Source organism: Opisthocomus hoazin, chromosome 1, assembly GCF_030867145.1.
Source record: "Opisthocomus hoazin isolate bOpiHoa1 chromosome 1, bOpiHoa1.hap1, whole genome shotgun sequence".
Lineage (NCBI taxonomy): Eukaryota > Metazoa > Chordata > Aves > Opisthocomiformes > Opisthocomidae > Opisthocomus > Opisthocomus hoazin.
In genome coordinates this window covers 32808879-32951393 of record NC_134414.1, presented here as the reverse complement: position 1 = coordinate 32951393, position 142515 = coordinate 32808879, and the positions used below count along the sequence as shown (strand labels likewise).

The 142515-nt window shown below is 45.0% G+C and overlaps 2 protein-coding genes across 2 annotated transcripts; both read left to right on the top strand.

The window, feature by feature from the left end:
- The first annotated feature begins 1749 nt into the window (after positions 1 to 1749).
- On the top strand, positions 1750 to 22438 carry MRPS31 (mitochondrial ribosomal protein S31). The gene is made up of 7 exons (XM_075420915.1): positions 1750 to 1907; positions 4294 to 4584; positions 5224 to 5382; positions 10232 to 10378; positions 14035 to 14108; positions 16808 to 16951; positions 22085 to 22438. Exons 1-7 carry the CDS (start codon positions 1792 to 1794, stop codon positions 22294 to 22296), a joined length of 1143 nt encoding a protein of 380 aa, XP_075277030.1. The 5' UTR covers positions 1750 to 1791; the 3' UTR covers positions 22297 to 22438.
- A 29032-nt stretch (positions 22439 to 51470) lies between these two features.
- FOXO1 (forkhead box O1) lies at positions 51471 to 116257 on the top strand. The gene is made up of 3 exons (XM_075420901.1): positions 51471 to 52143; positions 110915 to 112271; positions 112670 to 116257. Exons 1-2 carry the CDS (start codon positions 51541 to 51543, stop codon positions 112256 to 112258), a joined length of 1947 nt encoding a protein of 648 aa, XP_075277016.1. The 5' UTR covers positions 51471 to 51540; the 3' UTR covers positions 112259 to 112271; positions 112670 to 116257.
- The last annotated feature ends 26258 nt before the right edge of the window (positions 116258 to 142515 follow it).

Genomic DNA, 142515 nt, shown 5'->3' with positions numbered 1-142515 from the left:
AGAGGGATCTGGACAGGCTGGATCGATGGGCCGAGGTCAGTCATATGAGTTTCAACAAGGCCAAGTGGCGGGTCCTGCACTTGAGTCACAACAACCCCATGCAACGCTGCAGGCTTGGGGACGAGTGGCTGGAAAGCTGCCTGGCGGAAAAGGACCTGGGGATGCTGGTCGACAGCTGTCTGAACATGAGCCAGCAGTGTGCCCAGGTGGCCAAGAAGGCCAACAGCATCCTGGCTTGTATCAGGAATAGTGTGGCCAGCAGGAGTAGGGAGGTGATCGTGCCCCTGTACTTGGCACTGGTGAGGCCGCACCTGGAGTACTGTGTTCAGTTTTGGGTCCCTCGGCACAAGCAGGACATGGAGGTGCTGGAGCATGTCCAGAGAAGGGCAACAAGGCTGGTGAGGGGTCTAGAGCACAAGTCTTACGAGGAACGGCTGAGGGAACTGGGGCTGTTTAGTCTGGAGAAGAGGAGGCTGAGGGGAGACCTTATCGCTCTTTACAGCTACCTGAAAGGAGGTTGTAGTGAGGCAGGTGTTGGTCTCTTCTCCCAGGTAACTAGCGATAGGACAAGAGGTAATGGCCTCAAGTTGCGCAAGGGGAGGTTTAGATTGGATATTAGGAAAAATTTCTTTACTGAAAGAGTGGTCAGGCAGTGGAACAGGCTGCCCAGGGAAGTGGTGGAGTCACCATCCCTGGGGGATTTCAAGAAACATGTAGATATGGCACTTCAGGACATGGTTTAGAAGGCATGGTGGTGTTGGCTTGATGGTTGGACCTGATGATCTTAGAGGTCTTTTCCAACCTTAATGATTCTATGATTCTATGGTTCTGTGATTCTGTGATGCTAATGCTGTCCCTCTGCTACGTTTTTCTTCAGAAACCACAATAGTAGAACAAGTTCTTCCCTTGGAAAGAAGGAGTATGGTTTGTGTTTCATAATGTCCCTTTGATCAAGTAGTGCATGACCAGAATCATGCTGACATTCAGCCTGAGCTTAGAGACAGAATATCTTGGCCATCTACACCATCTGTTCAATGACAGATAAATTCTTCTTCTGGAAGGAACAAAAGAAAGCTGGCAACAGAAAGTAGCCTGAAGTTGTCCTTAGGTGACGTGTGACTATATACGGATAACAGGAGTTCTGGTCCTTCATCCAGGAGGACCACCGGGGACCATCAGAGACCCCCGAGAAGGAGGAAGACATGCGCAGAGGGGTCTGTAAAGGAGCCAAGAAGAATGATGCCACGCAGCTGCACAGCACACGTAGATTAGGATGAATATGTGTTAGATAGACAGAGTATGCGTGAATTTAATGTATAAAATCGGATGTGCTTGATTTGTGGAAAGTCCCCTGAGCACCCAGGCCTGAATAAAACCATATCTCTCCTAAGTGCGTGAGAATCTGTGATTCTATGACTAGACACGTGAACTTAATAAACACAGATATTTTTCTTTCCTTCACGCGAAAAAAGAAGAGTTAAGCGCTCTGTGGCCCGGAGTGAAACCCTTGTGGGTATTTGGCCTTCCCCAACCACTGAATGCTAAACAAGGGCCGTCCCAGGACTTGGTTTACATGCCTGCAACTCCCGGCACCGAGTGAGAACCCGTCAGGGACACGGCTTGGCCGTGACCGGCGCGGTTTCGGCGCAGGACCAGGCGGCGCCCAGCCGGGGCCGGGCGGGCGGAACGCTGCTGCGCGGAACGCTCGGCGCAGCTCCTGTTCCCCGGCGGCAGCGCCGGGGGGACGGCGCGGGCGGACGGACCGCCGCCGGTCGCCGCGCCGCGGGAACGATGTGGGGCCGCGTCCGTGGCTGGGGCGGCTTGGCCGGGGGCCTCTGTCGGCTCGGCGCGCCGGGGAGCGGCCGGGAGGCGGCGGGGGTAGCGCGGCTGGAGGGCAGGGCCTGCAGGTACCGTAAATCCTCAGCCTGGGGGGGAGGGAGCCCGGCATCGGGGGCGGGGGCGGGGGGGGGGTTGCCAGGCGGTGACCGCGGGCCTCTGAGGGAACGGGGCCTGCTCCACTTCCCGCTTCTCCCGTTCGCCGTTGGCCTGTGCGTTGAGTGGGGGCTTCGCGTTTTAGTGGCTTACTCCCGTGACCGTGGCGCCCGGAGCGGGCGGGGGGAGGCGGCCGGGGCTCTGCGGGGCCCACCCGGTGCCCTGCCGCCGGCTGCCTCGGGGTTTGAGCCCGCTCGGGCAGCGAGCAGGCCGAGCCCGGGGCCGTCAGTCCCGCTGGGGCTGCGTGACAGCGGCGCCGGTGGGCGGGAGCCGTGGGGAGGGTGAAGGTCGAGTGGAGGGGAACGGTTCGGGCTGCGTTTCATTTCGCTTTCCTCGCCGCCCTTCGCAGCTTGGAGAGGTGCGGGCGGTGTGTGTGTGTGAGCCCAGGGTGGTTGTACAGCCTGCCTGCCCAGAGCACTGGCTGAGGGTGGTACTTGGAAGTTCGTTTTTATTAAAAGATTGTAACTTCTTTTAATGGAAAGTCCAGTGAGCGTTTATTTATTTATTTATTTCAAAGCTCCTTAGAATCCTAGAATAGTTTGAGTTGGAAAAGACCTTTAAAGGTCATCTGCTCCAACCCCCCCTGCAATGAGCAGGGACATCTCCAACTAAACCAGGTTGCTCAAAGCCCCGTCCAACCTGACCCTGGAGGTTTCCAGGGATGGGGCATCTACCACCTCTGTGGGCAACCCGTGCCAGTGTTTCACCACCCTCATTGTTAAAAATGAAACATGTTAAAAATGTTAAAAATCCTTATACCTGGTCTAGATTTGCCATCTTTTAGTTTAAAACCATTACCCCATGTCCTATTGCAACAGGCCCTGCCCTCTTTGATCTTTTTGAACAAGCTCTGATACTGTGGTAGCCTCGTGTAAAGCAGGTTGGTTTCCTTTGTAGCTGGGTTTGCTTCCTAAGGCCAGCTGGGTTTTGTCTGAGCAGAAGACAAACCTGAATTTAGGTGGAATACAGTAGCGCAAACTGCAGTGTTCTACTGACTTTAAAAGTTTAAGCCAGTCTTGGTGTGTTTTTCCGATGCTGTGAGCAGAGAGCTGTGAATGGATAAGTAGTTTTCAGGAGCATGCAGCCTGAATTAATGAAAAACATGTGTTTGAAAAAGATTTGTGGAGAACAGCTCAGTGTAAAACAGCAGGACTCCTACCATCTTCAGTGATGTGGTTCTGAAGCTTTCCTTAAATTTTCCTGTTGCTTCTCAACATTGAAATTTAGGGTTTAATGCTGACAGTTTATTAAGTGCAAAGTGACTGAAGTAACAGTGTGGTGCCTGCTGATACTAGCAGATTTCTTTTTTAGCAGAAGAGGCGTATGTGAGGGGCAGGGAAGGTAGGGTGAAATTCCCTCAGATTTGGTGAAGTGTTTTAAGATCTGTTGAAGTGTTTTATTTTGATCAAAATAAATATTTAATTGTATGTTTTTTTCTTTATTTTAGTGATTTGAAGGTGATTTTTAAACAGAAAGGTAGTTTTGAATTTAAAGATTTAAACATTTCATTTTAGAATGCTAAGGAGAACAATTCTTTGAATTTTATGATAGTTATTCCAGAGAATGCAGTTGTGTTGCAGCAATGTCCTGAGCAGCTCCCTGCTGTCCTTGGCTTCACATCCTCGCCTGCACTATGCCAGTTTTAGCTTCTTTGCAGTGATGTGGTAAACTAGGTAGAGGAGCTGTTCCAGAGGGAAAAATAATCAAAATGACGTTTTTGTTTGTTACTAGGTTGTCTCGCAGCAGGATCCATTTCCCCATCTGGCTGCACAAACGCTTGGCTGCCATATCGCAGGGTGTAGGGTAGTGGAATGTGATCCATAGTAGTGCCACAAGCGTGAAATGATGTGAAGCTAAATGTGTGTGCAACCTTTTTTCAGGCTGCTAGGAGTGATCTTTTGCCTCAATTTAAGAGTTTCAGTGAGTTTTCTGCAGTACTAATGAATTTAAGTATCAGGTGCCAGTAGATTCAAACTTTCAGTCTGTTACCTAATGCAGGGGTACTTTAAAAGCTTTAAGTTCAATGATTAAGCACAGTTTATTTGTGGAGGAAGTAAAGTTGTTTAAGTGATTTTCGTGATGGAGAAACCATAAATAACCAAGAGTTTTAAATAGTGCCCTAGCCCTTCTCAAAAACTGAAAGGTAACATTTCACATGTACTTAATGTACTCAATTTGCACATAATTAGGCCTAGACAGTTGTAGCTAACATTTTTTTTGTAGGCTTACAAAATTCAGCCTCGGACCCAATTTGTAACTTCTGATTTATTTTATTTTTTTTAAACTTTGCGTGTCATCTAGCAAAATACAGAAACTCTTCAGCACAAGCAGCGTGCTTTCTACTGAGGAAGATAAATCTGCTGCTTCCAAAGACAGCACCACTGAGGTGGCATCAAAGAGTCAGGAGAGTACAGCAGAAACACCCAAGCAGAAGTTGTTAGACATTATTGGTAATATGAAAGTAGAAGTGAGCTATAGGAAGAAACTCCAACAGTTAAAAACACGGGAGATCAAAAAGCAAGCCACAAACAAGCTGGAAGGCCTGGACAGTGAAGGTACTATGCTTCAGAGGACCACAGAAGACATCCAGCGGTAAAGTACAACAAACTTCTCTTAGCCTGTTTTCTCCTTTTTTCAAATTATTTTTTTCCATTATCTAGGACAAAACAAAGAATCAGATGCCATCTGTAGGTTACAGTGAATCACAGGGCAGAATCTGGACAGAAGATGTATTTTCCTTCTACAATATGCTACCTTTTTCTGCACTGAGACTCTTGAAATGTAGCACTAGCATCTGCCTGTGGAAAGTTATTTTAATGTGAAGGGAAAATACTGTTCAGATAGAATACAATCAAAACTGAGGGAAAAGGAAAAAAAAATTAAGAATGGTGTCATGATTGTGAAGTCTCATGGGTGGCTGCCCTCCACAATGTGTTGTACCACGTTTATAACCCCACAGGTCTAAGCAGCCTGTGGTCTTCAGGCTTCACGTCCGAGGGGCGATGCAGTGGCATAGGGCTGCCGTTTTGCCAGGTTTGAGAACAGAACTTGTCAGTGTCCTTTGGCAGTTGATCGTTGGTGCGTCATAGGGCAAACCTGGCCATCCCCCTAGCCACCCCCATTTGGGATAATGTGTAACTGCTGACTTACTAGGACGTGAAATGACAGTAAATTTAAATACATTAAGGCTTTTAATTTTTTGTATGTCTGTATCTGTTGCGTCTTTTACAGAGGCAAACCTTTAAATCCAGAACTGGTGGAGGCTGCTTCTGCAGTCGCGTCTTCCCTACCACTCAACAAGAAACAGACAGAATCCGAACTACTTGCACAACTACGAAGACATGAAGAAACCACAGATAAACAGAAAAAGGAGGGCATTAGTAACATACGGTCTGTATATTGAATGTTATTCTCAATAATGTTTGAAATTCTGATTTTGCAACGTCATCTTGAAGGTGACTGTTTTCTGTGTTGGAAAGATGGCCCTGAAAGATACATTTGGACAGGTTATCCTTGGAATTAACGAATGAGAACATCATTGGTCTGGTTATACCAAACTCCCTAAATTTTGCCATCCTCATTCTAAAATGGTTTTGCAGAAATGGAGTTGTTTTCCTGCCCAGGATCATTACTTTCTTGGACAGGCTAGCAAAATAACAGATTTTTTTTTTTTTAAGCTTCTGAAATTCTCACACAGTGGATGGATTTGTAGACATTTCAGACGTTCTGTCTGGACTGGTGAATTTTCATGACAGCTCTGCAGAAGTGAACTAGAGCAGCTCTATTTATAGCCCCACCCTTCCTTTCAAAACTTTCCAGTCAACCCAAGAAACTCATCTCTTGGCTTAACTCCGTTTCCAGTGTGGTTTTCAAACAGATGAGAAACATTTGTTTGGAAACTGAAACAGTTGTGCATACTGCTCTTTTGAATGATGGCTAAAGACAGATTTTTTTTGTTCTCTTTTTTTTTCAGCTAGTATTCAGATAACTACTCAGAAAAAAAGACATTAAAAACAGGTGAAATGCTGAACGATACAGAAAATTTGATCTTCTGTGAAACAGGAATGTAAAACCTTTATTTATGGCCATTTGTGGTGTGAACTGCAAGCTGCTTATCATCTGAATTTATTCTGTGAACATGAATTTGTCCCAAACCAGGATTTAAGTTTGGCCCATTATTGTGTTAGTATTTGTAGGTTGCTGTGGGGGTCAGTAAAGGATTTGCTTTGTGTGTTCATCAATGAACTGCAGAGTAGTCAACAAATTAATGAGGTTTGTGGCTGATGTCTGCCCTCTACGTGAGTGAAAACTAAGGAAGAATGTGACAGAAGCTTGCAAATAGATCGAGTTAGATGGTTGCAAATAGTTTGGCAAGTGCAGTACTGGGAGAATAACTTTGTTAAACAACATGCATGTTCTTCAGAGATTGTGCAGGGAAAAGGGAGAAACGGCAGGTTTCCCTTTTAGCCTGTATTCATGATTCCCTCTACCATGAGCGCTGACGGTGGTTGTGGAGAGCAGAATGAAGTTCTGTCCAAATGCGTGAAGTCTGTGCTATTTGAGGAGGAAGTATGGCTTTAAGTAGTACACGCAAACATCTCCGAAGGCTGTATGTGTGCTATGCTTTCCTGATGTCCTCTCAGCCTGAATATAGGAGATCTCAAGAACTTGACCGTTTGTCTCTCCACAGGCATTTGGAGCCGAAATGAGTAGCTTTAAAGGTTAGACTTCTGTCTGGTTTATGTAAAATTGATGTGTTTCCGCATTTTTTTGTTTTTGTGTGTAGTATTACTAAAAACCTAAGAGGCATTTCTTAATATAAGGAGAATAAATAAGGAATATTATATGTAAAGAAGATATTTGTTAAACTTTTAATTGCCAGTGGTGTTGTTCCATCTCTGTCACTGGGGTTTTTAGAAGAGCAGAGTACGTAAACATCTTAATAATGGCATCATCTGTGGGTGGCCACCTTAAATATAGCTAGAACCTGCTACAATTCCTGACAAGATGTTGGAGGACTGTGCTGATACTGACTGAGCTAATATGTGCAGTGGCTAACCTTGTGTGCCCCTGCACCTGTTCCTTCAGGTGTACAGAGTCTTCTCTAAATGTGGTTGGTCTGTCTACTGGCAACCAGGGCTCGCTGTCCTTGCCGCCCGTTTTACTTTTGCTGAAGGATTTACCCAGTTATGGCTGCTGTGGAAGAAAGAAGGTGTCTAAGGAAGTTGTAGTCGAAGCAAAAAGGCTTTTTTCTGTTGAGAGTTTAAATTCTTCAGAAATTTAAAAGCTGAAGTCCCTACAACTATGTAGTGTCTCTGTACAGTTGATGGATGGGTTAAGATGTGCTATGACAATATTTTATAACATGCTTGTGGATGAATCACTATGGTTAGAAACATGGTTCGAAAAATGCATTTTCCTCGACCAAAACCAGCCTTTTTTGGTTGGCTGTGAATGTCATGGCTGGCTTGCTCTGCTTTGAGTTGATGAGTTCTACCTCTCGAGGCAGTTTTGGGAACTAGCTTGCTTCTACCTGGGAATCTATGTTATTTTTTTTTATGTGCTGATAAGTTCCGTTTTCTTCCTTAATAATTAAGTAACAGTTTTAAACTCTGTCAGTGGGTGAGTTTACTAGAAAGACCAGCAACTCCTGCTGATTTTCATGGCTGAAAACTTGATTAATAGGAACCTTTCATAGTTAAATTCTGAGATTAATTTGGTACTTTTGGCTTTCTGATCAGTGTTAAAACTGTTGATTTTTTAAAAGTCCAGCAGAAGGCACTAAAATGCTTTTACTATATTAGGAATCAATTACTTGTATTCATACATGATTATTTTGTGTTGATTTTTATTTGACAACAAGAGAATACGGGCAATTTAACTTTTCATTTTTTTTCCATAAAGGTTTTGCGTTCAATATGCTGACACATTTTAAAAGCCAATATAAATTCCTCTGTTATTTAAAACTATTTAAAAGTGACACACCTTCATGAGTGGTAGAGCCTTATAATGCTCATCTGCAACAAATGAGGATACTGCTATTGAGATTTATGAGGGTATGAAATAAACTGTACGTTGTCTGTTTGTTTTGGATTATACAAATTTTTTTTTTCCAGGATTGTGGCACAGCCTCCAGAGGTCACTGTTGTATGCAGTTGTCTCATCACCTTGTTTTGTAGACAGCGTGAGGACAGCGTGTTCGCTAGGAGGGGAAAATATTAACGATACAAGAATTTATTTTTCTCAGTGTGGAATGAAGTTTCACTCAATGGAAATTACAACAGCACTGTACTAAAATAAAATCAGCGGTGCTACAGTTTGAAATTTCAGCTCCTGTTTTGGGTGAAGAAGTAAAGTAATTCAGAGCTTAGGCTAAAGTCTATCCAAAGCTCCTGGGTTCTCCATTTTTAGTGTCACAATTATTGATTGGTGATCAGGAAGGAGAGAGAATCTGTGCTTGTTACAAAAGCTCTACCTCTTCCCATCTGTGGAAGGTGGAGGTGTCCAGGAGCTTATTTTAACTTCGTGTTGTGACATGAGGTAATATCATGTAATATCTAACGACAGTAGGTACACTGGGGTTGGAGTGTGGCTTTGTAATCTGGTGTTTTTCGTTACAAAGGCATTAAAAACATCTTTGTAGTTTTATTTTTAGTTAATACAGGGCCCCTTTTAATGGTGGGGTGATGCATGTTGCTGCCAGAAATGTTCATATACCAATGCTGAGGTGACATTAGGACTTTGCAGTGAGAATATGATGCCATTGACTGCATGTTCTGGTAGCTTGGTGGCATAGTCTGTCCAGACCCACTGTGCAAAACCACAAATAAATCAACATCGGCTGTGACAAGAGCTTCTCTGAGGAAGCCTGATCCCCCTGTAGCATGGGAACGCTCCAGCCTTGTAGGTTGCAGCCAAGCCAAGCAGTTGGGCCGGGCCGTGTCGTGTGTGACTGACCTTAGGAATTATGTCCCCTTGACCGTCAGAAGTGTGTCAAGCCTCTGGCCCAACACCAGCTCACTGATGCCAGTAGGCCCTTCGTGGAGTAATTTCTAGTGTGAGATACGCAACTAATCTGAGGTTGTTTCGTCTTTAAGATTAAAATGAAATGATTTAGAACTTGTTTTCAGATGCCTTTCTTTCAGAGTAGGTGCTTGAAGCACTATGCTGTTCTTGTTCTGCCATTTGAAACCACATCTAAGACTGAAGAGAAATCCTGCTGTGTTGCTGTGGCAATTAGCTTTTACAATTTTCCAGAAGTATTTCTTTCTTGTTAATAAAACCTCTTTTGACTTAAACTACTGAAAATGTAGTTTGAACTTCATTCAGATTTTTATAAAATGGATATGCAGTATTTTTGACTTGACCTATTTTTGGGTTTTGAGACCATGCTTACGTCTTAAAACGTGAGCATTGCAATTTTGGATGACTCTGTTACTGGAAGCGGTTGAGCGGAGAGGATAGCTGTGAGGAAGAGTTACCAGCTTGGTCTTTACCAACCAACAGTCTTACTAGTTAAGGGGACTAGTTGGCGGAGGCAGAAAGGTGCTGTGTTTTGCCCTTTGCGTTCAGAATGACCTGGCTGCAAACTGTGCTGGAAGAGATCAGAGCATTTATTCTTCATGTATGATTTTTGACTACGGAATTATGAAGGAAGATGTGGTCTGTTAATTCTGCAATATGGTTACGCAATGCAACAGATTGCAGTGGATCAGGAAAGGTGACCTACTTATTAGGGTGGCATGATTGACCCATGTCAGCTGATGTGTGAAGGCAAGCTTCCTTTCGGTCTGCAGCAGCACAACTCTGTCCCTGGGCAGTGTTGGTTCCTTTCAAAAAAAAAGATTTTTACCTCCCTATTTCAGCATATTCCTTGTATACAGAGAAATTACTCATTTACTTAAGCAAAACATACCTAGCACACTCTGTGAATGTTGGTTTGCAGATGTATGAATTTTTTCTTTTAGTTGGAAACTAAATAATTTCAAATAAAGCGTTCATTGTAGTAGTTTAAAATAGCACTTTTCATTTAATCTATATAGAATGTAACAACTGAGATGGTTTAGAAAGTAAGACTTGAATGTTTGATGACTTAAAAATGGGTGCATTTTGTGAGGAATGTGTAATTCTGTCTTATGGAGGCTTATGAAAACAATTGAGAGCTTCTGGTTGATACATATGATGAGCTTCCTTGCTTTGTTGATTTGTTGAGTTTTTACCTTCATGTTTTTAATTTCAGAAACGTCATTTCAGAAATGGCAGTTAAAAGGCAGTCCTCAGCTCAGAGAGGTGTGAGGATATCCAATCGCATTTCCGTGGACTTGGATGAGGATGGTCAAATAATCAAACCTGGAAGATCATCACGTCAGTCTTTTGAGTCCAGAAGGTATTCTTGTTGTGTTCCCTTCCAACAGAAGGAGTATGCAAAAAATTACTAATGGATATTTTAGATTCAGTTGTACATATTCATGTTACCCTGATACTTCAGAGCTTAAAGAAATTTCTTTAGCATTTTTCAAAAAAGTGCTTTTAGCTTTGAAATAAACTTCTGTGAGAACACAGTTAATGTTAACCAGCTAATCAAATAATGCACACTTTTTAATTATCTAAAATTTAATACTAAAAATACTTGCTGCTGAAATGTAATTGTGTTTGTTTAAACTACTTTAAATTATTATCACTTATACATAATACAATTTTTTATCACTTTCTGAACTTTTTGGGAAATGGAAGCTTTGAAGGCTTACTTTTGTCTAATGGAAAACTTTGATAAATGTTCTACGTTTATAAAAGTTTCAGTTATTCTGTTGGGGTTTTAAAGGGATTTTAGAGGGGATTTCTTTTTAATTTTTTTACCACCTTGTCACAACTGCTAAGTCATTAAGTGATAAAGTGATGAAGACATGGACCTGTTAGAGCGGGTCCAGAGGAGACCACAAAAATTATCAGAGGGCTGGAGCACCTCTGCTACGAGGAAAGGCTGAGAGAGTTGGAGCTCTTCAGCCTGGAGAAGAGAAGGCTCTGGGGAGATCTTATTGTGGCCTTTCAGTACTGAAAGGAGGCCTACAAGAAAGCTGGAGAGGGATGTTTTACAAGGGTGTGTAGTGATAGGACAAGGGGGAATGGCTTTAACTGAAAGAAGGTAGGTTTTAGATTAGAAATAAGAAAGAAATTCTTCACTGTGATGGTGATGAGGCAGTGGCACATGCTGCCCGGAGAAGCTGTGGCTGCCCCCTCCCTGGGAGTGTTCAAGGCCAGGCTGGATGGGGCTTTGAGCAACCTGGTCTGGTGGAAGGTGTCCCTGCCCATGGCAGGAGGGTTGGAACGAGAGGATCTGTAAGGTCCCTTCCAACCCAAACCAATCTATGATTCATTTTATGATTCTATGATTCTTTAAGTGATTTCTGTATTGTCTGTGACATTATAATTGTCTATGAAATGAACTTTATAATTTGCATGATGATTTCAAGGTACTCCATCAGTTTATCTTGCTGCTGGTATGGGTCCAGTCTGTTTCTCAATGAACTAAGAAGTGGTATTAATTTTTTTTTTTTCCAATCCTTTAAGCTGTGCTTTCTTGACGGAGGTCTTTTGATTTTCCCATGGCAGCTCATCATCGCATTCCTTCTCAGTACAGTTTTTCTCTAGCAGTTCTGTTTTTAGGAAGATTAACTTCTCTAATCATTAACTTAATTTGCAAATTAATCCCCTTTTCTTGGGGCTGGAGACTGGAAGTTGAGGGAGTCATTTGTGTTTGGATAGATAATGCTGAAGACAGAATTTGGATGACTAAAAAAAAAAAAGCATGAATTTTTGGGCGAGTTGATGTACAATATTCTGCCCTCTTTGGCAGAGACATCTATTTCAGTGTATCATAAATGGAGAGTTGTGACTTCCCATAAGGAACAAATTGTGACGTGTGCATTGAGTCATGTAGGTCGTGCAAATAGAGTAGCTATAGCCAGCCATGAGAAGAACTCAGCCTGCTTCCTGAAAGATTTCTGAGTAACTTCCGTGTTCTTGAACTGCCAAAGTGGTAAGGTGTGTTAGGCAAGTATCTCTTGGGCCTCTTCAAAGTTACAAGGCCAGCAAGCAGTGTTCTCTTTTCCTCATGCAAAGCTTGTAGCAAGTGCAAGAGGGGCTTCTGGTAATGGAAGTTAAAGGGGAGCGGTGGAACAAGGTTCTAGACCAAGCCCTCCCGACTTGGATTATTTCTGTCCTGGGATTTTCATTCAGCAATAAGGTGCTGGTTTGAGGAGCAAGGGAGCTGACCTCGTTATCAGTTGCTGAATAGCTCTATAGATACTTTTAATCTGGGTATAATTATCAGACAGAGTTGGTAGTCACATGAAAGTAATTTTGTTATTAGGCCATGATTCTTGACTGACTATGAGAAATACTTTATTTAAAGTGTTGGATTGAAAGTTTTTAAAAGTTTGAAAGAGTAGAAGTAATATGATCTAGAAGTATAAACTGAAAATCTGAGCTATTACGTGCTTGTATGGTGTGTATTATTTTATGTCTTTGCTAAACTTTTCATTTATTAACAATACTACAGAGTAAAGCGAATTTCACTTATATTTGAGAACATTTGTTAAATTTATGATATCTGAAAAGCTGTCTTGCCCTCTGTCCAACAGGAGTTGGACTTGATCTTAGAGGTCTTTTTCCAGCCTTAATGATTCTATGATTCTATGATTGTGTGATGAAACTGTATGTGGTGTATAATTTCAGGAGCGGTACCTTAAAATAGTTTTAAAAATAGCTGTAATGAGCAAACTGTCTCCAGTTTCAGGCCTGTTTCCTCCTGCATCCCTGAAAATCTAACGGGTATACTTACCTATTGGTAATACAAAAAGAGTGGGTTAGGAAGAATATCTAAGTTTAAATTGAGCTAGTAGATTTCAATGAAATGAGTGACGTTGCTTTATACTAATTTGAACTAGTCATTTTAAAATAAATGTTCTTCCAAGTCATGCTTCTGTCTTCGGCCAATGTTTTTGGGAGTTACACATAGATAGGAAAATGTAACCCTAAATCAACATTCTTTTAGGGCTCTGTAATTAGATTACTCTGTACTGAAGTAGTTACATCAGTAAAATGTAATACGACAAGAGCAGGTTTCCAGAAGTAGTTGTGGCCATCAGAAATCTGCAGTAAATCCAGAGAGGTGAAATTTTAAGGTAGGAATGGCAAGTATTGCTAGGGTAGCAGGCAATATGTAATAGTGTAAAGTAGGAACTAGTAGAATTTCAGTGGAAACCTGGAAGATTGTATGATTAAAAGAATAGTTTGTTGTAAAGTTCGGCGTGTTCTGTAGTAAAGGCACTGGTTTTTCTTAGTTTCCATTTGTAAGAAAATTTGTTCTGGTTACTTGTTGAACTCTTGGATTTTTAAATTTTTTTTTTAGCATGGGCTTGTGAGAAAGAGAAATTATTAAAAATAGATGGTCAGAGTGAAATATTTTTATATTCGGGAGAGAGAGCATCATAGTGATGCTATTTAAAATGTATTGTACAGATATATTTTGAGTATTTGCCATATGGCAGAGAAGGTGGCTGTGTAATCTTCCAAAAAGGTTATTTATGTCATAAAGCAGGAATTGTTTGACTTAGCTGTTGCCTTTTCTCTTCCTGAATTGTGCAATATTTTTTACAGGGGAAAAGCTCGAATCACCAGGTTCACTTTTTACTTGCAACTTTGTAAAATTGCTTGAGTACTGTGGTTTGATACTGTTTAGCTTTGTTCAGGTTCCTAAATATTTCAGTAAAAAATGACTGCAAATATAATGTTTGATTTATGCTCATTCTTTCACATGGAAATGTTTTGGGAAGCTCTGTTACAGATGAATAATAAAGTCATAAACACTTTCTCTAGTTAAAGCCTGAGGACTTCGTGAGAGTCACTATCACATTTTTTTTTTCTCCAGAGATCTGTTAGTTGCTGAGAATATTTTGGCTTTTGAATCTTTAAAATTTGTTATCTGGCAGTGTTGTGAGTTGTTGTGAAATACTAAATATCATTTTTCTTTTTTGTTTATAGAAGTCTCAAAGTAGGAAGGAGGCTTAATATATTCACTAAAGCTTCTACAGAAACAGAAAAAGCACTGAAAACAGGTTAGTGGAAATTCAAGAGTGAAAAACCCAATGAAGCAGAGTTCTGACTTTTTAGAGTATTAAGAGATTCACTGTTGTGAAGGAGACTTATGACCTGTTCGGTTCCTGCTTTCACACCCGTAAAAAAATGAATACTTTAATGTAGCTCTGATTTTTTAGTAAGCAATATGGGCAAGTCATTTAAAGAACTCCCTCCCTCACTTGTCTTTCTGAACAATGAAAGTGTGCATTGTTAGCACTGACCTTTAATACGCTGATTTCCCTAAGCTATTCTGACGCCCTTTGGAAAAAAGGCTTTATTCCAGTGTAGTGACTGAGAACTATGTATCTAACTAGCACCTGCAGAAGAAATAGTATTCCTCTCTGATAGCTTAGAAAATGATACATAGTTGTTTCTGTTTCAAGAGACCTGTTAGTTTTTGCCAGTTTCTAGCCAAGTAGTTTTCTCCTTTTTTTTTTTTTTTTTTTTTTACACATGAAATTGCAGGGAGAAATTTATTTGTTTACTTAATTTCTTTGGTAAACTGTCAGACAGTGCTATTTGCTTATTTTCAAGGAGCTGTGAGCTTTCTGAATGCAGCTACGTCTGTGGTGGGCTATGAAAGTTGCTTTTTGAATGGAATTTAGTTTGCTGTTTTTTAAGGTTGCCAATTTCCTTAAAATCGGTCCATTTTACATATATAAAACATGCTGAATAATGCAGCGCTTGTTTTTTAGCTATCTTGACAAATATGATGTTCAGGTAACTGGCGTTTGAGTTGAATCACATTTGCTTAGGTAAAATTGTGAGAATTTAACCTTTCTTTTTTGCATGAGCACAATGCAGACGCAATGGTACATAGTAGTCACCCTAGATAAAAAGTTGAGATACACTTTTTTTTTAACATAAAAACTGGAATGTGCACAAACTGTGTAAGAGAGCAAGTGGACTTTATTGGATCTGTAATTAGGCAGTAAGAAATAAAATTCTTTCAGCTTTTTATGTGGTGTTTCCTTGTTTGATTCCAGGTAGCCTTGAGGAAATCTACAGTGTATTCTAAACCAGGAAGCTTATTACTTGGCTTACTGACTAAGCCTGATGACAAAACATTTTTTTGCGTTAATCTCAGGAGATACCAGCATGATACTTGATACCCTGATTCATTGCTTTCACTTTCTTGGCTCATATTAGTGGAACTAAGAAGTTAAAATTTTGTTTGTACGTGACAAAAGCAAGTTTTGTGTTATGTACTGAATATTTATTTTGAAAACCTAAATGTTAACTGGAAAGTAAATTGGCATCCTGAAAAAATTATTCTTAACTGTTAACAGAAAATATTAGTAACTGTTAACAGAAAATATCAATAGTATTTTCTGTTTCACAGAGGTGAAAATATAACGTTTATCGCCTTTACTGCAAGCTTTAGAAAAAGAATTCTGCTCTCTTCTATTAGAAGATTTGTTAGTAGTGCATTATTAGAAGGTGTTCTTTAAGATGTGGACAATAATTTCATTCTGGTATAGTTTCTCGTGTTGTCTTTTATCTGTGTTTTATTCCTGCTTCAGCCCTCAAATCCAAATAGGCAGCTAGGGAATATGGTTCTGGAAATTTCCCTGCTAAGTAAGAAATAATTTGAAAAAGTGTGTTCTGATTTAACACAAAAAATGAAAATACTTTCCAGTACATAGAAATACTGTTTTGCCCTTTCATTTTGTTTTTTCATAAAGAAAAGGGGAGATTTTTTTTTTAAATCCAGTTGAATTGTAAGCCACTGAGCCAAAGATGAAATTGTATCTTAGTTTCAAATACTTACGAGTGGTAAAATAATAGCTGACTGCCACTTCAAATGCACTGTAACATTTGAATTCGCATCAAGATCTCTGTCCCCAAGAAGCTTAGGGTGAGTTGGTAACTGGGGGAGACAAGAAAGCACAGGGGAGCACGACTTGCACTAGCTCATGAGACGGCAGCCCCAGGCACTCCCAGCGGTTCCTCCCTGTCCTGTGGTAACAGCTTGTTCCCTTCACTTCAGCAGTGCGATTCAGTCTGGGCTCATGACCAGTTCCCTGGGATGGAGGGGCAGGAACTGCTTAAAAGTAACTCTGCCGTAGGAGTACACTTTGATTAAAAAAAAAAAAAAAAAATTAAAAAATTGTATGCACCAGGAAAGATACATTCCTAAAGGGCCTGTTTGACTTTGGGAGAAGAATAGGAAATCAGAATTTCTCAAGCTCTTTGAGAGGCAGAAACCGGGACACTTAAGAGTGTTGGGGAAGGAATTGCCATCATTTGTAGTTTGAGTTGTCTCCCTGAAGGAGAGTATGGTTGTGAAGTACCTGAAAACTCCTGTAGTAAGCAAGATTCCTTTAGCAGAGTGCACCAGTCAACTTCAGAGTTTGTCATATGTACAGTTTGTGAAAGACAAAAAGGAAAAAAAAGAGTTTATGGCAAAATTAAATTCCTGCTCTGTGTGAAAGGCTTAAAAATAAATTGTCGCCCAGGAGTTCAAAGTACCTTTTCACCAGACATTTGAGAATTTAATGAACTTTCGTTTCAACAGAGAATTCTTATTTGAGAAGGGTGATGCTAGCATCTAAGGTAGAAAAACTTGCACAGCCGAAAGCATTAGTCTCCGTAATGGTTAGTGTTAAAGGAGTTTGTTTCAGCTAGTGAGAAGTCTTTGGCATGCTGACAGATCTTCACAAAACTTCTCTTTTAGTATCTTCACCAACAATTTGGGATCTGGAATTTGCGAAGGAGATTGCAGCAATAACTGCACAGCCTCCCCGGAATGGTTTTGAGGAGATGATCCAGTGGACAAAAGAAGGAATACTGTGGGAATTCCCCATTGACAATGAAGCTGGTACGTGCACTGTGGACTTTAATTATCTGTCTATATTGACCTTTTTTTGAGAATTAAAGTATGTTACGACCTTTGACTGTTTTAACGTAGTGTTTCAGCTATGAGTCATGCCTTTGATAGTAAACCAATAGGACTTGCCAGCTGTCCCAAATCAGAGATGCTTCAGATGAACTTATTCTGGCGCTTTTCAGGTGAAGTCCTGCAGGTGCTTTGGCTGACCTGAGGACTGGCTGCTGCCAAAAAGGGGAGAACTCCCTCCCTCTCTCAACACCAGAAGGCCATTCAAGGCTATTACATGGTACCTTTTACTATGCAACTTCTTTAAAGAAGCTTCTAGCAGAGGGTGGGGAATCTTAAAACTGCCATGTGTATTTTATAGTACTGATTTCTATTGTTTGGTGCGGCTCGCAGACCAAGTGGCTGGCTGGATCCTAATCCGCTATCTGCCAGTTCCGTATCTGCACTGGCCGAGTGTTAACCAGTTGTTTGTTCCCTTTTTTCTGTCTGTCTCATAAGAAAAAACAGTCACAATATTCACTCACTCTGGGCATCTATCTTAGCTAGACATCTTTGTGCACTCTATTTACTTTTATTACCATAAAAAAAAAAAGCTGTGTGTGAAGTTAAGCCAGCAGAGAGAAAGAGAGTGTATGTTAAAGAAGGGAAGAACTACAGAAAGCAAGTGTACACTTTAGGGGTAGGGACTTCATAACTTCAGGGAGAGCTTGGCTGTGGGTTGTTTTTATTTTAAAGACATCAAACAGAACTACTTTAGAATGATTCAGTCACTGAAAGCAAAACAGGTTAGTATCTGAACCTGGGAGTCTCTGAAAAACTGTCCTATACCGAGTTGCAAATTGCATAATGTGGTTCATTATGATTATTAATTACGATATTCTCATTCTATTTTGGCAGTTTCTTCACAGAATTTAATCACTGCTCCCAGAATTGATTTGTTCCATCATGTAGAAATCTGAGTATATTCTAGTCATGTTTTTGCAAGTTTAAAACCACTGCGACCAATGGTTTTTCTGTTGTTGTAATGTGGCTGGAACCCTGCTGTCTGGGGCCGTAAGTGGACCAGGCGTCCTTGGCGGCCAGTGGTTTTTCTGTTGTAGCAATGCCGGAACTGTGCTGTCTGGGATGGGGTGGTGAATGGACAAAGACTCTTTACATACACTTCAACAGGAATCCTTATTGATCTGTCCACAAAGACTAGTCATGTGGAAAATTTCAGTGGAGCGTTCCAGAATCTATCACCTCTCAGGTTGAAATGTCAAGTCAGTAAATGCCATCCTATCAAAGTGCCAGCCACAGGCTATTCATCAGGTCAGGTATGTCAAAGCGCAGTTAAAAGCTTGAGAACCTCGCTCCAATTATTTCAACATACTGTACTTGCAGTGGTTCTGCAAAAGGAAGGTGCCCCTTCCCACCATTAATTCTGCAGTTTTGTAAGAGTCACCTCCCTCAGTAGGAGGACTTTACTTCAGCTTGTTCTGTATCAAGAAATGTGTGATTTTTCTTCTATGCCACAAGCACGTGGCTTTAAAAAGATATGTGTAATTACGTTTTCTATTTAGGAAGCACGTATACTCAACTTTCTAGCATTATGAGAGCCTTTAAAGTTTTAAATAGAAAAAAAGAAAGAAGGCAGCTTGTAACTGTTTTTCTTGGCTCCAGAGCATCTCCGGTGTTCTCCTTTACCAAGGCACTATGCTGTGCGTTGAGGCATCGGGGCAAGGCAGTGATTTTTAAAACTTCTCTGGCCCTGATGTGAACATCTGAACATGTGGCGAGATGTAAGGGCTTGCTGCAGTGGCCGGTAGCAGTCTTCCCATGCACCCCGCCGCCCTGTTGCCTACTCCTGCCTGCATGTCCGTTCCCTTCTCTGATGCAGTTGCAGTCACTGTTAGGCAGAAAACTACCTTTTTTTCTCTCCATATCTCTGACCTCTTGATTGATTTTTACCAGATTAGCAAGCCATTAGCATAGCTTACGTAACATCCTTCTCACTCCTCCACCTGTCTGCTTGCTGCCTCTGCTTCTAGTAGCTTTAGTTCTGCTCCGTGACTTGCCGTGGAAAAAAGGTGGGAAAAATGTTGATTTCTGCCCCTTTTTGAAATTATTTCTATGCATTTTTTACTTGTTAACTCAAATCCCGAGGAGTGCAGTAGTTAAAAAGGACAGTGCAAATTATTGGTGCTACTTTGTTTTAGCACCTCATTCTGAGGAGAAAATGCTTCTGATGGGCCAGAGATTGTTGTGGCAGAAGATAATGAAAATCTCGGAAAATTAATGCCTCAGTTGCCCCAGATGGCTTCTGTAGGCAAAAGTTTGCGAAGTCTGGTTGTGGCTGTTTTGCTGAGATGCTGTTCCCAGCAGAGAAGCATTGGATCAGTTTGCTAAGAGAGGTGGCAAATGCTACACAGTCATTTTAGGTTTGGTGTGTTTTACTAATTCTGGGTTATTCTAGGGACCTACTATAAGGGCATGATTTTTCTTATTCTAAGAATCCTAAAATCGTAGAATGATCTTGGTTGGAAGGGACCTTTAATGATCATCTAGTCCAGCCCCTCTGTCATGGACAGGGATATCTTTCACTAGATCAGGTTGCTTGGCCCTCTTCCACTAGGTCAGGATACTTGTTCCTCTTTATTTACAGTGAGCATGTCGGCAAGACTCCCTGTAAGGATGGACATCTGCCTTTGAGATGCCATCTGTAAAACAAGGTTGGTCATCTCTTGGAAGGGCTACTGTTTTAGCTAGAGAAATTCCTCAGACTTTCTGTTTTGTAGCGCGGGAGATTGGAAATAGGATATTGAGAGTGGGTGGCTTCTTGCTTTGAGGTTGATAAAGAAAATCCTCTACTTTAGTCTCCCACTGTGCATGTTCTTTCAAATTAGGTTTCTGAAGACAGTGCAAGAGAGAGTGAGGGACGTGCTTGTTCTTCTCATGCAGCAGGAGTTATGGCTTGCTGTGGGGGAGTGATGCAAGCATATCTCATCTAATCAGTTCCCACCAGAGGTCTCAGGCTCTGATGCTTTGGGCAATTGTGGTCTCTTTTTGTGCTGCACACTTAGGATGAAATATGTGGTATAACTGAAATGTTTTGACTTAGCACTTCATCCCCAAACCATGTATCATGTCTTTGACAAATGGGAGTTCTGAATACATGATGTCACAATAGTTCCTTCTGCTCTGAAGTTTTGTGTGAGGCTATAAAGGGTTTAATTTCTTTCAGGTTGGAGACAAAAATTGGAGAAATTATTAATTAGACATATCTCTCCTGATACCCTCTATCCCCAAAAGAAAGACATCCAAAAGATCAAATTTTACTGGCAGTATTATTCAGATTCTTTCAGTAGTGGGTTCATTGGTTTATTTGTCTTGGATTTTTGTGACCAACAGAAGTGTGGAAATCTGGGAAGGATGTTAGCTTGTGAAAGCAACCAGCAGTGTTTAGGTACAATGAGATTCCACCTTCCCTTGGTGGGGGTGGCATGGTAAAAGGATCATCTTTGTGCTTCTGTAAGTGGACATAGGTTTCCAAGCACAGCAGAAATGTACCTTCTGAAGCTGACATGACCCTTTTTTTGTTTCACTGTAACATAAAGGAAAAAGAAGAGACCCTCTGAAGAAGGAAACGTGCTTTCTTTTTCAAGGACAAGGGAGATAAAAGTGGCATGTAGCTGGTATTGATAGACCCTCAAATATTTCTGGGAAAAATCTGTGGATAAAATAGAGATCTCTCACAGCTTCTTCATAAATTGCAGTACCTTAAGTTTAAAACAGGAAAGAAATAATGTGAACTTAACGAATACAAGCTGAGAGACTTCTCCATCCCAGAAATACGCATCATTTCTTCTGAAACTGTAGAAGCTCTAACACAGGAGGCAGCCTAGGACTGACATGGCTTAATTACCTAAATTTTAATACTCCTGATTTAAAGTTGTCAAATGACATATCATATCCTAGCTAGTATTGAAAAACATGTACATTTATGCCTGTGATGTAGACTTCCCATTTTTGTCGTCTGGAAATGTTCATATGTGATATTTTTCTCTAATAACAGATTTTTCCTTAATGTCATTTACAAATCTGTAGCAAATTGGGATCAAATAAAAAATTTCATGTATCCTGAACTGAAGAAAAATCTTTCAATTGGGAAATCCCAGTTTTCCTTGTTTTTTTATCTCAGAATTGGGAACTGTGAAAGCAGCCTTTTTTCTGTATGTAGGTATTTGTGTTCTGAGTCTTTCTGTTCTGTACACTACCATCATAGTATGAACAACAGTGATGGAAATCCATAGGACAGAGAGCAAAAATTTACCATAGGATCCAAGCTGTGCTTTATTAGAGATTTACAATAATGCCTTGTCCCGTGTTCCTGTGGATGCTTTTGAATGCATCATCTTTTGCCCTGGTTACAACTTAAAAGTAGGAGAACATTTTTACATCAACACACACTCACAGATTCACAAAGTGTTAGAAAAACAATTTCCTGTGCCCATTAGATAGCAAAGAGATGTTAAAACCACGACCTGCAATGAACATGCGAGTGTGTGTTAGCTGTTCGGTATTAGGTGCTTAAGGAGGTTGCTTCATTTGTTCAAGACTAGGTTGTATTCTTTAATCCTCTGAAGAATTGAGGCAATCAGTGTTTTCTTGAAGAATTTATTAACAAAGTATGCACAATCTAAAAGGTGGTACCCATGATGAATCAAAATTTTCACATATTGAACAAACAGGTTTTTAGCAAGAAGATTGATTTATTTTTTAAATTATCCCCCCGGCTCCTGCCCCAGCATCAGCTTTCAGTGAGATTACCAGCCAGAAAGTTGATTTAAGTATTAGATATTCTTAGAAATTAGAGCACAAAATGGAGGTAGTATTGTAGACAGGAGTATGATATATGCTGACGTTTTTTGTGTGGAGGGAGAAATTAATGTCTTAAAATTCTGCAGTTTCTTGCACTTCTATGTGGTTGGCTTAACTGTGCAGAAGAAAGAAAAGGCACAGAACTGTTCATTTTACTAATTTAAGATTACTTGCAAACTATATCCTTTTTTGCTTTGTTAAATTTGCCGCTATGTTATGATAATCACTTTGTCATTATTTTGTCCCTTCTGTTAGGAATGGAGGATGATGCTGAATTTCATGAACATATCTTTCTGGAGAAACACCTCGAAGGCTTTCCCAAGCAAGGACCTATTCGCCACTTCATGGAATTAGTCATCTGTGGGCTTTCGAAAAACCCGTACCTCAGTGTTAAACAGAAGATTGAACATATTGAGTGGTTTCAGAAATATTTTGAGGAAAAGAAGGAATTTCTTCAGGAGATTTGAGACTTGTAAAGTGCTTAATCTTGAAATGAGGAATCATTACATTGACATTGATGATTTCTTGTAGTGGAAACACTGTCGGTGCATTGTAATCATGTGACCTGAATTTTTTTTTTAAATAATAAAGTAAAAGGTCATCCTTTCACGTGTGTATGTCCATGTGTATGTAGATATTTTTTGACAACAAAAGAAGGAACTGAAAAGCACAGCTTTTGTAGAATGTGCGTTTAAAGTTTAGTTTATCAGAATTGTTGTCTTTTAAATTTGAAACTAATCTTTTGACCATACAAAATACTAAATCTAATTCCGCTTCCTGCACCCTTCACACTTGGTGTGTATCTTGACAGGTTTGATAATCTTTCCCGTTCTGGAAAACTTGCAGTGCCTTCATTTTTAAAAACTCCTGATACAGCTCTAATTTTGAAAAGCTGTTACTGAGATTTAACAGTTCATTTTGCTAATTCATTAAATACACTGCTATTTTGATGGTATTAATCCTTTCTATCCTCATTTCACTAATTATTGGTTCATTTTAAAATTTTCGGTAACGATTAAGTCGTTTGAATTGATTGCTTGTTAGTTCATCTGCTCAATGAAAGGTCATTGTATTCCTGAGATGTGCGCACTGCGTAATACCGGTGAGTTACATAAAATAATACAAGAAGTCTCTCCTACCATCCATTCATCCATTCTGGAGCTTTTGACCAACCTCCCATCGGTATTTGTTGTTAAAGAATGGGTCTGGTTGCCAAGTAATCCGTAAAGTTTGGTTTCATTGGAGCAAGCAGTTTTATGTTTGCTGCAGTGTTTGGAGCCGAGGCCTTGTCTCCTGCATCTGCAGGGCTAGGAGGAGGACCCGACGTGGCTGGCAAGGAGAGCTGTCACCTGCAGATCGCTGTCACGTGATGCCACTGCCGTTTTCTGTCTAGTCCTCTGATGCTGGTGAGGTAACTTCATGTCTTCTAGGTGATCCTTATTCTAATTAAATGTGTGTGGTTCTTTGTATCTATTAAGCAATTGCAATGTATTTTACTTCAGTTAACTTTTGTTAAGTTTTGATCTGGAATTATTTACTCAGTCATTCACAATTGTGGATTATGTCTTGCTGCTTAACTTTCCAGAGCAGTTCCAGCCTTGCATATTGTGTTCTGCCTTGTCCTCTCGCATGCGCTCCACTTCAGCAGCTACCGGCCCTAGAAATATGCTCCTATGTTTGTCTCACATTTCCTCGTAACCGATATTTAATCAGACTTACAAGAAAGCAAATGATAAATAGAGTTGGCCTTTTTCTGTGGGTTAGAATACTGTTGAACCTGCTTGGGCAGGGGGGTTGGACTAGATGATCCACAGAGGTCCGTTCCAACCCCTGCCATTCTGTGATTCTTGCTGTGTTCTGCTCATCTGCAGGATGTGAGTTTGCTTGTCTGGCGAAGGGCGAGACTCGGGCTGTGGAAGGGAAAAGCAGCTCTTTGACTTTCTAGCTGCAAGAACAGCAGGGTTCTCAAATTCTCCGGAAATTTTCAGAGGCTTCCTGGCCTTGGAATGGAGAGAGTGAGAATTGTATCAAAGTATCTCCGTTTAAAACTGTCCTAGTACTGATTTTTGCTTCAATGCCCAGATGCATTTTACTTCACAAATACCATTCTTCCCAAATTCCTGCCAAGCGGTGATGCGCAGCCTGCACACTGCTGTGTTTCAAGCCTTCTCTAAAACAAGGCGCAGTGACTTCAGATTCACCGCCGGCTTTTAGAAACAGCTCTGTGTATTTGCGCGTAACCTGTGTTTCGGTCTGAAAGACGGGACGCTTACAAGCTCGGCTCTTAATGGAAGAGGTTTGGGAGCTTTGCCTGTGTATGAAAATACTGAATTTCACAGGACTGGGGGCGAGGCGGATGTTATAATTCAAACAGATTCATTAGGAGGTTGGGACTTCAACAAGCTCTTAACAAGAGCTCTTGGTGCTTAGGATCTTTGGAAAGCCATAGTAATTCCTACTTAGGTGCTTAAATATAGATTTGAGAGTTAATACTAGGCAACAGGATTTGAATGATCAGACCCAGCTGCGCGTACGTACGGGTGCTTACTGGGACTGCTCGAGGCACATCAAGAGAGCCCAAGTGGCAGGGCTTTTAGGCGTGTGGGTTTTTTGGGGTGTACACTGCTTGCTAGTCCCAAAGGAGTAGGCTTGCAGGAATTTAAAGCATTGCTTAGAGATGAGTCACTTAGAAGCATGAAAGTTACCCCTCTTCTTTTCCAGGCCAAAGGATAAAAGCCGTCTGCCGTTGTTGGGAGTGGAGCCAGTGCTGCAGCTACTGATTCCCACGCTGGAGTCATTTGGGTTTTTCTTACAATGGCTGGTTTTCCCCCTCTGGTAACTGGTTAGGTGGTATTACGTGTAACTTAATGGACTTGGCTTTAGGCAAATATAAAATAACATATTTAAATATAAATATAGATTTCTCCAAGGCAAAATAGCATTCGTTATGTTCTGCGGTCTTAGATTTCCTTCTTTATGCATGAAGCGGAGGTCTTGTTAACGTGCTGCTAACGCTGTACCTCCATGACACCTGCACTGGGAAGCTGGCTCTGGGGGCTGGGGCAGTTGGTGCAGCTCTGAGAGGAGCAGGAAGATGGAGCAGACTGACCTGGAGCCATAAGTGTGGGGAACGTTGTCTCTGTGTGCTTTTTTTAGGTGATGGGTTTTCCTCTGGGGTGGCTGCAATGGGTGTGTAGCAGAAGGAGAACATCTTGTTGAATGGAGATCACTGAGCCACTGCGAAGTGACATGGAGAAGCATTGACACCTGCTGTTGGCGGTGGTGGTAGCTGTTGGGAGCACTGTGAGTGGTGGGCATGGCTTCCCCACGCTGGCAGCTGCACTGTGAAGAAGTCCAGCTCCTTCTCCTCCTGTCTGTCATGCCCGGGTAGTCTCCGTTTCCCAGCTGTCTGGTGCTACCGCAGCGGTTCCGGGGGGTCTCTGGCCATCTCGGAGGAGACGGAGGGACTGGCATGGGTAGAAGGCCTAGCAGTGGGCAGCAACGCCGCACTGGCTGAGGGAAGGAGAAGGGCCCATATGGTTTGTAAAGGTGTAGTGGAGAAGTTGAAGGCATAACATTTATTACCTGCTGTTCTCTGTCCCTGTGAATTCTTTATTTCTGCCTCCTAAGGGCCGATCTTGTCCTGCCCGGCCAAGGGTCAAACCAATGATCGAAGTGAAGTTAAATCCAAAACGCTTGCAACCCGGGTTGAACTCAGCTCCGTGTTTCCTCCCCCCCTAACTGCACAGTTCAGAAATTGGGATGGAAAAAACCCAAACTTTTCAGGGATTGTCCCTTGCCTCAAGTGAAGGATAGGAGTGAGTAGGGTGAAAACCACATGAAGGGCTGAACGATCTATGACGTTAACACAGGGGATCTCAGTGAGGTGTCAATGCCAGCCTTGGGCGTTCGTTGTACACCAGTCCAAACCTTGTCTCTGATGGCACCCTCGGTCTTCTCAAACCTGTTTGATGTGAATGGTTTGCTAGAAATCTGACTTGGTTTAGCACTTCTTGCCCCCTCTGTGGAGCAGGTGCAAGCGTTTGCTCCCCAGTGTGGTAGTAAGAAGAAGCTGGAGGAATGATTGTATGGTTTGGTTGCAAGATTATCTGTACTGGGACTTCAGCTCTTGGTGTTAACCCCTACTGAACAATTACACCATGGCCTGTGCTTGATGAGGGCTTTGTACTCCTCGAACACTTCCCAAGCACTGGAAGAAAGGTGGCAGCGAGTGAATTTAACCGTTCTGACCTGGCAGGGGAGCTAAAATGGGTAGGGTGAATAGGAGGAAAATCTTGCATGTGTTCCCAAACTGCAGGCAGTTCTGCTTAAACCGTGTATTTTTAGGTGAAGACAAGCATTAAAGGAGTCCTGGTGTGCTACTCAGGTCTATTTTGTTCCAGCACTTACAAAGATAGTAAAATTCCAGTGTGAAGGTAGCTCCTCAGCAGCAGCTTGTGCTTTGGCCAGCAGCCTGAAGCATCGCGGCGTTTGTGCAAGAGGGGCCGCAGTGTTGCTCTCGGTGAGGATTTAAATAGTCTCGTTTCAGTTGGGTTTGTGAGGGTCGCTTAGCAAAACGACGTGCGTGGGCAGAGAGCGATGACTGCTGAGATTGCAGGGCCTGGTTTTCTCCGCGGACACAGCCACGGGTGCCTCGGGAGGTCCGGCGGCTGCTGCTGGGATGGTGCCTGGCAGGACACAGCAAGGGTGCAAATCCTACCCGGCCAGGCGGCTGCAGCATTCTGCTCGCGTGATCTCCACAAGATGTCAGTGCAGATTTATTGGATTAGATATAAAATCCCCGTGCTGTTTCCCCCAGCAGCTTAAAGCAAAAACTGTTGTAGAGCTGCACAATAGGTTTGATTGTGCTCTGGAATGTGTTGCCCGTGGAGGAATCACAGAATCACAGAAAGGCAGGGGTTGGAAGGGACCTCTGTGGGTCATCTGGTCCAACCCCCCTGCCGAAGCAGGGTCGCCTACAGCAGGCTGCACAGGACCTTGTCCAGGTGGGTCTTGAATATCTCCAGAGAAGGAGACTCCACAACCTCCCTGGGCAGCCTGTTCCAGTGCTCTGTCAAAAGGAGCGACGTGGTGAGCACTGGCATCCAGGGAGGAGTGCGAGTGGCACCCCGAAATGGGAACGGAGCTCCTGGCAAAAAAGGGCAACGTTTTGCTCATATCAAGGTGCCCTTACCCCCCTGGGAACGAGTTGCATATGCGTAATACACAATATTGCACTTGTGCAATAAAGTGCTCTGTATTTCACTCAAAGAAAAGCAGGAAGCCTGAAGGAAAACTAGAAGAGCCAGCCTGGGTGGCAGGAAAGATCTGAGGACAGTTGGATCAAGTCACGTATCGGAGAAGCTTAACTGTCCATCCAAAGCCTGCTTCTTTTTTTGAAATATGAAAAGTGGTCTTGTGATGTTGAGCGATGGACTGGGGCCCTGGCAAGAAACCAGGACATAGTGTCCAGCGCAAAGGAGTTCCGCTTCACCTTTTGCATCGCAGTCATTGCCTGTCAGGCAAACTTTGTGATGCCTGGTGAGGTGAGTTCGGACCCATGGAAGCAGATGAAGCGCTGGTGGTGGGTGGTGGCGGCGGAGATGCTGACCCGAGCCCAGGTCTGGCCCCGTGCGTGATGCAGCTTCCCCAGCCAGGCTGGGCTGCTCCATGCCCCTGTGCCACCCAGTCTCTCCTGGGAATGCCCAGCCCTGGGCATCGCTGGGCCGGCCGGGGTTCCCCTGGGCCCCCAGCTCCCGGCTACTGCGGCCATGGCGGGGAGAGGCCATGTGGACAGCAGCTACAGGGATCTTTCAGAGCCAGCTTGCCTCCCTTCTCCCTTTCATCCCCTGGTATTTATTCCGATTTTCCCAATAAAATCCAAATGCAACCCAGACCCCACCTCCCCTCCGCCTCTCCTTGCAGCTGGGGCCGCGCTGGCCGGGCGTGGGTGGCCCCGGTCCTACCGCCGTGCCCGAAAGCTGCGGGAGCCGCCGAGCGATGATTCATTTACGGTCCCCGACGCTGCACCCTGTCACCCGCGAGGGAGGGGAGGGAGCGAAAGGTGACGGTATTTGTCAGCGGTGGCAGAAATAGCCACGTTTCAGATTTCGCTGGGGAAGTGGGGAGGCAGGGAGGGAGATCAGTACCGATGCGGTGCTGAGCCCCGTTCCCAGGCCTGCCTCGCAGCTGGGAGGAAGAAGCTGCGCCCCGTTTCCTTTTGGTTTTCTTTTGCCCACCTGAATTTGCCCGAGAGGATCCTAGCCGCTCCCCAGAGCTTGCGTTGTGCGGATCGGTAGAGACAGGGATGCCAACTCCCGGTCCCCTCGGGGCGTTAGGCACCGGCTCGCCCTGGCGACAGCCCAGGCAGCTGCTGGGGTCGAGGGGTTCCCGAGGAGACTCTCGCGTTTTCCTGCCCTGCTTCACTTCACCGACGGCCGTGCTAGAGGGTTCTTTTTATTTTTCTGCTGGCAAAGTAGTTTTGCCTGTTCAAGGGCTGGACTCTGCCCGCACGCTTGCCATTCATGCCGGGATGCTCTCCTAGGCTGTCCGGGACAGGGGATGCTCTGTAACGCTGGTGGTTTTCAAAGAGAAGGGATAATCTTCTCTTTAGAGCAGATTTTTAAATAGAATGAAGCCTGATGCTCAGCACGCTGCAGCCACACTGGAGAAGGGAAAAGGTGCAAACAAAACAACCGCCCGGATTTAAGGGCAGAGCTGTGGTCTTGTTCCTCAGGTTAGCGATTACCTCCTGAAATCAATGGGGTTGCTCAAGCAAATTGCCATTTTGGGTGGAAGATGACTTTACTGTGAACTTGCCCTAAGCCTCTCTGGTGATGGGGTGCTTGCTTAGCACTTTCCGAAGGGAAAAATGGAACTGGAGGCACATACTGACAGCTGCTCCTAAAAACCTCCCAGTGCTTTAGACCAGGGTTTATTCCATTATATATATATATTAGATATGATATCCATAAGATAGCAGCAAATGCAGAAATATTTTTGTAAATCCAGTTTTATAAAGCTGGACTTATAAACCCACCTATAAGACAAAAAGGGGGAAAATAAAATAAAAAGAGTACTTCAAGTTTAGCCCAATTTTAAGCTGTAAATGACCATTACAGCAACGTTGGTCTCAATATAATCAGCGGCTGTGTTTTGCTCAAAAAGGCCCTGCGACCATTGAGTTTAGAACCCTGGGAAACATTACTCTAATGAAATTATTGGGAGTTACATATTTTTTTTCCCCTCCTTCCTGAAAGCAACTTGATACTGCAATTTTTTTAAAGGGTTGTTTTAGGACAGTCACAAGACATACAGGTCTGAGTGTGACGGTGCTGTGTCAGGTTGGCAGCGATGCCAAGTGGCAACATCCAGACCCGGATTGTGCCGGTATTGTGAGGGTGTAAATTCGCGTTTCTGATTGCTCCAACATCAGAAGCAGCTGCCAGGCATGTGAAAGGTTGGCTGCCTGAATTCAGGGCTGCGGTCAAATCGGTTCCTCTGTCCTTGCAAGCCATGTGGTTTACTAACCAGAGCGGTGGAGAGGGACGAAGGCTGCCTAAAGCCACTCAAGGCACCCCCACAGCTGGTGGGGCTGGCACGGGCGGGCTGCCCTGCCCTGCTGGGGGTCCGCCGGGACGCAGCGGCGAGGAGAGGGGCTTCCTGGTGCTCTGCAGATGCCAGCTGTCCCACCCGCTGTTGATTTTCCACTTGCCCCTCTCCCAGACCTGAAACATCTGCTCCGTGGTAAGTGCGTTCTGCAGATGTTTTAAAAGTGACTGGCAAGCTTCCCTGCTGCGGGGGCTGCTCAGCTTCTGTCCCCCCCTCCATAGAGAAAAGGCCCTAATCTGAGGGGCATTTGCGAGTCTGAGAAATGAAGCTAAGGCTCCTTTCCCTATCTAATAGTTTTTAAAGACCTGGCGAAGCAAGCTTGGTGGTCTTTCCAGGTGCCTGCTGTGCCTCCCCTGCTTGCCCAAAGCCCAGCGCTGCTGGCTGTCACACAGAAGCCGAGGAGGTCTCACCCTGTACGTTGACTTCCATGGGTCTTCGCTGTGAACGTTATTGCTCCCAGCATCAATCCCCGTGCGAGACAAGACCAGTACACTCGTCCTGGGTGTCAGGCTGGAGCCCCCCCGGCATCGGGTTCCTGCCGGAGGAGACTTTGTGGCTGTGCGTCCGCCGGGGAGAGGAGTTGGAGGGGATGCGCCGTCTTCCAGGCTGCATCGGCCCTGCGAGTACGTGTGTACCACGTAAGACGTAGGTTTGGTTTGAGCACAACCGCCACCCGAGGCAGTTTTTCTGCAGCGTGATGATAAAAGGACTGACTGAAACTGTAACCAGAATACCCGGCCCTGACGGTTTGACATTGTGAACCAATGGGCTGGGGACGGCTGCCCTGCTGAAGCCTTCCCCTGCCCGGGGTTGTGTGGAGCTTCATCTTCTGCGTGGAAAAATGGTGGTGAATAGGGGAGGGGAGCGGGCCTTGCGCTTCTGAAGGGATGTGTTTCGGCTCGGCGCTGTGCGGCAAGCGGGGTGGGTTCAGGTGGGCTGATGCCCGGCCTGCAGCCCCCCAGTCCCCGAGCCATGGTGTACCCAGCAGCACGCCCACCGGCTCAGGGCTGTAGCTCCTGTGGCTCCCTCAGCCCCAGATTTCAGAAAACTGTAAAAGAAACCTGGGTTTCTGTCTCAGCAGTGGTGTTATGTGGTAGTTGGAAGGCACCATGCAAGGGTCATTCCCAGTTCTCCACGGCTGTTGGCAATAACTTGTTCTTTGTCTCTTCTTCTGCAGCACCTCCCCAAAACGGGCGTTTAGTCAGATGCCAGTGTGGGAAGCAGACAGCTTTCACCCAGCTTATCACCACCGCTGGAGTATTTCAACCTTACTGTGGTGTGTGTGGGGTTCTGCATTGCTCCCCGAGCCATCCCCGGGTCTCCTTCGGTTGCCAGAGAACCTTGTTGGTAACAGGAGCAGGCTTGGGCATGGCCAAGGAGGCCAAAGCTGGAGCTAGTTCCTGGTTGGGGGGCTATGGGGGATGTCCTTGCTCCTCCCCATGATCTCCAGCACCTTAAGACCCAGCAGCATCACCTCTGGCCATCAACCGGAGCGGAGGGCTGAGCACTGCAGTCTTTCCTCTCGCCCAGCTCTGGGAAAAGGGCTGAGACCTGCTAATCAGATCTTCTCCCTCCTCCCGCCATGTGGAAATGGGGAAGGAAAAGCCTGCTCCCTTCCTCTCCTGGCCTGCGTGGGAAGGAGAATCGTGGAATGGTAGCAGTTGGAAAGGACCTTAAAGATCACCTAGTTCCAACCACCCTGCCATGAGCGGAGACATCTTCCACCAGACCAGGTTGCTCAGAGCTCCATCCAGCCTGGCCTTGAACACTGCCAGGGAGGGAGCATCCACAGCTTCTCTGGGCAGCATGTGCCGGTGTTTCACCACCTTCATGGTGAAGAATTTCTTCCTAATATCTAATCTAAACCTGCCCTCTTTTAGTTTAGAGCCATTCCCCCTTGTCCTATCACTACACACCCTTGTGAAAAGTCCCTCTCCATCCTTCCTGTAGGCCCCTTCAGGTACTGGAAGGCTGCTATAAGGTCACCCCGGAGCCTTCTCTTCTCCAGGCTGAACAGCCCCAACTCTCTCAGCCTTTCCTCACAGGAGAGGTGCTCCAGCCCTCTTTGTGGCCCAGAAGCTGTATTTACTTTCCACTGCCTCGTAGCTGGAAGGAGGAGGAGAAAAGAGGGTGTGGAAAGGGAGAATGGAAAGGCTCAGGGCATGGGGATCCCCATTGACGACCGCACTGGGGCCCACTATAACCTGAAGTGGGCAGACAAGGTGAGCAGTCTGCAGGGTGGCACCCCTGCTTCTAGAGAAAATGTTTGCCGAGTCCTACAGCAACAGTAAGGGGCAAACTGGGAGGGTGACCCGGAGAAAAATCTGTCCTGTCCATGGTTGTGTCAGGGCTGTTGCTGGACGTTATTTGTAACATTTAATTATTATTAGTTTTACTTGTCCCAGTTCTTCTCAGCCAGAGAAGGTCACTCAAGCCATTGGTCAGCAAAGAAAATGGCATTAAACTGCTAAAAAATAGTGAAACTCCTTTGTTGTGTTTTTTGTTGTTTTCGTGATTTTGCCATTCTTTCTCGCTTGGTTGGCGCTGAGATTTCCTGCGCACCTCACCTGAACGAGACCTGAGCGTGGCAATTAAAAAGTCGAGAAAGGGCGGAGCGGTACAGAGATATGGAGGTGAGGCTGGGTTCATGGTTGCCAAATGGAAAAAAAACATAAACAAACACCAAAATAATTTCTTGGTGACAAGGACCAGGGGTAAGTGCCAGGGTGGTGGGCGCTGGGGCTGTGGGAGGGGGCCGGCAGCCGGGCGGGGGCAAAGCTGGCAGAGGGAGCACAGCCCCTGCCTGCTCCTGCCTGTTTCTGTGGGGTGCCTGGAGCCGGGGGGGGGAGAGCCTCTCGGAGGAGGAAAAGCAGCCCTTCCACCCGGATGGGGTGGGTCTGGGCACCAGGAGGGACACGCTGGTGCTGGAGGAGGTCACTTGTGGCAGCAGGTCCGGAGGCAGCTCTAGGGTTACGGATGTGGCTTGCTGCGGTGTGTGGGAATGGTCACCGGCAGAGAAACATGGGAAGAAATTAGAATACCGTGGGAAGTTTCCCCTACTTTTTTTTTGCTCTCCCTATACTTAAAAAAGAGAAGCTGAAGGGTTTGGGGCCTTGCACAAGCATTTACCTTGGGCTGTCAGCTCCAAACCTACCCTGTTTTGGGCATGAACTCCCTACTTAGCTGTGGTCTGGTGTAACGGTGTCGTGCGGGACAAGCACTGCCTCCTCTGCCCGGGAGTAAATGACTGCAGCGGCTGTCACGTAGCTACAATAAAAGTTAAATGTTGCTGTTAACACGTCTCTCCTCACTCTGCTTCTCATAATTAGGCCAGATAAAGCAGCTACTAATTTGAATAGTTTCTGTGGCTCCCCTCAGACAGCCTTTGCAGCAGCAGTCCCTGATTCTAATAGGGCTATGGAAAGGCATTACCCTTTTCTGAGCCATTTGCTAGACCTGCTCACCCCCACAAATGGTGATGCATGATTTTACTGCACAGAAGCCAAACATAACAAATCAACAAATAGCTTGTGGTATCTGATAATCCAGATGACATAGGTGAATAATTGCCTAGGAACTTGCAGGAAGACACCCTAATGCTGGGGTTTTTTTGATGGCGACAAATGAACTGCGAGTATCAGGTTGCATGCTTTGGCTTTTTGCTGGAGTGGAGATAAAGATTTGACTCCAGGACATCTGGGGCTAAGTCAGTTGAAAGGTCCCTGACAAGGGTTTGTCTCTGGGAGGAAAGCCCTTGCCTCCCCGTTGAAACAGTCCTACACAGAGACGGCTACACTGCGCCAGGGAGCTCTTGCTGGGGGGTAAGGCTGTCCACGCCGTCCCATGCCACCCTAGAGCTCCTGAATCCCCACGTGAACAACAGCCACCGTTTATGGATCATGAAGTCCGAGTGAGGCAACATAACCCTCTAATCTGACACCATGTGCAGCACAAGCCGGGTGGCTTATTAATTTCAACCAGAGCATCTTTTTTTTTTTTTTCAGAAAAAACAAGCAAACAAGCCAAACATTTGGGACTTCATAATTTCCAGCAATGGAGAGTCCACAGCGTTGCTGGGTAAGTTGTTCCAGCAGTTAATTATGCTGATGAAGTCAATGGAGTTACTGTAAACTCCAGTTATACCAGTGTGGCTGAATATAAAATTTGGCCTAGTTACCCGAAAGGAGCAGCGCTTTGAAGTGTCTGTATGTCTTTAAATAAAATTGTTCTCCAGCGGAAGAAGCGGAAATGCAAGGCTTTTCCTCTGAAGTGTACTACAGCAGTCAATCGGTCTGCAGTGTACTGCAGGAATATTAACACCAAATCCAAACTGCACCCATGTTGAAGACAGTCAATTTGACTTCTTTCATACAGAAGTCTGTCTGTCATCGTTAGGGCTGTATTGCTGCTGGCTGTGATAACATTTTTATCTGTTAACTTCCAAGCTGCTACGACTAACACCAGCTACTCATGAAATGAGTCAGCCAACTTTCCTTTTAACCGTTTCTTCTGCTCCCTGAAGGTGTTATGAATGTTGTGGTATGACAAGCTGGTCGACACTCATTCCTTTAAAGCTTATGTAGCAATTTTATTGTCACAATAGGCTTTCTAAAAAATGGGGTCAGAGTTTTGCAGCAGCTGGGCAAGAAACAGTTCCCGCTTCAGTGCGAAGACCTGAGTAAAAACAGTTGTTCTGATTTATTTAAAAAGAATTTTGTGATGGAAATTGGTGTTACAAGATCCAGGTTTTTGTTCCCACAGGAGCAATTCTTACAGGCTATCTGAATTATCCAGAAACTACCAAGGCAGATTTATACTTAAACTGCGTTATAAGGAAATACACTGCAAACCACTGCAAGAAATCATTACTAACCAGATCAAGGGGAATGATGAAAGCTCTGAAATCTCTCCTGAAGTCGCATTAATGAGTGAGACGTTGCATGCAAATGGCACTGCAGGTCTCGGTCTCAGCCAGATGTTGTGCCTCTCGTCCCCCCTCTCATTCAGCGTGTTGGAAGGTTTTCCCTTCAGCCAATGTCCTGATAAATGGCTTTTCCATCTGAGGTAAAATCTCCATGGGAGGACTGGGAACATTTATCCCAGAGGAAGAAGGGACGCAGTAGCTTGTTACACCCTAAAAAGATGTTAACCCCTATAGAGTAGTCACACCCTTACTCAGGTAAAACATTTTCAGGCTAGCTAACATCTCTTCACATGCAAAATGTCTGTGGTATTCTTCTTAACTTCCTGTGCCTAACTGCTGGTGCTATGGTTGCACGGCCAAGAAGCTACACTTTCCCACCCCAGATGTGAGCAGAGAGCTCCAGCATATATTTATATTCTTTTTGCATGCTTCACAGAAATGTTTGGAAGCTGAAGAAATCTCTCAGATTGTGTTTGTTCAGTGTTTCAATAACCTCCTGTGAAAATGCTTGCAAAGGATTATTCTTCTTTCTGGTCTGCGATGATTTACTTGTTCCTCCAACTCAATGTTTGCTTCATGCTGATTAGAAGGGCCATAAAACCATGGCACTGAAATGCATCATTTCCAGAGGCTGCTTGTTCTCCTTGCTGGGAGAAAATGAGGAATCACACCCCAGAGGATGCTTCCCGGATGGAGGACGGAGCCTGCTCTCTTGGGGCTGCAGAGTGGGGCAACAAGATGTGGCTGTGCCAGAAGCCTGCTGTCACCAGTGCTGGCCAGGAGCGGAGGGTGATCGATGTCCTTGGGTATGTTCCTGGCTGACAGCATCTGAGGAAGGCCCCGTAAAGTGTAATCCTTTATCCGTCTCCGCGGAAGCCAAGAAAAGCTGATGTAGTTGGTGGGAGGTGGGTGAGTTTGAGCCCTCTGAAGACAGAAGAGGATGAAAGTTCGTCGTGCCAGCTGCACTGGTGTGAACGTTGCATACAAGACAGAAACCTTTTATAATTTCCCTGTGTTTTATCCTCACCCAAACCATCCAAAATAAAAAAAAGAAGTCCCAGATTACGTCAAGCCCACCAACCTGTGCCACATGGGAGACAGACATGAACATCCAGGCTGCCCTGGGAAGTGCAACAGGCTGCCCAGGGAGCTGGTGGAGTCCCCATCCCTGAAGGTGTTCAAAAAACATGTAGATATGGCACTTCAGCACATGGTTTCGCAGGCATGGTGTTGCTGGTTTGATAGTTGGACTTCATGATCTTAGAGGTCTTTTCCAACCTGGATGGTTCTATGATTGTATGATCCGCCGCTCGCCCCAGCCGTGAGGCAGAGGATGTGCCCACGGACATCGGCGCATGCACCTGGGAGAGCTGTGGCATAATTGCTGAGTGGTGAATACCAGTTTATCGAGTTCTAGGATCCTTCCCCACGTACACCCACTGTATATGCCTCTTTCCTGTTTAGAGGGGAGATTATCTCAGCCTGTAAACACCCCCGTAGCGAGATAGCTTTGTGCAGCTCTCCCTCACGCGGCAGAGGTAACGGTGGGGGTGCCCAACATCAGGAAACCTGTACACCACAGGACCTGTCCTTCGGGCTGCTCTGCTGCTCAGTGCCCTTTTGAGGCCACGTCCTCCTGCCGCTGTGCCGCAACAAACCGTGCCCACACCACGTCCGCAGTGCTGAGAGCACCATCAGCGCAGCGGGGTTTCGCAGCTGCTGGAAGAGGCACTGCTGGGTAGAGAGGTCAACATCTGCCTTAGGATGCTCCCACATCCCAGCGCGGCAAGGATATCCCTCAGAGGCTGGGAGAGGTGACCCAGATCCAGGGCATCATATCTCCCCAAAGGGCGTTGCTGCAAAGCATCGCTTCTTGACGCAATTTCTTCTTGGCGACAGCAGTGAGGTAGGTGTGTTTCAGCAGAGCGGCTTTAGCTTCGCTGCGAGTCCCTGTGTGGGCGGGTTGCTCTGCTCTGGGTCAGCGCCTTGGGTGGGTTGACCCCACTCTTCTGCACGGCCACTGGCCCCAGGCGCTGCGGGATCACCCCTCTGGCTCTGGCCAAAAGTCACCTGAAATCTCTCCTTGCTGGTGGTGCTGGTGTTGGTCAAGGAGGCGATGATCTGGGTTGATAATTGTGTCTTCTGTAGAGCGTTAGATAAGCAAACATTGGAGGAGGAAGAAACTAGTGAGGGGAGAAAAGGAACCTGTATTTCTCATGTTATCAGGAAACTAGTCCTTGGCTAACAGGCCGATGCGAGCTGGGGCTGTTTCAAGCCGGAATGTTTAAACAGGTCAAAAGCACCAGCTGGTCCTGGAGGCTGATCGTCTTCCTTTTGTAGAAGTCACAGGGCTGTCTCCCCAGCAGGTCTGCTTTGATTGAACACTCACCTGAAAGGAATCAGGAGGGCCTCCGCAAGCACCTAGTGCTTCTGTGAGTCTGCAATTCATCCCTACAGAGGAGTACCTGGCTCTGCATGTGCTACTGTGTCCGCTCATGGGGTATCACAGAGCATTTTCTGCTCTATTTTTTGATAGTCTTTGTAAGAATTGACTGGTTTTACCCTCAGCTGTTACCTCCTGAGTTAAAGGGATGCACTTACAGGGGATATTCATCCCTGGCATTCCATCCCAGGTTATCTGCCCAAGAGTCTTCATGTTTGTTCTTACCTCCACGAGCCCTTGTCCCGTGGTACAGCTTCTCTCAGAGAAACCCAGCATCTGACCCTGGCATTGCTCCTGCATTGCCTGAACAGCTTCACGGTTTGCGTGTTCGAGACTGTGTTCTCCTTTTCTGTCTGTCTAACCTAGTTCACAAAGAGTCATTGCTGAAATGGTCCTCCAACTCTGAGCTGACCACGAGATGCTGTGCTCAGCAAAAGCAGGTTTGCTTTTCAACACCTTTCCTGCTGCCTCTTGGTGCAGCATCGCTTTGTGAATCTGTGCCTCATTTCTGACAGTGAAGAGTCCCACTCAAGATGATGTTTCTGGCACCGAATGTACCTGTCTTCTAAAAAGTCTCTCCAGCCCCGCTTTAATTTTCCCCTTTTTAACTGCGCGGGTTCTGCATGATCCGCTTCTCAGTAGGTACTAGAAGCCCTTGTCTGAAGACTCTTGCAAAAAGGCTTTGCTTCTTTGAAGCGAAACAGATCTTTGGAGAGCCAGACTCTGCTAGTGTGTGTTTCTGTCCAGGCTTCAGAGGGTCTTCCACGCTGTTTTCTGTAAGTTCATTCTCAGTGCTTCTTGCCAGTGTGTCCCTGGTCGCTCAGTTTGTATCCCTTTTCTGCACACATTGCTTCAAAGCAGTTCTTCCTACCTCAATGAAAAGACAAGAAAATCCTCTCGCCATGGTCAGTGCATTCCGGGGATGCTTCAGCGCCCTGGAATCCCTGGTTGCTGCCGCGAGGTTCCCGCTCCGCTGGTCGCCCTGCCTCCCCACCGCTCTTTGCTCTGCCTCCACTTCGGAGATGAAATCAGCGTTCTCTGCTGGTAGATAAGGTGAGCCCTGCGGCAGAGCGGCTAACGAAGACGAGTCTCTGTTCTAATAACAGGTTAACAGGCAAATGGAGCAATCTGAGAGGAGGAAATCTACCTTGCCCTGTAGTACCAGTACCAGCTGACTCCATCTGCAGCAGGCAAGAATATTCCGGTCTCCTGAAGGCCATTGGTAATTCTGACTGTAATCCATGCTGACTTTAAATCATTTTTCTCTCCCTTTCCACTGACATCAGCCCATATTCAGATCAACGTATTCATTTTTAAGTTGTTCTTAAGTCTATAACACCAGCATGGCGTTTTGAAGTAAATTCTCTAGCAGGGGTTGAACAACGCTCACAGATTACTGATTTGTGTAGCTTTTATCAAAGCAAAATGCAAAGATGCTTTTAAATAACAGTCTTTTATTAATACCATCAATACTGTTATTGCATGGTACTAGCAAACACAATTTTATGTTTAACTGTGAATTTATTTTACAGAAAAGATGATGATTAGCAGTTCCACCTGAAAATCTCTTCGATTAAGAAATGGTGTTGAATACAGCATGGCTGCTGCCTTCAGTTTCTTGTCTGGAATGATGCGATTCTCCTTTGTATAAAGAAAATATGCACCGTCTCAGTCTTCACTGCCATTAGGCACCTGTAAGTCATCTCAAAACTGAGCAATATATTAAGGTTTTCCATCCAGAACTGAAGCAACGGCTCTAGCCAACACATCGTCTTCAAACACAGAAATTGCCTCGAAAGTATCAGTTGATCTTTGACGTAGATTGGATCCAGCATTTGACAGGCCTTAAAAATAAAAGGCGGTTGATTGACAACTGTGAAGGCAGATTACTTTTTTTTTAATGCTGCTTTAAGGGAGAGCTTTCTTTTTCGATGTCCTGTCAGTGGTGTGACTGCAAGGTTTGAGCCAGAGCCAAAGCTTGCCAACTCTTTTGCTCACTGACACGCGTTTAAGTTCTGATTTTGCAAGGCTTGGGATTACCCTTGGCGAAGGAGCCCGTGCTGTTGAAGCAGCTGCACATATCTCTAGCAGCCTGCGGGAAGCATGGGCTTTGCACCCAGCCGTAGAGGTGCGAAGATAACTCGTGTCCAGGTCAGCGCTAGCTCCTTTACGTTGTTGCCATCAGTTCAAACAAGAGGACCACCCAGCTCTCCCGGCTCTCAGGCCAGGCTTTGGAGAAGTGAATTTTTCTCTGCCTGTTTTAATTCCTCATCTACAAATGGAGCTGAAGGTGGTTGGCAAGGACCTAAACATGAAGTTTTAGATGCCTGAGTCACGGCGGGTGAATCTTACTCACACATTCAACTGCTAAACGAAGCCGCACGCAGGCTCCTCAGCGCCCGCCTCCCCAGAAACCCGGGCCAGCACCAAACCGACTTGAAAGCCACTCTTCCACCTCACGACTGGGAAGATTGCAGGTACTTTCCCCTTTGCCTGGAGATATTGTTAGAAGGCAGCAGAGGCCCGTTTTACCGCCGTGACAAGTTAATTAACTCCATTTTCCCCCAACGAAGCTGAGCAAAGGTTCTGTGCAAGCCTCACGCACAATATTGAGAAACAGGGCTTTTCTCCCACGTTCTTGCTGCGCCCGCAGCGATACGGCTAACGAGAGCTGTCATCTTCTCGAAAGGAAAACCGTGCTTCTGAATGGTTTCCAACGGCCTGCGTTGCTCTTCTGGTTTCTAACCAAACTCGCTGCGTTAGAAGAAATCCCCGTCGCGAATCGCCTGCTTCCCTCACCGACCCCGGTGAATCGCCCACGAGGGAACGGCGCGGCGCCCGCTTCCGTGCTGAGCGCGGCAGCTGCCAGGCTGCTCGCCTCGTCTGCTGCAAGGCGATGCCCAGCACGAGCAGTCAACAGCTTTCCTCAGTCGCTCACACGACTTTCAAAATTTTAAGGCCTTTTTTTTTCCCCCTGGCTGATTCCAACAAGATAAGCCACCAAGGTTTTGCGAAAGAGGTTTCCAGATGCTGTTGCATAGCAGGGTTGCCTGTGACAAGAAGTGCAAAAAGCCTCTGCGAATCAGGAAACTTCTTCTGTGGTGCAATCTGTGTAGGGAAAAAAGTTCCCTCGCCATTTTTTATGCTTGGCTCTGCCAGTGCAGATTCAACATCTCGCAGCTTTGATTCCCGCGAAGCACTCTTGAAATATTTGTCACAGGCTGCTTTTGCTTGAAGCCTACGGGAGCGGAGCAAGCTGTGCAATGCAGCATGCCAGCAAGCTTGTGAAAAATCCCTGCTGGGTGCCTGTCACTGCTCTGCTTGGCATTTACCTTTGCACTGGCTATAGCCGTTTTCTTGACCTTGCGTTTAGCTCCACGTCCCTCACCTGCTTTCTTGCAGAGCTGTGGAGCTCAGACATCGCTGCACGCGCGGCGATCTGCCAGCTCGGCAGTAACCCCACTGAGGAAGAGATGTGCTGATTTCATCTGACATTGGCACATGGATTTGATTACCATTTCAGAGAAAGAATCCATTGACGCAGGTGTTGTTGAAGACCCGTTTGCACGACTTCACAGACGTTATTCAAATAGATGGCTTTTCTGATCACCATAAGAAAGCCTTGGGTTTGGTGATGGCGGAGGTGTCGCTACCCGTGCTGAAACAGCGGTGCTTGGGATGAAGCCTTGTGTAATCCACGTGCCAGTGCTCCACAGCTGATGTTTTGCAAACCACCCATCTGGCCGCTGAGCTACCCTGGCTGTGGATTTCACAGCACCGGCAAGCACCGAGTCTCCTTCTCACCTGCGGCTGGGTCAAGCTGAAAACTAAGGACTGGACAAAGGTGATCTGGGCGACTGCTTCTTCAGGGACTTTCCTCTGGGCTGTGTTAGGCCACAGAGTACTATCTTGTCCCTGGGGAAACACAAATCGAGGGGAAAGATTATAATGCAAACCCACAACGCTGCAAAACTGCAGTAGGGTAAAGGCATATTCCAGAAGATCTGTCAGAAAAGTAAGTAACACCAAGAGCTGCTCTGGTGAGTCAGAAATCTTTGGCCATTGCTGTCTGCAAGCTGTGACCTTTGATAACCAGCCAGCTACAGAGAAATTTGATGTACTCGTCAGTGAGTTTTACGACCATCTCCCCTCTCACCTACTAGAAACTGATAGCATTTTAGGAATATGATGACATCCTTTTGGGCTGCTTTGCCCTTGTCCTTTCTCTTTGTTGTCTTCTTTTCTGATCTCAGCAGTTAGGCCCATTCTTGAGCTACCTTCCCACCCATCACAGAGACTTCCGTAAGATGACTGAACATTGTCTTCTTCACTCTTTGTCCCTCTCTTCAAGCTGCCAGAGGTTCAGCACTGTTAAAGCTGGTGCTGTGGAAGGGCCTGAATGATGTAGATGCCAACACTGTAAGATAAGAAGTATAAAATGCAGCTATTGTCTATTGGTCAGTCTCCAGGGTGACAAAGCTGGAGCCTGTTGGTGACAAACCAAGTCACCTCCACAGCCTTGGGGCTCTGGAGAGGGTAAATCCTTTCCTCACCTCTGTGCTTTTCGACAGACTGAGGCGTGGAGCCTGCCTGGTTTGGGGAACCAACTTGGAATGGATTGCACGCTGCTGTGCTGGATTTCGGGTGTTGCTCTGGAAGAGGCTGTACATCTGCTTCACACCAGAAGTGCCCTTCTGCTAACAGAGCGTTGAGAAGGAAGGGTCTAGACAGGGTCAGACTGGTGCCTGTACTTGCACTCCTGATTTAGTTCCAATATCAAAAAAAACCCAACTCATTAGATTCACATGACGGAGCATCAGAGAAAGTGCCTATTTATGGAGGCTGAGGAGAATCCATGGGGATGTGGGTTGCTGTTATTTGTCTGAGCGGCGCCTGCTGACATCACGAGTGGCTGCAAGGGCTTGTTCAGGAGCAATGCAGAAGGCAGCTCTGCCTGGCGGTGTTAAAGCCTTAGCACAACGCTTTCAGCGTCCAGAATTGTGTTTCTTGTTTTTCATAATAGAAGTCTTATTTTGCAGGAAGTTCGATGTGCAGAGAGGGTAATGCTCTTTGAGTCTTGTGAGAAAAGTGTGGTCCTTGCTTGTTTGCAAAGTGACTTTTCAACCACACCACGGAGATGTTACAAAGAGTAAGATGAGGTGTGTGAGTAGAAGAGAGAAAAAAGCTGTAAGAAAAGGTTTCGCTAAAAAAGGGTTTAAGGAAGATAGTGACTGAAATAAAGACATATCTGGCAGGCCTGGAAAAGAAGCAAGCAGTCCTGCTTTTCTGCATTGAATTTCCTGCAATGTGAAAACGCAATTTTGCAACAAAACTATATAAGGCTCAAGTTTTTAACAAACTCTTATATGTTAAGAAAGTCTTTAAAGTTCATTTTTGTCCCTTGTCCATTTTATTTTGACTCCTGAGTCCTTCTTCAAGTGCGTATCCAAGCACTTAGTGGCCATCACTGCTGGGTACTCTTGGGCAGAACCCTAGCAAGAAATGCTGAGGGTGCCTCGGCATTTATTCAGGTGAGTGGAGGAGGGCGCAGCTGGCTGCCTGATCTACCACTTCATCACAGGGTGTCAGTCCCTGGTGTCCCTGAGCCTGCCAGTTGATGCGTTGTGGCCGGATGCTTGAGATGGAGTTCTGCTGGGCGAGGGCTCCTTGCCAACTCTGAATCTTGCTTCTTTTTGCAGCACTGCGTGGCTTTGCTGGAAACACCACAGGGAAGCACCGCAGGGAAGTGCAGCCTGGGGGTACTTACTCTAGACTTAGAATAGAATCATAGAATCATTAAAGATCATAAAAGACCTCTAAGATAATCGAGTCCAACCATCAACCCAACACCACCATGCCTACTAAACCATGTCCTGAAGTACCACATCTACACGTTTTTTGAACACCCCCAGGGATGGTGACTCCATGACTGCCCTGGGCAGTCTGTTCCAATGTCTGGCCACCCTTTCAGTAAATAAATTTTTCCTAATATCCAATCTAAACCTCCTCTGATGCAACTTGAGGCCGTTTTCTCTTGTCCTATAGCTAGTTACTTGGGAGAAGCGACCAACACCTGCCTCACTACAACCTCCTTTCAGGCAGTTGTAGAGAGCGATAAGATCTCCCCTCAGCCTCCTCTTCTCCAGGCTAAACAGCCCCAGCTCCCTCAGCCATTTGTCATAAGACTTGTTCTCTAGACCCCTCAGCAGCCTCGTTGTCCTTCTCTGGACACGCTCCAGCACCTCCATGTCCTTCTTGTAGTGAGGGTACTACAAGAGGGTACACAGTACTTGAGGTGCGGCCTCACCAGTGCCGAGTACAGGGGCACGATCACCTCCCTACTGCTGCTGGCCACACTGTTCCTGATACAAGCCAGGATGCCGTTGGCCTTCTTGGCCACCTCACCCATCGGAGAGGACGAGGCATCCCTGTGAGTCTGTGCGTCAATCAACCAATCCCCAGCCCCCAGCAAAGAGGGGATACCGGAGAGTCCAGTTGCTGTCTGAGACTCTACTGTGTTTTTTGTTTGCTTGAGGGCTTCTCGGGTTTTGGGTTTTTTTTGTTGCAAGCTGCTTCATCAGCCAGCGAGGCTGGTAGCCACAACTGGAGGGAAGAGTGAAAGTGGGTGGCTTCCAGGGAGCCACTGCTGATTTCTTCGCAGCTGCAGCAGCATTTCTGTAACATGTGGGTGGACGGATCTGAACTGCCCCAGCACTTACTCCTTAGTACTCGATGCTTTTCTCCACCTTGAGCCCCTTCCCTAAATCTTCTTGAAGATCCCCATCTCCTGCTTGGATGAAAAGAGAAGCCAGCGAGCTGCCACCTGCCATGTCCCTTCTGATTACTGATCGCGTGGCAAGAGCTTGTCTGATGCTGGTGAGGTTCGCTATTCGGGGCTTGGCAGATGCAAATGTAAAATTGAAACTACTGGTTGCTCTTCTTATCTGTTTTCAGGCCGGTACGTGGTGTGCCTCTGCCTTTAGGCAGAACCTGCCGCTGGGACCTTGCTGGTTTCGGTTTCATCAGTATATTCTCTGCGCAGGCCAGGCGTAAGCGAAGTTTGCATTAGCAGCATGAACTGTTAACTGGCAGGGTTGCAATGGGCAGACATTTTTGTACCCGTTTTACAGAGAGGAGAAAAAAACCCACAGAGTTACTGTGTTTCAGAGGAAGAAAGAGAGTGTAGCTGCTTGGGGTTGTCATCCTTCTGCTGTGGGCATCTGCGCCGTGGACAGTATTTGTACACTACAAACCTTTCCCATTGAGCACCCTGCCCAGACACTGCCTGCTGTAATGTGTCAGTCACCAGCAGCGTAGGAATATGTGCGTATGTGTCAAAATACTGTCTTACTGTTATTATCTAACCATGTTTGCATCTATATAAATCTAGCGTAAAATGTGTATAATGATACCATGCATATGCATTTGTGTAGCGTACACATAATGCACTCATTTGTATGCAAATACATTTGTATACATACATAAATATGCTTTTCAAGCACGAATTCAACAATGGAAAAATACATTTGTTTTTAAAAGTAAGCCTTTATTGTGGTACAGCCTCTGTGCTGATTCTGGCTATACATTATTGTTCTCGTTGATGACAGGTAACTATCAGTTTTCTGGTGAAACAAAGGGAAACAAGATGAAATAGTTGTCAAGCATTGCATTGTACCATGCCATGAATTTTCCTTCCTACAGGCTGAAGAGAAACCACTGAATTATACCGTAACTGTCAAGCGTCCTGTTTTTAGTTTGTTGCTCAAACACAATAAAATTATTTAATATACAAAAGCTACCATGCGAAGCCAGTCAGTTTTTCCTCCAGCAATATATTAAGGAAAACAAGAAATGAAAAATGCACCTGAAAATGTTGAAACATTGGTAGGATGTGGGAGAGTATTGTAATAGATCATATTTACGACAAAACAGAAACCCAACACCCTGGAAAACACACACACCACTTGAACTGTGTTTACGTCCAGGCACATTGGCCTTTGCATAGGGGTGGGCCGGGTGATTCAGCTGAATCTGAAACCTGATAAACTCTTGCCTTCTGTTTTTACATCACAGCCAGTGATTGCACATGATACATTAAAAACAGATATTGCTACGCAGACACTACCTTTGGTATTTATCATATCAGTCCTGGTGAGGATCATTTCCAGGGCATATTGTACTTCAGTCTTTCACTTACGGATGCTGATAGGTGGGTGCGAGAGGGTAGACGTTTAAATGGGAGGACTTGAGCCTAGATTGTGAGAGAGTCAAGAGATGACTCTCTCAAATATTTTTTTTAGTTTACCTCCTTCTCCTGTTTATGAAACGTGGCAACAGACTGTGGTTCCCAGTAATGCGTACCTCGTTTGAGCTCATTCAGTGAATACGGTGTTGTCCAAATGCTAAGTAATAGCAACACTTCGTAGGAACTTGAGATGCATTAATCACAGCAGCCAGTAAAGTCGTATTATTATTTCTTTCCTTCGACTGGAAAAATATACGAGTGTTTCTGACATGAACTCTTGCACAAAGAAATTTAAGATTAAATTCTGATTCCTTCAAATAGTGCAACTTAGAAATGGCTTCCATGAAACCTTGCCCTCAAATCTTAATTGTTTACATCTTTGCAGATGCTGAGGGCAAATGAGGTATGAACATCATCGAAGGAAATTGTCCCAAAATACCATATTTATTGCAGCATTTCTCTTAAGCCAGGGTGGACCAGCTTCAGCAGCCATTAGGTCTGCACCGAGATCTTGGGAGCCCACTCCCAGCAGCTCCATCTCCCAGTCCGGGGAGCACAACCCCCCCTTTGCCCCCCTCGACTGCTCGCTTTCGCCCTTCCTCCTGGCAGCAGCGCCCACCGAGCCCTGCAGCTGCTCCCTGCTGCCGAAGCTGGTACAGAGAAACTGTGGAAGGAGTTTGCTGCAGGTTGATGCTGTTCAGTTTGGAGACTTGCTGTTGATCGCTGGTCGTGAAGAAGAAGAGGAGGAGGAGGTGGCTGTGGTCATATTGAGGATGCAGCAGCTGCTGCCAGAGCTCTGGCTGCAGCAGTCCAGCTCCCCATGGCAGGCAATAAAGAGGTGATGGAGGAGGTGGTGTTTGGCTGTTTGGGCAGGTCTCACATCTCCAGCTGTGGTTCCCCATCTCCTCTGAGAAGAAGGGGTGGGCTGCCTGGAGACTTTCTGAAGGCTGGACCTGCACCACACTAGGCAAGGATCTGGCAGTTCTTGGCTCCGAAATATGTCCAGTGAGGCAGGCAGGCAGTGCGGCCAGCATTTATGAAGCCCTCCTGGCCCTAATTTCAGACATACAGACATAAATCTTGCTTCCTCTAGTAGGAGCATTCAGGACTTTCACCTGTGTGCAGCAGGTGGTGGAGATGAGACAAGGCAACTTCATACAGTCATCGAATGCTTTGGGTTGGAAGGGACCTTTAGAGATCACCTAGCCCAACCCCCTGCAGCGAGCAGGGACATCTTCAACCAGACCAGGTTGCTCAGAGCCCCGTCCAACCTGGCCTTGAATGTCTCCAGGGATTGGGGCCTCCACTGCCTCTCTGGGCAACCTGTGCCAGTGTTTCACCACTCTCATGGTAAAAAATTTCTTCCTTATATCCAGTCTAAATCTACCCTCGCTTGGTTTAAAGCCATTGCTCCTTGTCCTATCACAACAAGCCCTGCTGAAAGTATTTTCCCCATCTTTCCTTGTAGGCCCCTTCAGGTACTAGAAGGCTGCTATAAGGTCTCCCCACAGCCTTCTCTTCTCCAGGCTGAAGAGCCTCAACTCTCTCAGCCTTTCCTCATAGGAGAGGTGCTCCAGCCCTCTGACCATTTTTGTGGCCTCCTCTGGACCCGTTCCAACAGCTCCATGCCCTTCTTGTGCTGGGGGCTCCAGGGCTGGACGCAGGACTCCAGGTGGGGTCTGACCAGAGCAGAGGGGCAGAATCCCCTCCCTTGACCACTTGAACCCCCCACCAGCAAGTACCCTGACAACTATTTGGTGACAATAATTTTTTTAAGCCTAAGGACTGGGACTTGGTGGCCCTGGCTTCGAAGTCTGTCTCTGTGCGTGCTTCCTCTGTGCAGTCCTCTGCACATTACGTGAGTTCATGGTGTCCCTATTTCCCCCCTGCAAAGCAGGACTCATCATTTTGTCTTTCTTTTGCCTTTCTTACTCCCTGTTGGCAGTGCCCCGTTAGCCTGTTAGGCTGAGGCTGCATGGCATGGCCTTTTTCTTGCTGCTGAGCTCGGGAGGGCTGCAGCCCTGCTGGGGTGTGTAGGTGCTAGTGTACTCTGGGTAACAAGAAATAATGTAAAAGTTTGTGCCGGGCAAGGCTGAGTGACACTTGTTTCACTCAAACAAGTGGTCCCTTGGTATCAGCATTGTCCTGCCCATCACTTCTGCTTGCATTGAGCCCCTGGACTCTTCTGGAGCTCCCAAAATCCTGGGAACTCGATGACAAGGGAATCAGAGATTATGCGTTTTCCATGTGCTATAGAATGTGCTGGGCAGGATTCGCTGGCCTGAAGGCAGCTGGCTGGAGATGAGTGTGAACTACTTGGAGTGAGAGCCTGGCATCCCCGTGGTCAGTCAGCTCCGCCATCTCAGGGCGTGAATCACCCGCAGGGGAAAGCGTTTCCCTCCATCGACCACGGAGGGACCCTAAATGTGATGCCCACCTCTCCCCGGGCCAGCTGGACCTCGACCCGCATGTGGGTGACTGCTGTGCGAGGCGGGAAGTGAAGGGTGGGATGGGAAGGGGGTGAGGGGTTTAGCACCGCTGAATTGTGGCAAGGGATTAGCAGATCCTTAAATTCCCTCTGTGGTTTGTGTGGTTGATGGGGAGAGATGTGCTCTCCCAGGAGGTAACTCACGGCAGTGAAGCTGAACTCTGAAACGTGCTGCAGAGGGACTGCCTTTCTCCGGCGGCTGCATAAGAAGCCTCAGACTGGTTGGGAGAACTTCAGGCACCTTGAAGTCCCTCAGCTGGGCAGCGCCAAAATGCCCTGTCCACCCAGGACATGTCCAAACCCTGCTGTGTGGGGAGGCCCTTGGACACCCAAGGTTGGGAGGGGGTGTGAGCGAGGTGCCACCCCACCCCTTCGGTACCCATCCTCCTCAGAAATGCAGACTGCAAACCAAAGTCAATCCCTTCTGAGAGACGTGGGAGGAATCTGGAGGTGCTGAACTCCCCCATCCTTCCTCAGAAAATAAGCTTTCTCCCAGCTCGTACAACACCAGGCGCAAACTGGCATTTCATCGTTGCTTTTTGTTCTGTTAAAACATTTGTACCCGCTCACCGTGCACACACATGTAGAAAAAAGAGCTGTACATACGGTGCAAGTGCTTTCAACCTCATGTAATCTCCTGCTGAATTTGATCAAAACCTCCGAGAGTGAATTCTACAGACAGTAGTAAAAAGACAGTACAGATCTTTATTTTGGCTGCCTCAAAACCAGGGTATGAATAGAAGGCTTCGCTTTATTCCAGTGATGATAAAAGGCAATCTTCAGGTCTTTAATTTGAAAAAAAATACAAGCCGATGCGAAGGATGATAGGAGATATTGTATTGCAGAGGAGTGGAAAACGGGAGCGGGAGTAGGAGTAGAGAAATGAAAAGGTGGAGTGTAGGAGGAGGGCCGTGGGAGTAGAAAATGAATTGTGGTGCATCCATCAGCATTTCGGCATTGTGGGAGATGAGATAAACTTAACGCTGTCATTTGTAGATGCGGTAAAATGTCTTGCACTGAGCCTGCCGCTCTGCTGAGCTGTTCTAGGAGGAGGAAGCCCCCCTTCAGCAGCAGAACGGGCGGTTTCGTTCCTGGCAGCGTGTCCGAAGGGTGGTCAACGGTGCTGGGGTGTGCCAGGAGAGCGGTGACCCTCGCATTGCGCATTGTATGTGCCTCACTTCGTTGCTTTGGCTCTAAAATTGGTCGACGCGAAAGGGTTCGACCCCCAGATGCTTACCGAAGCCTCGATGGAGAGAAGAAATCCCACGAGGAACGCAGAGGATCGCATCTGCGTGGACCGGGGCCTTACAGAAGGAGTCACTCACGCAGGCGGTTCCGCCGGAGCCAGAGCAGTCTGCCTGGATTACTCATCCCAGGAAAGGGCTCAGCATCGTCTCCTCGGCCTCCGTCCTTCCTCCAGCCCTCGGCAGACCTGGGCCCTGCCGACAGCACGCAACAGTCAAAATCCCCGCGGCAGAGCTCAGCTCTGCGTGTTGCGTTGTGAGTCACGGGGCCCCGCTCGCCGAGCGAGCGCAGCGTTTTGAAGGCTCTGGTTTTTATCGCTCTCTGCCTCCACGTCCCTCGCCCCTCACTGCAAACTGCTCCCTGCAGTCACTGCAAAGTTTTGACCTGCAAGAACGTCGGTGAGGTGGGGCACAAGCGTGGCAGAGCCTCGCCAAGGAGGTGAGGTGGGCGACGGCAATGCCGTGTAGGGTCTAGAAAGGGCAATGCAGCCCTTACCCTGCAGAAGGAGCCAGGCTGACCTGCGGACGCACCGGGGCTTCCTAAAATCCCCCAGCCGCAGCTTTCTTCCCAGTTTTCACAGCTGGCATCTGACAAAGGAAAATTACTTTTCTTTTTTGACGTCTGCGTGTACCAATAAAGGTCAGGGAACATCTCTACTTTTGACAAAATATAAAAGCAAGGAGTGCCAGATTTAAAAAAACCTAATCCTTAGAAGAAAGCCTGGGTAATAAATGCGTTTCCTTTAGCAGGATAGGTGCCAGTCTGGCTCTTAGATTTTTTTTTTCTTTTTTTTTTTTTCAGATGCCAAGGAAAGAGAAAGAAAATGTTTCAGCGCCCTCGGACGCTTTTTTTGTTTTGGCTCCCATTTAAACACGTCCATTCGCCGCGCGTCCCTGGCTGCTTCTCACCATTATATAATCTCTGCCTCTCCAAGGCAGGGTGCTCTCCCTCACTGCAGGGCAACTACTGTAGCCGAGTTGTGTAACGCTGCCGGAGAAAAGCTGTTCCAAGCTGAAACGTGGCATGCAAGTTATTAGGTTGAACTGGGACTATTTGGCCTTTCCTTTTTTTTTAAATCTTAAAAAAATAGGGGGTTTCTAAGATCCATGAGCAATATAGATTTGTAGGTTTGGAAAACATAGGAACGACTTCAAGGCAAAGCAACTGTGAAATCTGACGAGCAGTCAAGCTATAATAAGGTGTAATCACCTTTGGCATTTGGGAAAACAAACACACGACAAAAGCAGCGCTTTAAAATTTGATCAGTTACTACACACTTACACATACGTTGCACCAACTACACAGTTAGGTGTCACCGTGGGTCTTAAAAAGTGTTTTCCTAATAGGTGGCATGTGTATGTACATGCATGCTCTGTCACTAAATTACACGCCGAGGGCCTAAATCCAGCCTTCTGCTCCCTCTCCTTCGTTATTGTTACTCATTTTCAGAAAACGTTTTTATGGGCACGACGAACCGCGTCTGAGTAACATTCGCGCTCTCTGCCTGGGCGCAGGGAGGAGGGCAGAGTAACGGGTCCGCTGGCCCAGCGGGGACAGTCGCCGCGCTCCAGCGGCTCTTCGCCAGGCGGCATCAACCGCCTCGGCCGCTTGTGGATTTTGGGGCTTGCGAAGCCACGTCTGAAGCGCGTGTTTTCGCAGCACTCCTCCTCCTATCGAAAACAAAACAGATTCTCTAAAAAGTAGGGTCTGAACGAGGTGTGGAGTCGTGCTTCACCGCCGTGATCGTTTCCCCAGCTTCGGCAAACATCTCCCTGTCTGTTTTAAGGAGAAGGACAGCTCTGAGCTGCCTCCAACATCCCTCTCTGTACGCTCACGGGCTCGGGGGGCAGAGGTGGCACGTCCTCCCTCTTTGGAATTAGGCGGGGGGGGAATACCAGCCTGAATAAATTCTGCGCCCTCGGGGCTTGCCGGGAAAAATATAACGCGTGTTTAATAGTTGACTTAAAAAGAAATTATCCCGAGCTCCCCCGCCTGCCCACGGAGTAAAAGCCCAGCTCTCGGTACGGGCAGGCGCCCAGCCGAAGCGGGGGGGGTGTCACTTCGGGAGACGCGGGCACTTTCTGGCGAGGAGGCGGCCCGGGGGGGACGGGGGGGGGAGGCCCGGCAGCTGCCGCAGCCCCCGGTCCCGTCCCCCGGCTCGGGGGGCTGCCAGGGCCCCCGCGGGGCGGGCAGGCGGGCGGCAGGGAGCCAGCGCCGTCGGGGAGAGGGGGGAGCCGCCCGGACCCCCCCGCCGGTCACCGCGGTCGGCGGGCAGCGGGGCCGTCGGTGTGGGCGGCAGGACCGGGCCGGCAGCGACCACGGCAGAAACACTCGGGGGGTGGGGGGGGACGGGGGACACGAAAAGCTCCCAGAAGCAGCACGGGGGCACCGGCAGCCTCCTGCCGAACCGGCCCCGCGGCGGGAGGCGGGCGGGCGGGCGGCGCTGCCATTGGCGCGGCGCGGGCCGTCCCTCCCCGCCGGGAGGAGGAGGAGGAGGAGGAGGAAGGCCGGAGGCGGGGCGGTGGCTCCAGTCGGTGCTCGCCGGGCGGCCGGATCGCTGCTGCTGCCGCTGCCGGTGCCGTCGCCGCGGAGGGCAGGGAGCCGGGCAGGGCGGCGGGGCCGGAGCTGCGAGGGGAGTTGGCGGCAGCGCCGTCGGGGCCGCGCCGGTCCGCGCCCGGAGCCTGCATGGGGCGGCGGCGCTGAGCCCAGCCGCCCCCCCCCGTCCCCTCCGCCGCGCTCCCGCCCCGGCCCCGCCATGGCCGAGGCACCGCAGCTGGTGGACATCGACCCCGACTTCGAGCCGCTGCCGCGGCCCCGCTCCTGCACCTGGCCCCTGCCGCGGCCGGAGTTCAACCCCCCCAGCTCGGCCACCTCCAGCCCGGCGCCGTCGTGCGGGGGGCAGCCCGAGGGGGCGGCCGGGGCCGGGGCCGGCGCTTCGGGAGCTCTCGGCTCCGACTTCATCAGCAACCTCAGCCTGCTAGAGGAGAGCGAGGACTTCGCGCCGCTGCCCCCCGCCGCCGCCGCCTCCCACCCCCCGGAGGCGGCCGCCTGCCGCTGCGGGGACTTCCCGGCGCCCGAGGCCGGCTGCCGCCTCCACCCGCCCGGGCCGCCGCCGGTGCCGCCGGTGCCGCCGCCCGTGGCCGGTCTGTCGCCGGGCCCCGTGGCCGGGCAGCCCCGCAAGAGCAGCTCGTCGCGACGCAACGCCTGGGGCAACCTGTCCTACGCGGACCTCATCACCAAGGCCATCGAGAGCTCCCCCGAGAAGCGGCTCACCCTCTCGCAGATCTACGAGTGGATGGTCAAGAGCGTCCCCTACTTCAAGGATAAGGGCGACAGCAACAGCTCCGCCGGCTGGAAGGTGAGGGGCGGGTGGTGGGGGACGCCCCCGTCGGAGGGGGTCCGGGGAAGCTCCGGAGTTCTCAGGGCTCCGGCTCCATGTGTGTCCCCCCCCCCAGTTAAAATTGTACTGTTTTTTTCACCCTTCCTAAGGGAAAAAAAGTTTTTGCCCTCCCCCCGGTGGGGCCGGGGCCGCCCCCCTCCGCTCTCCGCCCCCCCCCCCCCCCCGCCTTGCCCCGCCGAAAGCAAAAGTTCACGCCGTGTCACCGCGCCGTCCCCGGGCAAACCCGCCGGGATCGCCGCCCGCTCTCGCTCCTCCCCGGGGCGGCCGGGCCCGGGGTTCCGCACCCGGGTCGTGGGGGTGCCCGCTGGGGGCTGCCCGGCCCGGGGAGGGGGTTCGGGGGGTGCAGTGTCGGCAGCCGGCCCGGCGCGGCGGGGTTTGCTGTCGGGCGGCGGAGGGGGGGGGGGCACAAGCAAACAGGGATGGGGAAAGAGCGGAGGCAGGACAAGGGTTGCAAAAACACTGTGTGTTTAATGAGTAAGCCGCTCTGTTTGCCTTGGTGGCTCTGCGGGAGCGTCTTTCCCCTGTTCAACGGCGGGGCAGAGTTTCTCCCCGCAGCGCGGTCTCTCGACCCCCGGCAGCACCCGCCCGTCGGGGGAGGGTTTGCTGCTCAGCCCGGCGCAGGCTGGAGCCGAGCGGCGGCAGCGCTTCCCGGACCCGGGACCCCGGGGGGGAGCCGCTCGCCAGGTCCCAGGGGGCCCCGTGGGGGCCGGCAGCCCCCACCGGGGCAGGGGACCCCGAGCCCGTCGTGGCTTCGTGTGGGGCTGTGGTACCCCCAGCTGTGCATCCCGGTGGGTGGCCAACGCCGAGCTCGGCTGCGAACATCCTCCTCATCCATCCTCCTCATCTTTCTTATCCTCCTCACCCTCCTCTTCCATCCTCCTCATCTTCCTTATCCTCCTCACCCTCCTCATCCATCCTCCTCACCCTCCTCATCCATCCTCCTCACGCTCCTCATCCATCCTCCTCACGCTCCTCATCCATCCTCCTCACCTTCCTTATCCTCCTCACCCTCCTCATCCACCCTCCTCACCCTCCTCATCCATCCTCCTCACCCTCCTCATCCTCCCAGGCCCCTGTCGAGAAGGCGTCACCCGCCGGTGCCCCTGCTCGCGAGGGGCGCGTGGTTTCGTGGCACACCGTTGCGTGCGAGCGCTGTCAGCACGAGCGTCGGCCGCCCGCGTGAAGGCAGAGCCTCCTCCGCCCCGCGAGGGACGAGGCGGTGATGGCAACAAACGCGCGGGGTGCGCGCACCTGGCGCGGCGGCGATGTGTCTTCGTGACTGGCGTTTCCAGTTGGGGCCAGCCAAACTCTGCGTTGCGGCAGAACTGCCCGTCTTCCACTTTTGCTTCACTTTCTGGTATCTGTGACATTTGCCTTTTTAGAAAAAAGAAAGTGTCGACTCTAATGCTGCATTTATGTGTTTTAAATTGCCTAGCTAGGAAAGTTTCGTACATCAGATTTTGGAATTATTATTTTTTTTTTTTAAGTAAGCAGCATCCTGCTAAGGAAATGCAGACTAACTTTAAACTCATTTTTAGCTGAAGGCTTTTAAGGCTTTTAAAAGTGATTTGTTAGTTTCTATGGATCTGTTTGACTGAAAAATTCAAAGGATAATTGTCTGAAGACATCTTTCATGAAAACCCTTAACAGGAGTGAAATGATTGATAGCTGACAACTTTTAAACAAGGCAGCTTGTCACTTGAAAATGCTGGGGTTTTTTTCCAGTGGTATTTTGGTCTCCTTGAAAAAAAACCAAGCTACATCAAGTGCCGTTTCAGAATGAGTAGAACAGAACTAAAAAACAAACAAACCAAAATAAAATCAAAGCAAAGAACTCTCTGATTCGAGGGAGCAAAGGAGAAGCTGGGCGAGCTGTGTGACTTGCTGGGTGCTTCCTATTTTATTGCTGCTCTTCCTGTGGCGCTTCGGCAAAGACGAAGCCTTGCACACCTCCCTCTGACAGATCGAGCTCTGCCCGTGCCCGCGTACCGCCGCTGTGACGGGGAGAGCCGCTGCTGGCGTGGCTTTTTTGGTCGTGGAACCCTCTGCTAGGGTGTAGCGGGTACCCTGCTACTGCAGGCGGGTAAATAACACCTGGAGTCTCCTGCAGTGACTCAGTCGTTGCTGTGTTCTGCGTTGGACACACGTTGCCCGAATCCCTTCCTTTGGCTGCGTCGCCACTCCGACAGTTACCCGCTTGCAGGTTTTATCCCTTTAGCCAGAAAAATGCGGTGTTTCCTGAACACCTTTTCAGGTTTAGTTACCGGCAGCCACTGGGCGTCGATGCTGTGACTGACCTGGCCGAGGCGTGCAGCCCGTGTGCCTCGTTTGTCGCCGTCTCTCCACGGCTCAGCCGGAGTGAGGAGTGTTTTTATTTTGCACTCTGGGAGCCGTTGCTTCGCTGGTGCCCTCGGGGCTGGGGACCTGCTGTGGGTGCGGGCGCGGGGCTGGGAGCGAAGCCGGAGCCAGCCGAGGGCCTGGGGTGAGGAGGAGCATCGCTCCACTCCGGCGATGAGCGCAAATTCGCGGCGGACTTTTCTGCTGACAGAGGCAGCGCGGGTTCGCCTCAGAGCCTGGCACTGGCTGAGGGCCGGGAGTACGCTGTGCGCGGGTGTTTCGCAGTCGGAGAAAGAAAGGGTGTTGTGTTTTTTTTTTTTTTCTTTTTTTTCCCACTTTGATAAAGCTTCGAGATGCTTCGTCTTGTTGGAGTTTGCATATTTGTAAGTGCAGTAAGGTACCTTCCAAATTATACACAGAATCTGTGAAATGCACGAGAAATTAAAAAGAATGTGGACTTTCTGTGTGGTGGCAAGGCTGTGTTTCTCCCCCAGAAGACAAGGGCTAACTGCTCGAATGCTGGTGGATGTTTACTGCCCTGATTTAATGTCTGGTGCCAAGCTGCTTTGTCATTTTTCACTGAATAAAAAAGTTCAGCAGTGTCAACATTACCTGTCAGGAGCTCAAAATAGCATCCAAATTCTTCTGAATAAAAACATTTGAAGATAAATGGCTTTTTAAAGAAGAGTAGAAGCTAAAGGCAGTAACACAGAATTATTAATAGCAGCTTATTAAAGTAGGTTAAATTGTTCTCAGTTGGACACACAAAGTAGTTTATTCCTGACTTTCTCAGTGCAGTCTCTGCTTTATGAACGATCCCCCCCACCCCCTGCAAACTTGTGGGCAGCGAAGTCTCTGCGTGACCCCCACCTGGGGGGCTGCCTGGGAGGAAGCGCTCGGGATGGGCTCTGCCAGACTTGCTGGGTTGCTGAGTGTGAACGAGTGCCAGCAGCGACCGGCGTTGGTCGGAGAAAGCTGAAGCGAGAACAAGATCTGTTTCAGAGATAACGAAGAAATTGTTGTGAAAGTTGCATGGAGGAATGAAACTTTTCTCCTAGTAGTAAATGAGTGAAAGCAAGGTTTTCCCTTACCTGTGCTAGTGGGAGACATAGGGCTTAAGACAGTCTGTTGTCCTCCAAGAGCTTCACCGTGGCTGTAGATTACTCTTCCTTTACTCAAATGTGATAGCTTCTTGGCTAATCATCATACATAAAATACAAAACATCTGTCACGTGCGTATTTCATGATGTCTTTGCTTTATGGCAAGATAGTTGAGATTTATCGTAAAGGAGCTATCACAGTTAAGCTTCCTTGAATGGTCTCATCCTTGTAGCCTGCTTCTGAAAATGGGTTCAAATCAAAACCTATCACTTTTCTTAAACAGAAAACACAGCAGTTTTGGTGGCACTCATCTGGAGGTGGATGGGTTGTTTATTTTTCACGGTGGCAGGTGTTGAGGTCGCAGGGGTATTTACACCTCCTCGACTTCTAGTACTGAGGAAACTTGATCGCCTAAATTTATTTGTTGCCATTGCCAAAGGAATGAGAATAGATGATCTCTAGCTGCAGAAGATTGAATGGATGTAAGCCTGAAAGCCTGAGGAGAAAACAGGCGTGGGACCGGGTGCTTTGGGTGGCCTTACTGGAGGAGAGATCTGTGGTCATGACTCTGTTGTGCAGTGAATCAGTCTCCATGCAAAATAAATTCTGGGTTGTGGTGTATTTGATTCGAAAGCCACACGTGGTATGAAGTGTTTGAAAGACTTTGAGAAATCGAGAACAATTTTCACAGAAGTTGTCCAAAGCTTTTGATTCTAGATCAGTGAACAATATAAATTGTGGAAGCTGATACAATTTAAAGTGAAATGAGTGCATCTTTGTGAGGTTTTTATCACACCTTTTTTTATTTTCCACGTGGAAATACCACAATTGAAGATTGCCTTGAAGAGTTGCCGTGTACTCCCTCGATGCTGGTTACATACCTGTAGGCGTTTGCCTCTGTCCCTTTAGATGCTTCCCTAGGTGATCTGTGGGCCCCCCGGCATCACGCGTTGTGTTGTACGTACACACGGCACGCAGACATGCGCGTGCACACAGAAGTATTTCTGTTTGGTTTTCTGTTTCTGGATTCTGCGGAGTTAAACGTGGTTACGGTCATGCCTTTTTACGCGTGGCACTAGTAACAGCCTCAACCGCTGGAAGCATCTGCTCTGCCGCGACGCCTGACCTCGGCTGGGGCACGCTCGGGGAAACAGCCGGACCAGTTACAGCCTCTGCCCACCCCACTGTGAGTTTTACTCCTTAGCGACTTGCATACCTGCTCACTGTGCTGAAAGGTCCTTCGTCGCAGCCTGCCTTGTCTGCCTGTGAGTCACCAGCTTGCATTTCGCTTGGTAAGCGAGAAGCTTGCAGGTGTGAAAGTTCAGCTTGATCTTTGCAGGTGCAAGGTGCTCTCCTCGCCTGCGCCCGAGTAACTTGCGGTGAAGCTGTATCGCAATGCCGGCCCTTACCTGGTTGTTCCTTTTAAACTTCATTTTGCTTCTCCTTTTATATTTGCCCTTCTGACCTCAGCCCTTGCTTGAAGGAAAAAGCCCATTCTGACCTCAAACCTTATGTTGCCGCCCAGATTTTGGGGCTGCGCGTGGGCTTCCCTGGCCCCATCCCGCAGGCGGGTTGCGGCCGAGGGGGACCGCGCCGCCTCTCAGCAGCAGGGATGCTCGGGACGCGCCCACTGCCAGTGGCGTGATGCGTCCCGGCGTTCCGCGGTGGTTTGGAGCTTCCCGTCAGGGCCTTGAATTACGTGTTGGAAATACTCTCCGTTTTCTTTGCCCATTTTCCATTTGCTGTCCTGTCTGTTCAGTGACATGTGTGATGATTGGTAGGACTAAACACCGAAACAGAACGCCTGCGTGGCTGTCTATACTTGATGTCATGAGCTAAATTTCCCTGAAGTGCCTGGCTTTAAACAACTTTAGTAGAAAACCGAGGTAACTGCTCTTCTTGCCACCGTATTCCTTATGTCGGGCTCAGCTGCCTCTCTAGTGTCATTATTTCTGTTTCACAGCTCGTCCGTGAGGTCGGTGGGTTAGGGAATGGGGCTTTTGCTGCCTGGGGTGGAAAGGCGAAGCGTCGTGGTACAGGGGGGGTAAAGACGTTTAGGGAAGGTATGTGAAGGTTTGTTTATTTTTTTTAACACAACAATCAACAATAAAATAGGCAAGATTTTTGATGTTTTAGATGTTTTGTAAGACTCCAGAAATGATGTGCTCTTTGAGATGTCCCATCAGACTTTTTTCAGTTTCCAAAGCATAATACGACCTAAAGAAGCGCTCCTCTGTTTACACCACTGGTGAATATTTTGTAAAATGAGTACTTGGCTTCTGGAACAAAAATGCTGATGCGTTTTGCAGCCGCAGATTTGTGAAATATGTAGGGCTGTGGCTACAGAGATTCAACCTTCAGCCCCTTCTGTTTTGGGAGAAAGTTCGTCTATAAAATGAGGTTTTCTAACGGAGATGGTTCTATAACCTTGAGTAATGAACACTGAACAAAGACGTAGTGAAGATACTTGGTAAATAGCTTACTGTTTTCCTCTTTCAGAAATATATAAAAGATGGATATATTTACTTTATTTTAAACTCCTATGAAGAAGGAACTTCAGATTCACGGATGCTGGCTGCAGCTAGGCATAGTTAAGCATATGGTAGTGCATACTAATATTTTAATGAATTCTGTAACATTTTGTTTCTAAGCTTGGTTGCCAAAATGGGTTTTAAATATTGGGGAAACACTGCTCTTCTTGATGATAGGCTGCACTTCAGAAATCAAGTGCACTGGGAAGAGTCACGTTTTGAAGAACAGCACCTCCGCTGCTCCATAGAGAGCTTCAGCATGAAGTAAATTCATCTCTGAGGAGAAGTGCTATTCGCATTTAAGTATTATTTCTAAGTATACTTACTAAATGTTATTCACGTGTGTTCATCAAGCAAAGCTGCTTCATTCCTCTACTGTAGTTTGTGATAGGCAGATGTCTGAAGTTAGCAGTGCAGCAGCTGTATTATGAAGTTTCTTGGTAGGTCTCCATTCCCAGCGGAGGGGGTGGAGGAATAAGAAGAACAAAGTCAGCTGCTTTTACTTGATTGATGATTATCTGCTAAGAACTTCGTTAGGCCTTGTGCTAGGTTTTGGTGGTGGACACTGATCTTTACCAGATCAATTAAAATAATATCTAGGGAGGCGAATGTATTTAGTTTTGAAGCACTTCTGCAGTAAATGGTAAAGGTTTAGTAATGCTCTGCTTTGTGATACATGGGACCAGAAGTGGCTACGTTTAAAAATGTAGACGCTGAAAACCTCCTGGGACTCTGACAGCTGCCGCATCAGACAGGGATTAGAAGTTTACTGGAGGAGTCGAGGGCAGCACTCGATTTGCTCAGACAACTTGCTGTTGTTAAAGGCATCTTGCTGTTGTTAAAGGCATCTTGCATCACTGCACAGTATCAATGATGTTATAGTTCTGTTTGAAAATACATCTTATTCTAGAGTTAATTAAACTTAAAAGGTACAAGTCTTCTCTTGTTCTAGCCTTAGAAACCTAATTTTTGGGAATGCTAGGAATCCGTGCAGCTGGAAGTGCATTCAGTCCCGTTGCCGCTTCAAGCCAGCGTGCCAGGGGTGGCTGTGATTGCATTTCTAAGCAGCCCGTGTTTCCCTGAGTGCTTTGCTGGGTGTTAACTGCAGCCCGGGCTCACGTTGGCGTGAGCGTGTGGGGCTCCTTGCTCGTTTTGTCAAGGCTGTTTTTGTTGCACGGGTCTAAGGGGTGTGTAAGTTCTGGGGCCTGGCATGTGCGTACGTGAGAGAACGTACTATGTATGCGTGGGACCTGGTCTCTAAAATAGTACATATTCAGATTTAAATTTGGATTGATTGCCAAAAAAGTGCTTGCAAGCAGAGGTGCCCTTAACCTGCAGTATTTGCCGACTACATTATATCTCCTAGCTACGCTTTGTAATATGTAGGAGCTCGTATTTAATTAGCATCTTCATTTTTTTTTTTAATATCTGTTGTTCAGAGGCCACTTCATGCCAGGCCTCCATGCTTCTTCTGCATCAGGATGGGAGAGGGTGGACTGCTCTCTGCTTTTTGGGTGTTGGCGTCTCCCTCTAGAAATGTTAGAGGACCACCCCCCCCACGCCTTTTAATTTAGTTAGTACCAGAATGAAATTTTCATCATGTGCAGAAATCAGGAAATGAAGAACTTTTTTGAAAGGAATGAGCGGTGCGCACGCATGGAGTTGTGGGTGTAAGCAGCCTTTGTGCTCTCCGTGGAAACTCTGGTTTTGGGGAAAGTTGAAGGTGGGCAACGGTCCCTTGCTCTGCTATTGGTGTCGCGGAGGAGGAGGGCAGCAAGAGAGCAAAAGTCCCGTATCTGGGAAGGCCCCGCGCCACTGCTGGGCACCTTGGAGCTGGTCTTACATCTCCCGGCTGGAGCTGGCTGTGGGTAGGTGGGCAGCGACCGCTGCGTGCGGGATGTGGCCCTGGCTGCCCCGCTGCCCTTTCTGCTGGCAGATCCACCTTCAGGGGGATCTCTGCTCTCTTGCTGGGGGTCTCGTTTGTATGCTGACCTATTTAAATGTATACAATTTACTTCAAGTTTTATTTGTTCCTTTTTTTTTTTTTCCTTTTTTTCCCTTTTTCCCTTTTTTCCTTTTTTTTCTTTTTATTCCTTTTTTCCTTTTTTTCCTTTTTTTTCCCTTTTTTTTTTCCCCTTTTTTATTTTTTTCCTTTTTTTTTTCCCCTTTTATTTTTTTCCTTTTTGGCAGTTACCGCGAGCGGGCAGCAGAGGGTCTTTGATTTTGCTTTTTTTTGGGGGAAGGGGAGCTCTGGAGTGCTGGAATATAGGCATTCATTCTGTAGGAGAAAATCAAAGTGCAAAGAGCATGCTTTTTTTCCCTTCCTGAGTAAAGGCTGTGCGCAGAGTTCAGAATACGGATTCTAATTGTCGAAATACTGCTGGCAGTCTCGCTTGCAGTGAGAAGACAGCAACTTCTTCAGTTTTCTTATGCTGAACTCCAGAAACTGCGACGTGGGTGGAGTTTCACTTACCCATCACTGACTTTTCAAACTACGCAGTTAGATAAGACTGAGGCAACTTGCTATAAATGTGGTGACTTGTTAGACCGCATTTATTGTGCAAATGAGCTTGCATCCTGCAAGATCAGCAGAAATGCTTAATGTTTGCCTGGATGGAAATTAATTAAAATTTGGTGACTGAAATTAAAGGAATGGATTTGTTGCCCTTTGTGTTACGTGAAGCTGTCTTTCGGTTCCCACAGTGGGAATTAGCGCAATTGCAAATGTTTTTTTGGCACGTGTGAGTTTCAAGTCCGAGTTGGTGCTAAGTTCTGGCGTCTGTAGCCTTCGCAGATTTAGACAAAACTTGTTTCACTTCGTCTGCTGCCCTGTAACACGCATTAAATGTATTTGAAGCCGCTAACGGGAGCAAGCATACTAACAATCCAAAAATACACTATTGTGGTGGTGGTGGAGGTTGATTTGCTTGTAGCTTGCATTTGCTTAAAACTGATTTGAGTTAATCTGTGAATTTGAATGTAATTGTTAGAATGAAAAAAAAGGTACCTGTGCCGTACATATCTCGGATATATATCCAGATTTAAATTTTTGATTGCCAAAAGCATACTTACAGACTGAGAGATCTTTAGTGTTTGTCAACTAAATTATATCTTATAGCAATGCTATGCAATAGATAGAAACTCTTAATTAGATATTCAAAGAATGAAGATGCTGTTATTCAGAGATGCTTCATAGCAGGCCTCCGCAGTTCTCCCCTGTCAAGATGTGAAAGGATTGTGTGCTCTGTGCTCCTGTTCACTGTTAGCGTGTTGATTTCTCTTTCCAAAAATACTCTCTTCAAATGTGAACCTTCAAATTCAATGTAATTGTCTGCAACCCCCACAACCCCTTCTCCCAGAAAACGTGGCTCTGAAGGCATCCTGGTGGCACGCTGAGGGAAGAGGGATTACTCCTGCTGCTGTCTCCCCTCTGGAAATGTGTAATTAGCAAGTGTAATTTGTAACTGGTGGGTTAGTCCCCTTCTCCTTTCCTTTCCCCCTTCGCCCCCATCCCCTCCAGCCCTGCCCTGTGAGGCTCCAGCATCAGAGCACCGCCGGGTCCGAGGGCTGCTCCCAGCTGCCCGTAACAGCAGTCCACTCGGGTGCAAGCCTTGGAAGGCGCGAAGAGGTGGGGAGGTGCGAGCAGAAAGGTTTTCGGGGGAGCCTGGAGCCTGGCTTCTGCCCCGGTGCTGGCGGGGTGCTGCTGCCTGGACTTCCCTGGGAGATGAAGCTGTGGCTCGTCGGCTGCTCCGCGCTGGAGCTGAGCCTACTGACAAGGTCCTGCTGGACCTGCTGTCCAGCTGGTCTGGGGGTTCTTCTGCATTCACTGCTCAGGCATGAAGAGGAGGTTGGGGAAAGGAATCGTGTTTCCTCTTAGCAGTTACAGGGAGAAGTTTGTAGTGATTCACCACGTAAGTTCCTTGCTACTTAGAGCGGTTACATCCCTTAGCCTCTCCGGAGGATGCCGTGCTGCTGCCGTAATTCCTCAGTAAGGTCTTTCCGGAGGTTCAGGTGTGGGAAGCAATGCTTGTGCTAAAGCGAAAGATTCATGATGGAAGTGTTGCTCCAAGATAGATTTTTATTCATTAGATTCATGAGTATTACTGCTAATTTTTTTTGGAACGAGCTTTGTGGTGATGTTAAGGAAGGTTCGGCTGCCAGAGCTGGATCTGGTTCAGGTACGTGCAGTCGCTGTTTGCCTGTCGCCACTGCTGCGCTTGTCCTCCTTCAGCCCTGCCTCTCAGAGCTGAGCTCGGCTCGGCTGACGGAGCTGCAGCCCAAGCCAGAAGCTGTTTGAAATTCAGGGTGAAGATACAGCCTCACGTGCGATCTGATCAAATGGCGTTATGTCATTCAAACAAAAATGCACTACATATTTTTATCTAGCTAGATATGTTTAGATCTTGATTAATATCGAGAAATACATAGTGAAGGAAGCAATACCAAAAAAAAATGTAATTTTTTTTTCTTTAGATGTGAAAACTCAGAGTGTGACTGCATGTTTAACTCAGAGCAGCTTCACTTTTTCATGGTTGTTACAGTATCTTGGCCCTGTCACCCTTGGGATGGCATTAAGGCAGAGCTGGAAGGCACTTCTGCGTTTGAAATGGGGGTGGCACAATGCTTGGAAACCTTGGAGAGGGATGGAGAGGGCTGAACTGGGAGCTTTCTCTTTTGGCTCAAGTTGGGGGATTAATTTTTTTTTTCCTTATTTCCCCCTTTTCCGTGATGAATATGCACAGCATCTGAGTAAAACTATGGTGTTAGATCTTTATGGCTGAGGGTTTGCCTTTGCTGCGAGAGCTGATCATCTCTCCTAGCTCTGTGTGAGTGTAGCTTCTAGCTGACGGAGTGTTAATGCTGGTCTAGGGTCTGGTCTCTGGTACTGTTGGTGGGTTGCCCCTGTTGGTGGGTTGCCCCCTTATCCACAAACGTAGTAAATCCAGTAAAAGCCTCCTTGAAATAAAAGCGAGGACAGGAGTTTCAAGCAGTATTTTAAAATGCAGCCTGTTGCAATTGGTTTTGGGAAAATAAAAAGATGCTATCTTAACGCAGACTTTTCCATGCTTGTTAGGAAACTTGAGTCGCTCTTGAATAATCCAGTTTGTTTAGTCTATGAAAACCTGATACTGCACTCTTGCCTATTTCTTCTTTACAGTTCTGTGGCAATGACAGAGTAATAAGTATTAAAAGGAGAAACCATAATCTTCTCTGCTTGCAGTCCAAGCCAACACTCGTCATTCCCTGATGCTATGAAGTCATCCTTTGCTTTGAGGTTTCTAAGACTTTGCTCCAAACATCTGCTCTGGGCGAGTGGTACTGGCATTACTGAGGGAGTCCTGGCACCCTTCCACTGCCTCCGACCCCTCTTCAGACCATCCTCCTGTGGCCAAGGAGACCAGTTCCGCAAAGCCCACCCCGTCCTTTGACAGTGGTCACTCCTTCCCCCTTCTGGAGCACTGGAACGAAAAGGAAGATGTAAATGAGTTTGCAATGGTTGCACAACCTGGTTATGCAACGAGGCTGACGTGGTAGCGTATACATATGTAGAAAACGCCTTTTTGAAGAGATGACATTAAGCACAATTTCACCACCTTCTCCCCAAAGATGAGGGCGACTGCGTTGCTGGCTTCTCCCCCTGGTTGGTTAACCTGGCTGTTAAAGCACACCAAATATTCAGCTTCTGTTGGCTGAGGATTATTGTTGATGGAGCGAAAAAAAAAAATTAGTTCTTGTGAACTGTTTATTTGGGAAGGAGTTTTTTAGCTTGGGGCCCAGAGTCAAGGCAATTAGTGTTACAGTAGTTACTCCTGGGGAAGTGTCCTGCACTGTGGTGAGTTTTTGTACTGTCAGCATAACCTAAACCACCTTTTAAGTGTGTGTTGGTGTTGTGTGTTGTTTGTTTTTTTTTTTTTTTTTTTAATTTTTCTCAAATGAGCGTTGGAGTTTCACTTGGAGGCATCGTGTGCTAGTCCAGCAAGTCCATGAGCGAGTTCTCCGTGTTCCTTGCAGCTGAGAACCCAGTTCCTTACTTCCTATGGTTTTGAATTTCTCTGGAAGAAGTCATGTGGCACCGCCGACTCCTGCCTTCTGTGGGAAGGAGAGGGGACTGATGGTACGCTGCTCTAACTGCTTGACAAGGCCGCCTTGACGCTGAATGTGATGCAGGCATTTTTTTGTTCTCGCTTCTGTGGCGAGTTGCCCTGCATATCACCCGGGCTGGTGGCCAGTGCTGCCCTGGGAGCCCGGCCGGGGCCCGTGGCCAAGCAGAGGCGTGATGCCCCTCACTGCATTTGCTCACCCCCTCGGGGGTTCTGCTGGCTGCCCGTGTCCTCTGTGGACCTGTGAGTATGCTGGGGGGCTGCGACTGGGGCTGGGGGTAGCTCCCGCAGTGGATGTTACTACCAGGCAGCTTCTTGCAAATGTCTTGGACATAACTGCTGGTGCCTTGGGGTAGGGGATGGACTTCTGAGGTCCCTTCCATGTCTCCAGCTGAGCAGGTTTACGTTCAGCTGCTGGGCTTGTGGGAAGTTGTTCTCCCAGCTAAGTTGTGTGGTCTCTAGAAACTAAGCCTATCCCATCTTGACAGAAACGGCTGGTGCCTCTTGGCCTGACTTTGGCTGGTGCTTTTTTTACATACGTGTGGGAAAGTAAGCCTTTTTCTCCCCTGGTTACTTCTCGCTTCTGGATTAATTCCTGGCAGGTAGAACAAATAAATGGTGCTAACTCCATACGTAAGGCTTATTGCTGATTGAAAGAAAAATTTTGCAAACTAAGCAAGTAGACTGACCTGATGACTCCTCATGACAACTGCCTGATTTCAGTTAACATTCAGAATATTTTTGTCCTAGTTTACTCCTTGGAGGCTAATAGGGTGCTGCTAGAGTAATTTCCAGATGAATCATGCCATCTGCCAGGCATGCTTTGCTGTTTCAGCAGTAGGGGAGGAGAGAGAATATATATGTACAATGGTCTGAAGCAGTATGTTTGCATTCACTGTAAAACTAATTTGACTTTCAAAGCTTTTTTTTTCCTAGCAGACTTTTTATATTCCTTGCTTTGGTCATCAGTTTAACATGTGGCTCCAGCACTGATATTGCTCTGTAGAGTGGTCAGTGCCAGACTTTGCAGGGACTCACAAGGCACAGGGCACGCTTGCTCTGGCCCGTTCGTGAGTTGGAACATTGCAGAGTCCTTTTTTGAAATGACAGTTGAAATGTTGACCCCTGGGACTGCCAAACTGAACGAGCTGTAATTTGCACCCCCCTAAAAATAAAATAGTAATAATTAAAAAAAAAAAAGTTGTAAACAAACAAAACTGGAGTGGGTAGCCTGGCAGCGCAGAGGGAAAGGTCACTTGTGGAATGAGTTCTGCAGGGCTAATGTTCAAGACTTGTCCTTCAAGGAGCTCTCCTGAGCCAGGGAAGGAGCATCCCCAGCACATGGCCGTCTTACGTGTGGGAAAGAGCAAGCAAGCTGGCTTCTGAAACCAAAAATTTGTAACAACAGTGGAGCATTGAAAGTGGCGTGTCCCATCTCGTGTTTTGTCCAGAAGCAATTATTTGGGAAACTAGCCAGTCTGTTAGGAAGGTTCATGGGTTTGGATTTGGGTTTTGAGAGGGCTGGAATCATAATCTCAAGGAGTTTGTACTTCAACCCTATCCTGTCTTTGAAAACAGGCTATGATATTAGATAATGCTTTAATTATTACCAGACAGAGTAAATTCTTCTATATTAACAATCCTCTCTTGCTGCCTGTCCTAAAGATCTAATTTTCTCATAAACTGATTTGGCTGGTGAACTGTTGCACTGCAAAGTACTAATAGAATTTGTGCTTTGTTCACGTCTTTAAGCTTTTTGCGAGAATTTTATCTCGTGCTTGGTTTTAGTGCTTTGAAAAACCATATTTGAAGAAACTGAGAGCAGAATATTGAAGTATGGAGCAATTAAACTTTTTTCCTCCCTTTTCATGCATTTCACTCTTACCCCTCGAGGGAATGATATATCTGGTAAACTCCAGAATTAATTATATGAGGTCAGTTGAAGGCCCGAACAATAGCATGCTCTCTGTTTTCAGGCAGGAAAGACAATTTTTAAATGCCAGGAATTAAAAGCAAAGATTGCTTGCCTTATGGAGAGGAGTTGTTGCACCAGCTATCGAGCTGACATGCAGGCAGATCTCTGCTACCCTTAGATGAGGATTAGTTTATGCCCTGAAGCAAATGAGTTATTAACTCTTGTAATTTTATTTTAGCATGTTTAACAACAGATACTGTTGTTTATAAAACCCATTTAATCCCTTTTTAATCACTGCAAGTTATTTTCCAGTAGTTATCCTGCAGCCATGGGTTCCAATGGTTAGTTATTTACTGAGCAAAACATAGCATTTGTCTGTGTAGTTTTTTCAGTCATTCTTTAATGCCTTGGATTAGAGTTAAAAAAAAAAAAAGTAAAAAAAAAGTTGGGCCTCTATTTCTGTTGCGTTCTCCCCCCTCTTCATTGCCCCACTCTTCAAATACCTGTAGCAGCCCCTTCCTTTTGCTCTTTACTCTTTGGACTCTCTCTGCTGCATCCTCATTTGCCTTCACTTTTCCCTGGCCACTGCTGTTGCTGATGGGAAGTACCAGCAGATAAACCTAGCAGATTTTTATTAGCTTGGGCTTTGCTCTGCACCTCAAGGCATTTATTGATAAATAGGGGCCTTGCATTATGGAATGTATAAAGAGGAGCATGTGACTGCCCTCTACATTGGATTTGAGAATGTGGAAATAGTGGTGTTGGTGGTGTTGTTGTGATGCTCTTAAAGGAGGCAGTGCCTTTTCTTAGAGCCAAGGCTGGCAGGCTTTCAGGTGTGCAGGGGGTTCTTCACGTGTGAAATACAAACCGTTGACTTCGAAATTATATACAGCTGAGAAGAAACATCTTCATTTTAAAAGGTGGTAAGAGCAAGAGCATTGTTGGTAGACGCAGAGAAAGAGCACCAGGGGAGGCGGAGGGCTGAGTGGCTCTCCCAAGGGAGAGAGGGATGGAAACTGTTGGAGCTTGAAGAGGTCGGTGGGAGGAGAGTAAGAGAATAACTCACTGTAGTATCGACATCATTGCTTGATCTTTTCCCCGTGTTTCCCATCTACTCCTGGGGCAAGAGCTGGTATTTGCTGTGCTTTTCCACCGCCAGCCAGCTGCCGTGCCAAGCAGCGCGGATACCCAGCAGTCGAACTGATGTGCAGCCGGTCCTTCGGAAAGCAGGCTGAAGCGAAAGCACACCAAGCGTCTGAATTTTCAATTTACAGTCCACGTTGAGACAGAGGTAAGAAATATTTACACCAAAAATCACTTACCAGGTTAGGTGTCTTTAGGTAGGCACGTTGTGTAAAAGTAGCAGCAAACAATGTGTGCATAAAATATGACCCACGCCAAGGTCTTTGGGGCCTTTTGTGCTGTCCCGTCTGTGACCCCGGGCAGTGCCGTGGCTGCGGAGATTTCCTCTGAGGCAGAAGTCTCCAAACTGCTCCAGTTGTTCCGCTGAACAACGGGGTTTAGTAACACACCAGCTGAACTTGCAGCTGTGGCCCAGGGCAGCGTTTCGTGTTCACGAGCCAGCTCTCAGGGCGGCATCCCTGCGGCTGCTGTCGCTGCCCGGTGGCAGTGCCCAAGGCTGGAGACATGGGCAGGATGGCGGGGGTTTGTGTGCTGCCCTCTGGAAGCTTTTGGGGTGACTGAGTGGAATCCTGTGTCCCTTCCTCGCTAGAGGCCAAGGAAATGGGAAAGGAGGATTTTGCTGTTCTGGACAAAGTGTGTTTGGATACGCGGGGATGGCCCGTCTGCACAGAAGGGGGGGTGGAGAGCCCCAAGCCTTGTCAGGTTTGCTGGCCACTGTGCCAGGATCTCTCAGTGTCTTGCAAAAATCTGTCCTCTCCGTTCCAGCCACCGGGATGCAAGGTAGCAATGCTGCCTTGCACAGGGGGTAATTTTGTGCTCTGTCAAGCGTGTCTCTGAAAAGAGAAATTATGCAAGTGCACCCTATAAGGTCCTTTCCAACGCAGCGTGAAAGATTAGGAACGAGAATGAGAGAGTGATAACGTTTGTGTCTCTCTGGCTGTAGGAGCTTTGCCTCTTGGCTCTGATTAAGTCAGTGTTTAGCCCGTGAATATTTTTTTTTTCCTTAGTGTTGGGAGATCTGCTATTACAAGAGATTTTGCCATCGGGGCCGGATGGCATAAAGCGAATACTTGACTGACTTGAAATAATTTGATTAGTCTGTCTTTTGCTGGGAGAATCCCTTGCTCAAACCTATCCCAGGGATAAATGAGTCATGCAAAGGAGAAATTGAAATTGCCAACCAAGGCTTTAAGTTTGTTGCTGCTAAGTGACTGTTAAATGAGCTTTGCTGTAGGAAACGTGCCTTTTCCTAGAAATGTCTTTAGCATGGTCTGAATTACACTGAAATGCGAAACTTCCTTGCAAAATTAAGGGGGAAAAAGTCACAGGGCAGAATATGCTTTTATTGTCAGAAACTTCTGACCAGGTTTATTGCTTGTGCTGCTGATTTGCTAATGGACCTCTTATACTGAGTTTTATTACGTGAAGAATAGAACTAGAGTAGCAAAACGTGTCTGTACTGACCTGAATATTTCCTCTCCCCATTAACACCTTTTTTCCCTTGCCATGTAAATTGTGCATTAATGTTCCCATAGGTAGTGCCAGTAAGAAAAGTAGAACTCACTCACTATTTAAGATTTAACCTTTCATCTTGTACTGGCAACCTAAGGATCGAGTGTGTAACTGCTGATGGGAACTGGTTGTGTGAGAGCCTGATGAGGTTCTGAGGTTCCTCCGCAACATCAAATCTTCAGAGTATGAAGCAGAGTTTTTTTCTTTGTCCCTGACTGGTTAGCTGGTGTGTAGACCACAGTCCTCTTCTGAAGTCTGTGTGAGATTGCCTGAAGTTAGAAAGCCTAATAGTAGCCTTTAGTTAAGCCTAGTGGTTGCCTTCCGTGTGTTGACTTTTGTGATTCAAAGTACCTCTTGGTGTTGCAAGGAAAGCCCTTGGGTAACAGGAGAAGCAAAACAAGATGGCTAGGTATGAAGATGGTTACGTGGTCTGCTTTTAGCTTAGGAGACTGGTCGGTTTGGGATCGGTGAAGGAGAATAGGTTCCTGCTCTAACTGTTCACAAGGAGAAGCTTCATCAGGCACGGCGAGTAACTCCTAGAACTGAGGCAGCCCTTGTGAACATCCCCAGAGATCCTTTTAGGCTCAAATTATGAGACGCCATCAGTTTAGGGAGAAGGCCAAGGGACAATTTGAAGTGTTGACAAAATAACCTCATCACATTCAAGCCTGTAGTCCTGAGTGTGTGGGACTCGGGTGGTATTTCAGACCACGTTGTTTCCAGCTCATGTGAGGACTTGGTGTTTTGGCTTCTTGGGGGAATGGCTTAGTTTGCCGTCATGCAGATGTGAGAGTTTAGGAGCCTCCGGGTTTCTTAATGTGTGGCCTGTATGTTGGGAATCTGGTTTGGAAACCAAGCTCTGGGCGTCTTCTTACCTGTACAACAGTGGCCGTTAAAGGACCGGGGAGAAGGTTGTCCAAGAAGGATTAAAAAAGCAAGAATCTCCTGCTCTGTAGAGAAGCCATGGGTGTCACATGCAGTAGCAACAGTGTGCTCCTCTGAGGAGGTAGAGAGGCGATGGTCTAACATGGGGTCTAACCAGTGCCCGACTCCCTGCTCGCCAGCACTGGGAAGTCTTAAGTCTGGTGTCCTAAAGACTGAGTGCAACCACACAGTTCACGCATAGCATAGTTTTTTTTTTTAATTCAAATAAATAACATAACTTCCATGCATGTGCAGTCTGAGGGGGTTCTCTCCCTTTTCCGTTTTGAAAGCCAAGCCAGGGATGAGGAGCAGCACGCTGTGCGTCCTGGTTGCGTGTGACGAAATACGCTCTTTGAGCCAGGGGTGGCGGTGGCATCCGTAAGCATCAGGCTTGCCCGCTCCCAGGACAGATGTCAGAAATATCTGAGCTGCGGGTTGTTTTGCGCTTCCTAGAAAGTCTGCAAAGGCTGGATGGTTTCGGTATGGGGACAAAGGCTAGAACGTGCCGGTAACCTCAGTGGGTTGCAGAGAAATTTCCTCATGTTTGGGAGTAGTAGGGTTCTGAAAATCAAAGCAAACAAATGTCTTTTGGTTGCGGTGTTTATAAGAAAAGGCAAGAGAGGAAATGAGAAGACTTTGAAATGCGAGTTAAATCACGAGTGCCATGAGTTGGTGTGTTTTTCTCATGTTTGGCTTTGTAAAAATCCCGCTTTCTCTCGCCGAGGCTTAGTAAGGAAAGTTTTACTTTCTAAAGAGAAGACGATGTGTGTCACAAAGAAGAGGAATATCTTAAAGGTATACAATCTGCGACGTAACGGAAGGGTTTGTTATGGAGAAAAACTGCAACAGTAAGAGCTTATAGGATTTCCTATTAGCTCAAAAAAACAATCTTCACCTGGAAGCACAACCTTTTCAATAACATTGTAGATGCAGATGAGCATAAAAGAAAAAGATACAGAATTAAATGGATGTTATAAGCAGGCTGCAATGAAAATGAAGGTAACTTGCTTGAATTGTATTTAAGAAAATGGTGATTCCCATGCAGAAAAATTGAAATAATAAAAAGAGTCAAAGGAAGAACTTGTGTAGTTCAAAGCTAGTCTGCTTTTTCCAACTTTGTTGTCCAGTACAAGGTGTGACGTCTGTCTGCGAGTTTTGTCGTTAGGCATATGTATTCTTTTCCATGATCTTTGGGTCAGAAGGAAGAGGTTTTTTTGCTCTTACTGATGTAGGCTAGAAAAGAGCAGACTTTTGCTTTCAGCAGCAGTGCTGTGTAATGTCATCAAATGAATCTGTTCATATCACAGGCCAAAATGGAAATAAATAAAAAAAAAAAACCAGAAGCTTAAAATGAACCATTTTTCCTGTATTTTTTAAGGGTTGAACTGTGAAGTGTGAAAGGGATTGAAAAATTATAAATGTATCTGTGGGTTATTTATAAATCCTAATTTCTTGCCATTCCAAATTCTGTGTGCTTATACTTCCCTGTAGTGTTGTCATCAAAATTGTTTTGATTTGTAATGCTTTTTGAAGTGTAGCTCTGATGTGAAATGTGGCCCAAAATTTATGGAAACTTTACTCAGCTTAGAAAAAGGCTTTAATGAGTCACAAGGCAGTAATGAATCCAGCTTCTGTGCTCATCACTGTAATATTCATTATTATGGCTAACTGTCTTACAACATGCAAAAAAAAAAGGAAGGTTCAGTTCAAGAGTTAAGTACCGTTGCTTGGGATCTCCTGTTTGCTCCTGGTGGGTAGCAGCTTGCTGGCCAGTCCAAGGTCTGTCGTTGACCTGGTGGATCCCCCAAAGAATGCTCTTGCAGTATTTGAGGGCTGTAAAAGAAAAGGGGGTGAAAGTAGCCAAGTTGGAAAGGGGGCATAGGTCGTGTGGTTGAGGTTATGCCCAGCTGAGGAAGCTGTGTGTGACATGGTGGGGGGGTAGATCTGCAGGAAACCATGGCATGGCTCGTTGTTCTTGCATGACTTTAGTGTATCAACCTTCCACATGCCAATATTTTCACTTATTTTGACATGGATTTGTACTGAGGACAGCTGAGAGGAGCAATTACAAGCAAAAGCAACCCTGAGTGTATCAGAAACCTCCACAAAATATTGTAAAGTCTAGGGAAGCCCAAGAGGAGAGGGCTTTCGTTGTCCTCGCTGGCAGTGGTGGGGCAGCTGAGGAGGAGCCCGGGGCAAAGGAGAGGGCTGGAGCTGTGTGGGGGCTGGTGGTGGAACCTGAAGCCGAATCTTGGACTATGAGTCAAAGTCCCATGACTCCAGTGCAAGACCATTAGTCCTTTTAAGTAGCTGCCTTAAGGGCTGCCAAGAACTAGGGCTGATGGATAGCACCAGAACAGAACTTGAATTATTTGGGGTTTTCAGCTGGAAAGCAGCATGGGGTGGAAACCAAGACTGCAGCGTGTCTCCCAGGCAGACTCTGGCAGGGTAAAACGTGCATGGGAAGACAAAGTCTGGCCTGCTGCAGCTGTAGCTCTGGGTCCTGACCACTGTTACCCAAAGGTTCTGGAGATTTTAAAGGTCGTGATGAATTTGAATTACCAGAGCGTGCTTGAGAAGCTGCAGAAAGGGTACAAACAAACAATTTCCATTTCTTGCGTCTATTTAAACTGTACGTTTAAAAAACCTGCCAGTCAGGAGACACCACTTTAAAAGCGACTTTGTACTTTTATCTGCATTTTGTTGCAGTATTAGTCTTTTGGTCGTAAATAACTTAGTAGGTATTGATTACCAGCTTATTAGCAGTAGTACTCTGGGAATTAACATTTGCTTTTCATACTCCAGTCTAAAGCATTAGTTTACAATTTGTTATTCTGCATATAATGCAGAAGAATATTAGGTTTTTTATTTTACAATGAAATATTGGAGAAATTTTACATTCTCAGTACGTGTTATTTTAATTTGAAGAATTTTGCATTCTTTGTGTGTCTAATGTCAATTACTGTGTATTTCAAATATGCAGAGTCATAGAGCTTGCAATTCTTTGAGACAGACATTTCCCCTGGAAACAGTCAGGACTGTCTTTGTGATATACACCCCAGATTTTTTCCTTTAAACTGTTTGTGCAAATACTGGTCTATCTGTGTATTCTACTATTTTAGGTATTTTTCTTTCTTTTTTAAAAATGGATGCTACTTAAGACTTTTATATATAATTTGCTTATAGATTTTTCTATATTGTTCTATTCTAAATTTTTTCTGTATTATTATGTTGTTTTAAGTCTTCTGTGTATGTAGGCCACTGTGTGTGTGTGTGTATATGAAAATATACATGCTCCGAATTTGAGCTTGATAGAGCCGTCATAATAAGTCTGTGCTTTTTGTCTAAGTCCATGAAATAATGATGCTTATTTTCTTCTACTTGTTACAGTTCTTTTAGTTTGTAAATGGTGTTAAGGACGGATCGCATCTTGCTTGCGATACTCCTGATGTTGTGCGTTGCTGTGTTAGGTCAAGAAGGAGTATTGCTGGGGTGCTGGTGTTTCATCTGTCTCTTCACACTTTTCAGTGGGACGATTTTTGTGGTTCGTATGTAGTGTTTGGGCAGACCTGCCAGAAGTAGGGCACCATTCGCCTGCTAGCAATGCACGGAGCGAGAGATAGCGCCTTTCCTATGGAGTTTACAGCCAGAGGTCCTGAGCGTGCAAACGCGCGGCGGAGCAGTTGTGGGCATGTTGTGAGCACTGGAACCTGATGAAAGACAGCTTCTTGGGAGCAAAAGTGCAGGCGAGGTTAGAGCCTAGACCTTTACCTAAGCTCGAGCAAGCCGTTGTTTACAGGAGTGAAGTGGTGGAATCACTTTGGCAAAGAGGCTATTTGTCACAAATTTCATATTCTTTGGCTGTTTGTGCAGTATTTTTTCTTCTGTATTTTTTCCTAAGGTATTGTTTTTGCAGACCATATTGAAAACATGCTTCTTTTTCTTTTCTAATTTGATTGTAATAAGGGCTTTGTTAATCAAAAATAAGTGCAATAAGGCAGAATGACTTGGTTATTTTTACATTTTCCTGTTTTAAAAAAAAAAAGCCTCAGTAAGTGAGCCACAATGAGCCATGATGTATTTCCTCCATCAGGATGGAAAATAAGCCATTTATTATTTCAGCTCTGACTCACAGTGAACCTGCTGACACTGAGACATTTTATAATCATAAGGAACAGGTTAGGGCAGTAACCTGGACGCCAGGCTGGGGATTACCTACTTATTACAGTGTTTTACAACCTGGATGCTTTAGGTTTTCTGGCAGGATGTCCTAAACCTCACACTAAACACCACGTTGTTATTGTACAATTACTACTTGCAGGTCTTGCTGTAGGTGGTGCCAGCTAGACAGATGCCTTCATTATAATTATCCTTTTTACTATATATAAAGTTTTCATCCCTTTAATCCATGTAAATTTTACTGCTCTTGAAAGTGGCACTAATAGTTTTACTTCTCGCCCTTCCTCCTTGTCCCGTGTTGTTCCCGAACTGACTGGGGCTGGGCTTGCTCAATCCAGAAAAGGGATATTTCCAAGGAGAGCCCGGGTTCTGCGGGAAGCGGCGCTGATGACTCAGTAGGCAGCGCTGGTGGTCACTGCATAGTCCCCTGACACAGTCTGCAAGAACAGCAGTGCTAACTCCGGCGTCCCGGCCAAACTCCAGCTGAATAATTACTTTCTGCCTGCCTCGAATTCCTCTGCAGCTTCAGCTGGAGAAGTTGAGCTTTGTTTCCCTTCTTATAAACAATCCTGTAGTGTTCCAGCGGAGTGGCTGCTTCATCGCACCTCGGAGGTAACTGTAGTTTGACGTCGGGTGAGTGACTTTATCCTTGTGTTTGTGTACAGCCCGAGAAATGCTCTGGTGCCTTTTTGGATGAGAAGTCCTGGCTTTCATTCTTTGCATTCGTGGAAGCATCTGTCCCATCACGTTTGGTGCTTGTATAAATAACTTCAAAATATGTGGCCTGGGAATAAAAATAACCAGAATTTGACTGGTTGACTGGCCAAGCCAACTCCTAAAATGCTCCTTTTACTATGAAATGTGTGACATCATCTTGTACTCCACTTTTTCAGTAACAGCCTGTGAATACTATTGCATTTACTGATAAATGAGGGCATCTGTGAAATTCATGACCTTCTGGTAGCTACATTTTGAAAGATGACTGGGAAAGGAATACCGAGATCCTCATTAATGGATGGGCCAGGACTCTTCTCACATAGCTATTTAAGCATAGTAGGGTGGTCCCTTGCTCTTTGGTAAGCATCACAGTGGGCAACCTGCGACTGGATGTCTGTAGCCTACTCAAACCCACAGCTCTCTCAAACCCAGAGCTGCCACAGCTCTGATATAGTGAATCAGAGAAGTAGAAAGGTAGGTCAGAAAGTCATGTCTACTTTGAGAGTGCCTTCAAAAATAAGAGCGTAGCTAGTGCTCTGCTCTGGGCCTTGGTCTTCAGACAACCTCACCCCACCATGCTGGGGGGGAAAGCCAGCTTGCTTAGTGGGGACCAGTTTTGGTGGGTACTGTAGCCCCTTCCACATGCAGGTGCTCTGCCAATATTTCATTAATAGCAGAGACTTGAGGTCTGGTGCTCCTGAGAGAGCAGGTGGTCAGGGGTTCAGTAGATTGGTTTTTGCTGGTTAGTTGGTTTAATGTGGTATCTGGCTAATGAGTTCCCTGAGCTGCATAGCTGAAAGACTCTTATGTCAAACTGATTTTTGTCAGTAAGTGACAAATGGAGTGCAAGAGACGAACTGCAGGTAGAAAAACTGGTTGACATGGCTGAAGATCTTGGCTCCTTGATTTTGTGTCGAAGCTCTTGTGCGTAGGAGCTTGAATTGCTTTCTGATGAGGAAGGTGGAGAAGTTAACCTCAGAGTTCAGCTTATGCTGAGATTTGCTGTTGAGTTCATCTGACAGAGGCTGTATAGGCTTTTGCTTACCAGATACTGAGTACATGTTTGAGTACAAATACTAAATCAAGATTCAATGAGACTTCCTATGTATGTAAGAGCTACCTTTTTGCCATTTATTCTCCTGAAGAAGTTATGCTTTGAATGATCCACTCTTGAACTGCCCTTTAATTGTTTCATCCTGTCTCTTCTTGATGGGGAGACTACTCATGTCTTCTTGAAGCCTGTCACTTAACAGCATTCTGTAGCTAACCGTCAAATCCTCCATTCAGCACACATTTTGCTGTTTTGTCCCTTCCCTCCCTGGGTGATCGGAAAGTACACCAGTGTTGCAGCATTTCTGTCTCGCAATATTGGATAGATGCAATATCGGATGTTTGATGGGAGTCAAAATAATCCGCTGCTTAACCAATGCAGGTTGCTCACTTAGCTGTGCAGGATAATTTGAGCAAGGCATCAAAAAGGCTGCTTGGTGGGTTTCCATAGCAAAGTCTGCTTGGTAGTTTGTTTTTAAAGCATCTTTAGGGAGTGTGTGGTACTTAGTGTGTTGTCAAAATCAGGTTGCAAGAAAGCGTATGGATTAACATTTAGCAGAGAGAGTCTGATAGCTTCAGGCTCCTTGGAAATGGCAAAATCAGAGGTACAAGCAATTCATCATAATAGCTCAGGAACTTTCACTAGCTGTGTTGAAGCTCTAGTGTGTGTAAGAATGTATGACAGCTGAAGGCAGAGGCTTTCTGAGAAAAAAATCTGGTGGTAACAACGCAGTTTTCTTAATAAATAAATGTTAATGCCAGTCTTCATAAACTATGGTATAACAGAAAAGACAAACAAAGTTACTGGTCTCCTAGCTTTCCTTCTCTTCTTTTTTTTTTTTGGAGGCAGGGCTTCTCTGTGTATGAAGTTTATCTTTTAAGCTGCTTCTTCATAAATGCATAACCTCTGCATATTTGCATGCAGAAGAAACTAAAGTATGCAGCCAGTGTAGTTCTCCTGGAATTGTCCAAAGATCCAAAATCTTATCTGGTTTTCTGTAAGCCTGTCAGCTCCCAGCGCCATGGGTCTGCACAGATCTTCCAAGGAGAAGACGAAATAAGAGATTCTAGGCTAAAATACTGTCATATCTAATCTGAAAAATCACGGTATGGGAAGAGGTTATACAAAGTACTCGAGAGGCGATGCGAGCCCAAGGGAGAATTTATATTGTGAACCCTTTATTTATCATGTGAAGCATGCTGGTAATCTGTCATTTATTCTGATGAATGATTTTTTAATTTTATTTTTATTTGGCCTGAACTCCTGTTGAAGGGAAAACTGGAAGGCACAGGTTTTGAATGGACGTTGGCTACGTTGTTTGCAGAACCAGAGAGCTTCTCCCAGAACAGGATTAACATGTGCATGGCACTGGGGCTCCTGTGTGAGAGACAGGTAGCGGGTTTGGAGATGAAGTTGTAGTCAGTAGGTGCTTGCTTTGGGGTCATGTGGATGTGTAAGTAGAAAGAGCTGCCTGATTTAAATTTAGAGTAAGAAATTACCCTTGTATGTGTGTCAACAAAGAATGTGTAAGTAGGTGTTCCTTGGGAGTTACAAGGTGTTTTTTTAGTGAGATTGTTGTGTTGTCAAAATACTTTGTATTTTCTCTGCTGTTGTTACTTAGTCTGGCTGTAGCACTGCATTGCATGTTTGTCACCACAAGTTCTTTTCTAGGCAAGCCACATATCCAGCTAAGAGAGTTTTCTCCTTGATACTTTCCTTTAAACTTCAAAACAGTGATGCAAATAGTTATTTATGAAATAGCAAAGACTTTACTGCACTTGTTTTGGGAGGAGAAGAGTTGAAATAAAAATGAGAGTTGCAGGACTACATTCTAGATACTTAAATTCCAGGTTAGTAAAGAAACATACAGGGGTTACAGCTTCCCTTCGATACACTGTGCTGGATAATGAGCAGCTTTATAATCATAAAGTAGGAATGTGCTGATGATTAACTCTACTTTACACATGCCAAGGCATCTTTCTACTACAGTTATTTGATATTATTAACTTCACACTAACTATCAAAGAGTGGTTTAAGGCTAAGAATGAATTAAATCCTACCAACCCAACATTCCCATCAATTTATCAAGTTAGATTTGTATTAAGCTCCAGTATGTGGGCCTCCCTCAAGTCATTTGCTTTACAATACGATTTTTTGTTGGGAAACTGTATCTGAATATGAATGTATATTTTACTGTGTATTTCTGGGGAAAACTTGGGAGCATTCATTAATAAAAAGTTGAATTTTTCCTGTAAGAACAAGTATTTGTAATTGGACCACTTCTGGATTTGTGCTACACAGAGACTGAAAAAATTCTGTGAGCAGTATTTCACTAGAGCCTATTTGTGGTAGGTATCCCAAATACTCAATAGAAAGGGTCTTTCTATGAAGCATATTATTTCATTAAAAAGACTATAGTGAGAGCCGTAAGCTCATGGTGCAGAAAAAATCCAAACCATAATGTGTCAGAAACGATGGTGTGATCCGTATTGCCCCTGGGTCTCCACTCACGTCATTTCTTTGAGCCATTGCTTGCTATGTGAACCCACCCCTAAATATCCAGGTAAGAAGCCTCTGCCCCCCAAGGTGGTATCGATGGAAAAGCAGAGAAGGCAGTGAAGAAGTCCTCAGGAGTTGCATTGTAGGAAGTATTTAGGTGTGGTTTTGAGTCTTCTTTCTTTCTGGGACATGGATACGATCCTTTTTTTCAAGTATATTGCCTGGACACAGTGCTTTTCTTGGGATGGAGAACTCCATTGCTGTGTGCAACTGTGTCCCATCCCTTTTTTAAATAATTCAAAAATGGCTTGTTATTCCTTGCTACAGCATTCCTGATGCCTTTCCTCTGTTATAAAATACACACCCTGAAAAAGCTGTTCCCAGAAAGAGGTTCTGCATTGCAGCTAGTGGCTTTTTCTTCACACCTATTGGGAAACGGACCTTCTAATGATGGTTTCTACAGAGCTGGGGCGAAAACAGCTCCCTGCGTCCTTGAGCACCAGCCCTTGTGCAAGTCCTGTGGGGATGTCGGGGCACGCTATGGCATGGGTGAAGCTGGCAGGGTGATGGCTGCCAGCTTTGTTTGAACCAGAGGCTGTGAGGACTGACCTGTTGCCCAGATGACTGATTTTACTTCTCCTCCACACAACCCTCTGCTGCATTAGGAGAAGCAGCCCATGTTTTTGTGACAGGGAAGCCTTCTTTAGCAGCATCAGTCATCACTCCAGCTTTGTAAAAATCATGGAATCATTAAGGTTGGAAAAGACCTCGAAGACCACCAAGTCCAACCGTCAACCCATCACCACCACGCCTGCTAAACCATGTCCTGAAGTGCCATATCTATGCATTTTTTGAACACCTCCGGGGATGGTGACTCCACCACTTCCCTGGGCACTTCCTGTTCCACTGCCTGACCACTCTCTCAATAAAGAAGTTTTTCCTAATATTCAATCAGAACCTCCCCTGGTGCAACTTGAGACCATTTCCTCTCGTCCTATCGCTGGTTACTTGGGAGAAGAAATAATAAGACTGCAGTAAAAGAAGAAAGCCTGACTCTCGGTCCTGGTGCTTTTGCCCCCTCCACTGCCTCCTTTGCCCAAGGCAAAGAAACCTGCAGCCTGGTGCTTCCTTCCCTGCCGCAGCAGCCTGAAAGTTGCCTGACCACGATTAAGGATTTCAGCAGGGCAAGGTGGAGGATGAATAGCTTTTGTAGAAGGAGTACGGCTTGGACAGATGCAGTTGGTTGAGTCTGGGTTTGAGGAGATAAAGGATGGGCGTGCTGCAGTGGGCATGCGTATGATGTAGATGGATGGAGGATGTCATGCTGCAGGGAGTGGAAAACACCTTTTTGCGACTGCTCTCAGCTTCCCGCTTACCAACCTGGTAATGCCACCACATTCAACTTTGCCTACGCTGTTGCGAAACCTTGAGCTGGTCCTAGGCAAGTATCAGTCACAGGTACTTTGTCTGGGCGAGAGTTTGATGCCAGAATTGCTAATCGGATCAGGAAGTCTGGGTGTGCTTTTTTCTGCAGCGGTGTGTGGGCAGAACACTGTGCCTCCCGCTCCCGCGGGCGACTGAACTTGCCGGGTTTTACAGCTTTTGAGACTTTGGCCTCTATCACATGCATCAGCACGAAAGTGGTGCCAGGCTGGAGCTTCTCAAAGAGGCGTTTATGTGGGGAGGCCAAGTTCAAAACCACCCTCAGAGTCACTGGCTGCAGTAACACGCTAGAGGGGCTGTAAAATAGAAGGGAAGCTGTTACCAGGAGTATGAGAATATGCACAGCCAAAGCCCAGTGTTTCTGCTGTGAATGGCCTGGGTGAACTGCAGTTCTGACTGAAATTGGGTAGAGAAACACAAGGGAAAGTTATTCCAGTATATATAGGTAAACAAATGAGAAACTCTGCTATTGCCAGAATGGGCAGCTTTTAGAAGATTTTAAACTCATGTTTGTGTTGGAATTTCAAAACATACAAATAAATGACATGAAGTTAGAAATGTGGAAAACAGGATAGACACATGACCGAGTGTTTATGAGCAGCTGTCACGTCCCAGACCTGCAGCGCAGCATGCGATGTTGTTGTTCCTCCTCCAGCAGAAGGTGAGCGGAGAGAGAGAGCACGGTCACCAGAAAGGAGCGAGCGCAGCTTGGCTTGGTGTCATCTGAAATCCTTTCACAAGGGTGTTTTTTTTAAATTAGAGCGCACGGTACTCTGAATCATCTCAAATAAATGTATTCATTTTTCAAGATCCTTTTTATTTCATTCCTTATTGCACGATTTCTGTTGTAGTCGATGTTTAGTGGTGCTGGAGACTGCAGCAGCTCTCAGATGCACCCTAGGCCCTTGGAAGCCGCAAGCCTGTGTTTTGGTTTGGCAGATGCTTTTATTTAAAGGATAAACTTGTTGCCACCATTGGAAGTCATCTTGGGAGCCAGAGAGGTCCTTCCTCTATGGGAGGCGGTGCTGAAATTTGTCCTGACTCGAGCGGGAGATGCTGGAATTCCTGGCATGGTGTTAGAACGCTGTGGAGCTGAGCTCACTGTGAGCTTTGCCGTGGCACGGAGCCAAGCAAAGTGGGCTTCTCAGGGTGCGGATCCTTGAGATCTTCTGTAAATACAGACGTCCCGCAGCCTGTGCTGTGCAGTGGCTCTGTGCCACTGTGTACTTTGATTTCTTTAAAACGGAGAAGAGCAAAATATGTTTCCTCCTCCTCTTCCCTCTGCCCTCTGAACCTTGCAGCCCCGAGAGGCCCGCTGCCGGCCGGGGCAGGGTCCTGGTCTCGGCATGGTTTCCTGCATGAACCTCTGCCCTCCCGTCTCGGGGCACCATAACTCTGCGGCCAGGCTATCAGGAGCTCTCTTCCTGCGATTGTTATCCCGACATCTCCCCTGCAGTTTGTTTTACAGCACAACGATAGCGAACGCGGGGAGGAAGGAGCGGGGAGGAGCTCCGGGCATAAAAGGCTTTCTCCCCTCCTAGTGCTGCTGTCTGTCTGGGGAAAGCTGCGCCTGGCTTTCTCTCCTGCTGCGGGAAGGCATGGTGGTGTTGGGTTGATGGTTGGACTTGATCTTAGAATTGTAGAATCATAGGATGTTAAGGGTTGGAAAGGACCTTAAAGATCATCTGGTTCCAACCCCCCTGCCATAAGCAGGGACATCTTCCACTAGACCAGGTTGCTCAGAGCTCCATCCAGCCTGGCCTTGAACACTGCCAGGGAGGGGACATCCACAACTTCTCTGGGCAACCTGTTCCAGTGTTTTACCACCCTCATGGTGAAGAATTTCTTCCTAATATCTAATCTAAATCTGCCCTCTTTTAGTTTAGAGCCATTCCCCCTTGTCCTATCACTACACACCCTTGTGAAAAGTCTCTCTCCATCCTTCCTGTAGGCCCCCTTCAGGTACTGGAAGGCTGCTATAAGGTCAGCCCGGAGCCTTCTCTTCTCCAGGCCGAAGAGCCCCAACTCTCTCAGCCTGTCCTCGTAGGAGAGGTACTCCAGCCCTCTGATCATCTTTGTGGCCCTCCTCTAGACCCTCTCCAACACATCCATGTCCTTCTTATGTTGGGGACTCCAGAGCTGGAGGCAGTACTCCAGGTGGGGTCTCACGAGAGTGGAGTAAAGGGGCAGAATCACCTCCCTTGACCTGCTGGCCACGCTTCTCTTGATGCAGCCCAGGATACGGTTGCTTTCTGGGCTGCAAGCGCACGTTGCCGGCTCATGTTGAGCTTCTCATCCATGAGTACCCCCAAGTCCTTCTCCTCAGTGGTGCTGTTGAGCCATTCTTTGTTTTCCAGCCTATGATTCTATGATAAGGACTGATGTGGGGGGAGGAGATGGGTGGTACCCGGTGGCGGGGGACCCGGGGAATGGGGCTGGTGAGAATGGGAGACGTTGGACCCATCAGGCCTAACGTCAGGATTAAAAACAATTCATCTGAGTGCACTTATCGCTGTCTATGTGCAGGCCCTGTTCGCTGCTTGACCGCAGCCAAATGATGTTTTAAAAGTGAATTTCAGATTATAAAAATGGCCTTTAGTGAATTAGGCCTAAGATCCTTCTACTCCAGTCTTTTCTCTGCCTGGGACCTATTGTACTTGGAGTTCAAGATCAAGGCATGCACCAGTCCGGTGAAACACCTTCACATTCAAGCAAGGGCTTTGCATTTGTTTTGTGGATAGCATGTAATTATAACTTAAATTAGATGGATAGCTGGAACACACTGAATTTTAAAGTTACCCGTGTGTCTTCATAAATATTATATTTTCATTTTCTGAGTTTGTCATGTTAGATTAAATGAATGTCAAATAATGCTAATGGTGTCACATTGGGCTCCTAATGATGTAGTATTACTGTCATTGGGGTGCATAAATTGCTTGTTAAATTTTGGACGATGAGAATCTTCATCAAGAAGGTACTTGCTGCTGTTGAAGCTTTCAGCCGTATTTCTTGTAAGAGGAAGAAATCACAAAAATGCTAAACAAAAAAGTGAATCCCATTGGCTATCTTAAAAAAAGAAAAAATCAGTAAGTGTCTCTGGTCTTTTAGAATAACTTTCACTAAAACCATTATAACTTTCTTAGAAGTGATGTCTTGTGTGTACTACCTCAAGTCCTAGAAGCAAGAAGGCAGAACAAGGCTGGCTTGCATGTGCAGACATGCCTGCAAATAGCAATAAGGACAGAGTTCACTCGTCAGCTGTGAACGGGGCTTATAAAGGCAAAGGAAAATACTGTGGGTTACTTAAGTTAAACCTTTGGTTAAATATGAAGTCGGAGCAAATGTGATACACAAAAAGGATTTGAAAACACATACCAGGCAAAAATATTCTAGAATTTGTGTGTTGGTATGAACCTTAGATGAAAGTGATCTGAGCCTGCCCCTGCTTATTCCTTTAGGAGTGGAGAACGGGAAGAGGAGGTGTTACCAGCTGTTGTGCAATGCAAGTCTGCAGGATGCCTCATCTAAGCATCTAAGGATATATATATACACACACACATATAAGGAAATATATATCTAAAATATTATCTCTCTCTCTCTCATATTTGTATATAAAATATAAGTGCTTTGTTGCTAATTTGTGTATGTTGTGTTTATATTTAAAAAACCCAAACCAAACCTATGTAGAATGGCCAGTATAATACAATACAATATTGGTGCTGCTGCAAAGGCAGAGGCTTTAGTTGCATCCAGTTTCAGGAGATCTGTAACATCTATGTGCTAAAATCCTGTTTCTGCAGCAGTTATTTTCATGTCATGGAAGTGGAGCAAACGCGTTGTGTCATTATCTACAGATTAAGGTGAATCAGACCTGAGACACTTGTACCGGTGATGAGGTCTTTCATTTTTGTAGTCTTACTGCTGAATTTCCACACATACAGTTTCTTTTTGAATAGAAACTTTTGTTGTGCTCATCTTTTCTTTGTACCATGGGTCGTAGTTATTTTCAGTCTCCTGGCCCATGGTTTAATAAACCCCATTTTCATAGGAAGTCACTGAGTAGGAAATTCTGTTTGAAGGGTAAGACTTAGCTGTGCTATACATGGGGTTGTTTTTTTTTTCTTATGGGGTTGCCACTAGATTTAATGCACAATCTGGGAGAACTACTTTCAGTAATGCCTACATAACTAACTTGTCTTTAGCAGTGTGAATGGAACGAAGGTATCCTAAGACCCGAGTTCATGCTTATTTTGTTTCCTCTATTCACTTTTCACTTGGTTGTTAAGAAGATATTCTGGAAACAAAAAAATCGTATTCATGGAATTGGAGGGAGGAAGAGGACTTTTCACTGGATCATGGGCTGTAAATAAGAGTACGCTATAAATTTTGCAGGTAGAACAATCTGCAGTGCCAGGGCAATGTTCGCCTGCAGAGTTTTGAAGGAAACGCTTCAGTTCATGGTGCTGTTAATGAAGCTGCTGGCTCTTATGTTCAGAAAATAAATGCCCACTTTGATTTTTGCCTTGAAAGTGTGGTTTTCTGATGCATAAAGGTCCCTTCCAACCCAAGCTATTCTGTTATTCTATGACTATATAAAGAAGAAAACGTCTTGAGGATAAACCAGTCCTCTCCCTCATGAAGGTCACTATGGTTTCTCAGCACAGTGGGAGGCTGATGCAGAGTAGATCCTTCCAGTCTCTGTCTCCAGATCAATTATGACTTGTAGGAGAAGCCTTAATGGGTAGGTAGAGCTGTGTTTGGGAGGAAGACTTGTTTTCAGTGTAGTACATGTAGTACATGCCCTCCCCAGTCTCTTTGCGTAGCCTGGTTGTCCTGGCTGTCAGCTCTTTGGGTCACCGACTCAGTAAGCCTCTGTTCCTTGCACAACAAGGCCACTTTCTGCTCAAGGTCTCTGGGTGCTACTGCAGTACAAATATTTAATGATAAAACATGCTTATCTCCCGCCAAAAATCTGGCAACATTCTTATCGAGATATTATTAAATTGTCAGTTCAACCATATGCCGAGCATTTTAGGCGAACAAATGTTCACGCTGGCTCTCGCGCAATACGTGAAGACTCCGAGAGAGACAGGTGGCTGTGTTTGCACCATCGAATACTGCCCGGTTCCTTACAAACAAAAAGTTGCAGTAAGTGACTCTTGCTTTATAGCAGCTTAAAAATTTATGGACTTGTTACACTTGAGACAATGTTAATTTGATTACACTTAAAACATTAAGTGTAGGTTGAGGGAACCTACCTGGTTTGCATATTAAAGATGTCTCTTCATTGCCCATGAAAAACAAACGGGAGAACTCAATTTGTCAGACCCTCTCCACAAAAAAATCCACTCTGGGCCATGAAAGTATGGTTTAAAGTTGAATAGGGTTTTTTTTCAGAGAAATTAATAGAAAAATGCTTTCATCCATGAATTTCATCACTTTTAGTATTTGCCATTGATAAATGTTCAGGAAAATCCTGATGCTTTTTCGGACACTCTGTTCTGTCTTTTCATCTGCTTTCTCCACATGACACCACGTATTATCACACCTTGGTTCTTGGAATACATGAGCTTTAAGATCCACCAAGTAATTGTCAGCCCTTTCATTTTATCTTCAGTTTGTCTCATTTTTAGAAGTGAGAAGTGGGGATGTTGTTCTGTCACTGTACTAGCATTTTTTCCCACACTTTTATTCTTGGAAGGTAGCCTGTCCGGCAAAAAATCAAAATAGTCTGATTTTTGTCAACATGCTTGGAATTTTCTTTCAGAAATCTCTAGTAATACTGCACAGGCTTAGCTGTGGTTAATCAAAGTGATATTTTGATTCATTTCAGTGCTGAAGTTTTTTTTTTTTTTCTCTCCTGTGGTCTTGCTTTAAAAACAAATTAATAAATTAGTCCATTGTGAAAGCTATCTACTATGACAGCTATATGACAGCTATTTGCATTCCTTTCATTAAGAATCGTATTCTGTTGTGGGGGCCTGTTACTGCTTGTGGGATTTGATTCCCCTTCTTTTTTTTTCTTTTTTGAAGGATAGACTTTGTACCGAACTTCTGTAATGATGAATGAGAGAAGACGGAGATGATATTTCTTCTTTCTTGTCTTTATTTGTTGATGGCATTTGAATGCATTGCGAGGTAATGAGCTGAAAATGAATTAGAATTTATACTGAACATTTTCTTCAGAAAAAGAAATGCTTTCTGAATGTTTAATGCAAATTAATTTGAAGGAAGTTGCTGATCTGTCTTTATTGATGGATATTTCTGCTTTTTCTGCCTGTGTAATTTCTTTGGCGGAGAGAAGTTCACATGCCAAAAAAAAAAGTTTATAAGTATAAACATCAAGAACATTAACACTTGCAATCTTTGACGCTGTTTTAGATGAACTTCCCTTACTCGAAGTGCTAGGTGCTTTGCTACTGTCTGTATTATTTTTTTGACCTGTATATTACTTTCTCTGCAGTCTTCCTTTTGCCAGAATGAGATCCTGGGACCGTAAAGCTGTCCTGCAGCTCCAAATTATCAGAAACAATGTCACGCAGCCCCCAGATGCCTCCTAACACCTTCCTGGGAGGTTGAAGCTGGAAGAGCTGGACGCCCCCATTGACAATGCACCCCAGAGCCTCTCAGAGGAGCCTTGCGGCTGGTGGACGTTCCTGGGGGCGAAGAGCGAGTGAGGAGAGGCTTGCTGCTGTTTGGAGCAGAGCTCCTCAGATGCATGCTCATAGCTGTCTGGGCCCGTTAAGGGTGATTTAAACTTTGTCCGTACAGTAGCTGAAATACAGCTTGCAGTGACTGCGTCAGAACGCTGTTTTCCAAAGTTGAGAGATGCTAACATCTCCTCAACCTATCTGCTCTTCAGTCCATCCTCTGTGCTATGGAGAAGCTGTTGTTTGATGACTGTGTTCTGCAGGGAAAGTCCATCATCTCACTGAAACTGGTTCTGGGGGAGTGTAAACCAAAGCTGTGCTGGGCCAGCTCCGTTTCAAGGTGTGGGCAGAGTACATTGGAGCTGCAGTGACGTGGTTTTGGAAGGCTCGGGCAGTGATGAGTCAGTGTCCAAGATGGTTTGGGAACATGAGGCCCCTTGTAATTTTCCATTTCAGTATTTGAAAGTCTTTTATGCTTTTCATAAAATACAGAGAATGCAATTTCTTTGGAATTGCCGTGGGCCAAGCTGTCAAAAGAGCACAGAGGCAGTGTGGATCAAAGTGCTGTTTAAGATGGGGTATATGGCTGTCTCTCCCATGGCAGTGCTAGAGTCTCCAGGGTGTATAACAAGACTATCAGTGGAGATAGGCTAAGGGAGAGATCACAGAATCCCAGGGTAGTTGAGGCAGGAAGGTACCTGTGGGAGATCACCTTGTCCAGCGCCTTGCTCACAGCTGGATCTGATAGGGCTGTGCTCAGGACCAGGTCCAGCTGGGTTTTGAATATCTCCAGGGGACGACTCAGCCTCTCTGTGAAACTTTTGCCACTTTTTGACCACCGTCACTGTGAAGGTGTTTTTTCTTAAAACAGGGAAATGGTGATCCCTCCGGAAGAGGGGAGATAGTGCCAGGGACCTCATGAGGTGGTGTTATGAAAGCAAATGACCATTTTCAATTTTGGTAAAGGATCCGAAGCACGTTTCAAACAAATGGGAGGTCACTGTTCAGAAGCCAGGAACTGTTCCATGTTTGCACTGTGTCTCTGACCGTGAGAAAAGCACCTTTGCCATGCTCATGTCCATTCACAGTGTGGTTGCACAGACGGCACCCCATATCCCTTACTGGGCCATGCTGCATCCTGCCTAACCACCTGCTCCCCCCTCCTCTGTCTGTCGCATCAGACCTAAGTGTCTCATCTTCACTTTCAGGGCCTCATTTAACCTATTGTTATTTTCCCTTCTGCTTTTACTCACTCCTGTGACGTTCCCACCAGCCTCTAGTTTGCCTGCAGTATCTGTCTCCATTGCCTACTTGATGCATCTGTACAAAACCTATTTTGGTGGTCTCTTGTTGACGAGAAACCTTCCGCAGAACAGCTTCCTCATCCTCATTCAATAACCCTTTTCAAATCTGTGTAGTGTTTTAAAGTTTTGGCAACAGGCTGGGTTTCTGGTGTGCTTCTACTGCTCCCTTGCAGATGGATGTTCCCTCATTGATTAAACATTATTTTGCTCCCATAGCACTGGTTGTCTGTTGCTATATTCTCCTGTCTCAGGCTGTAACCCCCTGCCTGAGAGGCCACTGTTTTTCTCCCCCTGCAGAAGGCCCAGTAGAATGGTATACAATCCCTGTGTTGATGGGATAATCCATAACACAGGAAAATTGTGGTAGGTCTGTGATGTAGAGACCTGATTTGTCATCTGGATGAACTTGGATGAACAGCTCCCTTATGCTGAGAGCCCTGTGGTCCAAGGGGTACAGCCAGGTTTAAGGATTAAGGTGAAAACATATAAAAGGGGACAATGGAAAAATCTGAAGTAGTCTTGTAAGGTTCCTTCTGTTAGATGAAGAGATCTGAACTCTTAAAAATGCTACAGCCTGGCCTTGGTTTGAGTGGGAGGGGAAGAGCTGCAGGGTGGTTTGGTCTCTGCAGCACTGCTCTGCGTTGGTTTGGGCAGGGTTATCAAGGAAGATCAGCCAGATGAAGCCCACAGAAAATAAAACAAAGCAAGGTTGTTTGCTGGGAATTTTGGCATAACTCCACATGTCTGTACTGTAGTCTGTTCCATCCCTGGCTTTTGGGCAATACACTGCCCAAATCATCCCTGTGCTTGTGGTGGCAAGAGGGTGCCTGTGGTTGGGCTGGGGGCAGGGGAAAGTAATGAAGTTGCCAAAGGATTGATGTGGTCCTGTTGGCCATGGTGTCACGACCAGCTGAATTTGGGGACCATTTGTGTTACCCTGTCTTGTCTGTGGTTGTGTTTGTAATGCAAAACACCCACCAGCTGGCAAGATTAGGAGGCTGTGAGTCCAGTGACTGCTGTAATAAAGTTTCTAGAAGATGTTTTTCCCCTGTTGCAAGGTGTAATATAAGTAACATCTCTATATAGAGAAAGTGAGTGATCTTGTTGCATTAATATAGAAAATGAATTTTTCTTTCTTCCTTCTTATAATGTATCATCTATCTGTGGCCTAAAGCAGAATTGTGTGCTTGCTGTGATTGAGGTCCTACAGAAGTAAATGACACTGAAGGTAAATGAATCAATTTAAAAGTAAAGTCACCTTAATAGTTGGATGCAGAAAGACGTCTTCATCACAGCTGTGCTTAAGAGTTTTACTAGCAGTGAACCAAACTTCGTGATATGTTAGCAGTCATACAGACACAGTGACAGTTAAATGTTGACTTTGAATATCTGAGGTTTTTTTAAGGGTTGCTCTCCGTTAGGAAATAACTTCTGACTGAACTGAGGGTTAGTAGTGCTTTATAGTTAAGGTTACAGTTACACTGATGGCTCTAAAATGCTAGTTTTAATGTGCCTAGTATCTTTTATAGGTTGGAATTTCTAAGAAACAGATTTGTTCTTGTTTTTTTTTGTTCTTATTGCAATGCCCAGATGCAAAATTAAGAAAGGTGGTAGAAGGTGATTCTTTTGCTCTTAGAAGTTGAGCATACAGGAGCTTACTTGCTTGTCCTCAGCCGCTCTATGGATGGGACGTTTCAGGATGAATCTGAAGCTGCCGGTGTCCTCCTACAGCTGGTGTTTGCGTGCTCCTACATGCTTCAGGGATCTGTCTTCTGTCTTTCCCCATACCAAAGGAAGTCATCTTCAGTTTACAAGTTTTTACCCTCATCCAGTTTTGCTGAACTTCATCCCCAGGTGAGAGGAAGGGAACAGTATGCAATAAGGTCTTGCTTGATCATGTTGCCACCTCTCCTCTTTAGCAGGGACCCTTCTTCCCTTGAAATCCAGAGCTTCTGAAGCAGAGTTCTTGTTTCCGTGGGGTCCAGCAGGACTGCAGACTTGTCATTTGATTTTGGTTTGTCACTGAATGGCCATTCCCATGCTTCTCTTCTAAAGGAAAAAAATATCAGGTGGAGCTGGGCTGTTTGTTTATCACTGGCCTTTGAGTCCCTGCAGGTTTTCATGTGCTCATGTAGGTAGTTCCCTTATGTGAACTGTGCAAAGCTGCACATTTTGTTTTTCTCTTTCTCAGCTTGATGCACTACTGTTGACTTTCTGGAGAGCAGAAACTAAGTTTTGGTCTAATTGTCACTTGAACTAATTACATGTTGAGTATAGTACATACTCTAGATGGCTGTTGTGTTAACACCAACAGTTTTGATTTTTCTTGAAAACTCAGGATCGTAAGTTGGAAGCTTACAGCGTGTCAGAGAATGAATAAACTTTGGTGTGTGGCTTTGTAATTATTCGAACCAAAAATAGAGGTGGGTACTGTATCTGCTGATGTTGTGAGGTGCGGAGTTTGTTTTCTGTTCCTCTTGTCACATTCCTTTGGGCCCTGTTGAGTAAGACCAAGCTTTTAGTTTAGGCCCCGATTTTTATGTCATTTCTTAAGCTTAAAAAAAAAAAAAGTTTCATTAACTTCATATATAGAGCGCAATGTGGAGAGGAAGAAAGGAAAGGGAGAGCACTGCTTGCTTATGTGCACCAGACTGTAATGCTTTCTGTTACCGTGAAATGTCATTATCCCATTCTTGTTTCACTTCTCCTTCCCCGATATCCATATTACATTTTTAAGTCTTTCATGCAAAATATGTCAAGCCAGTTATTTAATCATCTTAAAGGAAAAGTTTGGTCTTGGTTGAGTGCCGATTTAAAAAAAAATTGTATTAGCCTTTTCATCTCAGGTTGGAACTGTTAATGTGTGCCTGTCTCTTACCAAACATTACTAGCTTTGCATAGCCTTTATGGACAGTATTTATATATGAAGTAGGTTGTTGCCAAGGAAGACAAGCTAATGGTGAGAAGTTTGTTGAAGGTTCTAGATGCTAGGGATTGGGAATATATTGACTAAATATGTCTTTTAAAACAAGGATCCATTTTCTTACTCTTGTTTCAGAATATCCTGGAATTCCCTGTCAGGTCAGTAGCTATTTACAGTAAAACCAAAAAAATACACTAAACGTGGTTTTCTGGCTGAGTAACATTCTCAAAACCAAACAGAGACTTGAAAGCAGTGTGTCCCAAAACCCAGAAATTGTTTAAAAAAAGATCAGTACTGTCCAATGAACTTTACTTCTGATTCTCCTTAAAAAAGAAGAGGAGGAGAAATAACTTGCAGGTTTTAAATTTCTCCATCCCTGTTTATAAGAGTAGTCTCAGACATCTGTTTCTGCCGTGGTGCCGTCACGCTCCAGTGCTCCCCGCACCGAAGCGTGACGTGTCTCTGTGCCTCGGTTCACGTGGCACCTGCCCCGGTGCTTTGGGGAGGGCGAGAATTTTGGACGTGGTCCCAGCTGTGCCTCGGCAGGCTGAGAGACCCGACCGGCATCCCCGCATCTCCAGCTGCCGGCAGAGATGTTCCTGGCCCTGCTCGATAGGATGGTCCCCCTCCTACTGCAGCACAGAGCCTCTGTAGACGGTGGCCATGCAATTTTGGGGCAGCATCGATGCTCGGGTTTGAGTCCGTCAGCAGTAAAATGGCTGGCCGCACCGTAGCGTGCCGTTTTTCTGGGTTACTCGACCAGGACGTTGAACTTGGGTGCATTCCCCCAGTCTTGCGTGTTTAGCTGAAGCTCAGACTTCAGAGGCTTGTGGTTAGCAAGAGTCTCGTGTGTGGCGAGGGTGGGACCCTGAGGAGGGACTGCAGTGCCCTGCTAAGTGAACATCCAGTTTTTGTTTGAATTTAACTCTGATTTTTGGAACCATGGGTGACTTATTCTTGGAACCCCGTTTTTCAGAAACCCATCTGCACGCAACGTTGCCAGGATTTCTGGTACAAATATTTTGTCATTTGCTCTTGAGACAATCTGTTGTTTCAGTCCTGGATGAAGTTTTGTAATATGTTGCTCGAGATATCATGGAAAAATATCTAAGTGATGGTGTAATCTTCTAGGTGTAAACACAAGGTTATACACATTTTTTAGTAGAAAAGTGATTTTTTGGTTTCATCAATGAACAAAATCTACAAAATCTTTTTTTTAAAAAAACCCAAGACTCTAGTGCACCTATTCTTTCCACATCTGATTGCAGCAGTTGAGTTAGAAGTAAGCCACCTTTTCTTTTCCAATGAATACTTGGAGTTCTCACATTTGGTGCTCATTTTGCTTCATCCTGTCTCACCATTTCACATGCTCAGAGCATTCATTGTGCCTGGAAGCCCATTTATTTCCATTTGATTTTTTTCATCTAGAGACAGAGCTCATTCCCTTCCCTGGTACCTCCCTTGGGGTACGTACAAAATCCTGCCTTTGCTAGATAATGACATAGCAGAAGAGTTGGTGAGAACTTGTAGAAGTTGGAGGTTTAAAAACAAGGCTCAATCTTTATTTTTGAATAGTTCCTATTCTTTATCAGACTTGTGTGATGCTGGACAGATCTGTCCATTCCCCCCGTATAGATGTGTACAGAGATAGATGGTACTTTGGTGTGCTGTTTCAATAACAAATGGCAGTATGCTGCAGATAAATTTTTTAGGGAACCTACTCTGAATAGTCTTGAGTCTTACAGCCAACAATGTTGAGTTGTTGGTGTTGACCCTTCTGGTGTTGCCAACAATGTGATCTCCCCTTGGGTGATCATGTAGGGGGCACAGGAAGATACTGTAGGCTGGTTACTTGGTTACTCATGGTAGCACCAAGAGTAGCTGCATCAAGACATCAAGGGGTAACAGCTGAACTTCTGTTTACTGGGATTTTTTTTTGTTACTTTTCAGTCTGCAGATGTTTGTATTATCCTTCTCTTTTTTTCCAACCCCAAAGAATGAAATGGAAAAGTCCCCTGATAAGGAGGATGTCAGGAGAACTGTTTTTTGTCACTGAGTGGGAAAGACAGGAGAAAACTTGCCATGGTTGATACTGGAGTGTGTATGTTTACCTGTTCTCATGGCTCTCCTGTTTAATTGGGAGTCTCTGAAAAGTTAAATCCCCAACCTAGCAAAGGGTTTAAGATGTCAAATGAATGGAAAAAAATTCTCATTATTCCAAAATAGCTTTCTGGAGGTGTATCTCATGGAACCTGCAGACAGGCGGGTCCAAAATCTCGGGAAACAGCCCCAAGATGCTGTGGGAGAAACTCTAAGAGCTATGTCAGCTTTGTGCATCTGGGAAAGCTGTTGCAGATGATGTTGCTAACTGTAAAGAGAGAATGATCTCCTCCTGTCTCAAAACTGGAGCGTGAGTCGAGCGGTTGCCAGGTTTATTTTGGCAGAAGCCGCACTGGAGGTGGTGGCTGATGCTAAAGGTGTGCTAAGAAAAGCTCCTTTCCACAACGAGCCGCTTTAAGTTTGAGAGAGCTTCACATACTCACAAAATTCATGTAGAGTCCTTACGATTACTGTTCCTTTCAGCACTCAGCCCTTTCCCTGTTCCTGTAGCTGGGCCTAGGAACAGGCAAGCGGTGCTGCTTGCAAGGCCACTGCCAAGCTATTCTTTCTCCTGGTGCTTCGCTTGCTCTTGTTTTGCTCTCTGGATACCGCGCGCCTGGCAAGCTTTCAAGTGCTGGTAGCTCCTCTGTGCAGGAGAGGTGGGCAGGTGTGACAGCACGTAGCTTTGCTGGTGTTCTTAACTTTCACTTGTCTTCTCCCTGCAAAATAAATAAATAATTGACGCGTGAAGGGGAAAAGCGTGGGAGGAAAAATGTCAGGAAATTCAAAGGTGAAGCTATTTCCTCTCTCAGTAATATTTTTCTTCTGCGTGTTGTTTCTTCTCTTCAAACAATGGGGAGAGTTTGAATCCATTCTTAACTATCAGCCTTACCATTGTTTATTCATAAATCCTTTCATGTGTGTGACGGACCTCAGGAAAAACCCACACTTCCATTGTGAGTCCTCTGGGCAGGCTCTCTGTAGCACAGTGCCAGTACAACATGGCTCCAGTCCTCCTTTGGGGCCCCTGTGTGCCAGTGAATTAATAGTAACGGTGAAGTATATAATGTGCGTGATTTAAAAGTATAGGCTGTGAGATTTGATACCTCTGTCAAAGCCTAGCTTTTTTGAAAAGCAAATGAATAGCTCAGATACTCAGAGCAAGGATTTCTGATGTTAATTACTTAAGCATAACGGTGTTTGCTGACTTTTTGTGTGCGTCCGTGTGTATTTGGGGGAAGAGGTGTTTTGCTGAAACAGGTGAAAGTTAGTTCTGTAGTATAAAACAGGAAGCAGATGGGTGCTAATTAAAGCCCTGTTGATGAGAAAAGGGTGACCGAGCTTTTGAAGCAGCTGCTTTCCTAATTTTACACATAGCTGGTACGTACTTTCTACAAGAGCCGGCCTCCCCAAGCTGCATTGTTTTCGCCAAGCCGGAGGAAATGCGTGTGCATGTGCGTGCGTGCTGCCGCGGCTGAGGGACGGCGCTTGCAGCGCTCGCGCTCTGCTTCCTTCTCTGCCCGAGAGAAAACGGTGTTTTCTGAACGTCTGACAGAGGTGCCGGGCACCTTTTCGCCTCCCTCGCCTTCTCCCTTCTCCTTTCCATGGGTCGGCAGGCACCGGTCTGGTGGGAGCGCCTGTTAGCAGCGGTGCTGTGGAGAAGGGAGGGCAGCTTACTGTGTGTTGCAGGTTTGTGTGTCTCGACTCATCCGGGAGAGCTGCATCTGGGAGAGACAGTTATTTTTCATGGCTGTTTGTCATCATTCTGTTAGGCTTTTGCAAAGTGGTTAGAGAGAGTCAACAGCCAAAATACCAGTGAGGGTGTCAGCCACCTCTGTGTGTGACCCACCATCATCATTATGGTCTTTAATCTTCACAAGTAGTCTTTATACTGCCTTTATCACCTTGTTTCTTCTCCTGGGGCTCATAGGATGGATAATAAACTCATCTTCCAAAAACAGGAAACAAAAAGTTTCAGTCATGTTGTATCAAAATGTAGGCAAAGGAAAAGTAGCACCAAAGCAGAGCAGATCTTCATAGGGTAGAACTAGCAAAGTTAATTGTAGTATTTTAATGCCCTTAATAGAAAATGGGTGTTGGAGATAGAGAAATAAATGGTAAGTTTCTGTTGACTTGAGTAGCATAAGCTTTGTCCGTATATTTAGTTCCTGAATTCTGTTTACTGACAGGTTTTGCCACTGAGAATTGGTGTGGGGGAATTGGTTTCTTCTCTGGGGACAGCGCCAGTGTTCAGTCCTGGTGTTGGAGATGTCATCATTCCGGTAGAAACAAAATAAACTTGGTGTGGGCAGGAGGAGAAAGAACAGGAGGAAAATTTTGGTCAGCGACGGGCTTGAGTCTGGTAACACACAGATTCAGGGGATGGCAGCTGAGGTGTGGAGGAGTATCTTCTGCACGGGGAAACTCTTGTTGCATTGGCCACATTTCTCGGAGAGCAGTGCTTGGGGGATCAGGATTGTGTTTGGCTGAAGCTCTCACAGGAATGCTCTCTGGGTGTCTATCTGAAGAAGCAGCCTTTCTATTTTGAATCTGCTGTTGACGCTGCAGGTTCGTGATTTCATCTGAAGCAGAAGCAGCTTAACTTGAGTGGCAGCCCCTGGTCCTATCACCCTGTAAGCCCATGACTGCCTTTGATGAGCCGGACAACGCAGCGTGTTCAGGGAGCCATTGCCTGGTGCAGTGGTCGACACTCCTTCTGTCGCTGTTGCTGAGTGACTGGTATCTGCTGTGGCTAGGTGAGCAGCTACGATGAAACTGCTGTACAATACGAGCCATGGTCTTTAAATCCTTCTCTGTTATGCTGTTAGTGGGGGGTATTGCCCCCATGTCTTTTCACTCTTGTGGGAAGATGGCCGCACACTGGCAGAGCTGTCTAGCATGGGACCTGCTCTTGTTTGTTCCCTGCATGCGAGGGGCCGACAGGTCTCTCTAGGAATGATCCCCAAAGCCTCTTGCCCCTCATGGCAGGAATGAGAGGAGGCAGATGACAAATCTGCTTCTTTCCCTGTCCCTTGCTAACATTGCTGATGGGTTTGTGGATGTCCCCTTCTAAACTGTGCACTTCTTCACTACTGCATCTCTACCACGCTGCTGGCAGCTGGAAGGAGAACCACCAGATTCCAAAGTACCTGGAAGAATGGCAGTGTCACCTTCTCTGTCAGACAATGTCTCTTGGAGAGTTTTCTTACTCCAAAGTCATCTGGGTTGGCTGCACTTCTGGTTATGGGCTCGATGAGTTGTGCTGCATCACTACAACCAAAACTGTTTGCTGGAGTTTACCAGGTGCCAGAACTTGGTCCGGGAGAGCTTTCCTTCATGCACAGACTGCAGGGTTATGAGTTCTCCTCTGCAGCATTGGTTTCTTAAATGTTCCCTTTTTTACGACCCCTCAGTGTTTGTCAAGAAGCTGTTGCTCTTTGAGTGTACTTTGACATCGTACTTGTATTAAGCTCCTTTGGGTTTATCCTTTAAATCAGCCTTTTGACAAAGTCGGGGGGCTGGGTTTGATCTGAGGTGGTTCTTGTTCTGTTTCTAGAGTCAGCAACTTTAAAATTGTCTATTTTCTTCCAGTGGTGCAGGTGGGTTTAAGCCAGGATTACAGGAACACCAGTGCAATGAGAGAGAGGACATTTGAGTGCTGCTGCCTCCCCTAGCTGCCTTCCAAAGGACTTCAGAAGTATTTCAGAGGCATTAAGCATGTTTCTGTGGCTTTTATTAGCCGGCCATACTGGGTAGAAATCACTGCAGCTGGGAGATTTGTACGAGTCACAGACTTCACCACAATTCTCCTTAGGGGTCGAATGTGTGTCTTAGTGCTTTGGTTGATCATGCTCAATCTTGAATGCTTTCACGTTTGAATACTTAACACAAAAAATAGATGGAAATCAGTGAGAATTGCTAAAACAATAATCCTTTCTGTTTAAAATATCACTTTATTTTTTTTAAAAGCGCTGTGGAGCAAGGAAATTTGTATTTTTGTTGTCAACATTACTCAGCCACTACTCTTCTTGGAAAATCAGTAAAATGCATTGAATGGATATATATGGGAGGGAGGGTGTCTGTTGTTAGGCAAACTTTGAGCAAGATAACTCTGAGCTTCCTTATCAGATGCCCCAGAGATGCCTGGTGTTAAAGGAAGTAGGCAGCAGTGGAGGAGTGAATGAGGGGTCCTTGAGTAATTGCCGGAGGAGGAAAAAGAAGGATTGAGCCCATGTCCGTTTTGCGGTTTCCGTTATCTGAGCCTGACGCATGCAGAGTGTTTGTAAGTGGTAGATCCTGAACTCAGCTGATGCCTTGAGAATCTCATTAAAAGGAGTGTGTAAGGGGATACTGAACTCTGTTAAAATAGTAATTGGTGCCTCGGTGTCTTCAAGGTACTAGGTCCAGATCCTTCACTCAGTGCTCCAAAGCTCAGTTTTGGAAGTACCTTTCTTACAGAGCCAGTCTTGGAATAAATGTTCTTTCCTTTGGCTCCCTCTCCTTCCTAGGTAAAGGAGGAACATGTAGTTAAATCAGAGCAGTTGTTAATGGCAATCTTTTAAAAAGATGGACACTTCGTCTTGTGGCAAATAACCACTAGCTCAAGACTCTGTCCTGTGAGCAGATAATTATTCTATTGTTACATTCTCTGATCTTATTAATTTTATTCTGGGGTGAGGGGAGTAGGGAGTGAGGGGAGAGGAAAGGAGGGAGAAAGGGTAGGGTAGGTAAGCTTTCCTATTATTATTTAAGGCCAAGCACTCTGAAGTGGATGTGTTCGATATTGCTCCAGTGTAAAAGCAGATAAACTGCAATTATTTATGTTTACTCTCAAGTTCTACCACTGCTTTTTTGAAGCTTCAGATACCAACTTGGTCAAACAGAGGCTCCAGTACAATATTGCTCTATTGGAGAGGCTCCTTTGTTGCAGCATTGTCAAGCTGGTATATTTAAATTTAATTTAAAATAAAAGTAGAGGATGGTGATGCCTGGTATCAGGCTTGATATAGGTACAGTTGTGGTGGGAGAGAAAGGGAGGAAAAATTAATGGATTGATGCACATGGTCTTATCATTAGGAAAACTAGTATTGCCCCAACTATTATTGCCCAGCTGGCAATAATTTGGCTCAGCCCGATCCCCAGTTGTGTTTCAGGGGCTGACGTAGTAACTGTGGAAGTTTACAGCTGGAAAAGGTCCATGAGCTCTTCTGATCTACGGTTAAGCAGATCTGCTCTTTCTTGCACTTGTCTCCTTGTGCTTTTATTTAGTTACACACTTGAAATTTGGGGGTGGGGGAAGGAGTTCTTCTGTTGTTGCTGGTTTGCCAAAAATATTCTGTATGTGAGTTGATAGATGTGTTCCAGCTCTAAAAGAAGGGTATTTTGGGATGGCTGTAGAACACTGAAATTTATTTGGGTGGATTGTAGATGTCTGCGGGGAGAGGGAGTTATTGTGCCAAGCACCTTTATTTTTAAGACTCAGAAGTCTATTTTCCTAGAAAATGAGATATTTCAAAGTTCGTGTTAGGGGGATCTAAAATAAGATGGTTTTAGTTAGGGTCATTTGCTCTGCCTGTTGAGAACAGAAAGAGTTGTTTTTTTGAGGCTGTGTCTTTGGAGGACTTGAGGCGTGAATGAGATGTTATGTCAAAACTGGAACTCTTAAATTTTTGAAGATATATTTTTCCCAAAGATGGCCAAAAGGAAAACATGTAGTGATAAGGTCCTGTTTCTTTCCTCTTACTCACTGGGATTTCTAAGACTTTTCTAATGGGGGAAGAGGCAGAAATCCTGCTGCATGAGAACTGAATGCTTGAAAAATAACGTCCAACTCAACCCTACAGAAAAAAACCTTGAGAAATTCCTGAAATGTAGGTCCGTAATTTCTGCTTTGGGGCAGAGATTGTTTTGCATGAATTGTGTGACTTTCAGAATAGTGCCTCTCTTTTTGCTAATCCAGAGGGAATACGCTTAGCAGTCACGACGGGTTAGGACTCATGTCCGCAGCAGACCGCAGTCCGGACGAGCGGCGGGGATGGCATGTGGTCCAAGTCTCTGTTCTGACTCTCTGCCTTAGTGTCAGGGTGAACGTATGCAAGCAGTGCCTCGCCAGGGCTCTGCCACTTCCAGCTGTGTTCCCTGCAATGCCTGAGCGTGCGTGAGCTGACTCTAGAAGAGCTTTGCTGGTTTTCTTACAATTTCAATAACAACCATCAGCAAATATGCTTACTTTATATTCTGCTCTTTTTTTTTTACATCCCATTTCTTGCTCCTTTTTGTTTGTGTTTTGTTCTGACCATGCTTGCGAGCCAGACTGGAGCTGCATTTACAGGTTGCGAAGCTGTGTAAAGTTATGAATTGTCTTCTTGCTGTTGTAAGTCAACAGTGGACAGGAAGAAAGTTGAAAGTACTGAATAGGCAGCATAGTGCTGCGTAGGCACTTAGTGTTGTTACAGTGTGATATAAGTTAAAATATTGCTTGTTTCCTCTTTGCTGTTCAAAACAACCTGAAGCATGTTATGACCAGGATCTAAACAATAACTGAAAAAGTAAAAACAAACGTTTTCACAGAGAAAAGCTTGGCTTGCCAAATACCATGCGTAATTTATGACTACATGAATAGTCAACAAACAAAATAGGTGAAAACACCTGACTTTCCGGGGGAAGACTTTAATTTCTTTTTAAAACAAAATGAAAATGTGGAAACATTCGCTGTAATTTCTTCAAAATTGAGAATAATCCAAAAATTAAATAAGAGCAGCAAGGGCTGCAGTGTCTGGTGGAATTTGCCAGCAGTTTAACCAATCTGTGGACATACACCCATAGATGTATCCGTGATAAATGATTATAAGACTTCATAAACAGACTTGGCTAGATAAATAATACTGGAAAACAAGCCTCAGTAAACTTGCTTGCTCTTTTCTGTTTTATCCTTGCTTTTAAAGAGGGCCTTATGTGATCCACAGGATAAATAACTTCCTGTGTCTTGATAGCTATTGCAAATGACAGCTCCTACTGCTGACATTCCTGCTATTTTTAATCTGATGTAAGTTGTGTCCTGTGATATTTTATTATTGTTATTTTTTGAAATGTGTACCCCGTTCTGACCTAGGAAGCCAATTCTCTCAAGAAAAGAGCTTGCTCATCTGTAGACCTGTGCGGGGGGCTGTGTTGTCTGAACGTCTGCGAGAGGGAAAACTAAACCATGGTAATTAAAAGAAGCAAAAGTGGGAAGAAGGAGGCAAGTACTGAGCAAGTCCAGGCAGTATCTTAGAAATTTTTTGTTGCAGCCCTTTGAATTGATTAGGGCATTTTAGCTCGCTGTCTTGGCTGTGCTTTTGCCGTAATGCTTCAGTGCGCGTCTGGGGAAAGCTGGAGGAGAGCTCCTCTGCCTTCCCTATCTTTGGGCAATGGCATGGGAGGGATGGGAGGCCCATGGCAGCCTTTGTGATTGAGAAGTTGGATGTTGAAGTTCTGAAGTTTGAATAACTAGCCAGGCAGGCTCAGGCTGCCCAGTTGCCGGTGGGCTTTTCATTGAAGGAGGGTGGAAGCAATGATAGTGAAGTTTGCACCAAGTGAAGGCTGTAAGCTCTGGGAGGAGGGAGTCTAAGCAGAAAGTTGGTAAGAGCTTTCTGAGTTTGTGGGATTAGTGATGGAGTGTGGAAGACTTTTCAAGAACAGTGTTTTCTTCTCTGAGCTGATGAGGGAGATGACAATGTCTGTCCTGGGACACCTTGTGTTGCAGCTGGAAGTCTCCAGTGCGCCCAGAGCCTCCTTGTGCCAGGCTCTGTCCAGGGGAATGAGAGAATGAGTGAGGTCTGCTCCGAGCAGCCATGGTGAGGCCCGTCTCCTTGCGTAAATCAAATAGACAGAAATAGTAATGAGGGGAGATTAACTAGATCTAGTTAGCAGGAGAGAAATAGCACCCAAAATGCCTAACAAAGCTCATTTTTGCATAACAGCATCTCACTCTGGGAGCTGTCTTAGCTTGTGTCCAGCGTGGTCCTGCTCCTCTCTAGCAACAGATGTGTACGTAAAGGTCCCAAGCCACCATGGTGTGGCTTATCTTACTTTTTATTGTCCTTGTTGTAATATTCTACTCTTCTAAAAAAAAAGAAAGTTTGGGTATTACGATGAATGCAGATGCACCAGAGCTCTTGAGCTTTACTCTTTTAATTCCATTCTTGTCATTAAAAGCATGGGTTTTTCTTGTCCTTTTTACTTTTCTGGTTTGGGAAGGCGGAAAGCAAGTAGATACAGAGCTGATGGTTTAAATCACTGTTGCCAGATGACATTCTATGGGAATGTGGACTTGCCAGTATGTAGATAGTAAATAGTCCTTTGGTTTAATAAGGGTCTGTTAAGTACAGAGCATAGCCTGCAGTAGTGAGGGAATAGGAATGCTTCCAAAACGGGTGCGAGGAAAGAAATTACCCTTTAGATTTCCCTCCTCTGTATGCCCAGCTTGCTCTGAGAAATAGTACTCTGCCTCCCGTAGCCTGCTGAAGGTTGTGTGCGTGTCTGGGGGTAACTTGTTTCAGAGTTGGTGCTACGTGTTTTACAAGACTGGGCAACTGTGGCTTTGTAATGCTGAACAGATGTCATAAAACCCAGTGATGAGCGCCAGCATTTCTTGAAACTACAGCCTGGAGAACGTCACGGAAAGCTGTGTTTGAGAGGAAGATGCTGGCACGAACAGTGCAGCCACCCATCAGGAGTCCTCTGAGTCCTGACATCCTCTTGTAAGAAAAAAACAACAACACTAAAACCCCGTTAAGTATAAACCACACCTTATGTGAAAGAGAGCGGCTGCAACTGGCCAGACAGTGGAGAGAGGCAATACACACTGGAATATAGCTCAAGGCTATAATGAAATTTGGATGAGGGCTTTTTGTGGGCATAGTAGTAAATAATGTTATATAAAATCTACTAGGCTGTGGGAGCAAGCTTGAATTGGAAAGAGCTCTGCTGAAGAGAGTGTGCTGGTGGTCTGACATGCTGCTGTGGTGGGGGAAAGAAGTACCAAGGCAAACTGTGTTCAAAGAAGCTGAGCAGAAATACAGTACCTAGTAGATGTGCTGCCTCTTTCGGATGTACAAAAACGAGTCATTGGAAATTGGTGCTTCCTTCTTGTAACTTTGGAAAAAAGAACAAGTAAGAAAAATGAGCAAATATTGATGGCATAAGGCAATATCCTTTATCTGTGTATGTGTGGATGATGCAGTGTTCAAAGAAGTGGAGTAGAAACGCAATACCTAGTATATGTGCTGGCTCTTTAGGGGGTACAAAATGAGTAATGGGAAATTGGTGCTTGCTTCTTGTAACTTTGGAAAAAGAACAAGTACGAACAATGAATAAATATTGACAGCATAAAGCAATATCCTTCATCTGTATATTTGCAGCTGATGCAGTAGATTAAAGAGAACTTAAATCTGATCCTGTTTAAGCTATTTTAATAGAAAATTAAGAAATCTATTTCTTTCTGCTAATAGTTTGTTAACAAGAAAACGGGATTTTATTTTCTTTTTATATGTGAGAGATAAAGGGAGAATTGGCTAGAGGAAAAATAAATAGTAAAAACAGTGGCTTTACACGCTGGACTGTACTCACATACAAAAAGAACTGAAGGAAAGGGAAAAGCCCTTCTCTTCTTTCCTCAGTTTCTCTCGGTTACTACAGCAACATCAGATATTTACAACATTCAGTGAAATCCAGAGGGTGGTTGTTATTTTTAAGCTGACACTGTCCCCTTACAAATGTGAAACCTTCAGCATCTTTACCACTAGACTCAGTAAAGAGTCTCTAAAGATGCACTAAAGCAAACAAATAATCCCGCTCGACTGTGTTTTATTTTCCTTGTTGTAGTTTTGGGGACTATATTAAAATTTTGCTAGCCCATTCTTGCTGTAGTCAAAGTAAAGATCAAATGCATAGTGAGATGTAGTGTGAGATACCGTTCAGCCTGTAAATGGGTTTGCCCTTTTTCTTACCAGCCTTGCAGTTTCCTTCAGCCAGGGATTTCCTGTGGGGCACAGCTAACCCTGCTGCAAAGGAAGCTTGCTGCTTTCATTGACTCTTTGTTTCTGAAGTACTGGTATTCAGTGACACCCATGTCCGGAGAACTTGTGTCCTTTGCTTGCTGAAGGAAAAGGTTCCCTCTGCTATGCTGGTACAAGTGTAATAAGTAGATGTATTTCTTTTATTTTCTTTTTATTTTCTTTTTTTTTTTTTAATCTTCACAAAGTCTCAGTCAACCCAACTTTTTACCTTATTGCATTTGTACGTCCCCTTGGTACACTGCTCAAGGTAAGAAATACAGACAAGCTTTGTGGCTTTCCTGCAAACAAACATCTCTCTGCTGTCCTTGTCCGATGAGTTTGTGCGTTGCAGGAGTCGAGGGCGCAGTGCTGCGGGCACGCTTGGCTCCGTCCGTGGATTTGTGGCTGCAAGCTGGGAGCTCCTCCTTCTCTGTGTCCCTAAGGAGAGGACAAGGCAGCCGGCGTTGTTGCAGGTGGAGTAAGTCCTCGAGCCTCTCCAGCCACCGCTCACCTGTGAGCAGTCACAGCCAACGGGGCAAGTGTCATGGACTTAGCCCATGTCTCCAGTGCATCCTGCTTTGCTTTACCAGCCCCAGTTTTAACTTTTTTTCCACTGTTGTGGGTAGCTCATTACTTGTAAATCCATCAGGTTGTGACAATCATTCCAGCCCTTAGGTTATCAGTGATTTTGTGAAAGCAAATAGTCTTGATCCGTGAATGCTTGGTCATTATACAGGTCTTTTAGCGTGTAAAGCTTGTGTGGTCTTTCCAGTTGATTCACTTATCCTATTAAAACTTTTGGAGTAATAATTTTTGTTTCTCCCCCGCCCCTTTTTTTTTTTATTCTTGAAAGTTCTCTCATGTCCACAAAGGCCAATATAAAAAATGAGCGCTCTTTTTGGACTATGATGTTTCACGCCTCTGGTTTGTACTGAGACTTTGGCCTATTTGTCACCTTATTGCTTCTCAGTGGTGAGAACGTGTTCCTGGTGCTCCTTTTAAGATTATTTGCTGGTCTAATTAGTATGGCTATGTTTAGCATGTATACACTTTTGTACCCCTTCATTAGAGCTAACAAATGTCAATAAAAGGCAGCTTAGTTTTAGGAAGAAAAAAAAAGGGGGAAGCTCTCTATAAACAGTGCTGCAGTCTTTGTGATGAATTGGGTGTAACCGTGGAGAGTGGCAGAGGTGAAACAGGCTGTCTGTTAAACAGGAAACGAGTGATTAACATTTTTTGTCCTACTGATCGTAATTATTCCCACTGGCTGAAAAAAAATAAACACCCCTTAGTCTCCCTTTACTATTTGCAGAATAAAATGTTAAGTGATTAGTCATTCTGGCATTGTATGGATGAACTGCTACTTTATTACTCCAATCTTTTATTTCTTTATTTTAATAAACTTTGCTTGTAATTGTGATTCATGTTTTCCTTGCGATAACCTGCTTGTGCTCTGCGTTCAAGGACAGCATTGCCATTACCACCGCTGTGCTGCCTGCGTCCCCTCTACAGTTGCATCCCTGGTGGCTGCGTTAGAGCCTGCGGTGAATAACTGTGAGAGGGCTACCTGCCCATCACGAATCTCAGCAGCCTTTCTCAAGGCTTATTGCACTACAGATAATTGTAATGATTTTAATCCCTTTGATGAGCGCACATTAGTGGTGGTGTGTGGTGCTGATCTTGGCTGCACTGTCATTTGGTGTGGCGTTGGCATATCTGCAGGTATTCTCTATCTTACCATTCTTGAACAAAAGATATTTTTCTTGTATGTGTGATGGCCTGTATTCTGTGGGACTGTTTGGAAAGACATTAATTATATCTCTGACCTCTGATGGTTTATTAATTGAATCCTTTATCAGCTTTTCTGTGGTATCACCTGGGCCTGATGTCAGGGCACCCAGGTTATGCGTTCATCCTCCTGCTTTGCTGGTTTTGAATTACGGATGTAATTGCAGTGCAGGCTGCTTGTGAGGGCCAGAGCTCTGAGAGCACTTCAGGAGGGAGGAGAAGAGGCCCCAGTTATCAGGGCATCCTGACTTTGGAACGTTCCTCTTCAGTGAGCCCTCAGCATTGGCCTTGTGTGCCACTACTGAACTTCGGAAATGCTTCTTCATCAAAAGCCGTATATGTACATATGCATATATGTATGTTCCATATATGTGGAAAACAGAAATGTTTATTTACAAATTTGGAACCATTATATTTGTCAAACACTCGTTTTCCCTCTGTTGGAACAAAAAGCTTACAGCATCGGTTTTGTAAAGGCAGTATTAGGATTTGTCTGGATCACCAAATACATAGGTAACCCTGCTAGCTTTGATTTTTTTTCATCTGATGTTTATGTCTTTCCTTATTTTTTACACCTCACAACTTTTGTTTTATCCTGAAGGCTATTTGTGGTTTTGGTGTTTTTTTTAGTGACACTGTACTGCCTTCTTGTTGTTGCCTTTCTTTCACCCCTGAAAATTGATAGATTTTAGACAAACCTGTTGGCTGTCTTGGCTTCCCAGACGATTATACCAGAGAGGGAGGAAGCTCCATTTGACAAATCCCTTTTAAAAATCATCCAATTTTCATATGCATCTTCGTCTGTTGTTTTTCCTAATCAGTGTCACTTAGTTTCTTCGGCTTTGAAATGCTAGCAAATGTTTATATATTTGGTGTATGCTGTGTTGATATTATATCATGCCTGTATTGTGGTTATAGAAATAAATGTAGTTATAAAGCGGAGTATTGGCACTGATATAGATAATCATTAACCTAGTTGCAGCTCTGTCTCTCTCTTGGAGGTACAGAAAACATAAGGGTGGTCAGAAGAAGCTGTGATTGTGGGTCATCACATTTGAACTATATCCAGGAGTGTGCTTGCTCTGTGTGTGTATACTTCCCATTTTATGCTTTACCTTTTTAATGCTGCTTACGCTCATTCTTTCTAAATGCCCATGTAGAGGAAGTGGGCAAGTGTTGTCATCTCTTTAGAAATGTCCAAACTGCTGTTATGGGAAAGTGCTTCCCAGGAGTCTGCCTAGAATGAAGAAGAGGGTATCTGGGGACACCAACTGGGAATTACTCAGATACATGTCAGTAGAGTTGCCAGTTCTGACATGTAAGTATGCACAGCCAAGTCCCTTAAACATCAGTGTCTGGAGCTGTGCATCTATTTTCTGTTACTACATACCGTGTTCCAGAGGAGAAAGCTCCAATCGTTGTGAAATCCTGTCCAGTCCCTGGTGTCGTGTGTGGCGGCAGGGTACAACCTGGAGGATGGCCAAGCCCCTTTGGTGTCCAAGGTCTTTTAGTCTTCTACGGCTATGAGAAGGAAGCATAGGAAAGTATAAATATGTGGACTTAACTGCAGAATGCGCAGTGCTTAGATTAATGCCTCTGGCATATGCTCACAGGTGAGCCCCCTCTGTACAGGAGAGCCGTGCGTAGCGACCATATGATAATAACATAGAATCTTTCCCATTCTTGTACATTCGTGCAGGGAACAAGGGATTCATTGCTGAAATCTTATCAATTGAAACAGTCTGTGAAAGTATCTCCGTGTTTGGAGATGGTGTTGCATGGGTGGTGGTCGGTCTGGGAAAGACTTTCGCTACGCCACCGTCTGTGATGAGAAGCACAGAGAAATAGCGTGAGGTCCCGCTAGTAGGACTGAAGTATTTCTGTGCTTTTTCCAGCTGATGCTTCTTAACCGTATAACAGCGCAGGACAAAAATGAAGTAAAATAAAAGCATCCCCCCCCCCCCCCCCCAAAAGAACAAAGGACCCAAAAAAGCATGACCTGTTTAGGAGGAAATCCTGCCTTTCCACCTTCATGCAGCTGCAGGTGGCAAATTGCCAGCATCTTCAAAATACGGTGCTTTGACCTGAGGCGAAGTGACATGCTTTCTGTCCATGCTCTTATCTGACACCAGGGAAGGTTTCTGAGCTGTAATCAAAGAATGCTGCAGTTGGGTGGCAAAGATAGCTATTTCATTAGCGTTTGAAGCCTCTGACACTGCGGGCAGATGTGCAATTGTGTTGGTGAACATGGCAGTATCAGGAACGCTTTGGAGAGAGAAATGCTGCTAAGGCTGTTTTATGAACAGTTGTGCTATCTGTTGACCAAACGTTTTTGGGTGTCCGACACTAGCTCCGAGGCAAACCCAAGCTCCATGTGCATCATCTGCATCTGAACTTCTTGTGTCTCATAGTGATCAGACAAGGCAAACGGGATTGCCTTGCACCAGACTGTCGTACCAAAGGAAATTCTGGCACATCTGGAGGGTTCTCTTCCCCCCTTAGCCTCCTTACCCTGCCCCTGCAAACCTGCCAGGATGGTTGGAAACCACAGCAAAGCGGGTGCAGGCAGTGTAATTATTCCAAGCTGACCTGCCTGTTTCACCAGGCAGGGTCTAGCTTAGCCTCGGACAGATGCTATGTGGTGCCACTTGCCACGGTTAGTCCCTGCTGCTGCGGGCTGGCTGTTGATGCTGAAGGAACCCTGAGCAAGTGTGGTGGTGAACTTCCCATCCTTTGAATACTTTCCTAGGAGGTGCTCATATGACTTCTGTTTAGAGTGGTGCTTGCCACTGGGGCTCCAAGAGCGAGGGTGATTTGAATATCTGGACCTGCTGTAGAGTCCCCATTCAAGGACCTGGAGAGATAGATCTGATGTCCTCTGTAACAGCATACGGAAATCATGGATTCTTCCCATCTCTGCTGCAAAGCTTTTCCTTCAGTGTTGTCTCCACAGAGGGACTCTGCTGGTTCTGAATCCTGCTGTAAGCTGTCAGTAACAGGGCATGCTAACACAGTTGTCTCATGTGCCAGCCACCACTGATCACAGAAGACACCTCTCAACAGTGACGATGTTAACGATGGCTCTCTGAGCTTCTCTCCTACCAGTCCTCAGCCCTGACTTTCTTGCCAGGCATGTTCCTGTTGTAATACTCTCAAACTATCAGTTAAAGTAAATAAATAAGCAATCTCCCCCCTTGTCTTTTTTTTTTCCTTTTTTTTTTTTTTTTAATTATGATTATCTTAGAGGGTCACAGCAGAAGCAGTCTTGAGTGTCATATTCCCTGAAAGTTTCTCTCCAGCTTCCAAATCCATTTTACATATTGTTTGGAGAGATGTGAGAACTACAGTTGGATGCTGTGCCCCAATCTGTATTTGCAGCCATTTCAGCTGATGGTAGTGCAAGCTGACACGTGTAGACTGTCCCCTTGGATGAGGTGTAGGAAGCAGTGGACTGCTGAGATGTCCTCTGAATGAAAAATTGGTGAGAAGTCGTTAGACTGTTAATTTTAATAGAAATGCCTGACTGGTGCATTATGGAAGCAGTCTTGTTCTTGTGGCCTCCCACTTTGTTACGGCTGCATCTGCCTCCAGAGCCAACTCCTTCTGCCTGTGTTACTGGTGAATCCCTTTTCCGAGATGCCATGACATGCTTTATTGCAATACCATCAGCAGATGCACCTTGGTAGCAAACCCATCTGTTTTTGTAAAATGTTATTAACTGTTGCCTCCATTCCTTGCTCTGCCTTTTGGTGGCTACTGCAGCACTGTGGCTGAATGGGTGCTGTGTGTGCCCATGTGTATGAGGTGGGAGACCGTGGGCTTTTACAAGGTTTGGGTCTTGCAGCTTGGCGGAGACTCCCAGATCCACAGTTATATACTTCTTGGAGAGGTTTGCAATGGAATTAAACAGGAGGCCTGCAGCAGGAGCTCTGCTCTGCTTCCCTCTCCCTTCCACGCTCCAAGGGCTGGCGTGGAGGGAGGATGGCCAGCGTGCCTGTGTGGTCTCTCTTCCGTAAGTACAGCCCTACAGTGTTGTCAGGTTTAACAAAGCAATGGTATTCCTGTCTTTCTCTTTAGTAAAACACCAAAACGATTTAATGAAAAAAATAACTAAATAACTCAACTTTAATTGTAGTAGGGGTATGAATTTTTTCAGCACTTAGTCAGTTTAAACTGAAGTTGCGTGTTTTAGTATGAATGTCTAAGTACCAAGTGTCCAAGTACCATTTAAATGGAGTGTTATATATCAACAGAGTTACTCGCACCCAGGGATTAAATGGCTAAGGCGTTTATTTCTTTAATTGTTTTAAAATGTAAAGCAGTTTGAGATTTTTCGTTGCTTTGAAAAGCAGCAAGCAGGGTGTTCTCGCAGCGGTGCGGTTTGGCTGTAGGAGACATTGGAAATGCACCTGAACGAGCAGAAATGGATAGATTGAAAGGAATCGTTTTCTTGGCTTCATGAGTTTTATTAGCTGGTACATGCTCATCCCATTGCATTTAGCGGATAACGGTTTTGGGTATTTGGGCTCTGACATCGTATGTTGTCAGGTATGAGTAACGATAAGCATAGGCACAGTTCCCGGTCCGTATACTGAAGTATGGCGTGAAGTCGGGTCGCAGATCTGCGCTTGATCTTGAAGGCAGGAACTCAATCCCAGGAAACACCCCACAGGTGGCAGCAGCCCTGCCGCCGTCCTGACGAGGTGCTGATAAAATTCCAGCGTGGATGCTGTCAGAGCTATCTGGCCCGCGTCGCCGCTGCGCAGAAACCTGCCTCAAACTGTGGCCGCTTGCTTTTCAGGCCAGGTTTTGGGAAGCTTTGCTTCGAAGTCCTGCCGAAAGCCGCGGCTGGAGGCATCTTGCGGCGTGCCGGGGCTGGTGGTGCCGCCGACAGCCGCGCCGCTCCTCCGGCTGCCAAGATCCACTGCTGCAACTATACTTTTTATCAGGTCATGTTTGTGTCTGGCAAAGATTTGTAGACACAACATCATTAACAGCAGTGCATATTTTCACAAGATTTACCTCTTCAACACTTTTTCCAAGTTAGTAAATCATAGCTTCTTTAATGTCCTGCTGGCTGCGTGAAAAACAGGAATTTATGTAACAAGCTCTGGGCCGCAAACCTTTTCCTGTTAGGAAAATTTTTTTTTTCATTGCTGGCAGAGTTAGAAGACAGCTCTGTTACTCAAAGAGCGACCTCAGATGTCCTCAGTACAATAATACCAGATTATAACATTTGTGATGACTAAGGAATGGCAGTGATTTCTCAAATATTTAACACTTCTGTTGCAGAGCAGAGGGAACTGAGCCTTAGCACGGTATTTTCTCTGCCTGATGTTTTGTGTGTTTGATGTGCCTATTTTGATAGTAAACAGTAAGCCTGAAGCAACTGGGTATGTTTACAACATACAATAAAAAAATGAACTGGCGCAGGAGGTTTTTTAATCAACAGACGTGCAGCAGAACTTTCTTGCGACATTGCTAGAGCTGGACTTGTGTCAGCTGGGGATTCGGCTATGGCCCTTGAGTCAAAACAACGGGCTGCGCCGGCCGGCCTCGCGAGGCTTCTCGGTCGGCCCTTTGGGCTGCGGGCAATCCAAAGACGGATTTTCAGGCTTGCCCTCCCAACGTGTTAGCTGTACCTGGTGAAAACAGAATTTCAAGGCCTTCCCTAACACCATGTAGTTAGACAGAGGATTTGATTGCAGGGTTACCCGCAGTGAAGAGATACAGCCCTATGTTAATTAATATGGGAAAGATTGGCTTCCTTTCAAAGCTGAATAAGGAAATGCTCAAAGTGTCACTGGTGTTTATTTAATGGGAATAATTTGTTAAAGATGGTTCTTTGGAGGGAAATCATAGAATCATTAAGATTGGAAAAGACCTCTAAGATCATCAAGTCCAACCATCAACCCAACACCACCATGCCTGCTGAACCATGTTCTGAAGTGCTACATCTACATGTTTTTTGAACACCTCCAGGGATGGTGACTCCACCACTTCCCTGGGCAGCCTGTTCCAATGCCTGACCATTCTTTCAGTAAAGAAATTTTTCCTAATATCCAGTCTAAACCTCCTCTGATGCAACTTGAGGCCATTTCCTCTTGTCCTATCACTAGTTACTTGGGAGAAGAGACAGACATCCACCTCACTACAACCTCCTTTCAGGTAGTTGTAGAGAGTGATAAGGTCTCCCCTCAGCCCCGTCTTCTCCAGAAGAGGAGAAGGTCGGAAAGAAGTAGAGGTTGGAAAGGCTTTTGAGGTTAGGCACATTGTTTGACTACTTGCTGCACTGGTTGAGCAGTGAGCTGCCATGAGGCCATGTTCTGACACCTTCTGCTGCCAAAGAGCTCCTTGTGCTCCTCTTTGGGGTGAAGCTGGCGTGAAATGAGAGTATGTTTGCAAAGAAAAATATTAGTATGGCATAAACCAAGCATGTTTTCTCCATTTCTTACACTTTATTTTGTTTTTCAGAATTCAATCCGTCACAACCTGTCTCTGCACAGCAAGTTCATCAGAGTGCAGAATGAGGGAACAGGGAAGAGTTCCTGGTGGATGCTCAATCCTGAAGGAGGAAAGAGCGGCAAATCTCCTAGGAGGCGAGCAGCATCCATGGATAACAATAGCAAATTTGCCAAAAGCAGAGGCAGAGCTGCCAAGAAAAAAGCATCCCTTCAGTCTGGTCAAGAGGGAAATGGTGACAGCCCCGGATCGCAGTTCTCAAAATGGCCTGCAAGCCCCAGCTCTCACAGTAACGATGACTTTGATAACTGGAGTACATTTCGACCTAGAACTAGCTCTAACGCTAGTACGATTAGTGGAAGACTTTCTCCTATTTTGCCAGAGCAAGATGATCTTGGAGATGGGGATGTGCACTCCATGGTATACCCATCATCAGCCACCAAAATGACTTCTACTCTACCCAGCCTTTCAGAGATGAGTAATTCTGAGAACATGGAAAATCTTTTGGATAACCTTAATCTTTTGTCACCTAATACGTCAATGACTGTGTCAACCCAGTCTTCATCTGCTACCCTGATGCAGCAAACACCAGGTTACTCGTTCGCATCCTCGACCACGAGTATAGGTTCACCAAATCCAGACTACAGGAAATTTACGTACGCTCAAGCTAGCATGAACTCATTGCCCCAGATTCCTATGCAGACTCTTCAAGACAGTAAATCAAGCTATGGATCGATGAGCCAATATAACTGTCCCGCAGGACTTCTGAAGGAGTTACTAACTTCTGATTCTCCGCCGCACAATGATATCTTGGCATCAGTAGACACTGGTGTTTCCCAGGCTGGTGGCAGGGCACTGGGCCAAAGTGTGCTGATGGTCACTAACTCGGTGATGCCAGCGTATGGCAGTCAACCGCCCCACAACAAAATGATGAACCCTAATGCCCGCCCTCACCAAGGACATAACCAGTCAACACCTGCAGTTAATGGTCGTGCCTTGTCACACACAGTGAACACCATGTCACATACTTCAGGTCTAAATCGTTTGTCGACGGTGAAGACTTCGTTACAAGTGCCTATGAGTCACCCGATGCAGATGAATGCTATGAATCCGTACGCCCCTGTTAACAGCTGCAATGGCTACGGAAGGGTGGGAATTGTTTCCCTCCACCAGGAGAAGCTTCCCAGTGACTTAGATGATATGTTAATTGAACGGTTGGACTGTGACATGGAGTCGATTATCCGTAACGACCTTATGGATGGAGAAACGTTAGACTTTAACTTTGACAGTGTATTGCCTAACCAAAGTTTTCAGCACAGCGTAAAGACAACCACGCACAGTTGGGTGTCAGGCTAGGATGTAGTAGGAGGTAAGCTGTGCTTTTTATAATAAATCTGAGAATCGGCTAAAGGGAAAAGAGATCTCAAAATGCTTAAAATCTGAGTGGTCTTCTGTGTTGGCATGTGAAGTGCCTTTATGACAGTCAGTCACTGGCCGGTCCTTTATTAGCTTGTAAATCAAGTTTGCACCGGTGCGTTAGGATTGCCATGTACCAACTTCTGTTACTTCATGTGGAGCGCTAATGTTTTGCCATTAATATTTTAAACAAAAAACTATCTGGTAACTAGCAATCAATGAATAATTTTTTTTTTCCAATTCAAGTTATCTTAAAGCTAGTTTGAACATGTTTTAATAGATTTAATCATTTGGTGTAAATGTTAATTTGTTCTTTTTGTTATTTGTTTTTTTTTTTTTTTTTCTTCCTAGGCTACGGTTAAACTCTCCAGACTTGTCTGACAGCAGGAACTGAGAAAAGCAGTACAAAGATGTCCTTCACCTGCTTTTTTAATTTTCTTGACAAAGCTGTGCGCACGCACTAGCGTTTTTTGGGGGTCTTTTTTTTTCTTTTTTCTTCCTTTCGTCAGAGTTGGCAGCAGACAGAGTATATTCCTGTACAGGATGTTTGCCCAAGGCTTGCTGGTTATGTGCTGCTGTAGATAAGAACTGTGCCATTGGAAATTTCATTACTCTGAAGTGCCAAATTCACTACACCATATAATCACAGCAAGGACTCTTACTTACATCATGTCGTGCTTTCGGTTTTGTACAGTATGATCTGTAGAAGAAGAATTGTTTTTTAAGACTATCTGTTTTGGTCCAAGAAACGTTTATAAACTTTTGTAAGAATACTGTGATGATCTCATGCCCTAAGTAAGTTTAACCTTCATTGATTGTACCTGTGTTCTGGTGAATTGATTGATAGAACTGTGGACTTGCCTCACAGCAGTATGAACTGCATTATTTTACTCAAAATTGCCACACATTTCATATGGGAACAGAATAGTATGTTAAATATGATTCTACTAAACTCACTGACTATTCACAGCAAACAGGAGGTTAAATGCCATTTGATAAGTTACCTGTATTCATGTAAATTTATGCAAGAATATATCCCGATTTCATTGTCAGACTAATGACTTTATTGTTGGACGTAAGATAATTTTTGGAATACTTTCCAAGCTATTTTTCTTATAATTAAAGTCTACTTTTGTTACATAGGCAACTTAAAAAAATAAATCTGAGACCTGGCAGCATTCATAACCTCTTCATTTTGTACAGTATTTTAACTGGATTAAGTACATGTTTTTATAAATTTCCCTAGCACTTGGGAGTGCTAATAAAGGAAAATCTTAATAAGTATCTTGAATACAAAACATTTCTGTCCCTTTTTTGTTGTGTGATGTATAAATATAGACAAATTTATGTTTAGGATATATTTAATCAGTTTTATATATGCATTTTTAGAAACGTCATCTGCTTCTGCTATCATTTTAACTCTGACTACCACAAAGTGTTAAGTATTCATTGTTAGATGCTTGTACAATGCTTCACATTTGTATTTATTTTGTGGAGGTCTCATAATGTTTGTGCACTCAAAAGCAGGACCTTTTGGAGAAAATCCATAATTTTAGAAAAATTAATGACAAATTGTCATTTGTCCTAATTAGCACTAGTTTCAGGGTCTGTTGGTGTTTCTGTTGCGATGCAATATGTTCGAAGAGGCAGAAGTGCTACTTTTCAGTGGCGGGCTAAAACTTTTATGACCCCCTGTTACAGAACAAAACATTACTTTTTTATAAAAAAAAGAAAGATAAAGTAGGTGGCAAAGTTATAAAAATACACAAGCGTTAGGGTGGGGGAGAGCTTTAATGACAGAGGCCTTGTTCCTGTGGAAGAGCCCGCTCTTGCTGGAGTAGGCTCGCTGACAGACTCCTGGGCGTTTTTGGGACTGGGTCTTCGATAAAGGAGCTCCGATTTTTTGTAATGGCCTGATGCAGTTTTCATGGATGTGTGGACAACAGGCCTCGCCTGCCTTTTCACTGGTTGCTACACATTTTTTGCGTTGCAGAACTCCTTGGAGCTTTTTTTGTGCACTGACAGGATGAGCAGTTTTCGTGCTGGAGCTGGCTGTTGAGAAGAAGAAGGGGAGAAGTAAACATTTTTCACTGATTTTTGTTTTGTCTACGTAGCCCACAACTGGAAAAATGTTCTAATTGAAACCTATCTTCCCTGTAGTGATGGCGTATGGTGGAAGACGAAATGGCATGTGCCAAGAAAATGAAGTTTAGTGACAAGCCGCGTATTTGATGGTCCAGTTATGACTTTCCTAAGGCTCTGCAATGTATTTATTGATGTGCTAGCATTTAGCTCCCTGTTGGGCTTAAATCACTACTAATTACGGCTGGTCCTACTCTTTTAGATATCCAGTTACGGTTGTCAGCAGTTCCAGAGGCTGATGTTAAGCTGTCCTGTGATACAGGATCTCCCCCAGCGTCAAAGTGGTCTTTGAACTTCTGTTGAGCAAAATGAAATGTTCTTATGCCGAAGCCTCAGTGAAATGGCCTGCTTTTGCAGGCAGACATCTCCAGTAGCATCTTCACCATCGATTCCATAGGCTCTGAAATGTGGTGGTGACTCCTGGCAGTGGAGCAGGCGGTGGGCTCGCATACGGGTTTCCGAAGATCCTTCTTTCTGCTGCGTGTGCAAAAATGTTTGCTCCCGAATGAGCGCTGATCTGCACAGGCCAAAGTAGTTGTAAAATTCACCTCTGCATGCAAAGAAAGCAGTATTTAATGCTGTACTCCATAGGGCTGCAGCTGAACATGCTACATTTAACAATATACCTCCTGTTTATTATTTACTGCTACTGTATAACTTCCTGTATACAGATGTTTTCTTCATTTCCTTTTATAACTATGAATAACATAAATGTAGCCATTCCTTAATTATAACAGTCTGTAGGAAGCCCGTTTTAATGGTTGTGAGAAAGCAGTTGTAGATAATCAGAGGTTTGGGCTGTGGGGTGAAATTTATTTCCTTTTTTTTTTTTTTTTTTTTTGTGGTGCCATCCTAATATTTTGCAGTTGTAATTCTGGAATACTGTGAAGTCTGGTGAAGGGGCGTGTTGTCTGCCTTGAAAGCAAACATTATGTGACCTCTAGTAATAAATCCTTCTTCAGTAAAAGTACCAAGTTTCTGGAGTAGCTTAGTTCGTCAGAATTGTTGTAAATGATTGGTTTGTGAATTGTGCAGATGATCTTACCTATGCAGCCTTGTTTTTGACTTTTCTCTGGTTTGTACTGTTATTAAAAGTTTATTGTATTATAGAGCTGTTCAGATATTTTAAATATAAAGATGTATTGTTTCCATAATATAGCTATATGATATATGTTTAGGTAGTATATGCATTAATTGGAAAGCTCTGCTTTGATAAACTGACAAATTGCCTACACTTATAAGCAAAAGTCTTATTGCTTATTATTGGCTTAAGTCAACAGAGCATCCCTAAGAAGAGAAGTTAAAATTGGACCAATTATAAAACAGTATAAAATTTGCACTTGTTAAACCACTGGATGTATGTTAGTACTTTTTTATTTTTTTACTGATTTGAAATTCCTATTTTCATTATGAAATTACTAGGATCCTTAATTTATGAATGATTTTTAAATAAGGTATTCTCATCATTATTATTATTTTGGTAATCATGTAAAATGCAGCACGGTTTATGAAGCAAAAAGCAAATTACTTGGCATTAAAACTGGCCTCCTTTTGAGGGTATTCCACAAACCAGCAATATTGTGAGCGATTGGCATGTACATACTGCTAGTTCTACTTGCGAGTGGTGTGACAGCTCTTCAACGCTTCACTGCTCTGGCTTAGTCACATTGCAGAATTAAAATTCATACGTGGATATTTTCAGAAAAAGTGCCTGATGTACTCTACAGACACACGAGAACAATCCCTGACAGCTTGTTGTATAAAGCCATAAATGTATATAAATTATGTTTAAAAGGTTTTGTGTCCTTTCTTGTATACGGAGAATGAGATTTGTACCAGGATTCTACTTGTGATTAGTAATCCTTCTACTCGGATGTTGTCGTAATCACTTTCCTTACCGCGTAATCTTTTTAATGATGATGATCCCATTTGGACAATCCTGATGGCATTAGCAATTTTATATGGAAAAATACCTCATGGTACCAAGTCTTGCCTGGCAAGGGGATACCATATTAACGAGCAAACACTAACTACAGAATAGTTAACAAATTTTTCATTACTTGGTATAAAGGAATTTCTCTCTCTTGGCATTGCTTCTGGAAATGGAACTGTAGCAGGTACAGGAACCTAATAGGGCTGTGTTACCAGTGTTTTATCACAACATAGTGTGCTAAAAGTAACTTGTTTACAAGTCTTTGAGACTAAACGCAAGAAGAATCCATGCCTGACTCTTCGGCCTTGCGAGAGACCTTTGTGTAGAGATGCTTTGTTACTGGAACCTGCATTAGGCAGCATCAGACTGTGTTGCCAGTGCTTCAACAAGCCTAGTTCAGAGAAAATTACACAAAAGTCCTGAAATCCTTTCAGAATGGGTATTTGTAAGTATAAGCTCTTAATAAAATTGCTATGACATGAGATGGTAATTAGCGTATCAGAATGTTATGTAATACATTGTTAAAGAAGAAAAAAAAAATGGGACGCTAACATCCATCAAACCACAGGAAAGAATTAGTCTTTTAGTCCAAATTACATGTTAGATCCTAGTGCTGTTAAATGTGGGAGGGAGCCAGCTCTGGAGAGACATTTTTCCCCTCTCTCCGCTCCCCCCGTTAAAGCGAGGCGGTTCACAAAAGGTCTCTTGGCCCTCTCTTCCCTCGGTTTCGCCTCTTGCCTGCTCCTGCCCCTCCTGCCTTCCTGAAGCACGCACCTTTTCTTGGAGCAAGAGTTTTTTCTTTGCCAAACATTTGGGCTACATAGGCCAACCTGCACGGTGCTGCTCCTGCCACAGCCGCGCTTTACACTGCGGTGGTGATATGAGTAGAGAGAGCAGGAATGTCTAATTTATTATTATTATGATTATTTTTTTTTAAAATTTAGTTTGTGTTTCAAAACAGAGCTGGAAGAAAGGAGGAGAGGCTGCCAAAACAGCCAGCCAACAACACCCACGCCACAGTAGTCTTGTGGGGCCCAGCTCCCCGCTTGCCTGCAGGTGGGGAGGGAGAGGGGTGGCAGAGAGCAGGCTTTGAATGAATTGCTGGCAAATCCGCCAGCTTGGTCTTCAAGTGAGCAGGGGTAGACCTAAAGAGCGTGAAAGAACGCAAGAGTATCGTTGCACATAAAACCAGGAATATTTAAAGGCATTTTAGGAAAATAATTTTCCCTTGTACTTCGCAGTTTTATCTTTATTTTAGCTTTGCCCTTTTCTCTTCAGTGTGTGTTTTGGAAGGGTTTTTTGCGTGTTAGGGGAAGCTGAGGATATCTTCACTGATGTTTTGAACAGCCTGACTCCTGGAATGGGGGTGTGTGTGAAATCCGAAGGTACTCTCTTTGGGTGTTCGCGAAGCCGTCCTTGGAAAGGATGCCGATCTAATTGGTACGTGACTAGTTCCTGCTGTCGGGAGAGATAGTCAAAGATAGTCGAAGCTTGTCTCTTGGGATGGGACTGGCTAGCAATTTATGCCAATCTGGCAGCAAGGGATTTGAATCTGCTGATCAAGCACAGAAACCTTTAAGCATCCTTGTGCTCTGAATCAGTTCTGCATCGATGTAATAAACATGTTTTTGCGCAGAAACATCAGCTATTATGCCCCATCAATTGATAATCCAATTAAAAATACAAATAGCATTAGATGTTGCGACTATTTATTATGCAGCTGGTGTGCAAAGATGGGTTTTGTGAAGACCCCGTGAAGAAAAAACTTGCACTGAGCAGTGCCTGTGTTCGTGCCCGTTGCTGGAGCTGCATGCAAATCCCTGTTCGCTACCTGGTGATGTTTTGCCTGGGGTAATGTTCTGGCGCGTGCCAAAATGATAGCTAAAATGAGTAGGCTGGGACAGCGCCCCATCTTACTTTATTTTGTTTTTCTACTTGCTGTTGGACCCTGGGGCATTCAGAAATTTTGCATCTATTTTTTGCAAGTAAATTTCTTGCGTGGGTGTTTATCACTGAGATGATGGGAAACAGGCTGAGCTGCATGCAGTACAACTGGAGGGGCACTGCAGGAAGCTTCTGATGGGTGTAGGGCTGTGGAGTGAAGAGCAAAGAGCTTGTTCATAACTTGGAACATCAACTTTTTAAATCCTTGCTGTGTGCTCATCTGTAGTTTCTCACGCCATCCTTAAATGAAGAGGCCTTTCCCTGTTGTTGCCTTTCCTTCTGAGTGCCCTAGAGTGAGCTTTGCAGAGTTTCCAGGGAACTGTGGAGTTTGGCAGGAATGTCTAAATTGTTTCTGAAATAGTCAATCAACTTCAGTTTTGCTGAAGTCAGAGGAGTTCATGGAAAAGCCTGTTATAGAAGTGCATGCATATGCATTGGAAAGGGAGGGGGATGAGCAATGCTGCAGGTATAACGAGCTGTTTCTGGGATGGTAAAGCGGGGCAAGTAATGGCTTTGAAGGGCAAAAGAGGCTGGATTTCTCTGCGGTAAGGGCTCAAAGTAGCAAGAAAAGAGCTTTTTTTTTTTTTTTTTTCCGTTGAAGTTGTGTCCAGTAGCAGCCACAGACGGCATAATGCCCTGGGATGATTTGCTGCTTGGGTCTTTCTGACCAGGTGAAAACAAGTGATGACCAGTGAAACCCTGTGAGAACTGGAGTTTTATTTCAGGAGTCTAAATAAGTTATCACTTCCTGCTCCTCCCTTTCTTCCCCCTTCACCCTGTCAGTTTGCAGCACTTGAGAGGAGCATTTCTGTTTTTGTATCTTTCCACCCTGCTCAGAGGAGTTGGGCTAGGCAAGGCCCTGTGTCCTGCTTTCAGCCCCAATAGCGATGGGTGAGCTGTGCTAAGGCAGTCCTTTGCCTTCTTCTCCTCCTCCTCCCTCAGCCCATACAACAGACCTCTCAAATTAGTGCCCAAATGAGCCCCAAAGCCAAAGCTGGTTCACTCCGTGGATGACTCCAGGAGCTCTTTGAGGTGGGAGGATTCATCTACCTGTGGGTCTCCTGCTGGAGGGCTCCTAAACTGAAAACAGCATGGAGGTGGCAGGGGAACTCCTGGGGAAGGGGCATGTCTTGGAACCATGTGTCTGCTCCACCACTGGCCCTCTCCCACCCTGCCTCGGTGTCCTTTAACCTCGCACTGAGCCTTGTTGGTGTGCAAGACAAGGCTTTCACAGGAGGGCTTTCTAAGCAGGGTTTCCACAGCCCAGATGTCTCATTCTGCAACAGGCAGACTCGTGCTGGTGTAAGCCAATGTGTCTGGAAGTTTATTTTCAGCGTAAAATAAGAAGTGCAGCCCTCCCACTTACAGACTGCTTGAGCAGCTGGCTGTCTTCATCTCAGTGGTCCTGGTGTGGTACTTGCAAAAAGCCAAGAGCCTGGTGGTCACTGAGCAGCATGCCAGGCAGATGGAGCTCATATTAACTCAAAAAATAACGTTGAATAATAATATTCAATATAATTATATTGAATATGTTGGACTGCAACATAACTGCTGGGGAACCTGTTGCTTGAATAGGGCTTCATGCCAGGTAAGTTAAGAAATGGTGACGCTGGTCTCTGCAAGGGGTCCTAGCATGATTGAAGGAGCTGGGTTTGACTTCCACGTGGGGTAACTTCACAGAACGTGTAACATAGACTCAGTAACAGTGTGGAGTGACGGGGGGAACAGTACCTGTGCCTTGCACCACGTGACTAAAGCGACAAGCACAGGGACACGGGCGATTGGTGTAACCTGTTTGGATTTTCATTGGCTTTGGGAATTTTATTCATTGAAGTTCCTGAGACAGCTGGGATGTGATGGAAGTCCTCTCAGTGCCTACACTGCTTTAAAGGGTTGGCCACCGAGTGCAAGTAGTACTTGGCTTTTCCAAACGAGAGAAGCTGCCCTTGCCTTCCCTCAAGGACCTGTGTTATTCAATGTTTGAACAATGATCAGCAGAAGCAGTTGATGACCTAAATTGCTGAGCACACCGTTATACAGAATAGTGAAATATCAGGCTGTGGAAGAGCTGCAGAAGGGTTTCAGCATATTTTGTGACTAGCTGCTAAACCATCAGATATGATTAAGTGTTGATAAATGTAAAATAATGCACAGGGGAGAAGGGAGAAGTCAGTCTAGCGCATATGGTTGCATAATGAACCCTGGATGAGGTGCTACCACCATGAGAAGGATCTTGGCATTATTGGAAGGATTTCTTGCAAGTCTCAGCTCACTATTAGCTGTGGACAAAAAGACACAGTAGAAATAAGAGTAGGAGAAGAGAATGGAAAACCTCTGTTGTACTACTGCTTACTTGCAAATTGCACCTATATCATAAATATTACATGCTTTCTGGTTTTCAAAGAGGGTATTGCAGGGCTGCAAAACCCAGGAACAGAGACTAAATAGAAGAAGGGATGTGTGATGGTGGGTATACGTGAGCGAGGTGATAAAGTTTTATAAAATTGTGGATGCTGTGGAGAAGGTGGATAGGAAAAGATTAATCGGTATTTCTCATGACACAATTAGGGGCACCTGATGAAATTGTTGTGAATGCCCCCTCCCTGGAAGTGTTCAAGGCCAGGGTGAATGGGGCTTTGAGCAAACTGGTCTAGTGGAAGATATCCCTGCCCATGGCAGGGGGGTTGGAACTAGATGATCTTTAAGGTCCATTCCAAACCAAACCATTCTATGATTCTATGAAATGATCAGGCAGCAGGTTTAAAACCAACAAGAGGAAGTACTTTTTCACACAGTATGTAATTAAAATTTGGAACTTATAGCTATGGGATGTTGTGGAGGCCAAAAGTATAAATGGATTCAAAAAAGGAATATACCAATTAATAGAAGATAGGTCCATCAGTGGCTATTAAATACAATGGTCCGGATGCAGCCTCTGGCTCAGGAAGTCTGTAAATGACCAGTTGCTGGAAGCTTGGATCATATACCAGGGAAGGGATTACTCAGTCCATGGCCCGTTCCTTACTCTCTTTTCTCCTACACATCCGCTGCTGGCCACTAACAGGGACCGGACATTGGCATAAGTAGACCTTTTATCTTACCTTCCAAGGCTGTCTTCAGCCTGGGAATAGGTACAGCCAGAAAGAGCAGCCTGACAACCTTCTGTGACGAGGTTTCAAACATTCGTGTGTCCCTTTCCAGCTCTCTATCAGTGGTCATGGACTGGCTGTCTGTGTTGGGAGCCTTACTTGATACCTTTCACTGGGAGTGATCAACTGAGATTATGTTCTCACCATAATAAACTGCAATGTAACAAATGCAAAATACCTGGTCAGATCTGTAAGCTTTTAAGGCAGAAAAAAGTGCACAAGGAAAACAGAGCAGGGAGAAGCAAAATCTCTGTTCTTTCCAAGCAGCTCTTCCTTAGCAGCTCTATGAAGGCTGTGCTCAGAGCAAGGATAGGACAAGGGGCAACAGGCACAAACTGAAGCTTAGGAAGTTCCAGGTGAAGATGAGGAAGAACTTCTTCCCTCTGAGGGTGACGGAGCCCTGGAACAGGTTGCCCAGAGAGGTTGTGGATTCTCCTTCTCTGGAGATATTCAAGACCCGCCTGGACAAGGTCCTGTGCAGCCTGCTGTAGGTGACCCTGCTTGGGCAGGGGTGTTGGACTAGATGACCCACAGAGGTCCCTTCCAACCCTGAACATTCTGTGATTCTGTGATTCTGTGTTACGAATCCCAGCCTCTCTTCCACACCCATGACTAAAGCACTACTTTTTTTGCTTTTGTTGGCAGGTAAGGGGTTAAAGTTATTCATGTGGGCATGTGAAAGTCTTTCAAAGATAGTCAACAGTGATACTGGACAGTGAGCCTAGCAGAACCGGTCTACAAGTAATGGTGTGTCAGTGGTAGCGGCTTCTCCGGTGCTGACAGCTGAGGTCAGCCAGAAGAGAAATGTGTGTGAAATATGCAGTTTTATCTCTTTCTAAATATTTTAATAAAGTAGACTGGAGTTCTAGTGGAGGACAGGATGGCATTTCCTTGCTGGATCCATAGTTTGCGCTCTTTTTGCATGTTAACAGAATGACACCAGGTTTGGTAACTCACTGTAACTGATTAAGAAGTGCTGACCTAAAGATGAAGGAAATGTGAGGCTTGTTATCCTGCCTATAGCTGAGACAGCCCATTATAGGACTTCATGTGAAGAGACTGTGAGTAGGCACGGCAACTGAGTCTTGAATGCCAGCAGCTATGAATGCTGGGTGAGAGTGAATTTATGCTGTAGCTCACCAGTCAACACGCAGGAAATCACAGACTTCACTCGAGTGTTGAAAATATAATGCTAATGGACTGCCATATGCATTGCAAACGTAGCTTGCTTTCCTTAGATCTGTGTCCAAAGTTGCTTCCTCTGTGGAGCTTTGAAATGTGAAGTCAGATCAATGCTGACTCTTCACAAAACATTCAAAAAGAATTTTTAAGAAAGCTGTCATCTCTGTATGTTGCCTTTGAGAGCAAATGGTTATTTTCTCTAGATTTCCACCTTTAAAAGAAAATGGAGATACCTAAACCTCCATAAATGCAGCCTGTAAGTTGTTTAAATTAACTTAATGTTTGGCACCTCAACTGACTGAAACCTGGACTTTTTAATGTATTTCAAATTGAATAATAGAGAATCGTGTTTTATAAAGCACTAGTTAGGCTTTCTTATCAAGCAGATCCATTCCCTCTTCCCTGTCTTTTCTCACCCACCTTCTCCTTGGCGAGAAGTTTGGCAATGGCTTAGTGATACCCAAGTCATGGGTGCAATGTCAGACACTGGGTGTCCAGAGCTCCTTCCCATTTGCATTGGCATCTGTTATTATTTAGCAGCTTCTCTTTTGCTTGCTTTTATTGGTAGTGTTTGCAAGGTGTGAAGCACTTTCCAAACATGACGAAAATATTCCTGTTGCTGAAAACTCTTGCAAGTGACAACTTGTAGTAAGCAATGGTTTTGTATGACTGGTTTTGAAGGCTGCTGTGTCTCTCCTCAAGGTTTCGTAGTTTGTCCTGAACCCTGTTTTGACTGCATTAGCCCTTAGCAATGTTAAGATGTGTTGAGGTCATTATGAGAGCTGCAGGAAGCTCTCTGCCACCCATTCCAGAAGCTGTGCAGATACTCAGGCTATTGCACATGCAAAGTGAAACATGTCGCCTACTCCCTCTGAATACTTTAGAGGTGGTTTGTATCAACTTTTTTTTCCTGCCCTTTTGTTTTTCCCTCACATAATATGGTCTGGTGGTATTTACACAGCGAGTTACTGCGGCTCTGTGGAGAAGTGGTAACTTCTGTCAAGCAGAAGTTATGCCTTCTTGCACCTTTGGCCATGTAAAGGGAAGCCACAGCCCAGCTGACCATGACAGCTCCAGTATTCACCGTGTTTCTGTGCATCCTCATAATTTAACTGAGGAAAGCCTTGTAATTCCCTAATCTAAGAAGCAATTGCATACCAACATTACAGCTGCCTGTTGCGCATTAGTTAACTGAGTGATGATACAAAGCTGTTTCTGACAGCCAAGGGGATGAAATCCAGCTGGCAGATCTGCCGGCGCGGGGTCTCAGTCAGGCAGCCCTGCTCGCGCTGCGTTTCTGGGGCTGCCGTGCTAATTGCTGGAATGTGACTCCTACCCACGGCGGGAGGGGAGAGCACGAACCCTGGCAAACGCAGACCTGCCTAGCCCACTGCCAAAGCCTTAGCTGCCCCCAGCTCTGGTGTCTGCTCTGCTTAGGTAAGTCGCTCCTTCAACGCAAGCGCTCGGGAGCTGCCCACAAAGAGCCCTGAGACGATTTTCTGTTTTCTTTTCAAGGATTTAGTTTACTCCATTGGACTCCGTTGGAAAACACTCAAGGGCAGTAGGTGGGATGGACTCTGATTCTGCATGTTCAGGTTCTCAGGGACTCTGGTAGTGCAGATATAATAAATCATGCTCAGCAGCTGCGAGAGCAGCCTCTAACTTAAGTGGCACTGGAAACCATGGGAAGACAGCAGCCGTGTTTACTTGGGGTGCTCTCTACCTGTTGAAAAAACCACCCACTTCCCCACGCAACTCTCATTTTTTAGAGGACTGCTGATTTAAAACTTTGGAAGTACGATTTTTAAGCTCAAGATGCATTTACCATGTTTGAAAATTATTTACTTACTGCTCAGATGAGAATGGATTCTGATATATCGATAGGAACAGGTTTAATGAGAAGGGAGGGGATTTTTGACTTATTTTTCTTACAACAAGACAAAACCACAGCACTGATCATTGAATTTAGATTGAAAAAAAACCCCAGCTGTATTCCTGCAAGCTCTTTTGGACTATAGACAATTCTGAAACACATTTTAGCTATATATTAGAACCAGGCACTTCTTAGTTATTAGGCCTGTGCAGAGAAATAGTCAACTTGCTTTTAGTATGACAGAGTCTGAAAGATATCCAATAATGTGAAGTGCAGATGCGAACATAGTCCTTGACAGATGATGGAAATCAAGGGGTGCTAGGCCTCTGGGTACCTGTCTTTTTTTCATATGCCTATGGTCCTTCTCTCGTTGAAGAAATTTGTACTGTTACTTACCAGCATTGTATACAGCAGAATGGGGCCCCACTGGGCTGGGTGTTGGAAAAACCTATTCCGGGAAATCATCTCTGCTTTGTGGCCTTTATGGTTTTTGTTGTGAAAAGGGAAGCAGGGCGGGAAAAGGGAAAATAAAGAAATGGATTGAGTAACATGCTGCAAATCAGTGTTATGGTCTAGCTCTTCCATATTCAATTTTGGTCTGTTTAGAAAGAGAGAAGCTAAGGAGAAAGAAAAACCAAAGGACATGAGTTGCAGAAAGGAATGGAGGTAAATAAAATGGGATTGGGGAGGAGAGGTAAGGGCCAGGTAGAGAAAGAAATGGAAAAGAGCGGACTCAGTTGCTGGTCAGTGCAGAACAGAGAGAGCTACAGAAATTACCAGGTATTTTAACCAGTGACTGGACAAGATGTCCCTGGTCTGAGAGTTACTGTGATGCAGAGAGCCAGCAAAAATTGCTGGGGGAGCAAGATCCCAGTCACACATCCAGGCAAAGCAGCTTCTCAGCTAGTAAGTCCCGTGTGGCACTGTATGCTCTTTATGTCAAAGCTGATAAAATGCCCAAACCAATGAGCTTAATGGAGGTATTCATAGCTGAATGAAGAACTGTGTGATATTATGGAGTGTGTTAACAGTCCTGTATAAAATGAATAGTCTAGACTACATATGGAGAGTGTTTGGCCACCAAGCTACTGGGAAGGATGGACTCCCAGCTCCTGGAGGAGTCATTAATGGTATTTGCGTGGTCAGGTGTGAACCAAGAAATTGAACGCAGTGTCAATCACTGGAAGAGTCTGACACCAGGTAGAGCCATTCTCAGTGTAAATGTTGTACCAGTGGAACTGAAACGAGGTGGACGGCAACAGAAATGGAGATCATTCACAACTGAAAACAGTGTTTGAAAGACAAAATGTTGCCTGAATCCCTAGGGCTACAGTGAGGGTATACCTTGGGTTTTGTTTCCAAGACATCAAATCTGATCTCAGATTTGGTTAAATACACCTTGGCTTGCTATATCAGCTTCTAATCTATCACCTATCTGCTTACAAAATCAGGGTGAAGCGGATGAATTTGTGGTGTATAGGGAGGCAGTCTTCAAAAAGTGGCAGCTGCAGGCACCCCTGAACGACCTGTAGTCAAGGCTGTGTGGGGCTGGTTTTCTGCCTGTCTTCAGGGGAACTGGAAGTGGATTCAGTGCTTCAGTGCTGAGTTTTGGGATGGGGCTATTAGTGGTCTGTGCAAACAGGCACTCACCTGCAAAACCAAACAGCTGTCACACACCTTGCAGCTCCAGCCAAACCCAGCGCTGGCTGTGGCTCCACAAGTTGGTGACTGCAGAGCATAAGACACTCCGGCTACTAGTCCTGGCCTTTTTGCTGACCACGCAAAAAGCCGTGAACCAGCTCAGGGAGCTGATTCATCCAGAAAATGACTTGCCAGAAAAGAAATCCTTGGAATTATGGAGTTGGAGAAGAGCAGTTGTAGCTAGGAGATAGAGCTATGCTAGGTCAGCACTTCCTCCAAAGCAAAGCACAGGAAAACCTAGGCATTACTATCCAGCCTAAAAGGCAGGTGCTGACACCTAACCCAATGACTGTGACCATGAACACAAGTGACAGAGAGCACTGGCCAAACAAGAAAGCTTTCATTTTTGTGAGAGCCCTGAAGGACCATGCTTTAAATATTAGTTCACCTATGCCCACCACATTTTTTTCCTCTACAAAGCCAGATCCATTTGATGAAGATAACTCCAAATAGTGCTCCTGGTGCAGAAGCTTTGGAGTCATTTGTTCTTTTTATTTGTTTACCAACCTGTTTTGGTTGAGAGTGAGCTGGCTGGAAGCTACATAAATGCTGAAACTGAAACCTTGAAACTGGAAGACAGTTGTGAATTTAGCAGCTTAAATTTTCCTGACTTGGGGTCTAGACTTACTCCTGGCCTGGAAACTCCCCAGTGCTAGCTCGTCCAATCCTGGTCTGAGAAGTCAAGCCCTGTTTATGGTGCTAGTCACCACATTCCCATTTCTTTGAGTGAATTCATGACAATTGACATGCCCTTTCCACCCACCCCCTCACCCTCTGCCAGCTTGAGTCCACAGTTTAACCCCCCCCCCAAAGAAATTGCTAGAAACAAACAGATGCATATTTTGAAGTAGAGAAGGATTTCTAGGAGGCCCTTTACTTTTAGACATGGATGGATATGTGCAAAATAAGACTATTTGTACATAGTCTGATGCTCAAATTTACTCCCAGCTCCTCATACTTCTTTTGGAGAAGAAAGTCTGTTTGGAGAAGACTAAGGCTTTTTCCTCCTCCTGTTCCTTCTTCATCCCATCTTTAGTTGTTACTTTTTTTGAGCCTGTGGTCAGTATGCAGTGGATTTTGCTTTCAGAGAGTTCAGCTTCTCCTTGCAATGGTCAAGTGTTCCACAACCAGGTGTAGCAAGCTGCCGTTTCCAGTCTAATGACTTGTTCAAACATGACTTTGTGATAAGGCATGAGCATGCCCATAACACATGATACTTGGAATAGGTCACTGTTGAGATATTTTGCTGTGCTTTTATTAAACTGGCTGATGTCCTCAGTTTGAACTGTCTAGTTCTAGCTATAAAACTCAGCAGCTGTGAAGTCTATCAGGTGCTGAGGGACCTTTAAGCATAGGTTAAGCCTGATGTCTTTAGGTCTGAGATGTTCACCTTTGGAGACTTCATGCTATAAAACTGCACTTGTTGGAAAATTTAAGCTGCTAAATCCACAAATGTGTTCCAGTTTTAAGGTCTAAGCTTGAGTGTTTGTTTAGCTTCCAGCCATCTCACTGTCAACTGAAACTGGCTGGTAAAAGTCAAAAATAAAAAGAGAACAAATGACTCCAGAGCTTCTACACCGTGTCCCCAAAGCCGCAGGGCTACCTATGTATTTCACAGGAGATTTTAGGAGCTTAATTAATGACAGTTTCTAAATATTTTGAATTCTTCAGAGGAAAACACTATATATTGTTCCTACAGAGACTGCTTACTTAGGCTAGAGCTTCCCTCTCACCTTTGCACACACAGTAGAGAGGTTAGTGTGTACAAGAGCCTAGCACAGCAGAACCAAAAGAGCCCTTTGGCCATTCCCTGATATTTCCAAGGAACTGAGTTGACAAATGCAGCAAGTGTTTGAGCTAACTTGGGGTTCTGGGCTCAGAGCACACACAGGGAGAAAAAAGGTTCCTGAAAAACTCCTCAGCTTGCAATAAACTATTTTTTGTCACCTGGCAAAATACAGAAAGCCACCAGACATCCTCTGTTCTGAGCAACTTTTTTCAGTAACTCTATCCTCTCTCCCTGTGGCGTCTGAACCATTTGTTAGTGGATTGGATTCTTGTCTGGCAGGTGTTCTGATTTGATATAACAGTGACCCAACAAATCTGAGCTATGTGCTGTATTGAAAACGGATTTCACTTGGTGGTTGGAAAATAGTCACATCACTTTCTTTTTCCTTTCCCATTGCTTTATTATCTTTGTTCCTGGGGCTGCCAGGATAGTGAGAGTCCCAGGCCCAAGCTAGCATGGACAGGTTAAGCTCATTGTTTGCTTCTTGGTCACACAGGGAACTGTAACAGCCTTTGGCTGGGTGTCAGAATGCAAAGGTGTGCAATTCTGTGGCAGCTCCACCCCAGCCAGAGATGAGGGAATTATTCTGCCTAATTTACGGTAGTGAAAGCAAGCGTTCCCTCCCACAAAGTTTCAACACAAGACATGAACTGACCTAGCTAACTCCTGCTTTTCATTTCGCCTTTGCTTTGCGCTAAGGCAGAACCTGAAGAACTGAAAAACAAGCAACTGGAGTGAGTGTTGTTATTAGATGTGCTAGGCTGGTCCTTGTAGGTATCACCTTATAAAGTCTCATTTTTTTATCAGGACTGTGGTTGAACCAAGAAGAAATGCTGTCAAGGCCTTATGTCTAGTTACTGAGCCTAAACTGACAGTGGTTGCAAAATAATTTAAATTATTTTTTTTGACATGTTTCCACTGTTGCACCTGCCTCTCTGAGTTGAAGATCATGGTTGCCACTTCACAGAAGATCAATAAACAGTATCAACAAACCTTATGTTTTTGTTGTATACTGAATGTCGGCAAACTGGTGACTCTTCAGTCACCAGTGACTCTTCAGTCACCAGTGGAAGCTGCTACTGTTCTGAAGCAAAGGGCTGCTTGGTGAAGAAAGACACCAATAGCCTAGATCAAAGTGTACTGGAGTGAACAGGTACCTCTAGCTTGCTCATTGCTGATCAAGATCTGGGCATAAATGTGAAAATGGAGTATGTGAGTGTATGTACATACATGTATTATGCACATATATTTACATATGTGTACAGAAGCATGCAAACAATGTTTATTTAAGCCTGCATAGCATAGCCATAGTTACATGGCAATAGACAGTGAACAACGATTGATGGTATAAATAAGTGGAATCACTCATGTGAAGAATTCAAGCTGCCTTGCAAGAAACTTAGCCAAGCGTAGAGTGATGGAAGGAAGCCAGAAGGAAGCACTGCAACAGCGCTGCCTGATCACCTGCATAATGCAGGCCATGGGACTTGTCACAACAACGATGCACATTCTTACCCTTATTTACATGCCATTGCTGAAGGAAAATCTACTCTGCCTTTTGGTCCGTTGTCCCAGCGCTGTCGAGTGAATTTGGCTCCCAGTTAGGCTAGGTGAGTTCTCTCCCTCCCAACTTTAGATCACTACAGCAGGGGTATCTAGATTAAAGTTTGTTTCCCTGCACCGCAGATTCTCTCTCTGGTCAGTGAAGAGGTATAGGCACTTTTGGTGTATGATGTATCTCATCCGAACTTAAACTAAACTAAAATGGGCATAGGTGACCTGTATCCTGTAAGACCCTACTTTTGCCCTACTATAAAGGGAGTTGAAAGTAACCAACCCTGCTGAGGATGCTGCACCGGTTGCCTAATCTCTGCCTTTGGCATTCAAATCTCGTCCTCATATTTTCTGATAGAGTGGATAAATTTCTGGTCCCTGGCAAAGTGCTGTGGTTTTCTCCCCGAATCTTCTTTGAGGAACAAATTGGAATTTTTGGCTGGAGTCTTCATCAGGCACTTTTTCAAAACCCTTTTGTCATGCTTTGAGTTCCTCTCTGATTCCCAGTGTTTCCCTTGAGGTCAGAGCTGGGTACACTGAACCAGCAGTAGTCATGTGGTTCTCACCCTGGACTTAGTACAGGTCTGTTCACACATCGAAAGATTGCATTTGTGTTTTGGCTGAAGTGCAGCACTGCAAGTTCACCATCAAATCATGACCCATGATCTGTTGGAGTCGTGGATGCCTGAAGGGATTCTCTGCATATGGAGCATCCCTTCAGACAGTTGTTTTATGATTATTGCCATTGACATTTTGACAATACCGGTTTTGATTAAACTTTTCATGCATTTTATTAGTTTCTTTATCTTCTGTCTTCCTGGTCCAAAGGTTAGTGCCCATCAAAATACTTTATATATATTTAAGCAGTTCTACCACTCCTGTTACTGCTGTGAAAAACTGTGTCATGTTAGGACTTCAATTTAATTTCGTAGGATTTATTTTCCATAATTCCATGCTGATTATCATTGACTATATATAATTCTACATGGTTCTCAATGCTTTTGTCAATCATTTTGTTATTTTACTAGGGTCAGTACCAGGCTGATAGAACAGGGTTGACCTATTTATTTACCCTTTAGCCTGGGGCACTAATATGGCGTTACAATTTGTCCACGCTCTTCCTCTTTTTCCAAGTTTCTTCCACTCTTGAGTGTTGAGGGGTTTCGAAGTCCTGATGCACCTCTGCCTTCAGCTTGCCTAGTACAGCACTAATATTCTGAGTGGAGTCACACAAAACTATGGCATGAAAGAGTCAGAAATTTAACTGTCTTGCTTATCTTACTCCATAAACATCATTGTTGCCTAAGAGGTGTAGTGTTAAGGGTTGTCTTTCTCTGTTGACGTGAAAATGTTTGGTGCGAAGCTTGGAAACTGGACTTTAGAACGGGAGCAGTGATTTCAAGAAAAGTTGTTGTTGATCTGCAGATCCATAAAGGTAAATAATTTTCACAAATATTTAAGCCAGGTGTGCACTGTCTGCATTATTAAAGCCTAAGTTAGTGCTTCCTAAATTGTAGTTTGTGGATCCTAATGATTTCTGAGACCATGGTATGTACCTTTGTATTTCACTGATGCATCAGGTTTGCCGGCTGCAATGTGATGTTTTGTCTTACACGGGGAAGATGATATGATGCTGATGTGCATGCTGGGAGTAGCCCACCTTCTTCAGCTCCTTTGAACAGTGTCCCTTCACCCTGTAGAATAATGTCCCATTGTGCAAGGAATCATAGCAGACTACTTTCTTCTCTGAAATACCTCTCAGACCACCAGATACGATCGGCTCTGCTACTACACACCTCATGGCTCTGAAATGGTCCACGGGAAAAAAAGTTCTGGGAACCAGGTGTGTGGAAGGGCTGCTTGTTGGTTGTCTTGGGACTTAGGGCTGCGCTTTTGAGAGGAATGAGTTGAGTATCCTTAGATTTCTGCAACCCAGAGACTTCTGCAAGGCAGGCCTGATTATCACAGAACAGTCACTTAGAGGCACTGAAAGGCATTATTGTTTGCTGAATAAAAAGGGTGTGGAACAAGATATACTGCTAGATTTTAGGAGACACAATTAAGAGGCCATCTACAATGTAAACAGTCCCAATAAAGTAGGCAGGGTCACTGCCAGAAGCTGGACAATGGAAGCCAATCCAGCTTACCTTAGCCCATTGACTGCTTTGGTTTATTGTCTTGAAGATAAATGCTTTGCAAAGGATTTAATGATGTTGTGGATATTGGTTTTTTAGTTGTGCCTTTGGATTATAAGGGTGTATCAGGCTAGCAAGACTTTGGAGACAAAGGAATAAACCTATAGACCTGTCTGACTGGTTGATTTTGGAGGCAGCACAACTATCTAAATGAAACATATCCTTCTAAGGATATTTTATGATGGAAATGGAGTTGTTTAGTGGGAGGAAATGGATATTATCCGGTGGAAGGTATTGCCAAAGTCCTTTCATTATTTACAGAATCAACATATTGCTAGCTCTAGGGGGAGGTACTCCACCAAGCAGGGTTACAATTCAGGAGTTATTTCTCTGGGAACAATAGGAAATTCATAAATGTCGAGAAACCTGTAGAGGGAATGGAGTATTTGCTCTCCAGTGTTTGTGAGCAGCTTGGGCGCTCTCTGTGGGAGGCTCCAGGTGTGTCTTTGCTGGCAGGATCCAAAGCTCATGTCGCCCCACACACCTATGCAGCAGGGTGCTCCTGCCAGCTGGGGACTCCAAGTCTGGAAGGAAGCCACTGAAGTTGGACCTGTGTTGTGTGCGTGAATCAGGTGGACTATTCCCACAGTTCAGCAGTAAGATGGTGGGCTAGCAGGGAAAACCTACTGGTTTGGGATAAGGATCGCACCACCTGGATCACTTCTAGCTGATGATGTAGAGTGTTGCTTGCCCCATCGACATCCCAAAGCAGCAGATTTTAGCTCTGATGGATTGACAATGGAAAAAGCAAACCGGACAATGGAAAGGGTCGTTCAGGGGCTCCAAGAATCTGCTCTGAAGAGCGTGTTGGTGCCTGACAGCTAATACTTTGAAAGCTTTTCTTCCCTCAAAGACCACCTTGGCGCTGATTTTCAAACAGAGTAGCAGCTAATAGTGCATGTTGGGAGGGGAGAGGCAAAATGGAAGAAAACCCTAAAACACCTAAACCCTTCAGAAACTGAGGCCTTGCTGGTGCACATGCTGCTCTGCTGTGAGTTTTATGTCTGCCTGTAGATCAGAACAGGAAGCAAGGCTTTGAGAGCTTTTGTCAGAAAACCTCAAAGCTTTTGATGGTATTATAAATGTCAAGTATATTTTAAAAAGGAGGAAAGTACCAGACTCTGCTCTGTACAAGATGATAGGGACTTTATAATATTACAGGAAGCTGCATGTGAGAATTACAGAGAAGTTAAGGTCTGTGGTATTAATGCACTGTAGCAACTGAGCTCTCAACACACTCAATTCTTCCCTCTTTCTGTATACTCCCAGTCACACACAGTGTCACACTGGCTGAACTGTGGAGTATAGATTTGTCATTTAAAAAGCACTTAAAGAGAATTTTTCCCCAAGTTCTGGTCCTCCTAAGTGAAAAGATTGAAATAAAACAATTAAACCCAAGCTCTTATGCTTGATTGTAAATCAGATAAGTTGGTCAGTAGAGAGCATTGTCTTTAGCTGCTGGTCTTGAAAAAATGAGAGAAACAACAATGTTAGGAGAATGGAGAGTGGCAAGGTAGGCTATTTCTGGACCCTGCACAAGAGGTGAGCTTGTAATTGTTCATACCTCAAAGACATTTGAAATAAGCAGGGAAGTAAAAACTTCTACCTCAGACCTGGATATGTGCAGAACATAAAAAGCTAAGATTACAATATGCTTGGACACACTGTAGGAAGCTCAGAAGTGACCCTGAAAATACTTCATCAATCTGCCACTCCTTTGCTGCTGGCCTTGTACCAATCATCTATGATTCTGTCTTGGCTGAACTGAAGCAGAACCTATTATAATCCACTGAAGACTAAATTGTCTGTAGATAATTGGACAGTGGAGAAACTGAATTATAAAGTACAAATGTATTCATGGCAGAATATAAAAAACACATTAAGGAGTCCTGAACAAGTGTTCTCTCTACCTTATTCAGCAGCCTTTTAAGAGCGTTTTTTTTTATTCTTCATTTCTTACCATAGATTGTTGTGAGGAAGATTTCTGAGCTGCTAATATACGTGGCCTCAAAGCACTATGTTAAGCTTTTCAGAATTTTTTTCTGTTTTATACCAGTAGGCCAATATTGACTGTGTATAAAGATGGATATATGAAACTTAAAAAAAATTCAAGTTGTCTTTGTAAACTGAGAGAGAGAGAATAACAAACGGTATGGACTACCAGAGCCCACTGGGGCTATTTCTCGACTTTATGTTGCTGCTGTGCAATGTTTATCCAGTCTAATGATTAGTAAGGGGACAAGGTATCCTGTAAGGAACATCTTGCATTCTAAAAACATTAATTTATGAGGTCAAGAAGAAAACGCCCTTTGTCACCTTTTTCAAGTCCTTTCCCACTAGCCTTGCCTGGACATGCCATATCTCCCCGACAAATAAATATGAGAACAGTAGATGTGGAGAGGATAAAATTTCCTGAATTACTGGTGAGTGCAAGGCTTGAGCTGTTGCTTACAGCCGCCTTGTGTTTTCACCACAGGAATAAACATCAGGCTGCAGCATAGCCCAGGACCCCCAGTCCTCATTTTCCTTGTATTAAGATTGTTTCTGACTATTGACTTTTTTCTGATCACATCCCTCTTTGGAAAAGAGACATGGGAGATGTCTTCTCGGTGGCCTCAGTTATCTGCTCTGCCCTGCTACTTGAGCACTTGTCTGTGCCTCTTGCTGTTCCTCTAGTGACCAAAGCAATGCCCAGAAGGGGACTTGCTAGCCTTTTCTGGCAAATCTCTCGAAACTTGTTTGCCTGCTTTTGTGGTAATTTATAATAGCAATCTTCCCAGGTTTAACCCAAAGCCGACTGCAGCCGGTAGTAAGCCTGAGAGCTGGTGGGTCTGTTCCTGCTGCTAAACTGAAGCACAGGTCATGGCCCAGGGTCTGGACACAGATGGATCAGAGGGAGGTGCCTGCAGGTCAGTAAGGACAGGACTCTGCAAGAGAAGCAGTCGAAGGGGTAGTTCAGTCTGGTGTGAATTCAAATTCATTTCCCAGCTGATGCCAACGGGACTTGATGACGTGCTCATTGTGTGCGCACGAGTAAGTGCTTCTCTGAACTGTGTCTTTTGTTGGTAGGGAAGGAAGAGCAGAGAGTAAAAAGAGGAGCATAATTTTCAGAAACTATTTTGAAGCATTGTAGAACTAGCCTCTTTTTAAGTCTAAGAATGTAAGCTTCACAGATCTATTTTGATGATTTACACTTGTGGACTGAAATTTATCATGTCAGCGACTTGCACTTGCTTAGTATTACTTTCCTAACTGTGCTGAATCTCTATATCTTTAGGTTTTATTGGTCAGACCAAATTCCTGGTGCCTGGAGTAGGATTTGTGTAGGCAAAGAACAAGGAAGATTGAAGTCTGGGTAATCATTATTATTTCAGTTCTGCTTTCATGCCATCAGAGGTCATAAAAATCTTCCCTTGCTGCAGATATCATTTTTCACACACTAAAAGGCAAGACTAGAGTAGGTTTTCTTTTTATGTCCTGGACTTAGCAAGAGACTTTCAGGAAGTATATTTCCCTTTCTTAAAACAGAAACATGGGGTGATTGAAATGCAGGGAATCATTGTCATATTGCTGATTTCCCACTGCAGCTCAAACAGATTGCACTTTGGAGCTCCCCAGATCATAGAGGTTTTCATAATGTTAAAGATATGCTCAAGATCCAGTCATCCTTGAGTTAAAAGGATGCAAACTGTGCCTAACAAACATGGCATTTCCATAGGAGATTTGAATTGGTCTGCTTTTGTAGTGCTGTTGCAAAACAGGCACGCAGAACCACCTCACAAGCAAAACAGAGGCATCAAAAAGACAATATACCTTCCTTCCTGAGGCAGATATTTCAGGAGTTGGGGAAACACAGCTTCCTGTGTTCTCACACGGATTTAGATAATGAAACTCCTGACCGATTCAGAAAGAATAGAGTATTACCCAGTTGCTTGAAAATATTCCTATGTTATTGTACAATGCGCCGTAGCATTAAACTGCCAGCTGTAGTGAAATCTTCTGTGTACATATGCTAGAAAACAATCATAACCCCCAGGCTGTGACTGGTCTTTCCACAAGGTAGTCAGACTGGGATGGGAGGAGCTGGAGAAGAATGGCAGATGGGGGAAAAAAAAAAAGTGTGGCAATAATGAACATAAAGAAGTTAAAAATGGCAGGTTCATTTCTATTCTTTTAAAGACCCGATTATAGGTAGGGCAGGTAGCTTTGATTATCATTAAAGTCATGTGATACCTGGCAGCTCAGTATTCTGTTTTTAATTATTACTCACGTTCTCAAGGCTCAACTATGTAGGCGAAATTTTCAATGCGGTGTGCTGCCACAAGGTAAGTATAATAGGGGAATGAGACCAGAATGGCTTTTTTATTTTCTCCTCAAAGGAGAGTTCAAGATAAAGTAAAAATTAAAAAAAAATAAAAATTATTACTTTACTGATCTTTTTTTTTAATGCTCTCACTTCCATGTCTCATTCTGCTTTGTAGCAGAGATTCAAATTATAGTAGGAAATGGTTGCTTTTCTATCAAAGATGGCTCTTTTCCATCCCTGTGAAAAATCTCAACAGGCTTGATCAAGCTATTAACCCCATGACATCTGCACTTTACAGAAATTTGAGGTGGAAACTTGCAGGTCTCTTTAGTGTTCAAATTTCCTGAAGATATCTTCCTCACTGGCCATCTTCCAGCCCTGGCAATGTCCTCATCTGCGTTCTCCATCCCTGTAGAGCATCTGAGTCTATGGTGGGTTGGAAAGCAGGTCCTGTGGCTGTGTCTTCAGCCACTGTGGGCTGAGCTGGGAGCATTTGCTGGGAGTAAGAATGGCTTGGAAAGCAGCGCTCCTGTTCATGATCTTTTACTGGTGCCCCAGTAACATGGAGGAGAAAGCTGTCTTATCCTTATTAGGGGGTAAAATAAGGACCTCAGCAGGTAAAGATGACAAGAGGGAAAAGAAACAATGTTGGGAGGTTGAATGGGGGGAAATTCAGTTTAGGTGAACAAGGGAACTAGCAAAGACAGAGGTGGGTGGGAAGGCAGCTGGGGTCAGATATGTGGCTGAAGAGAAGGGAGGCTGGGACTGACTGAACAAGGAAAACTGGGAACAGTGAATGGAGTGACATGGTCTGGAGTATAGACTGGGACCACTGGGATGCAGATGCATGAGGTGGGTAGATGAGCATAATGTAGCTTGAGCCAAGGAAGACAGACAGGGATGGAAGCATTTTGGAGGTATTTGGAGGCAATATTGGGCAATATATTTACGCTTGTCTTCAAATCCAGAATTCCTGAATTTTATCGGCTGTCTTGTTACCGGCAGGTCATTTCTGTGCTATCCAGTCTCCATCATTTCCACTCTGTCACAGTTCTTTTAAACCAGGCTTTTACTGTTCAGAAGGAAGAAAGGTTCTGCAAAATTTCAGTCTTCCCAAATCATGAATTCTAAATGATAGTTATGTTATCTGCAAGCTTGCGGTGTGTAATTCTCTACCCAGTGCATACTGTACTATACAGATAGATGGGCCTGTCTCCAAATTTATTTCAGTCCAAAAGCAAGATGAAGTGAGAAGCCAATGCAACAGAAAAGGTCAGGAAAGTACATGGCAGCAGTGGCTACACACATGGTGGTGGCAGAGGTTGCACAGGCCAGTTCTCTACAGATGAAGAGAGAAGAAAATTTCATTTTATTTTTCTCCCTCCTGAGTTTTTGCAGACCTGAAACTCTGAAACTTAAAACTTGATGTTTGAGGTCCATTTCATCCCAGTGCGAAAGAAATGTTCAGTGTCCAAGGTTGTATGGGTTCTTCCCCGTGTGAAAGAGGAGAAGGGCAAAAGCCTTTTCTCTTCAGATAGGAGCCTGACCCAGGAAATGTTAGCTCCTTCTCAGAATCCTGATGAAAGATCCACTAAGCAGGCACGCTGTGCTGCTTCTACTGCAAAATATCCACATTTTTGTCCAAGCATGTGAGAACACGGAGAACCGTAACCACTTGTGCTAATGTGGATTTGGCAGTATGATCTCTGAACACCTGAGGGTTTCTTATTGCAAGATGGCAACATTGCAGTACTCTGGGAAAACAGCAGAAAAGGCAGGCTCTGACTGGAAATGAATTCCTAGACCTCTTGAAATATTTTCATTGCTGCTGGTACATCTACGTAAGAGAAATGAGAATTTTTGTCTTTCACTTAATTCATGTCTGCTGGAAAGCAGAACACGATGCAGCTGCTATCAAGAGACTGGAGTTTATATTCAGTTGAAACATTTGATGTACGTGGTGGTGAGCAGTGCTGAGCAAGCACTACATCAGTGGCACTGCTTGTTGGGCTTGCCCGTTGCCTCATAGCATCAGGCCTGAGACAGTTTTTGGATAAACAATTTGTCCTGTCTTTGAGAGCATTGCCATATCACGTTTCTACCTGAACAGAAACAAGACCTTGCTGAAAAACAGCTATTGATCTTGGGTTAATGGCAAATTTATGCAACTTTAAAGCAATTACTATCAAAAGATTGCCTCTGAACAATCCAGGCAAGGTAAGGCAAGGTTGCACCAGTCATTTGCTGGTGGGAACATGAGTCTGTGGAGGATGGGGTGCCTCTAATTTTAATAGGGTTTTCTGCCAGCTAATCTAGCTGTAGGGTGAGGGTCCCTGTTTAAATTTTCTTCTCCCATTTCCTTTTCTCAGTTCAACAGAATTAGAACTGATGTGTAAAGTGCTTATATTACTAGGAACAACAGTAGGAAACCCTTTGTTAACCTTAATTTCCCATCTAATATTTCTCTGCAGCGTCAGCCAGTCTCCAAGGAGATAGGGTTGTTGACAATAACTCCAAATTGCTATGTAACTGTCAGACTGTGCAGCTCTGAAGTGCAAATTGTTGATTTTGCCCTTGCTCATTTGTTGGTGGTTGGTGTTTTTTTTCCTTTTCCCCAGAGATCGTGCGATATCTAGACCTTCTCACATCTCTTGTATGTTAAGTAAATGACAGACTTGAGTTTCCTACCTAAGAAACAGTATTTTTCTATCAAGGGCTAAATTCAGCAGGTTGCTGAGATCCTATTGTAAAGCACTGCGAATCCTGCACTTTTTAGGAAGCCAAGAGAAGGTGAGAGCACTCAGTATAATAACAGTTACACAGTTAGTTTCAGGATCTAGAATTAATCTTTTAAGATGAAATCCTATGATGTGCAGAAACTCTACTTGCCAGCACAAAAACCTGGAGGTGTCCAGTACGATACATGGTCCCATTTCAGGACAGCATGGAAGTGGGTTTGAGAGTCCACATCGCCCTACAGAATGTACCCAGGAGAATTGCAGGTATTCTGTGCCTGTGAAACTCCCTTGGTAATTACAACACCCCAAAGTGTTTGTTCAGTTTTGCTGTTTTACACAGTCCCATTGATGAAGAATCTCGACAGTTCATGAAGAAAATACTTGACTCAGTGAAAAACTGACTATTCTAAATGTATTTGGTTCAACAATTTTAATCTTCTAACAGAGTCTATGCGGTTCTTCCTCATCACCTTTCTCTCCTATCTGTGGTGCCTGCTCTCCAGGGCTGTTGGTGTGACTTTCATTCTTCTGGTGGGAGGGAGCATCAAGACTTTGAAACTATCATATTTATTTTTCATTCAGGAATGGTAGGAAGGTGGTCTGCTCAAGGTGTTTCACCCATTGCTGAGGTATGGAAGCAAAGCAGAGGCCGAAAATAAGAACAGGTCTTATCTCTGTGGCAAAAGAGCTTTTCCATCCCCTGGAAAGGCAGCAAGTGGAAGAGGAGTAAAGCACAGGTTTAAATTGTCATTCAAGCTCCGTCCAATTCCATGAAGGAATGTCACTTCCCAGGAGCTACCTTTTATGTGAATAAAAGCACAGTCAGGTTTAACATTTTGGTATTTTAGCGGCTCTTAGCCATTAAATAGATTTATGAAGTCTGAAAAATTCAAACGTAGGTTTTAGAACATCAACATACCCTTGACAAGGAAAAATAAAATACATAAGAACATGAAAACAAAAAGATGCAAGGTAAGGAACAAAAAAATGTTGAAATATTCCTTTGCTTCACTCCTGAAGGAAAATAGTGTGGCAATTCATAGAAGCAGTGACTCAGAGCAGTAATAATTAGTGAAAGAAATAATTAGTTTATGATTAGCCTTTTTTCCTGTGTGTGCTCATGTTTGGGTGAAGCATATTGTTCTTACAAATGTTGAGCGGACATTTATCACATCCTCTGTCATAATTTTTAGTGACAAGTCACGTCTGAATGAAAACAAATGGAAGAAGTGTTTGTCTCACTGTGAATTCTTTCTGATAAAGTCTCATGAAATTCTTTCCATCTTGTACTTGCAGGAACTGGAGGAGCGTTTTGGCCCTGGGACATACTGGGTGTATTACCATCATTAATTGAAAAGAGCATCCCCTTCAACTCCTCTAACAGTAGAAGAGGCCAATTTCATTCCCTGGAACTTTGCACTTCTATAGTTTTCACACATTTAAAAAATTTGAATAGCACTTAGTTGAATTGTACAAGGTACACTTTTAGTCCCTCTGACCTGCTCATAGAACACCCAAAAGTTTTTCCGAGTTTTATACTTGGGAGAGTTAAGCCTGGATGAGTTGCCTCCCAGTATGAACTGGTTTTCCAGATGAGGAAAAGTTAGAGAGGAGCTAGGGTTCCCTCTGATGGGTACTCAACATGGGAAGTGTGGGACCGTGTTTGAGGAGTACTCCAGTGCCCTACAAGGTGAGAAGAGATGAAGCCTCTGGCACTACTGCTCATTCACAACCTTTCCTACAAGTGGTGCATAGGTGTTGGGAGTTGTGCTGGGTATCAATGGAGGAAGGAAACAAACCTGTTCAACAGAGAGTGGGATTAATGCTATTACCATGTGTTTGCTCCCAGACACTAGACTGGACTAAGACAAAGAGGGCTGAAAGAGGAAGACCTTCAGAAGAGCCTTGTAATGGACACTCCTTTTGATCCCTGAGATGAAATGTCTGTGGATTTCAGAGACAGCTTTATGCTAAGGATCCTGAGCTGATCCTTCATTTCTGAAGCCAGCTGGGCATGGGGCAACCTGAATCTCACAGAAGAGTGCTCATAAATTGCCTGAAAGAGAACTGCTTGTTTTCCTTCACGTTTAATAACATGCTTGAACATTTTATTTAATGGGGTTCTTTTTTTGATACCCTAAGAAGTTTTACACTAGATACAGATTGAATCAACATTTCCCATGGGTTTAAGAAGTGCCATGCACGAACACTAGGTAGTGTGTCTGATAACAAGGTGTGGACTTGGTTGCTCTTCGTGCTGTTGCATAAGAACCACTTGAGATCACTGTGTGGAGCACTGGGACACTGTAGGTGTTTGACTATGGGGAGATATGGTGAGTTTAAGCTGATCGTGTGAGTCCTCCTGGGCTTTCATTACCTCTTCGTTGCAGGGCTGCTCTCTAGAACATGCCTGTTGGACTTGGGGAATACAGAGACTGGGGGAGAAGAAGTGATTTCAGAGGAACCGCTTGCAGCCTGAGCAATAAACCCCAGTGAATGGCTGTTAAAGGCAGTCTGCTTTGAAGGCAGAAGGATATTTTCACAGACAGGCCCAAGAAAGCTGCTTTTCACCTACAAAATGTGCCAAAAAGGAGAGGTATATTTATCTGCTTTGAAACCTACCGATCAACATGACTTGGTCAACAGATTTCTGTGGTGATCGCTCTGAAGTCATGTGCCTTAAAGTCTCTGTGGTCCTGTAAGTCTCAGAAGCTTGCTTTGGGCTCCTAAAAGTTGAGCACACCAATGGTAGAGAGATGTCTCTTCTCTCCTTAACTTGTTAAGAAACATCCTTGGTGTCCTTTTAGACTCAAGCAATGCTGACTTCTAGATGCCTTTTTATGGGGTGGAGTTGTTGAGATGTGGGAATGGGAAAGTTGGGAACCTGAGCGTAAAGTCTGAAACTTCAAGGAAATTGAGCCTACACAGCAAGCCTGTGATATTGATGGCAATCTGAGGGGTTAGGTAGAGATTATATACCCAGAACATGAACATAAGATCAGAGTCCTGTCCAGCACAGTGGGCTGTTGTGTAGCAGCAGGATTGGGCAGGTCACACAGTCTGCGGGTGGTTGTTGTTGGTTACACCTCTGGGGTAAAACGAACCAGTTCTGGGACTCAGGTGCTTGTCTTGCTGCTTTGGGATGTCTGTATAACCCTATCCATAATGTTGTCCTCTGGTTTGGAGAGGGCACTTGTTTGCAGAAATTTGGTGCTAGCAATTTGCAAAGGCAGTGGGAACATCATTGGAGCCGGCTCCAATATGTTTTCTTGCATGTTTTTTTTTCCTGGCACTTCTTGTGATCTTGCTTGAGAGCAGCTCAGAGATTCCTCCACCTGCATTCGTTTTCTCCCCTATTCAGCGTCTTGAAGGTGTATTTATGTGACTGGTCATGCAGCTTTGCCAAGCGAAGGCCAGGACCTGTCTCTGGCCCATGCACAAGCTCAGGGGATAGCTTATGGATGTACCCCTGGAAGCTGGTAGGGAAAGAGGCCCTCAAGGCTGGCAGCCAGCAGTCAGAGAGAGGTGACAACCAAACTCCCAAGCAGTCACGTGTACAAGGGGATGAACAGAGGCTGAGCATGAACCTTAAGAACCAGCTGCTATTTTTAATTTTCTTGCTTTTGGAGAGATTTCCTCAGCAGATGAGTTGAATCGAGAAAAGAAAGCAAAGTCTTTTGGTTTTAAACTA

What these genes read in the sequence shown, in the direction of transcription:
- MRPS31 (XM_075420915.1), top strand. Translation starts at nt 1,792, where the DNA reads ATGTGGGGCCGCGTCCGTGGCTGGGGCGGCTTGGCCGGGGGCCTCTGT. An exon ending in GAGGGCATTAGTAACATACG is followed by an intron (nt 5,383 to 10,231) that starts GTCTGTATATTG and finishes TTTTAATTTCAG; the next exon opens with AAACGTCATTTCAGAAATGG. An exon ending in CAGTCTTTTGAGTCCAGAAG is followed by an intron (nt 10,379 to 14,034) that starts GTATTCTTGTTG and finishes TTTTGTTTATAG; the next exon opens with AAGTCTCAAAGTAGGAAGGA.
- FOXO1 (XM_075420901.1), top strand. Translation starts at nt 51,541, where the DNA reads ATGGCCGAGGCACCGCAGCTGGTGGACATCGACCCCGACTTCGAGCCG. An exon ending in ACAGCTCCGCCGGCTGGAAG is followed by an intron (nt 52,144 to 110,914) that starts GTGAGGGGCGGG and finishes TTTGTTTTTCAG; the next exon opens with AATTCAATCCGTCACAACCT.